The sequence below is a fragment of the Typopeltis vanoorti genome, chromosome 6 (genome assembly GCF_054136105.1).
Source record: "Typopeltis vanoorti isolate ZY-2024b chromosome 6, IOZ_Tvanoo_1.0, whole genome shotgun sequence".
Lineage (NCBI taxonomy): Eukaryota > Metazoa > Arthropoda > Arachnida > Uropygi > Thelyphonidae > Typopeltis > Typopeltis vanoorti.
In genome coordinates this window covers 119399639-119543817 of record NC_143554.1, presented here as the reverse complement: position 1 = coordinate 119543817, position 144179 = coordinate 119399639, and the positions used below count along the sequence as shown (strand labels likewise).

The window sequence follows — 144179 nt, the reverse complement described above, 5'->3', positions numbered from 1 at the left end:
CTTTCCCATCCAATAACTGATACCATGGCACAGAACCCAACATACCACTCATTATTATTAAATTAAATTTAGTTAAAATGCCATTGTATAAATATTTACTTTGTGTGTATTTTTATTTTGTGTGAATTCGTTAATAAAAACAGATTTTTTTTTTTTTTCAATTTGCAAAGCAAGTTGCATACAAGACTAGTTCAAAGAATGTTCGCATTGGATATATATTTCGAATTAAATAGTAAATATAACAGTACAGAACACGTATAGAGAAGATAAATTACAAGCCACACCTCTCCTTACTAGTACAATTCTGCTGTTGTGAGTCCATATAATATTTTGTTGCTTGAAGAGAACTGCATTGATGTTGGTTAGAACAACTAAGCCTAGTGATATGAGTTCAGTGTACTACGTTTGTTAATTGAGTGAATTGTAAGCCGGGTTTGTTTGTCTTTGTAGTGAAATAATAATAATCACGACATCCACTAACTTATCTTTCGTAATATATAGTCCTTATAGTCCTTATAAGGACTGGCTTAAAGGGGCGAAGCAAGAATGCTTTTCATCTTCCCCGTTATCTGTAGAGGACGGTGTAGGGATAAGGTATTATGAGCTATTAAAGCTCTGATCATGGCAGGAGGGTAACAGCAATAGCCGAGCCTCAGTTAGAACTTCATTGGTTACATTGGTTACAGCATTGCCATCCATTACCCTCCACGAGTATGGTGTCAATCCCATTTCGTTATATATAATTTTATATTAATTATAATTTTATATTAATTATATATTAAAAAAATTTAAATAAAAAACAAAAAGGTGTTCTATAATAATGTAAATTTAATTTCTTTAATTAAAGTTTTAAAATTAATGTTATCGAAAAATATATTTCATAAACTATTTGTATATATTTTATTAATTTTAAAAAGTTATTCAATATATTTGTATATCAATATATAATGTAAATGATTCTAATATAGCCCATGAAAAGGCTAATCAATAATATTTAAAATAAACCCATTTTTGTCAAATGACAAAATCTTGAAATCGGTTTCGGCATTTTGAATTTTTTTTCTTTTTTAAAGGAAACTAAAGTTGCTAAGTCTATATATTATGATATACTGAGCTAAGCTTGTTTACTGGATTCGTTGTCTTTTTCATGAGAGAGGGAAACAAAACTGAAGTTAGTGGCGGAAAAACACTGTGATGCGTTACGAGACTAAATACCTCGCCTTCAGCCAATTTCGATATCCTCAAAACTCTCATTGCAGTTTAATATATCCGATTAATATTGAATAAATTTGCTGTACAAAGTCTGATCACTAGTGCTAATTTTACTCGTTCTGTATGCTCAACTCTTTCACGTTTCCATCAAAAGTTTCTTACTTTCTCATTAGGAGTAATGCTTTTAGGAAGAAAAAAGGACTTTTATAAAGGAAAAATTAAGTCTTCCTCCCCAACGAGATGTAAATCTCACGCGATCAAACACCACTTTTCCATACTACAGTTTTTTCGCTTTCAATTTTATCGATCTAGACATTAATGAAGGGGAAGTTATTTCACACGCAAATCGTTCAATTGCTACTCACGCCATCCTACTTCCTATTCAAGGTCAACTTTTAAATGTCACTTCCTTCAAAGAAGAAAAAAAAAAAACTCTCTAAATTTACTAAGTCGATACGAAAAACTTCCAGAAAGTATTCAAATACTTATAAGGCTTAGTCTACATTAAAACTTATTTAAAAGGGGAGAAAACAATCATCCAAGCTTTAAAACCAAATAAGCTAGGGCCCTTGGATAGGTTTCAGGAAAATCTTAGTATTCACGTAATCACCCGAAAATTTCTTGAAATCCCCCCCCCCCCGCCCGTTACGGCAGTCAGAACCAATCGTGTAATTACAGGAGACTTAAATGCTAATTATATTCTAAGGCTAATTCAAATTAAGCGTGATACGAAAATTATCCTTATCAGTTTTAAATTTTAATATAACATTCATTCCATTCCTTGTGCTCTTACTATTGCTCATCATAATTCCAAACCACCATCCTCACTTAGGCTTAATGTTCTTATGTTTATCGTGTCTTAAATAACAAAATAAATAAATCATTTTATTCTACCAAGTGAATGGGAAGAAAGGAACACTCGAACCTTTGCAATTCGATATATTCCAGATAATCGGTTCACATTTTATTATTGTTATTTATTATTAATGAATCTCATGTGTGTGTGTGTGTGTGTGTGTGTGTGTGTGTGTGTGTGTGTGTGTGTGTGTGTGTGTGTGTGTGTGTGTGTGTGTGTGTGTGTGTGTGTGTGTGTGTGTGTGTGTGTGTGTGTGTGTGTGTGTGTGTGTGTTCTATAATATATTTTGTTCAATTGCATAGATGATAAATCGGTGACCTAAATTCGACATCATTTTGCTCCAAATCCAGCATCATGCAGATCACCGAGTCGCGGAGATACCCTCTTACATTCCTTCACAAATTATGCATTCATCATACTCATCATTCTTTTTATCCATTATACATTTTACGAATTTATTTTGTCTTTATAATTTTTCACTGTTCGTCTAAACTTAAATTCCGGTTCACTATTATAAGTATTGTCCTTTCTCCCCTTCTTGTAGTTCAGATTTCCAACTCGAGTAAGCAGTTCCTCATGTTTGTAAGTGAACAAACATCATTGCATTCAGGCTCTTTCTCTCTTGAATTCTACAGCAATCGTCAACAGCAACCTGTTCGTGCATTCATTTCAAGCAATTAACCGTTGTAAATTAAGGATATTTATCCATTGGTTATAGCGACCTGGGTTCGAACTGGGTTCAAAAAAAAAATTATAATGTTTTTATATATAATTCGTATATATATATATTTATATTGTTATAATTATATATATATATATATATATATATATATATAGCGCGTAGTATAGTTTGTTTGAAACTCTAGCTCGCATTTTGTTTTCAAACACGCTACTGTCTTTTTGTACTTGTTCTGTTATTACAATTTTAAGTCTCTGTAATTCTTTATATACTTCTTTGATTATGATACCTGAAGATGTTGATCAATTCAACGAAACTAGTGTACTAGTAGTATCTTTTCAAATATATCATGTCATCTTTTTATCTCTCGGTATCAGTCATTAAAGCTTTTTCATATATATATAAAAATGTTCATTTTTATATAAACTGACTAAACATCCGAGAATTATAACAAATTGAGATTTATTTGAAACGCAACATGTTTCGTCGGGATCGACTTCATCAGGTGTTAAGAACATAGAAAGTTATTAAAAGACACTGAAAACATTGAGACATTCTAAAGCTATACAATTATAAAGCTATAATATTCGACTGTAAATTACAGTTATTATGAACTTGAGATATAGTCGGTGTTAAAGTTCTATTGCTGTACACTTGTGCGTGTGTGGAACCACGAGATCTCCAGTATCTGATAGTAGAGCTGAAAGAGTCAGGCAAATTATAGCTGACATTATTGCTCATATGAAGAGGATCCAAGGTGATTTCTTTTGACTCGACAATGTGGCGCTCTACCTCATCGTGACAAATGTGTAGATTTGAAGTTGTTGTCCAATTTACTTCGTGTTGGCGGCTTTCGTTGTTCGTGTTTATTGAAAACAAGACATGGCCTGATAGGGCAGTAGCTTTGGCTGTCTTGTAAGCAATGTCTCTCTGGTGTTCCTCGAGACATAGGAGGATAGATTTCTCCGTTTGGCCATAGTAAGGTTTTCTGCACTCACTTGTGACTTTGTAAACACCTGGGAATTGTAGAAGGTTGTGAGATTGTTTGTAGTTGCTGAAGCTTGATCTTATTTTTGGAAGAGTCGAGAAACACGTTTGTATGTTAAACTTCTTTAGGATTCTACTCAGTTTTTGGATAGTGTGCTGATATATGGCAAGGAGATATAACCTTTGAAGTCGTTCTGTGTCTCTACGTTGCTACGTTGATAGAATAATTGTTTATTAATACTTTTCAAATAGTACCCATTGTTTTTAAAGGTCCATTTAAGATGTTGTAGTTATTTTTTTAGTTCTTCTTCATCTGACAGTACGGATCTTGCCCGATTCGCAAGAGTTGATATAATACCCAACTTTTGCGCTGGATGGTGATGTGAGGACGCATGCAAATATCTGTCCGTGTGTGTTGGCTTTCTAAATATGGAGAAGTGTATTGATTCAGGCGTCTTAGTGAGTTTAACATCTAGGAAACAGAGGGAACAATTTTCTTCAATCTACATGGTGAATTTGATATCCTGATGGAGGTGGTTTAAGTGGTTGAGAAACCTGTGAAGATTCTCAATACCGTGTTCCCATATGAGGAATATATCGTCCACATATCTAAGCCAAATTCTTGGTTTTAAACTAAAAGAGGAGATTGTTCAAAATCCTCGAAAAAATGTTGGCTAATATAGGAGAGAGGGGGCTTCCCATAGCTAATCCTTTGACCTGTTTATAAAGTTTACCTTCGAATTCAAAATAGCCAGCGTTTTTTGGTATTTTGAATTCGAAGATAAACTTTATAAACAGGTCAAAGGATTAGCTATGGGAAGCCCCCCCTCTCTCCTGTATTAGCCAACATTTTTTCGAGGATTTTGAACAAAAGGCAATCTCCTCTTTTAGTTTCAAACTAAGAATTTGGCTTCGATATGCCGACGATATATTCCTCATATGGGAACACGGTATTGAGAATCTTCACAGATTTCTCAACCACTTAAACAACCTCCATCAGGATATCAAATTCACCATGTAGATTGAAGAAAATAGTTCCCTCTGTTTCCTAGATGTTAAACTCACTAAGAGGCCTGAATCAATAAACTTCTCTATATATAGAAAGCCAACACACACGGACAGATATTTGCATGCGTCCTCACATAACCATCCAGCGCAAAAGTTGGGTATTATATCAACTCTTGTGAATCGTGCAAGATCTGTGCTGTCAGGTGAAGAAGAACTAAAAAAAGAACTACAACATCTTAAATGGACCTTTAAAAACAATGGCTACTCTTTAAAAAGTATCAACAAACAATTATCCCACCGTCAACGTAGCAACGTAGAGACACAGAACGACTTCAAAGGTTATATGTCCTTGCCATATATCAGTACGCTATCCAAAAACCTGAGTAGAATCCTAAAGAAGTTTAACATACAAACTTGCTTCTCGACTTTTCCAAAAATAAGATCAAGTTTCAGCAATTACAAAACAATCTCACAACTTTCTACAATTCCTAGGTGTTTACAAAGTCACAAATGAGTGCAGAAAACCTTACTATGGCCAAACGGAGAAATCTATGCTCCTACGTCTCGAGGAACACCAGAGAGACATTGCTTACAAGACAACCAGAGCTACTGCCCTATCAGGCCATGTCTTGTTTTCAATAAACACGAACAACGAAAGCCGCCAACATGAAGTAAATTGGACAACAACTTCAAACCTACACATCTGCCACGATGAGGTAGAGCGCCACATTGTCGAGTCAAAAGAAATCACCTTGAACCCTCTTCATATGAACAATAATCTCAGCTATAATTTGCCTGACTCTTTCAGCTCTACTATCAGATACTGGAGATCTCGTGGTTACACACACGCACAAGTGTACAACAATGGAACCTTAACACGGGCTATAGCTCAAGTTCATAATAACTGTAATTTACAGTGGAATATTATAACTTTATAATTGTATAGCTTTAGAATGTCTCAATGTTTTCAGTGTCTTTTAATAACTTTCTATGTTCTTAACGCCTGATGAAGTCGATCCCGACGAAACATGTTGCGTTTCAAATAAATCTCAATTTGTTATAATTCTCGTATTTTTAGTCAGTTTGTTTATTTAGAACACTCACTTTGGAAAGGTCAGTGTTCTAAATCCACTCACTTTTCCAATTTGGCTAACTTTCTGAACCTGTTTGTACTACCAAGTTTTAATTGTTCTATTTTTGATCTCCGTTCGTAATTCGCTTCAGAGTACCACAAATTTCTATGAAATGGAAATCAAATGTTACATCACAAACTAAATACTAAAAATGTGTTTCTTGTTCTAGGAATCTTCCGGGAATGAAAATCTGAGAAACTATCTAGTAATCTCCTCTTGTAAAAACATAGAGAAACACAAAAGCATCTAAAGAAAAAGCAAGAATTTAACGGAACAACAACAGATTTCAATCCGGAAGTATTATATTATATTTTGCTTTACTTTTTTATGTTGTAATGGTCTTTTCGAAGAAAAACTACCTGTATAATGTCAATGAAATTTCCAATATTAGTAACTCATTTATGTAATTACTTACATTTAGGAACTAATATTGCAGACTGTCATGTTTCATATTTTCATTGGATGTAAATGTAAATTTTGAAGCATTTATAGCTGTCCATAATGCAGTTGCACGCTTTCTGATATTACTTTGTGAGGTTTAATTAGTTTGGTCTGATTGTAATCATCACTTCAGAACAGATAACAAAAGGGATGTTGAATCATTTCCACATCCTCTAAATTCGACTGATTCGAAAACAGTGATGAATCAGACATATAATCACATCGAACAGGCCAATGTATAGATTCTAATTCTCGAAAAGGAAGTGTCTGATTGTCCATAAAACTACGGAAAACTGCAAATTACTGTGTAGGTTGTAATTTCCTTATCTCAAGACCTGTCAATAAGAAGGAGTGTTTTCTTAGATGCGGGCAATTCGAAAGAGAACGTCTTCCTTCCATACAATTGGTCTTTGTTGTTCTTGTTGTTGTTACGATAGCTGAAGTTTTATAATCTCTTTGTGTAGGTACTCTAAAGTTAGAGAACATCCTTGTAAGATTAAAATTATCTCTGTTTTTTTTCCTTAAATATATTTTTAAAAAAAAGAGAAAACATACTTAGAAACTTTGATTCTTTAAGCCAGTTTCGAAACAAACATGTTTATAATCCAGTGGAAGGAGAAATCTCTCTCTCTCTCTCTCTCTCTCTCTCACTCTCTCTCTCGGAAAAATCAGTCGTAAAAAAAACTGAAAAACTGATTGCAAATCCTGATTCCTTCTTATCATCCTAATCGTGTGGGATTAAGGAAACTTTCGCTGAAATAAAACATTTTATTCATATCCAACATTACAGAACATAGAGTCTTATAGAAAAGAAGCAAACTGGTTGTTAATTATGTTTGACAGGTACTGTGAAGGCTAGTAATTAATAATATTCAACGACAATATAACCTGAACAATACTATCACTATTATCAGTTGACCCATTATAAGTAATTTTCATGTAAATAACTATGTTATTTAGGATAAAATACCATCGCAAAGGGGGGAGGGAATATTATTTTTATATATATTAAGGAATCTCACTCACGTCTCTTTAATTCCCTTTACTAGTGAGGTTTATTTGATTTTTTATACTTGAGATGCTTGCTTTCCTATTGATATCAAGAAAAATTCAGCTGATATGTGCACCTAATCATAGATGGGGCTGCTGTTTTTATATAAAAAAAGATTTACGTGGTTTTTTTTTCTAAGCTGCAAAAAGTCTTCATGGTTCTCTCATAGATTGCAGCACTGTTTTTTTTTTATTTTTTTTTATTTATTTTTTTTAATCTTACTTTATTTTTCATATATTAGGATACTAGTGTTTCTAACTGTGGAGGTTTTCCTGCAGAACTTGGAGAACAATAGTGAACATTATTCTTTATTTTTATTAAACATTTTTATTATCATTAATATACTAAGTTATAAATTAAAAGTATTTAATTTGTAGGTAAAACCGCATATGCTATTGAAATACAATACAGAGTATTACAAGGTGGTGAAATATCTGTCGTATTGTTCTCCAAACGTTTCTGTTTAATTACAGTATTTTGAGATTCTTTTCTTATAACCCAAATGAAATTTGTGAGAGCACGACACTCCACTGAAAAACATTTCAAAATCCCAAACAAAAATTAGAAATTAAATATCAGTCAGATATTACTTTTCCGGCCTGCTCTTCAATCCACCGTCTTAGGTTGGAATCATTCGCTGACATAGATGTCTTTAGTTGATCGATGACTTTTGTCGCTCATTGAGAATCCACCCTACATGTTACGGATGAATAACTTCCGTGTTAGGTCCCCAGAGTAGGATTTTTTAATTAACTAACTCTAATGCAAGTTCAGTAATAAACCATCATATGTTTACGAATCTTCCTAAATGAGACATATAACCTCTGGGCATAATCTACTTCTTCAGCTTTATCTCTTGCAGATGAGAAGGAGATGCGCGCGTATACATCCTCCAAGTTACTTCGTCCCCCAATATCAATATTTTTATTATATATTTAAAAAAAAAAAAATTGATACGCTTTTACTTCATCCGTTGTAGTTTCATGTTTCTTATTATTTGTTCCCCACTTTAAATTTAAAAAAAATTAATCAAGCCAGTATAATTAGACTACAATGGGACTATAACTCCTTTACCTCGACCCTTCCAAGCCTCTAAGGGATTAGCCTTGTTAGAGTTTGCGTTTTAAGAAAACATTCCTTTTCTTGTTTCGTATTTAGAAATTTTATACACAAAGTTTTTCGCCTTTCGTATCCATGATTGTATTCCACATACAAAGACTAAATTTTTGTTTTCACGTTTCTTTTGGCTCTCAGTCCGTGGTCACACCAGCGTGTAATTTCAAAATGGGGATGTCGGGTATTATGGTATAGTTCGTATTTCATATGAAATATGGAATAATCAGTGTTTCAGCTGGTGCGAAAAAAAATTGTTTATGTGTGTGACTTTCAAGTACGCTTGAGCTATTTTTTGAGATTATTTTTTGTCAGATTTACCTAATAAAAACACATATACCTCTTTATTTTGGGTAAAAAAGTATTCCATATTATCCATACTATTCTGTATTATCTCCAAAAATGTATATTTGAAAATCTTTGAATAAAAAGAAACGTACTTAAGATAAAGTAAATGGCATTTGAGTAATATAGTAATATAGTTTAGCATATAGATGAGAAAGAGAGAGATAAGACATTCAGGAACCATGTGATTAGGAATTATATTACCCACCCTGCACCCAATTTTAGGCCAGCGGTTTCTTATTCGTAATGATTTATTATTATTCTTATTATTATTATTATTATTATTATTATTATTATTATTATTATTATTATTATTATTATTCCGTCTGGCGCCCACAGAGGGCGCTGTGTAGGCAGATGGATGCACATACGCTGTATCGCTGCTCCTGATTTTATAGGTTTAAAGTGTTATTTAACTCATGTTTCCAAATTGAAAGTGCTACTATTTAATTCTACTAGTTAGTAGAATTAAATAGTAGCACTTTAGAACGTCGCTGAATACAGGGACGTTCAAATTACCAAAATCGGATAAGTAAGATTCAAATTTTCAGTGTTGGAAGTTCATAGAGTGTACTGCAGTCACCAGCCAACGAAGAACAAAGGACGTCGCCATTTTAAAAGTCGCACTATAGTCGCTAACGGGAAGAAAGGCTAAAGGTCACCGAGACAGCGAAGTTCAAGCAAAATGAGCTGTAACAAATGCAATAAGCCATTAAGCGATGAAAGGGACTGGCCGCATTGTTCCGGATGTAACAAAAAACAACACTTCCACTGTTTAGGAATATCAGAAAGCACGTGGAAAGCAAAAGGAGCTGTGAAACAGACCGAATGGCGATGTCAAAAGTGCCATGAGAAAACGAAGAACAAAGACCAGACACCAAAGAAAAGTAACGACGCACATCAAGGTAAGCCGCTTCCAGATCCTAAAATTACAGATAACTTTGATTCATTTAAACTCATGGTGAAAGACTTATTAAATGCACACGTGGAACAAATTAACAAAAAATTCGAGGAGTATGAACATTACATACAGTTCAATAATGAGACCTCTGAAGAAATGTTAGGAACCGTGCGAGAAATAAAGACGAAATTAACGGTAGCGATAGAAACGCAAGAAACACTCCAACACGAAAATCAAGAATTGTAGAAAGAAGTAAACATACTCAAGTGTCAAATGGAACACATGCTACAAAAAAGAAAGAAAAAAAGAACTTCGAATTGAGGAAATAACGAAAGAAAACACAGAAGACTTAAGCAACATAATGCAACTGATCGGCAGCAAAATTGGAATTCAAATCGCAACCACAGATATCACCTATATCAACCGAGGCCCACAAAAAAACAAAGAGAGACCGCCACCAATCATCGCTCGTTTTACCAACAGAAATCTGAGAGACTCAATTCTTACAGCAAGCAAGAAAACAAGGCCGACAACAACGATCCTAACTGATAAGAAACTCCCAACACCAATCTACATAACGGAACACTGGACTCCATACTTCAAAAATCTTCTGTACCAAGCAAGGAAGACAAAACAGAGAAAAACTAGAAGTTCCTGTGGACAAAGAATTCCCAGATATTTTTGAGAAAGAATGAAAACACTCGAGTATACATAATTACAAGTGAATCCGATTTACACAGCCTACCAATATAAAACACTAACTTTTCACATAATGTGAAAATAAGATTAGAACTCATTTAAAAACTATATAATGGAGATCTCAAACATAGGCGAACATATCCGGTCAGACAACATAAACTTCAAGGTCTTTGACTCTTTGAAGAAATGGTCAGACAACATTTCCACCAACACCAACTTCACTATCATACACACAAACATAAGAAGTATAAAAAAAACACGGGCTTACATTGATAACACAGCTCAATTATACCATGATAAACATAGATGCGCTAATACTGACCGAAGTGGCAATAAACGACACAGAAATTTACGCATACAATATAAATAATTATCAAACCTACAACTTATGTAGACCAAATAAAAAAGGAGGTGGAATTGTGGCATTTATCAAAGAAAAATACAATGTGACAGAAAAACAAACTCACTTCGAACATGCGGAAACACTAATTTTGGAAATCACAAATAGCCACAATAGTATCAAATACACAATAAACACAATATACAGACCCCCAGATAATAATCCACTCAGTTTTCTTCACGAGTTAGAAACATGGCTAAGCGACATCGAACTGCGTACAACACACAGGCTCATCCTAATAGGAAACATTAACATAAACACTCTTGACCACGCTTCCTCAACCACTAACACATATCTGATATACTAAGTCAGTACAACATAAACCCTACCATTAACTCCCCAACAAGAGAAGAAATACTCAATAACTCACTAACACAATCATGCATTGATCATATCAACATACGGACTCCCATCCCTACATATACATCATCAGTAATTAACGACAAAATTGCCGATCACTACTTTGTCTCAACTTCGTTTTATTACGTTTCCTACACCCCCTTCCACCACCACAAAAGTCGACAAAACTCGATCATACTAAAGAGCATTGTCGATAACCAAGTAAAAAATACAGACTGGAATTCCCCACTTAATAAACGATCCTGTAACATTATACGAGAATTTTCAAATAAAGTTCACAGAAATATGCAAAAAAGCAACAAAACCAACACAAATGAGGCGACAAACAGACAAAAATCCATGGATAAATGACGACATACTAAATACTATTACCGTAAAAGAAAATCTAGGGAAAAAACTTAAAAAGTCACCCAGTAACACACATTTACAAACCTCATACAAAAACACAAGAAATCAACTAACAACAACAATTCGTAGGGCAAAAAGACGCTACCACTTCCAAAAACTTCATGGAATATAACGACAACAGTAAGCAAACATGGGCTACACTCAACGAATTAGTAACCCGAAAAAAGAAAACTTCAGCACAAGATTTTATGCTGTGCTGAAGGACACAAACCAAGAGGAACTAGCAGACTCATTCAACCATGCTTTCACAAACAACATCACACAACTCAAAAAAGACAAACTACCAACGATCAACAAAAAACTACAGACACAAAGTCAACTACAAACGATGTATTTTCCGCCCATAACAAAACAGGAACTGAAAGAAGCAATCCTACAACTAAAACCAAAGACCACTCCAGGAATAGACAAAATAAGACTCACAGACCTTATAACACACTTTAACAAATAAATCCAATACTTTTGAAACTCGTGAACATAATATTCGACACAGGCATTATTCCACAAGAACTAAAAACTGCAGTAATTACGCCAATATACAAACACGGCAAAAGAAACGATACTCAGAACTACAGACCAAAAGCTACACTACCAGTCATCTCAAAAATTCTAGGAAAAAATAACACACACCAGACTACAGAACTATTTACAGAAGTACAACATCATCTCACAAAACCAATACGGCTTTCAGAAAACAAAAAGCACCATTACTTTATTAGAAGACATCGCCGACACAATAAACAAAGCTCTCGACAAAAACAAGTACGCCGTCCTTATACTGCTGGATCTAACCAAAGCATTTGACACACTTGAACATGCCATACTACTCACCAAACTATACTCAATAGGTATAAGAGGAAGACTGCATACATGGTTCAAGAACTACCTCTCAAACAGAACACAAGTAACAAAAATAGGTACATGTCACAGTCAGAGTATACAAGTAAAACACGATGTACCTCAAGGTGCCATATTATCACCCACTCTATTCAACATATGCATTAACGATGTTCATAACATAACCATAAGAAGTCAAATATTTCAATACGCAGATGACACTGCACTACCAGAAATCCACACAGAAATTAACACTGCTCTCTGCAAAGCATAACAAGACCTAAATGAAATCACAACATACTTCCACCAAAACGCAATTCTAATCAACGGCACCAAAACACAGATGTTGATAATACAGAACCCAAGAATCATACGGCCTTCATCACTATCGATACATTGTCACACATACCGCTGCATTAACAACAAAAAGACCTGCCAATGTTCCGAAATCAAACCTGTAACACACGCAAAATACCTCGGTCTCTATATAGATTCCCACCTTAAATGGATAAAACCTATAGAATATCTACACACCAAACTCCGGATCATCGCAGCAAAACTCTTCCGAGTTAAAGACATTATTCCACCCAACATAAAAAAACTTCTATATCACGGTATCTGCGAATCCCTACTCAGATACGGAATAACAGTCTATGCAAATACATCAAACAGCCACCTAACAAAATTAGAAACACTACACAGGAAAATCGTGTCAACAGTGATCTGGACACCTTACACGCAACATTCAATATCCGACAAGCACATGGCGATACACAGAATTCTCAGCATCAAAAACCTGAAACACTACATGACATTAACAAGGAATTACTTCCACATCACCAATCGAAACAACAGAGACACATATTGTATAACACGACCTACAACAACTCTCTACATCCTCACACCCTTCAACAACTCATACGGTTCTTTTGTGAGATCACATCAGATACCCACGCAACTCAACAACCTACCAAGAAAGTTAACACGTAGATAACTACAGAACATTAAAAAACGAACTATGGAAAATATACGAACAAAGTGAAGAAACCATTAACACTAATATACACATCACAAATCACCAGCATCCAATGCCCATACATAAACAGTAGCAACAACACAAATAGTGAAGGCTAAATCCCACTCTCTTCATCAAAGCTAACCCAAGCTTCGAAGTAGGTGGGATTAACTCGCCTCACTCATCTACAAGTAATCCTTATAAGTAAATGCAGAAATTTCTATGTTTTATCACTCTTTCTCAATTATTAATATTATTATTATTATTCTGTATACTCTGTATTCAAAAAAATTCTGTGTAGTCTTTATTGATAATATTAGAAGAACATGTGTTGTAAATACATAATATAGAAGCAATAAATTATTAAATTATTATTATTAAAAATATATATATATTATTACCAGACATATCTCAAGGGAGTCCAAAGACTCATCGAGGGAGAGTCCCCATTCTACAACTCTTGGTCTCCACCATTCACCAACTACCATCATCATCATCATCTACAACAACGCCATCTACCACCAACCACCACCACTAGTTGTGGTGGTTGGCGAATTGATTGACGGTAGATGTCGTCGGTGGATTGGCGATAGATGGCGGTAGATATTTACATTCAAATATTAAAAATAAGGTTTCTTTCTTTGAGAAAATGATTTCAATTTGTCTTCGGGAAGATTTTAAAATAAAAGAATTGACATAGAGGTGAGGTACAAATAGGTGGATTTAAATTGAATGGAAGAGATTTCAAAGGAGTTAATGAATACAAAGAGTTGGGTATTTTGATCTATAAGGGATTTAAATCCAGGAACCAGATTGGTGAGTGGATTAATATAAATTGCAAATTATTATACAGTGAATTAGAAGAACTAGACAGCTCAAATAATGCCATTAACAGAAACTTGAATAAAAGCAATATTGGATTATCCTGTACAGCTTTATGAAATCAAAGTTTATTGCATGAGAGAACAAAAGCTGGTTTAAACAAATCCACCAAGTGTATGATGGGATTGTATTATTGTACCCATGAGACAAGGAATTAAAACAAAAAAAGGAAGGGTAACTTAATTGAAGTTTACAAATTAGTTCACGGAATATGTGACATACATGCTTGTTCTACTCAACTTGGGGAAGTCCCTCTATTGAATATAATAAGAAGGCAGATGAAAAAAAAAAAAAAAAAAAAACGTCAAACGTAATGTAAGAACTTCCTGCTTTTCAGATAGAGCGGAGAAGGGGTATGAAGTGATGTTTAGCTATGCGCGCAGAGTTCATATATTAATATATTAAATAAGAGTAATTAATACACAGATAATTAGAACATACAGTTGTGAGTTAATGTTTTTATAATAATACGAATAGATTAATATATTCATAATTATGGATTTATAGTCATACTTAAGTATGACTATAAATCCATAATTATGGATTTATAGTCATACATAAGAATTATGAATTTTATACACATAATTCGTGGCTAATAAACGTAATTTACATAATATATTATTATTTGTGTGTATAAATGAATATATACGCAGTGTACGCGTTACGTAATGAGATTGGTTTTTTACAGGACCCCCCCCCATGGAATAAAAGTAACAAACATGTTTATAGTTTAGACCGCTAAAAGTATGTTGTAATCGCAAGTGCAACTTCCTAGTCGGGTGACAGGCAGTTGTTCATGTGGCAACTGTTGAAGTAAGAGTGTGGAGCTTTTCAGAAGTTGAGATTAGCATTTCGAGAAGTATACTGTTTTCATAGCGATATTCCTGTGGCTTTTGAAAATGGGTCGTGTCATAACTGAATGATTTATAAAAAAAAATAAAAATTATTTTGTTCATTTTAAAAATAATATTTGTATAAAATCTAATGTTCTAAATAATATAGTTTAAGAATTTAACTTTATTTAAGATTATACTTAAAATTTCAATGTAAAAATTTTAATTTTATAAGTACGCCTTTAATTTATTAATCAAAAATCAAAAAAATCAGCTAACGCCTTTTTATTCCCGTATATACGGGAGTAGGCGAGGCCATTTAGCCTTATCTAACTTTTGGAGACTGAGTGGGCAGTTCAATCTCCACTGGTACCCAATCAGAGACAGATGGCCCAAGGCTATCACTAATTAAGCGGTACGCAGTGAAGAGAGACGGCTCAAATGTGCCGCCATCTCGTGGTCTCTAACCCTAACACAATATATTTAATGTCTGAAATAATGTGGGTTCTACGGTCGATTTTCTTGAGTTTACAGGACGAAAAACCCGAGTTTCCGGGAGGAAAAACCTGCTTGCCCGTGCCAGAGATCGACTAACTCGGGAACCGGTCGAAAAAAGGCTTAGAAAAATTTCCTCTAGTCGCCAACTAGACTCGAAACCAAGACTTCCTTCGTACGGCCTAGCGCGATGGTGTGCAAACGCCACATCCACTGAGCTACACAGGCTACACAGGCTTTAATTTATTATAATAGATTTTATAGTAGACTTACTACTCTCAAGGTGTTATTTGTATTCGTAGATAGATATTCTTAGAGGAGTATCTGTCATCTCTAAAAGTTTTAATCTACGCAGATGACATCAACATTCTCATTAGAAACGAAGCCTCCAAAGAAAGTCTTTCACACGTTATCCAAACTTTTGAAACAGCATCAGGCTCAAAAATTAACAATGAGAAAACAGCCACCCTCCCTATAGGTTTCTGGTCGGATATTAAATCTCCCGTCCCTGCAATCAAAATGTTAGGTTTATATTTCAATAATGAAAACACTCTAGCCAACCAGGAAGAAATTTTGGACAAACTTCGGAAAATTAAGCTTAAATGGGAATCATGCATTCCCATTTAACTTAGATGTCACTTTTAACAAAAATAAAATACAATACGCTTTATACACTGGAACTAATGGAACTTGAAAAGCTTCTCTTGCGGGGACTTGATAGAGTATGGAGGACTTTAGGACCCTACATCGCAGCAGGAAAGACCAACTTCGGACGGCCATGAAAATGGCCTCTGGGATGGAAGAACTACAAAGCCACCAAGTGCTCTAAAGGTATGCTTTTTTGATCCTTTAATAACCTTACGTATTAGCTCATAAATGAATATATATATTTTATAATATATATATATATATATATGACAGAATGATCATTGACTCGGTTAACATACATAGTTTTATGAAAAAAATTGAAAGTCATATCCTCTTCTCGGCTAATCCTAATGATGATAACCAAAGTCACAAAGTCTGCTGGGAAAAATCTACAAACATCTTCCGTTGCAGTGACGAAATAGAGAGAAAAATTGTGGAATCGAGAGAAATCATCTTCAATCCTGTTCATCTAAATAACAACTTAAGCTACAACCTCCCAGATAGTCATTCAGCTGTAATCATGTATTGGCGTTCACGTGATGCAGCAAGCACGCACTCTCCCAACAATGCAACAAATGAAAGAACAGCTTCAAATACAACTACAACGTTTTAATGCTAATTATGTATAAAGACTGTCTATGTTGTTCATAGTCTTTTAACCCTCAATGTTTAGTGTTTTTTTTTCTTTTATAATGTCACCTGAAGAAGGCTGTTACGGGCCGAAACTAGTAGTGTGTTTATATTAAAACCTTTTTAATTAAATCTCGGTTCTAGTCATTCAATTTTTTTTCATAAAACTATATATATATATATATATATATATATAAAAACTACAAAAAAAAAATTTTGCTTTAGTGTAAGTAAACTACTAACCCTTACCCAGAAGTAACTGTGGAAAAAAAGTACTAACCAAATGACAATTTTATAGCTAATATGTATGCATATGTATATACATTAATTTAGTAACCTAGCTATAAGCTTTATATAGTATTTGAAAAGTAATAGTTTTATTAATCCCTGCTCTCGTGCACTCTACGGGAAAACCCACACAAGTGGGGTGGATTGCACGGTGAACAGAAACTAGACAAGGGACTGGCACCTTTGCTAGTTAGATCCTCGACCCAAGTGTTTTAAATTGAAACCCACCTCACCCACCCTCTTCAAGACCAGTTTTTCTTCGCTTTCCTATCTGCCTTCTACCTTCAAGACCATGAGTTTCACCAGAATTCCCAGGTCTGCAAAGTCTAAAAACCCCTCTGATTCATACAGTGGCCAGGGTGGGCAATGACGAAAACAGACCAATGGGAATTTCATAGATTCAAAATGGTAATTTACAAAAGGTATAAAGTATAGTTTGAGAAGTGGAAGCGGAAAACTTCGATAACTGTACTTAATCAGTGAGTATTTCCTCCAACGGCCTTGGCGAAGTAATGCCCGGTCACAGAGGACGCCTAACGAAAGTTAGGTCTGAACAGTCAAGGTACTCAAACAAAATCTGTTGTCTGAGCGGTTTGATATCAATATGGCTCTCAGGACACTGGATATCAAACTGATCGGATAAAGATACGGAGTAGTATCTGTTCATTACAGAATTTACACAAGTCCTAAAGGACCCAAAAACCCCGGACTGGGGCAAGAAAAAAAAACACTAATTTTTTCCAGCGGTGCAAGCTGAACTCACATAGCACCGGTTATTCCAGTCTTTACCCTGCAGGCCGAGTGAGGACACTGCACACACCCCTCTCCCAACACTACGCGTTTTTCCCCCCGTTGTCCTTGGCTAGGTTTTTCGGTCCATCCGGATGGCTCCCTTCTCTTTTGGCTGACCGAACCTTGCAATTTCAGGTGCCGGGAGAAGACGACGTAAATGAAACTGATCTTTTGAAACATATTATCAGTATAATCGGAAATGAAATCACCTGGATTACCAACTTCCCTGGTAACAGGTTTCAAAACACCGTAAGTCCAAAAGCCAGAGACGTCCTACTAGAAGGTTTTACCTACAAAGATAGAACAATTATCCCAGATACAGTAGGAGTACCTCGAAAGCTAATTAGAATCCAGAGAGTCCCTCTCGAACTAAAGGAAGAGTGGATAAAAGAAACCTTAGCCGGGTACGGCCGAGAAATTAGCATTAGAAGGCAAACCCATAAAGACTTCCCTGCCATTTTCACAGGGAACATGACAATATCCATGTTAATGGATAAACAAGTGCCTAAAATATAGTAACAGTAGCTGGGTGGAAGCTAGTACTAAGCTACCCAGGGGTTGTACGTCAATGCACAAGGTGCAGTGCTACTGGCCACCTAAGTACAGACTGCCCTAAAAAAAGAGATAACAAAGTTGAGACAAACCAAATAAAAGATAAAAACGAGGGAATGAAAACAGCAATTACAGAAGAGGCAAGGAGCACGACACCTCTGGAGGAACCCCCAGAAGAAGAAACAGATACAGGAGATATAGCAACTGAAGAAGAGGAGGAGGAGGAGGATGCAAGAAGTACTGCATCGCTTGTAGAATCAGAAACGGAAGGAGAAGAAACTGAAACAATCTCTGTAGAACGCCAACAATTAGTAATGGAAGACAATCCTGCCGCCACAAAAGGCGATTTCTCACCTCTAAAAACACGTCAACAAAGACTAAAAATCTCAAGTCCAGATATAATGGTACCAATAGAATAGGAAGCTTTCAAGGAAGCAAACAAAAAAGTGGATAACCCTTGTGCAATTGCCTTAAAACAAAATAACGGCTACTACTCATTATTCCTTCAATGGGGAGAACAACGTATTAAAATGGACGAAAACATAAAGGAAAACGTTTATTCAGCATGCAGATCTTTTGGTGTGATGCCACACCCTGACATGCTAGAAGTAATAAAAACTTCCAAGGAAAAGTTAATAGCCTCAATAAGGAGATTCAGTTTAATAGAGTAGCATTATAAACCCAGGCAGATGAATGCATAGGTTTGCAGAAGCCACCGTGAAAATGTTAAAATAAAAGTGTGAATGATAACGGAAAACCTAACCTAACTAACCAAGTAATCAGTATTTTATATATACAAAAAAAAAATCTAAACTAAAACTTACCCAGACATAACTGAGAAACGCACATTTTAGTAACAACTTAGACAGTATAGCAATAAGCAATATATAGAAGTTTTAACTAATATTACTAACCTCCTGTTTTACCATGCAGTCTCAAATTTAACCTGGGAATGCATGGCAGACAGAATCCAAGTCAGGGACTGGCACCTTTTCCTGTAAAGAACCTCAACCCAAGTAAAGACAAATGTCTTAATGAAACCCACCCAGCCCGCCCAGTTTTTCTTCAACTGTCCTGTTAGTCTTTTCTCTTCAGACCATAAGTTTCAATAGGATTCCCAAGCCTGCAAAGTCTATAAACCCTCTCGGGCCAGAGAGGGTAGGGACGGAACAAGCCAATGGGAATTTAATAGATCCAAGATTGTAATTCACAAATGGTATAGGGTATGGTTAAAGAAGTGGAAGCGGAGGCTGAAGCTTTGATAACTGTACTCTAACAATGAGTATGTCTCCTATTGGCCTTGGCAGAGACATGCCCTGGTCATGGGGGACGTCTGACGATAGTTAGACTGAAAAGTCAACGGTACCCAAACAAAATCTGTTGTCATGGCCACACATTGAAGTTGACATTTCAAGAGTATGGCTCGGTCTTAACAATAGTCCCCAGCCATTTTAACAAATATCCCACCATAGAACAAGGTGACAAGATCTATATTAAAATACTCATGAAGAAAACTATTCCAAATTTTATCACCATTAAAGGTCACACCATAATGACTAACTATCAGGGGATGACAAGACTTTGCAGTAGATGCCAGCAAGAAGGGCACCCTGCAAAAAGACTGTGCATTAAACAGATGCGGCAACTGTCATTCTCAAATAGGTCACTCTCAACCAAGCTGCACTTCTCCTTGTGGTCAATGTGGAGATTCGTCTCACCGAAGATTTCAATGTTCACATCAAAAGTCTAAATCAGTGTCAATGTCTTTAGAATTCCCTCCTCTACCCACTCCGAAAAAAGATATCTCTAATCAGACTAAAGGTACTCCCTCTACAAGACATAAAGACTTCTGGTGTTGAAGAGGAAGGAAAGTTTTTGTATAATATAGAAGAAGAAGATATTCACTCCACATCAGTACCTATTGTTAAAGACTCTGTGGAAATTTCTATAGTAAAAGAAAGTCAAGAGTTAAGTAAGATAACAGAACCAAACCTATTTAAAAATGATTGTTCATCAATGTTAGAAGAAATATTCAACAACCCAAAACCTGATGACGATATTGAAGTACTTAACCGTCAGTATGATATACTTGATGAGGTATTAAAGTCCAAGGAATTTTTTAACATGTCAACAGACCAAGGTCTTCCAAAAGTTAATAATAGAAAAGTCAACTTAATTAAACAGTGTACAGTCATTGTCGTCGACATAGCTGTTCAAAATCCAGAAAATGTTGGTTCCTAAGAGACCTAGATCAATCAATGGAGACACTGATTTTTCCAAAAGCTCTGACCAAGTCAAGAAAAAAATACAAAAATAAAATAAAATAATAACTGTCCTCTCTTAAAGTAATTTTCATTTTATATTTTTTTTCTCAAAGTCGTATAATCTTTAATTGCGTAACAATCTAAAAGTTAATTTCACCTTTTTAAACTGCCTTACTAAATTTTAATTTTCCATGTCCCTTTTCTCTGGAGTGGCTGCTACGCATGCTCCTCCAGACAACAGGGTCAATTCTTCTTTTTTTGGCTAATAGCAAGGACAGTCAGTGAAGTGACACACTGGGACTACTTGATTGCTAAAGTTTCTTACTGACTCTTTTCAGTTTAGGTCATTGTTATTTAAGGGTTTTATTGCTACCTCGTGGATGTGGTAGCAATAAATCTTTTCTCTCCACTTCACGAAATGCAGGAACAGGCTAAAAGTTAGGTTTGTAGATTATAGAATCCTTTACTTCTCAAAGTTTACCCACATTTCAAGAGCTTTTTAGCTCTTAAACAAAAATGATGACTGGGAAAATACATTCGCCAAAGTGATCGGTACCAGTCTGATCTGTTGTCTGACCTCTTTGATCTATATTGGGTCCATTTAAGATACCCAAATTTTAAAATTATCCAAATCACTTAAGCAAAAATTAATTTGGATTTTAATTTTAATTTTAATTTTAACCCTTAAAAAAGTTTTAAAATTATAGCATATTAATACAAAATTAATTACTGTTCCACCGTGCCCTCTACGGGCAAACCCTAATAAAACGGGGTAGACTGCACGGTGAACAGAAATTAGACAAGGGTCTGGCACCTTAGGCTAGTTAGATCCCCAACCCAAGTTTTCTCATATATTCCCACCATGTCCACCAACTTCAAGACCAGTTTTCAACTTTCCTATCAGTTTTCTATCTTCATACCATAAGTTTCAACAGGATTCCCAGGCCTGCAAATTCTATAAAACCCTTTGGCTGAATCAGTAGTCAGAGTGGGCAAAGACGGAGCAGGCCAATGGGAATTTAATAAGATTCAAAATGATAACGCACAAAAGGAATAAGGTATAGTTAAAGAAGTGGAAGCGGAGGCTGAAACTTTGATAACTGTACTTTATAAATGAGTATGTCTTATATTGGCCTTGGTGAAGTCATGCCCTGGTCATGGAAGGCTCCTAACTTAAGTTAGATTACAAAGACATGGTACTCAAACAAAATCTGTTGTCATGCGGCAGTTTAATTTTAGTAACCACTTAGATAGTATGTAAACTAGCAATAAGCAATATAGAAGTTTTAAACTAATATTTTATTAATTACTAACCTCCTGTTTTACATGCAGTCCCAAAATTAATCTGAGAATGCATGGCAGACAGGGACTGGCACCTTTTTCTGGAAAGAACCCCAACCCAAGTAAAGACAAATGACTTAATAAAACCCACCATGCCCACCCACTTCAAAACCAATTTTCTCTTCAGCTTTCCTAATTTCAGTTTTCCTAAGTTCTCACTTCCTGACCATAGTTTCAACAGAGCTCCCAGGTCTGTAAAGTCTACAACTCCCCTCTGCTGAAGCATAGCCAGAGCGGGAAAAGATGGAACAGACCAATGGGAGACCCAAAGAAGCAAAATGGTAATTAACGAAAGGTATAAAGCGTAATTAAAGAGGAGGAAGCTTAGGCTGAAACTTCGATAATTGTGTTTTATCAATGAGTATGTCTTCCATAGGCCTTGGCAGAGATATGCCCTGGTCATGGAGGATGTCTAACAATAGTTAGAATACACAAGTCATGGTACTCAAACAAGATCTGTTGTCATGTGGCTTTGTTCTAACTGGGGTGTAGATCTTTGTTCTAAGTTGGGGTGTAGATCGAATACCCTTGGAGGATAATGGATGGCAATGCTGTACCAATGAGGTTTAACTGAGGCTCGGCTGTTACCCCCCCGGGGCGCAGAGATTCGGGAGTTTTGCGTTCGCTCTCTTAAGGTTTTTGCCTTAAGGGAGCAATTTAAGTCTCCGGGAGAAGTGTTTTCCGGTACGGCCCGGTGAGGGGATTTGTCGGTAAATGCTTTTCTCTGGAATATGAGCGGTGGTGGTAGTAGTGGGTGGAAGGCCATAACTGAGTGGAGCCAACACTGAGATGGACGGTCTCTCGCCCACAATTGAGTGGCCTAGGGATCGTCCCAATTTTTAGAGACGGCTTTTCTTATTCATAAGGCTTTGTTCTAACTAGCACTAAGCAAAGACGGAGCATAATTTCCAGTGGTGCACATGGTCAATAAACACTTACTCCATCAGTGCTGTTAGATGTTTTAATTATCTTTGATATGAGGGAAAGTGAAAAACCTTAATGTAAGCTTTGCCTTGATCATTTGCGAAAAAATAATATAGACGAGACATTTCTATTTTCTTCAACATATCCACACCCACATAAATTGATATTCAGTTATACTAGTTTGTATACTCATATCTCTCCCACGCCTCTTAATCCATCATCGCAAAAGGTTAGCGGCTGTCACTTGACAGACAATGATATTCTTGACCAAACAAAACGCACTTAAAGTATGTATTTAATTCAATAAAAGAGAGAACAATAAAGGTTCTTTCATTACGATAAAGTTATAAATTCTTGTTGTTATTATTATTATTTATTAGTACATACATTTATATCTGCAACCATTAAACCCAAACTATCAGACCACTGTTTTACATCATTATACAGTATATCCCGGCACTGGAGATACAAGACCGCCCTTCCATACATACATCAAATCATTTTGAAAACGTAATATACGGTAGCGATCTGGATGACGCCATGGCATCTTGTAAACGCACTCCAGAAGAATTGTATGATTGATTGGTTCCATCGATGTGTTGTACATACAAGAAAGTCACTACTGGAAAAAAAAGTGTTTTTTCTAAAAGAGATTTCTGGATCACAGAAAATCCATATTCCAATATTATTAAGACGAAAAAAGACTCTTCGAGATTTCCCCAAAATTGCACTGTCACAAATTTAATTTTAAAACAACCCTTGGATGCATTCATACATGATCAAGGGATATCAAAACACACTGCTCGATTCCATTCCCATTTATAATGAAATCGCTGCATCTAATTTCAACAATGCAAAATAGCACTGACCAAAACTTCAGGAATAACTCCACTAATAAAAACAGAAAACACAGTCTATAATAGCACCATCAGTAATAGAAGAAATTATGGGAAAGTCAGGGACAAAACATCCACATATCTAAAGAAATCTGTAAATGATTTATGCAGTTCAAAAGATCTTTATTATGCTAATAACCATCTGCAGGCATTAATGTACATAAGCAATGTACACGTTAAGTATGATGCATGAATGATGCACTAAATGACATGAATGATTAGAAGTTGTTTAGCAAGGGAAGTGTGCATTTCTTCTATTGGTTTCCTTCCATTTGTTTCCGTCTTTCTCTCTTGAAGGCTTCCTGATGATATTCTCTAGCCATCTCCACTAGGTTGGTCTTCCATCTTCCTATGGATGCCGCGTGGTATCTTTGTCCTCTATCGCTTTTCATTAGTGTGGTATGTCCTTTCCGCCTCGCTTTTGTTTTAAAATATCTCTTTCTCTATAGAGTTTGCATTATCTAACCTAAAATAAATCAAGACAAATGTACTTATGTTAGAAGTTTCGGATCTTTTTGTATACTCACTGTGTTCTAAATGAAATGGCCACTCAGTGTATTTCTTTACTGTTTTTTTTCTCCTGATGATGCTGTCAGTAGTCAGTGAATGGGGAAACACGTCGAATTTCTGTATTAAGTACTACATAAATCTTCCTGAAGTAGGCAGGGCTCTTTTTGCCCTAAACATTGACAATGGAGTTTCAGTCGATTTCTTCTTGTGTCATTTTCGCAGTTTAGTTAGTTCTTTACTGGCCGATGTGAATATTACTACTAATCCTTGCTAGTAATATTTTATATGATCTGTGTTTTGTGATTTTTACGTTGCTCAATTTAAATAAAATAAAATACTTTTAAAAAGATTACTGTAATTCGAAAATTGATTTTTATTTCGACTTTTAATAGTTTTTAGAGATGTCATTAAGGGTAAGCCTATTTCGTTATAGGTTATTGTCCGTAGTGTTTCATTTTGCATTCTTTAAGAACTTTAGGGACATAAAGGGTGCAGGATGCAAGATTTACTAAACACACATTTAGTATAAATTGACGTCTAGGGGATTTCAGATTCTTACCTTTCAATTTTCTTGTCTTACCAACTTCCTTTAAATGTCATCACGCCCAATTCTTTCAGCATTACCACTTGGACTACTGTTCACTTTTCACGAATCAAAAGTGTGTCTGCTAACAGTTAACGACATCATTACTGGTGTGACATCCGATTAGTATATAAGCTTCTTACGTCTAACAAGAGCAGTTGCCAGTTTCGACTTGCGCACTTTTAGGTCGTTCCCGTTGTATGTATACGTCCACGGAGGAATTTTTAAATTCTCTTGCTAATACATAAATAATGAGGGGGAAGCTAAGACAATATTTTTTCATCCATTTGCAGCTTAGATTTTTCCATATAATCATCAACTGCACAGTTTCTTATACCTATAAAAACACGAGTATTTTATCACCATGGAGATGCTTCTGAATATTTAGAAGTCTGGTTGTTGTCCGTGGGGATAACAAGAATTCTGAACTAGAGCAGTCTATTAATGAGTTTTATCTGTCCAATGAAAACATATCGAGATATTGGTTTATAAATATTTATTTTTATGGAGTTTAATCAGTAAAGACAAGTGTGTGTATGTGCGTACACACACACACACACACACACAGACACACTCGAGTACCCAGAGCCATGAACTGTACCTAAGTGTCAGTAATAACAAGCACTAAACAGGAACATCAGCTAGTTTGTGAATATTTTGTTGCTTCTATTGTTTAAACGTGCAATGTCCTTATCTGTTTGTCTCCTACATAATGTACTCATTTTTATTGCTAATCTGTGTAATTTTTTAAGTCGCGAACATCCAGTATAACAGGTGTGCGTGTGTGTGTTGTAGATCGCTAGTAGAAGTAGCTGCAGACTTTTGACTTACTGAAACAAAACATTTTAGAGAAACCCGAATTTGTTGCATTTTTATTTATTTTTACATTTCATGTCATTTAGACACTTTCGATTTTTTATTCAAATTATCTAAACACCCCTTAATTTGTAACATTTAAAAATACGTCCCATTTCCTCCTTTCCTCAAACTATTTTTTTACCTATCCATTCCCATCCCTAAAACACGAAGAATACCTCTGACTTAAGATATTCTCTTTATTCTGAAACCTTCTCCGTAGACATTCTTTCATTTTCTTAGAAATGCAAGTGTCACAAAGAATCATATAATCCCCGCAAAGTAGGCAAACAAACTAGCCGCCGAACACATACAATTTACAAGTATGGTACACTAACCTCATAACCCTAGTTGCCTTTACCGTGGCAACGACAAGCTATGGAAATTTAGTTTTCACTACTTAGATATGGTCGGAGTTTTGTTTCATCTGATATCAAAAAAGTTTTTTTTTTAATCCAGAAAACTGATATTTTTCCTCCAATTAAAATGAATACATTCGCATCGTGGAGAAAAACTAACCTGTTATGAATTAATTTCGAATAAGCCAAACCTTATACAGTTTGTTTCGTCTAGCGCATTGATTTTCTGACGTTTCTGAATAATAATAATAATAATAATAATAATAATAATAATAATAATAATAATAATAATAATAATAATAGTAATAATAATAATAATAATAATAATAATAAAGAACCTCTTTCTATTTAAATGTTCACCCAAAAGTTTCTTTGGCGTATGTGACGTAAGATGACATCACTATCGACATCAGAATTAAAATATTTGCATTTTTATTTGCTTGCAATAATTACCATATTGCTTATAATTTTTTTAAAGAATTTATTATTTTGTATAATAATGTTATATATTCAATAACTCTTTTTAAAATAAATTTTATTTATAAAAATAATTAATATATATTAATCGTTTGTAAAAATAAAGCTTTTTTTGAATAATTATGATATTCAAATTGCAACACTTCAGTGTTAAAGATAGATATACTGCTCAGAAATCCTTAAATAAAATGGATTATGATTATTATTATTAAAGAATTTGTATTTTTATAATTAAGTGTAATAGTTAGTATTATATATAGTTAACAATAATGATCATAAGAAAACGGAAACGCAGAGAATTAAACTAGAATACATTATATATATGGAAGAGTCTAATTTTTATTTTTCTTCTACTTGGGAGAGACAACAGATTTCAGAGGATCTTTTGTCCTTCAAGAAGGAGAATAGTATATAAACACGAAGTAAACGACTCAGTGAACGAACCTAATCATATTGAAAGATTATAAAGTTTGCACATCGAATATTGGCCACTTGAATGAAAGCATGCGGGTAGTTGATAATCTCACTGAAAGCAATTATCAGCTTTTCAGTACACAAAAATGACAAGCAAGGTCAGATATGGCATTTTGCCAGTCCACCTCCCTTCTATTTCCAATTCTTTAAATGCATTTAGAATGGCATAGGTTCTCCACGCTACGTTATTCTCGTGCCATTTTTCTCTTTGTGTATAAAGTATAACGGTTATGAGTCAGTTACAGTGGAAAAAATATTCGAGAATTGATAATGAATATTCACGTAGTGATGAAAAAAACAACGAATAAAAAAATAAATATTTGATATTAGAGAGTAACATTCAACTCTCTGTGTGGCACACAAAATCTCTATCGCTCTCAAAATAACCCCAACATTACCATGATAACAGAACACGCACTTGACGAATTTTTTTTTTTCGGAATACGTTTGCCTAGACTGGAAATAATCAGAAAACTTGCCTTTAATTTTAGAAATAGCAAAATACACTCTGCATCGCTTGATAAATTATTAGTTTCATTTCTTCTAAATAATACAAGAAAACAGACAAAATCAAAGAACACGATGGGCGGACTACCTTAACTTTGATTTGGATTCTAAGAATTAAACAGCTCAATAACGTCTCTTGTGGGCGTGTGCTAATTCGTGTTATACATAGTGCAATTATCACTTCAGATGAACGGGAAATAGGGGAAACTATTTAATATAATCATATGTAATTGGACATTCCGGAACTCATTATAATTACGTTCATAACTAGACAGTTGCTGAAAAAGTTGGCACATTTCCAATTAGTGTACATATTCCTGTTATTGGTCATATCTTACAGTACCGATGCTGCTGTATAATTATAAAAAAAGTTTTAAGATTCAAGAATAAAAATCACGTTAATGTTAGATAACCGAGAGGTCAACCATAATACTTACGTCTCACAATTTGACAAACATCATATATTATTTTATCTAAAAATCAACATTATCATGAATTGGACTCCCCCGCCATAAAAATAATTTTATAATTCAATGCATAATTAAAATAATTTGCTTAATGCACTCAGTTTGAAATTAAAGTTAGGTGGGATAGCAATCGTTTCAAATGACAACATTGGATCCTCTCATCCCCAATGAATATACCTTGATTAATTCTTACCTGAAACTGTTTCGGACCATTTATTGCCCTACATGGTGACAACAGCTTGCACAATGCATCACAAGGTTTGCATTATGCAAGCATGGCACAACGAAGCATTCCGTGTGTTCTCCCAGTCTTCTGATGGAAATCACAGCCAACATTTTATGGAATCATATGGAATGTAGCATCCTCCCTTAGACGCCAGTGCTTCACTCGGTCGCTGACCTTTGGGACTCTATTCTGTCTAGTCGGTCCAGAATATCCCAGGACACATTCCGTAGCCTAGTGGAATCAATATCAAGAAGATCCAAGCAGTTATCTCTGTCAAAGGATACCCAACACACTTCTAGTAGGTGGTCATAGCTTCTTAGATGTCTTGCTATAATCTACTAATATATCAAATAATATGGGAATTAAATCTTATAATCGATCACTAAATTTGTGGAAAAACCTAAAATAATAATTTAGCGCATTTTGTCGTATTATCCACTTTTTATATATACGTTTTATTTGCGAGAGATCGAGTTGTTGGTAAGTGAAATATATTCTTAATAATGCCAGGATAAATTAATCAACATGAAAATACATAGAGAAGTATAATAGTCTTTATGAGTAATCCTTTCAAGTAAAAGGCCATCTGTGTGGAAGTATAAGCGAACATCATTCCCTTCCCTGGTATTGAATCTACACTTGAAGAAACCGATAGCGATCACAGATTAACAATTCATGGAATTCCCTGTGATGGTCGCTTTCCAACATTACTCTACCATAATGCAGGACAGCAAACTCCAGATTTTTAAATAGTTACCATCTTTTCCTCATTCGTTTATTATTTTGTGAAATGAAAAGTATTAATCAGCTGATTATTTGTCATATACCATTGGATTTCATAAAATAGCTCTCTCTTTTTCTGTATAAGACCAATTCTTTATTCGATATTTTCTTAGCATCTCTGTTGAATTAACTTATCTTCGTTGTTTTCTTTGTATGGTCTCCAAGGAATTTCGTTACTGTAAACCATTTACTAAAAAAAATATAGTACTTTTTTATCTTTTACAATACCAGCTGCTGAACTTTAAACTTGTTAGTTAGGTATATGTTTTTTTTTTCCCTGCACGGTTTATAGAGTTATTTAACATAGCTTATACGAAATATCTGTTGATGTGCAGCATGTCCTATATAATAAATGAGATTATAAAAGTCTTTCATTTTCAAGCAGCAGAATACGAGATTAGAGTATTCAAATAGGCTTCAACATAGCTGCTAAACAGTAATAGTATTTGACAAGACAAATCGGGTTTCTTTCATGTTTAAAACTCACGCAGGTTGCAAGAAATATTCCTAACAAAATAAGTCTCTAAGCTGCTTGTCAAAAAATTCTTATCTAGTACATCAAAATGTAATGGCATATATAAAAAATTCCAACGCAGAAGCCAAATGTCTTTCAGAATTCATTTTGGTAATCTGTAAACATGCAAAATGCATGCGCTGTGAACTAACGTGCCGCACGTATTCTCTGCAGAGAATATTTCCATTCTCTGGTATTTGCTTGTGTATTCTCAGAGCGTATGACACAGAAAAAGCATCAAATAGCCTGAATTATTGTAAATATTTGCTAGAGAGAGAGAGAGAGAGAGAGAGAGAGAGAGTGTGTGTGTGCGTGCGTGTGTGTGTGTGTGTGTGTGTGTGTGTGTGTGTGTGTGTGTGTGTGTGTGTGTGTGTGTGTGTGTGTGTGTGTGTGTGTGTGTGTGTGTGTGTGTGTGTGTGTGTGTGTGTGTGTGTGTGTGTGTGTGTGTGCGCGCGCTCGCATTTGGATATAAAAATGAACCAAAAAGGTTGTTTTTCGTCTAACCTTCATGCACACATTCTAATTAATTTGGAAAGATAGTTACTCCAAGAAACTTCGAAAACAGCCTGTGAACTCCTTCATTTTCAATGTCGTTTTTTACTGGTTTATGTCTCAAGACATAATTAATGGCCTTTATTAGTAAGTGATAAAAACCTTCCATTATTATTTTTTCTTCTTAATAAATTCTTTTTTTTCCCTTCCAGAATCAGCTTCTGATTAACGACTTTTCACATCTGCTTTTACTCAACATACTCATAAAATTTTACCGGCTGGACTTCTAAGGTTACATTATTATAGTCATTCACGTAATCTTTCATGATGCACAAGAGTTTTACGGCTTCATGGTGATGATTACATATCCTGAATAAAGTTAAAACGAAATCACGAAGTTAAACAAAGATCTCATAAACGAAATAAAATCATCAGGTTTCTCAACACATAAAATCTTGTATTTATTGACTGTGGATTTAATTGCCTTTGTGAACCAGCAACTTACTTCAGATGAATGAGGTTCTTAATGGCATAACGCATAGTTTTTTTTATGTGAACTAGCCTATGAAAGGGTGTAAACGTATTGTATAACGTATGATGGATTGGTGGATATGAAATAAAAGAATCATCGGACACTTTAATATTTCCACATTCTTCGTTATAACATTTGTCGAATCTGGAAAACCCTAAGAGTCTCCGTAGCTCAGTCAGTATGGACGAACCCGCTTTGGTCGGAAAGACCTGGGTTCGATTCCCGTCAGTGAGGAACCTTTATCTGATCTCTTTCGACGAAAAATGAGTTAGCCGCTCTCATACGGAGGTGTGGGGTTTTTTAATTCGGAAACTCGGGTTTTTCTTCCCCCCACAACAGGCCCATAGGCCCTGTGAATTCACATGGATTACAGTCATGAATACGTCCCAGCCATATGCCGGTCCTGTTTCCACCTATGTTTCCACCTATCGTGTTCGTCATAATTAGATGACTCTTGAATGAGTTGATTGGGATGAACAGCTGTTTTAGCGAAATAAGCAGTGGCACTGTTATCGAGGAACGTAGGAATATCTGTAATATCGGCATCTCGATGTAAGAGAGCATTTCTGACAAACCACGGAGCGTAGAAAATCATACGGAGGCACTTGCTTTCAATAACTTGTCGCTTTTTGATGTTCGTGAGGGAAGTGTGACCCCAGGCCGGCGATCCGTAAGTTAAAGAGGGTCTGATGATTGTTTTGTAGATCCGTAGTTTGTTTTCAGTGCTGACTTGACTTCTTCGATTGAGGAGAGAATAGAGTTGCACAATTGCAGAGTTTGCTTTTTTGCATGCATAAACTATGTGGGAGTTAAAGTTTAAATGGTTATCAAGTTGAATGCCTAGATATTTGGTGCTAGATCTCCACGGAATGGCTGTGTTAAAACGTTTAACTTCTCCGAAGTGAGATGCTTGTCTTCTTGTGAAGAGAATGGCAGTGCTTTTATCGGCATTTACAGATATTCTCCATTTCCTGAACCAGTTTTCTATATTTGTTGCTGCAGTTTGTTAGCGCTGCGTAGCTATATTCGTCCTGAGAGATCTGCTAAGAATTGCCATATCCCGCATAACTAGCTATAGTGGTTAATGATGTGCTAGGAACATCAGAAACAAAGATGTTAAAAAGCAGCGGTGAGAGCAGCGAGCCTTGAGGGACACCAGCAGTGATTTTTTTTTCAGTGAGGATCGAATTCCCGCAACTTGACCTGGATTTTACGGTCCTTTAGAAAGGAGTCAATAATTTTATTAAGGTAAAGAGGGATGTTGGCTGAAATTAATTTATAGATGAGATCTTTCTGCTACACCTTATCGAAAGCTTTTGCAACATCTAAAAAAATAGCTCCTGTGTGTTGTTTCCAATTAAAGCCTGTAGTGATGAATTCTGTCAGTCTGTGAATTTGCTGTGTAGTACTATGTCTGGTACGGAAACCAAATTGTTCTTTCGGAATTATGTTGTTTTTATTCATCTCCTCATTAAGTAGGTTGAGAATGACTCTTGGGTAATAACCTTAGAGTCCTTATAAGGACTGGCTTAAAGGTGCGAAGCAAGAATGCTTTTCATCTTCCCCGTTATCTGTAGAGGACAGTGTATGGATAAGGTGTTATTGAGCTATTAAAGCTCTGATCATGGCAGGAGGGTAACAGCAATAGCCGAACCTCAGTTAGAACTTCATTGGCTACAGCATTGCCATCCATTACCCTCCAAGGGTATTAATCTTAATCACCGCATCTCACGGTCGATTGATTATTCTTCTGGCAGTTACTACAAAAAATATCTATAGTATAGTTATTAAATATTTGAAAAGGTGTTTGAATTAGAAAATGATTAAATTTTTATATAATTTTAAATAAAAATATTTTCTGCTAATTTATAGTTAAAATAAAAAGAAAGTAAATTTCTATTTAAGTTTAGAATTTAAATATCTTCTTTATATTCTATTTAAAAAAAAACATACGTTTTTTGTTGAAAGAGCTTCTAAAGAAATGAATGCAAAGCGTCTTGGATAGGATGTAATAAGAATTTTGTGCAAAAGAAAATAATAACTAAATCTATGAGAGTTTTGTTTTAATTGTTTTTTCTAAAACAAGTATTTATCTAGTAACATAACATAATATACAAATTAGATTTTCTATCAAGAATACATTTTAACAATAAAGAGAAAGATCATAGACACAGTTACGTACTGCGCATGCTTAAACATGTCGTTCTTCGTGGTTCACAAAATGATTGATGACTTAGGTTGGCAGTTCTGTTGACTTAAAAGTTTTCTTTTCTGAAAGCTGAGGACATTATCGGCGATTAACGTATGGCTTTGAAATTCTCTACGAGAATGTTTTTTTATGCATGTCAAGGCTTGTTTTTCAAACTTTCACTTTTAAGGAGTCAAGATTTAGAGTAGAAATTACTTTCTTTTATTTTTATTTATACTCTATTCTACTCTGTATTATGGTATAATAAAAACGGATAATCGACATTTTCGTTCTACAATAATGCTTTCCAAAACTAAGAACGCATGCGTGCGCAGTGACTTTTCTGCCACTTTCATGTAGAGCTTTTTATTTTATTTGTTTTTTTTTTCAGAGATAACAATAAGAATTCAAAAAAAAAAAAAAAAACCTTACTCAGCAGAACGCTGGTTTGATGGGTGAAGCACTAATGCTTTTCATATTCTCCTTTGTCTGTGAGGGAGGTTCTTTGAGTGGAGTATTATTGAACTCTAGACTCGCTCTATGAGGGCATTGAGATTAGCTGCATTCAGCTGAGCTTAAGATTGATTTGGATCTTTCATATTTGTAGTATTCCGCTTCATTGTAGTCCGAAGCTTGTTTAATCAGTGGGTTTGGACGATTACTTGCCTTGACGAAAAACTTTTCTAACTTTTCTGCTAGTTCATAGAGAAGGGAGGAGATATAAGCAATGTTAACTTCTCAGTGAATCTGGGCGTTTCTTATGAACTGAGTTTCTTATGAATCTGAGGATGTTTCTTATCCAGAATCATCCTCAGGCATTTGTTCTGTAACCTCTGCAGTTTTTAATATTTGTATTCCATATTCCAAGTATGGCTCCAAGCACGAGATGCGTAGGTTGACTGGGCGTATTACCATCTTATATATAAGGAGTTGGTTATACATCCACCTTGCTTCTGCTGTTGATCATGGGATAGAGTTGCGCGATTGCTTTAGATGTCTTCGAGTCAATGTGTTTTATATGATTTCTGAATTGAAGATTTTTGCCAAGTATCACGCCTAGATATTCAACTTCAGTCTGCCATGGAATCTTGACTCCTAATAGGTGTCAAGATTCCTTGCTCAGGATCTTCTTTTTGGAAAACATTGTAGCTGAACTTTTTAGGGGGTTTACTTGTATCTTCCAGTCCGTCAGCCACTTTTCTAGTATATGAATACTGCTTTTGAGTCTACTGACTGCCAGTCGGGGGTTGAGTAATCTTGCTAGTAGATCGGTGTCATCTGCATGTAACGCAGTGATGGTTGTACTAGGATTTTGGGGAATGTCAGTTATGTAAATTGAAAATACGAACAAGGGGGGGATAGCCCTGAGGCCCACCAGCCAGGTTTGGTGTCTAGTTGATGCAATTTCATTTATTTTGAAGTATGCATCCATTATTTTTATTAGCTTAATTGGTAGGTTGAATTCTATGAGTTTATAAAGCAGGCCCTGATGCCACAGCTTGTCAAAAGCCTTTTGCAACATCTATGAAGTCGGCAGCTGTATGGAGGTTCCAATTGTAGCCTTTTGTGATTCGCTGAACCAGTCTGTGTATCTGTTCAGTATTATGGTCTTTACGGAATGGAAATTGCTTGTTTGGAATGATTCCTAACTTGTCCGTTTCAGATTGGAGCCTTGAGAATATAACTTTTTCAGCGACCTACCAAGACAGGGTAGAAGGATAATAGGTCTGTAGTTTTCTAGGAGTTGGAGGTTCTTTCCAATCGTTTTGATACGGATGATGTCGGCAAACTTCAAGATTGTGGGAAAGTGCTGAAATCTGAGAGTAGCGTTGATTATGTTGACTAATAGTAGTTTGATCATTCTGTTGGTGATGCCATCTGGACCTGGAGCCTTTTTGTTATTCAGATGGGCTATAATACCTGTTATTTCTGCTGGAGAAGTAGGTGTGATGGGTTCTGAATTATCCTTTTGTTGTCTTAAAGCTTGCTTGACAAGGCAGTGAATTTTGTAGATAAGGTTGATGTTTAAATTTTCATAAGAGGGGTTTACATTGTGTTTCCAAGTTGTCTAATAGAGCTTCAGCTTTTTTCCTTGTCTGTGTGAGCTGTTCCTTTGTTGATCTGTATTGGGGGTATAAGTTGCCTTTTAGTGCGAAGAGATCTCAAGGATTTCCAGATGGAGTTGTCCTCTGCGTTTAAATTAGTCAATTTGGTTTCCCAATCATGGTTTCGGTTTCTTGAAGAGCTTCCCGGACTTGCCGATTTAATCTGTTCAAAGCAGATTAAATCGGCAAGTCCGATTTAATCTGTCTTGAACAGATTAAATCCTTACAAGACAAAACACTTAAATTGTTTTGTCTTGTGAGGCTTTTGTGTTGTGGTATCTCTTTCCAGCTTTGTTTTTTGCTCTTATTAGGTCCATAATTTCCTCGGGTATCCCACTGATCGGGTGAAAGACTGTGGTTTGGGTAACTGATCTGATTTTATTGTTTGTTTGTTTTTAATTTGACTGGTAAGATTGTGTACAGCAAAGTCTATTTCCACTTTATTGTCAATAACGGGGGTTGGGCCGATGTACACTGCGAGAATTCTAGAGAGTTTGTCCCAAGGTATAAAAGAATGCGGAGGAGTGAGTTGCTCTAGCGTACCGAGCTTAAGCAGGATGGGGTTGTGATCGGAAGATAGTTCATTTAGTGTTTCCAGCTGATACTGGTATCTAATGTTTCTGAGGATGATTATGTCAAGTACATCTTAGCTTCCAACTGAGCTGTGATGGGTGGGCTCTATAGGTCCGGCTATAACTATTGAGTTTTGTGTTGAATAATTATTTAGTGTACGGCCTTTATTGTTGATTGTGGAGCTGAACCAAGCTGTGTGTTTGACGTTGCAGCCTCCACCAATAATAATGGAGTCAGTACGGCCGAGAATGGGATCCAAATCAGATGCCATTTGATGCTGCCGGTATTGTTAGTATGAACTTCAATGCCTGTTAAACCTTACTCACTTTTATCATGAAAATTATTAAATTTCCCAATATGTATTCCTAAATGGTGAAGCAATCTTTGTTATATACGGGGTGTTTGGAAAAGAATGTCTCGATTTGAAAATTGTATATATCTGCAACCACGAACCACAAATGAATGCATCTTGTACCATGTCAACTGCCTTGGCCCAGAGTTTGATATGAGTGAGTGAAACTTTTGGCCCTACTTCATACTTGGTAATTTATTTTGTAACTGTACCACATTTTCATTATTAAATGTAATTATTTGAAATTGGGTCATTCGTTTTAAAACACCCTGTATATTTATAAATTTTTATTAAAATTTCAAAATATTAATAATTTTAATTTATTTTATCAATTTTCAAATTATTGTATATTTAAAATGTTACTATTAATGTAGATTGTTTTATTATATTATTGTATATTTTATTTAAATTGTTATTACTTTTATTTCAATAATATTAATAGTAGTTAATATTCATATTTTAATTGTATTTACATGCGTTCTGATATACAGTATATATTTTTCGATTAATTATCGATATAATGTTAATATTCCTGTTTCCTTTTAAGCTAAACTTGTAATGTTGCTATAATATGTAACTGAATGTGGAAAAAAATCCTTTATACTCAAATTAGTCTAATTGATATTTGAACTGAACTAAAGTAAGAAGTATTTGTATACTCAATATGTATATTTATACAAAGATTGAATATATTAGCAAATAATAATAATAATAATAATAATAATAATAATAATAATAATAATAATAATAATAATAATAAATCTGTTAAAGCACACGAGATATTCATAAATGTAATGCCGATGGTGGCGCCAACTGGTGTCCAGATATGTGAACAAAAATGCAAATTAATAGAATTTTACATTTAACATAATATATGAATGATATAAGTCTCTCCACGTTTTGGCTGAATAACATTGTGTATCAGCATGTAGTTAGTGACGTCTTTGCAATATTACAGTATTATACGTCTTTACAGTATTATAAAGTTATCTGATATTTCAAGTGTAATCGAATCACTGTTAGTATGATATAACCTGATATAATGCATAGAGGACTTACACAGAAACAAATTATGTGATCGTATTCAACTTTGTGTATTAGGTGACCATTTTACCAACAGCGCTATTTCACTTTATAGGTTTGTATATTGATGGTCTTTCACATTACAAACTTTCTTTAGAGGATTCTAAAGAAAAACAAAAATTTAGAACGCAATTCTCGGAGTAATTGCGATGAAGTGAATATCATTAAGAGGGTTGTACAGGCAGTTAGAATAAATTAGCTGTTTTCCACAGATGTTTGAAAGCCTCTTACGTGGATTCATCTCATTGGTATTCACATCGTCAAGACTTATCCAATTTGACAGCGTGTCGGCGTGGGAAGACGTAAAGCGCTATTCAGTGATAGCGCTTTCTGTAAAGGGCCATTCAGATAAAAGTAAAACTGGCCATCTGTGTTAATGAAGAGATGGATAAAGGCGAAGAGATTAAGAAGAAAAGAAAACAATCAAATTTGGAATAAAATAATCTTAGCATGTGTCCAGCAGTTAGAATCTACAAATATTTGCGCTTAATTTTTTTCTTTACTAAAAACATATTAAAATATCCCTTTCATAAGCCTATAATTTTATAAGAAAAAAAGTAGGAACTTTTAAGAAAATGTTGATTTTGGATCAATTTTTTTTTTATTCATTCTTCTTACTGTAGAAAGTAGCTGTCGGTTTCATCTTTCATAAGTTTGTTTGTTTTGTTTTGTCTTTACGGTCTAAGAAACTGATTGTGAGGCCAATGTATTATATCTTCAAATTACGCGTGTTCTTCTGACCGGTTTATCTGTATTGCAGAGTAAAACCCCGCAAAACATGAAAAACAAGAAAAACTCCAATCACCTTCTGCAAATAACTTCAGTAAGGGAGAAAAAAAATTCAAAACAGAACACAAATTACGTTTTATTTATTTATTTTTAGACTCGTTTCCAATAATGCCCATCATCTTACTAAATTTCTCTTCTCCATCGATGCATTCATCGGGCAATATGAATTTCGAATGGTGTCACGTGTTGTTTTTATCTACACCTTTTCTTTGTTCCAAATATTGAATTGAAATTTGTAATAATATCTTATTATGTTTAATTCTGGAGTTTTCTCTTGCATGTTTTCATTTTTCTTTTTGATTTGAATAAATTTTATTCGACATTTGAAATGCAAAGATTGCAGTTCTGCTTCCCGTGACATCAACAGTAATCCTAACAAGCGGTGTATTTAAATATCCGATCGAATAACAAAATGACTGCCATGATGTGAACTTTAGTTTGGGACGGAGTAAAAGTAAGTGTCTAGAACCTGTACGCAATGAATTGTGTATTTTTGTAGTATTTTTTTCTTGAATCACTTTTTCATTGATTTCGTTACCACCAATATATTAATTTAACACACACTGAGGTGTACTTTATGAACGGTCAATGGAATGTGTCGCGTCATCTCAATTGTGGTTTCAATCCGATCATTTTAATTAAATTAGGAAAAACGATACGAATATAAGTTGCAAGTAATAATAAATGTATGCTATCAGTATAAAAGCCGGATCAGGAAAAATGCTCTAGATTCAATTTGTATGATAATGAATAACGTGGCTATGCAAGAATGAGATGATTAAATAATTTCTAGCTTTCATGCAACAGGGCGTGTGTGACCAAATATTCAACAGGATAATGCAGCTCAGGATCACGTGATACTTTCATTGTTGTAAACGACTTGTTCATTTATATTATAATGAACGAAATGTTCCATTTTGAACGGAATCGAATTTCTTTCTTTCTTTGATACAAAGATCTCTAATGCTATGTGAACAATGGAAGTCATGTAAATGTCTTTGGTTCGTTCAGTGGTTTCGGAAGGGATATGCAGGTCTTGTTCGCCGAATGGTTAGCGCATACGTTCACCAATCAATATGCTGTGGGTTAGAATACCGCCTTGGGCATGGATGTTTGTGAGTGTCATTAAGTGAGAGATGATTTTCATCGACTGGTGGGACACCCCCACCTCGCTTATTGGAGGCCTGAATTCTTTTCGATAGAGATCTGTAGAGAAGGATTTTCAAAAAAAAGTTTTTAAAAATTATAACAAATGCAAAATATATATAAAATAATAAACGTAGGGGAAACATCCATAGGCCACTAACAATTCTAATGTACTATAGGTCTGTAACCTTTCATGGGAGAGTTACATAAGAAAAAAATCATCTGAGATTATTAACTAATAATCTTTATCTTTTCTCGTTCTTATATACTTAGCGAATATCAGAAAGAGGGCGTCCGAAACTCGGTAAAGGAATTTACATTTAGCTGGAAAGAGCGTGCAGGACGCGATGTACACACAAGACTTTTCAACTAAAGGTGACTTAATCCATCTCATAAAGTGTGGAAGTGGTTTCCCTCAATATAATCAACACACATAACAAAACAACCCAAGCCACCAGGGTAAAAAAAAAAAAAAAAAAAAAAAAAAAAAAAAAACTATCATATTTTCTTTCGTTCACATAATTCAAACACCACGCCCATTAACTAATAAAAAGAAATCATGGCCATAAATTAGGCATATATGGAATTAAAGGATGAAATATCAAAGGAATTTTTGGAAAACGACAGGTAGAAAAGTAATGCCAATCACTCAATGAATATTGGTTGAATTTATACCAACGAAATTTGCTCAGAAGGTCAAACGAATTTTGAATACGTAGAGAAAACTCAATCCTATAAGACGCATCTTGTTTGGTGACAAGTAAGATATGCGTTGTTTACCTATTTTTATGAAATTTGTGTGTTTGCAGTTTCATCACGCATAGAATTAGCGAAGCTGTCCAACATAATAGCGTCGGATAGAAAGCGATGTGTGTTAGGGCCCTCAGACTAAAATAGCATCATCAAGTGAAAGAAAACTAGGAAACAAAACAGTGTAGCAGGTCTCACGAGACCAGGAATTGATGTTGATGGATAGCCAAGAGGGCTGCTTTGGGTTATCTGATATTAGATTCCCAGGGATGCTGATTAAGAATCAATATTTACTTTACCATTTTTTAACACACTGGAAAGGGTTATTCTTAGGTAACCACCAGGTTGGATGAAGCCGACATATTGTGCCTATAAATCATTGTCTTAACTCCTACATGCAGACGGAATGTTTGTTCACGAGGCCTCTGGTTTTGCTAAATGAAAACTTAGCTAACGTGCTTTTTTAATCCTATTTCTGCAATCATCATCCCTTTTTCGTTGCAAGAACATTCGTTTAAAAGTTGAAAAAAAAGCATATGATACGAAAAACGTCTTTAGTTATTTTAAATGTTCGTTTACTTGAGTTAACTTTTAACTTAATTGTGTCGTTATTATTCTTAAATATTAAAAAGATTACTTCTTCTTCTTCTGCAGCTTCTCCCACTTAAGTAGGGTCACTGTTTGTAATGAGTCTCCTCCACACCTTCCTGTCTTGGGCTGTCACCACATCCAAGTTCTTCATCCTCAAGTCCTCTTCTACCAGCTCTCTCCATCTCTTCTTTAGCTGCTCACGCTTCTTCATTCCTTGCACATCCATCTGCATGACCCTTCTTCCCACATATTCGTCCTCCCTCCTCCTCACATGACCAAACTATCTCAACCTTGCCTCCTGTATCTTCGCTCCTAACTTCGTAACTTTCACTGTTCCGCTCACATAGTCATTTCTCATACGATCTTTTCTGGTCACACCGCACATCTACATAAGCATCTGCTACTTCCATCCTGCTGATGTTATTTTTCCTCAGTGCCACAGTTTCTATAGCATACGTCATAGCTGGCCTCACTACTGTCCTATAGATTTTGCCTTTCAGATTGATCGGCACCCTCTTATCCCATAACACTCCAGCCATCTTCCTCCAACCCGCATGTATCCTGCATCCCACTTCCTTCTCAGCTCCTCCATCTTCTTCCACTGTTGAACCTAAGTATCTAAAGTCCCTCACCTTCCTGATGACATTTCCTTCCAGCTCCAGATCTGTCTCCTGGCCGCCGCCCACTGTGCAACACATATACTCTGTCTTATTTCTGCTCTGTCTCATACCTCTCTCTTCCTGTACTTTTCTCCATCTTTCCAGTTTAGTTCCCGCTTCTTCTCTTGAATCTGCACACAGCAAGATGTCATCTGCATACAACATTGTCCAAGGCGCATCGTCTCTCAACTCCTCCGTCACCACCTCCATCACAATATTAAACAGAAACGGATTTAATGCTGACTCTTGATGCAAGCCAACTGTTAAATGAAAACTTTCTGTCTGTCCTAGACAAGTTCGAACACTTGTCTTCACATTTCTGTACATCTCCTGCACCAACCTGACATATTTCTCCGGAACCGTCTTCTCCCTCATATTTTTTCCAGAGTTCATTCCTTGGCACTCTATCGTATGCATTCTCCAGATCAATAAATGCCAGATGTAGCTCCCGTCGTTTCTCTCGAAACTTTTCCATCATCTGCCGTAACCCAACGATAGCATCTGTTGCTGATCTACCAGGCATTAAGCCAAATTGTTCCTTTGCAATCTCCACCTCCTTCCTTAATCTTCCATCAAGAACCCTTTCTAGGATTTTCATTGTGTGGGACATCAACGTGATTCCCCTGTAATTTTTACAGTCTTATGCACTCCCTTTACCCTTGTAGATGGGGACAAGAGTACTCTCCCTCCATTACTAAGGTATATTTTCCTGTTGTCAAACTTTCATGAACAGGTCCCACAGCAGGTCAATTCCCTCAGTGCCTTCCATGCCTCCACTGGAATCCTGTCGAGGCCCACCGATTTTCCATTCCTCATCCTCTTCATGGCTTCCGTCACTTCCACTCTACTGATGCTCTGCACCATCCCCTTAGAAGGCTGCCCATCTTCTCTGTGAGTCCTTGCATTTTCCTCATTCAAAAGTCCCTCAAAGTATATCTCCATCTGTTTCTTATGTCCACATCCCTCCATAATACTCTTCCTTCAGCGTCTTTGATCTGCCTCACATGTAAGGTGTCCTTTGCTGCTTTATTTCTACATTTCGCTAGTTGGTAAATTTTTCTCTGTCCTTTCTTTGTTTCTAATCGATCACACAGATCTTGATATGCCATGGCCTTCGCCTGTGCCACAACTCTCTTGGCTTCTTGCTTTCTCTCCCTCTCTGTCCTCTTCCACTCTTGACTAATCCCACTTCTGCTTTGGCTTCCTCTTAGCTGTCACTGCCAATTGTACATTATTATTATTCCACCACCAACCCTCCTTCTGCTCTCTAATCTTTCCAGATGTCTCACCAAGCACCTCGATTGCACAGCTCAGGATTACTTTTTGAATTATGTTTCCACTAATCTTGTACACTTTCCAGTCCATCCGAAATCTTCTCTAACACCCTCTCCCTAAAACGATTCCTCACACTCTCCTCTTTTAAGCGAAACCACTTAATTGTCTTCATCCGATGGATTCCAGAGGTTCTTATCTTCGATCTTATTTTAAAGTCTGGGTACAGCAGTCAGTGTTGTTGTGCTACTTGATCTGTTGGAATTACTTTACAATTTGTCACAACCTTAAGATGTTTTCTTCTAGTCAAAATGTAGTCAATTTGTGAGCTGTTGTTACCACTCCTAGATGTTATCAAATGTTCTTCCCTCTTGTAGAAAAACAAGTTCACAATTGCCAGATCAAACGCTACTGCAAAGTCTACAACCCTCTCTCCTTCCTGGTTCATCATTCCCACTCCCTGGCCACCATGCGCCCTTTCACAGTCTCTATTCTGTCTCCTTATGTGTCCGTTCAAGTCTCCTCCGACAATCACCATCTCATTTTCTTCCAGTTCTCTCATGTCTTCATCTAACACGTTCCAGAACTCATCTTTCTCCTCTGCTGCACAACCAACTTGCGGGGCATATACACATAATACGACCACCCGCTCTTCTCCAAGACCCAATTTCATTCGCACGATCCTGTTGTTCCTTCTATCCACTTCCAGTACTTCGCCCTTCATTCTGCCACACACCACAATTCCTACACAATTTCTTCCTTCGTTATTCGCTCCAGAGTACAACAATCTATATCCATCTCCCTGTTCCTTTGCCTTTCCCCCTTCCACCTTGTCTCCTGCGCACATAAAATGTCCAACTTCCTCTTCCTCATCATGTCTGCCACCTCTCTTCCCCTTCCAGTCATGCTTCCAACATTCACTGTTCCCACTCGTAACATCCTCTCCACCTGCTGGGCTCGCTTCTTTAACCGCACCCGCCTTTGATGCGGTAGCCCTCATCCACTTCTCGCAGCTGTAGGGCGATGTGGCTGCGCGTCACTTAAGGGGTACGCCTTAGCCCTTATATCATTTTCTCTTTGACTCATATCATAGCTAGAGCTGGCGATGAAGTTTTACGACCGGATGCCCTTCCTGACATCAACCCTCACCATTTATCCGGGCTTGGTACCGACACCTATTGAGGCTAGCTTGCCTCCTTCGGTGGCTGCATAAGACGAAATGACTTAGCAAGATGGGAAAGATTCATCCCTAGCCCTCGAATACTCTAATAGAATCAGGAGGAAGGAGCAAGGAGAGGAGAAAGAAGCAAAGAAAGAAGGGGAGTGACCAGTCTACAAAATAATATAACAAATGTATGTTACATGAAGTAAGGCATGGTCCAGCATCTGGTACCTCGTGTTTGCCATGCCCGTACTCACTAGTGAGCCCTTGAGGTAATTAAAAAGATTATTGTTATCAGTAAATTATGGTCGAAGAATAATCTTGTTGTTCAATTATGATTTTACTTTTTATTTAATTTGTCGAATGTTTGTTCATTGTAATTTTGGTTCAATTTTTGTACCACTATTTATTTAATTAATTCACTTTTAAATATAAATTAAAATAAGTCTTTTAATTGTTGTGTCAATTTTCAAGCGATCATATAATTACTAAACGGTACTTGTGATGCAGTTTAATTGTTGCCGCTACTTGGATATATTCTAATTGTTACCGATACGTGGATATAATTTGATTCTTGTCAAACACTCAATGAAAAAAAAAAAAACTTATTTTAACAATAAATCCAATAAATGATCAATTTCGGTACTTAAAAGATTTAATTGTTGCCAACCATATCGAAAATAAAATCCTTTTTTTTAAAGGAACAAATACAGCAAACAATATATTTTGCTTTAATTTATTTTTATGTGAATTCCATCCAAGAAAGGTTCAAAGCCTATTGTATACTCTCTTCCAAACATCTTCAATTTGTTGTTACGGTGAAAGAAATATTTTTCTTAGAACTCATCAGTTTTTTTGCTAAATGTGACCAGCCATATTCACCTGCGCTAAATGATTCACTGTCCATCTACAACCTTTCACTATTTCATTTCCTTTTGCAATCGGAAACGAGGTACTGAAGTTGGCCTCTTCTTCTTCTCTTAAAGCACTTCGGGAAAGCAATTTGTATCTCAGCAAGGCTTTTGACTCTCGATTGCAAAACTACACAGGTATGATAAGACGCAGTGCGCAGTCTCCAAGAACAGTTCGCCTTGAAAGCTTGTCGAACGACCGCTTTCTCCTACTTTAACCGTGTTTGGTTATGAGTGACGGGGGTGAGCGGAAGCCGTCTGCCAGTGTGTGTGATGTTGTGCAAGTAATTCGGGACAAACTATAATGAGGAATGGATGAAGCTGTATTTGGCTGCTTTTGTACTGTTCAAGTTGGGTTGAAACTTCTAACAACTAAAGGTAAGATTTTTATTCAATGAGTAGCTAAAATATCCTTCCATTCATACATTCATAGAACTTTCCGCCTCTTTATCATCTGGACAATGTCATAAGTTATTAAACATAAAATTATGACAATGAAAATTCCTGTAGCATTTAAAATTTACAGACTGTAGTCAACACTTACAATTATAGGCAGTATTTTCAAACAATGGAAATAGATCTTTTAAATAGTGAAAAAATAGTACTGTATTTTCAGGAATTAAAGCAAAATGAACAGTTTTTTTTTCTTTTTAAGTAATCAAATTATTATAGACAATTTCTTCAACAATTTATAAATATAAATATTTTTCCTAGCAACTAAAAATTTACGCATTTCTGCAAATGTTTTAATATAGTAATATGATTTAGAAATATAAATGGTGTACAAATTAAAAAATTCGTACAGTTCAAAAACCATATATAAATATATTTATTTTCTTATTTATTTATTTATCTAGAAGTTCTTTTTTTATCCTATCATTGATAATTAAGACCAGGATCAATTATTACAAGGATTGTACAGGGTTTCTTGAAAAACTAACTCTAAAATAGATCCTATACGATCCTGCATAGACTTGAATAATCGCATAAAAGCATAAAATATCTGCAAAAAAACAACCAATCAGTGATTAAGTAGAAGACGACCGGATACAATACCGTAGTTGCTTTACTGATATTATTTCTATATTAGGATGTTATTGATGCTGCTATAGTACTTCATCGATTTCAAAGGAAAATTATACATTCTTGACGACTGGCACAAGAATTTCAACGAAAGCCACTTCATCTGTATGCGTTAATTTAATTTTATGATATGTTATTTGGATAAACGAGTTGATGAATAAACTGTCGAAATTGATTAAATACTAAGACCTGTAATCGACTATTTTATGTTATCTCCTTCACAATCCAGCTATCTAACTATATAGACATTGTATTTAACGGTTTTTGCTGAACAACGTTACAAATAATTGCATTCTAAATTTCTTTAGTTCAACAGTGCTGATATAAAAGTACCTGGAGTGGTAGCTCTCCTGCGATGCTAGTCTTTTCACTTTAGTTAAATTGGACTAAACGTCTGAGATTATAATAAATGAAGCGAGAAACCGATGTATTCCAAATAGGGGTAAACCTAGTTCAGTAATAATATTCCAAATCTGGGTAAATCTAGTTTAGTAATACGACTTTGAGAGTGCTTCTGGTGCCTTTTGCCTCCTTTTTTACACATTGTAAAAAAGTTGGGTTGTCCCAACTTTTTTACAATGTGTAAAAAACGAAACTTCGTTTTTTACACATGGACTTCGTTTTTGTAAAATTACAAAAACGAAGTCCATGTTATAAGGACGAAGCAAGAATGCTTTTCATATTCCCCGTTATCTGGAGAAGACAGTGTTGGGATAAGGTGTTATTGAGCTATTAAAGCCCCGATCATGGCAGGAGAGTAACAGCAATAGCCGATAGCCGAGCCTCAGTTAGAATTGAATTTCATTAGCTATAGCATTACCATTCATTACCCTCAAAGGGTATTGGATTGAATGAATCAATCCTCCAAGTCCATGTTATTATAGTCCTTATAAGGACTGGCTTAAAGGGGCGAAGCAAGAATGCTTTTCATCTTCCCCGTTATCTGTATCTGTAGCGGGCAGTGTAGGGATAAGGTGTTATTGAGCTATTAAAGCTCTGATCATGGCAGGAGGGTAACAGCAATAGCCGAGCCTCAGTTAGAACTTCATTAGCTACAGCATTGCCATCCTATTGGATTGAATGAATCAATCAAGTCCATGTTAATGGTCTTATAAATCTAATTAAAATATATTTATCTTTACCAAAATTTGGTGTATTAGATTTTTACCGAAAAATATTTAAATTTTTGCTTTGTATTTATCACTTAATAAATATTTTTTTTAATTCCATTTTTATTTTATTTGTTATACATTCTTTGTACGGATCGATAATATTGAACTTACATCCGAGAGTAAGTACAGGTAGGTGGAATTTTATTTTAGCGTTCTTATAGAGTTCAGTGTAGTCAATGACTTGCTGCGATACTTGCCTTAACAATCAATGCCATGACACGTTATACAAGTGTTAAATGCGATAAGCAAGAGAAGTACGATGAATGGATAGCTGCGTGTACACAAATTATGAAAGAAATATGTTAATTGTCTAAATATTCATGTCTGTTCTGTGATAACTCAAAATATTTTCATTCATATATAATAGCCTTCCCTCTCCAGTAATGCCTAAATGGAATATAATTTATTTATCATATTATCAATTGTTTCAATTTCGTGCGTGCTAAAAGTAAAATTAACAGAAGGTCATTCAGATGAAAGTAAAATTAACAGAAGTAAAACAAAATATCTGATGTTTACAGCCCTCGTATCTGAGTTCAGTTGTCCTTATAAGGACTGGCTTAAAGGGGCGAAGCAAGAATGCTTTTCATCTTCCCCGTTATCTGTAGAGGACAGTGTAGGAATAAGGTGTTATTAAGCTATTAAAGCTCTGATCGTGGCAGGAGGGTAACAGCAATAGCCAAGACTCAGTTAGAACTTCATTGGCTACAGCATTGCCATCCATTGCCCTCCAAGGGTGTAGAATTAATTCGAGTTCAGTTGTTTTTCTTTTAAATTTAATTAAAACACATTTATATTTTCTAAAATTTAGTGTATTAGGTTTTTTCCAAATATATTTAAAATTAATTATTTATCACTTTAATAAATATCATAATTATTTTAATTTTATTAATGTTTTATTTTTATTTGTTATATATTCTTTATTTTTATATATAAAGTATAAACAAACTACACCTAAAAAGTTTGGGGTTAGTAGAGAATCCCAAATACTAGAAACTCAAGAAACAGAAAATGTGTGTTCGGAACCTACAAGAAAATGTTGATTTTGTATTCAGCTTACTGAGAAGCTTCCGGGTAAGTTCACCAATTGTGTAATACTCAATGGCGTTTAGTGTGGCATTTGTCTCCGTAAGGACACTTCGATTGGCACCTACACTGCGCTACATAACAAGTTAGTGCCACGTTTATAGAAACTCTTCCAGCGAAAACTATTCTTTATACGAAGTCTACAAACCCTTCCGGGCGTGTTTCCGATGGAGCGCACACACACACACACACACACACACAGCTCCCTTGAAACATGCAACCAAAAGATCAAGGGGTGAGTGAGACAGAGAGAGAGAGAAATATTAGAGGATAGGAAAATTGCTTTCTCCAGTGGTGGGAAAGAACAACATTTTATTCACTAGACAAGCAAAAAACCTGGTAACAAGTAAATTCAAATGGGAAGCATTTTGCAAATTTCACATACAAATTTCTCCGCAAATATCAAGAACTTCGTATGAAGAACAACTCACTAAACAACTCCTAGAAAATAGGCAGATCATACAAATATTCTTCTTTATAGAAGGAGAAAAGAAATAGAAGTCTATCTCTTTTGAAATACAAGGAAAAAGGTTGTATAACCCACAGATCGATATATTGATGCAACAATCTATAGGATTTAGTAGGGGCTTTTGAAATTTGTTCATCTGTTCCTAAAAATCCAATCTACCGATTGTGTTGGTTTTAAACAAAATCCCAAGTGGTCTGGATCCTTTTAAATTATAATAAGCTTGCAAACGTTTATAGACATTTCTCCAAATACTTTACAGTATTTTTACTCTCATGTGTAGAAATAATCTAATCTCCTAGAACCGGAAGACTGTTCTGTTTCACTAGAATAAAAGAAATTTCTGGCATTTAATTTTAAGACTTGACATTAAATATTTATTTTAAAAAGTGTTAAAAATATAAATAGTATCGATGGTTTAAGTGTATTTTTAAGAATTGATAGAAGAAATATTTTAAATGTAAGTTAAATACACCTTTTTTTATTTTATATAACTGTTCTATTCTTGATTTCGAAATGATTAATGAGTGAATTATGCTCTCCAGTAGGAGGGAAGGGTAACGGATTGCAATGCTGTAGCCAATAAATTTTTAACTGAGGCTCGGCATTGCCGTTGCCCTGGGATTTGTGTGAGTTTCGATCTCTTAGGTTTCTTCCGAAATTTTGCTCCCGGTGAGGAGGGTTTTTGCCCTGCGAGAGCACATTTTGAATCTCCGGGAAGGGTGTTCTCCGGCATGGCCCAGTGAGGGGTATGTCCGTGGATGCTTTTCCCTGGAATATGAGCTGTTCTGCTCGGTGATGGGCGGAGCCCGTCACTGATTGGAGCCAACGCTGAGTTGGACAGTCTTTCGGCCAACTATGGAGTGGTCTAGGGATCGTGCTAATGCTAATTTTTAGAGATGGCTTTACTTATTCAGTAGCCAATGAAGTTTTATCTGAGGCTCGACTATTGCCGTTTCCCAGCCATGACTAGAGCTTTTAGCTCCATCGCACCTCATTCACACAGATTTTCTTCAATCGGATGAAGGGATAAAGAGTCAAGGACTCAGTTCGTCTCCCCCAAAAAATAGTGAATTGTGTTTCTAATATAATGAAATAATATATATTCATTTAAAAAATTTTATAGAATTTACAACCGTGTTAAAAAAAAAAAAAAAAAAAAAAACTTTTTTATTATCCGGACGTTTCGATCTTCACATCAAGATCATCATCTGGAGCATACATAAATATACAGGACAAGCTGAGTTACATCATTAACTGTAAGCTAGAGAAACAATCCACATGTTATTCTACTGGCGTGACCTCTAGTGAAAAAAAAAATCATATCAAGCTAGATTCTATTTTACGATGACAGGAATAAACATTATTTCAGATGGTTTTCTTTCAGAAACAATTGGTGTCCTATTTTTAGTGTTACAATTCTTATTTTTGATTTACAATACTGGATTTTCTACAGTCCTGTTTATAGTTGTTCTTAGTGAGGAAGGTTCCGTGGATCGAATATATACCTTCCATATGTTTGAGATTTTTAGACCATCATTATTGTTCAGATTGGGATGGTTGATAATAAACTCACAGGCTTCCTTGAATTTCCGTTCATACCATGTTTTAGTGTGATGTAGACAGCTAGTGGTTTTCCAGTCAAAAACACTGGCTGTATTTTATGTAAATTCCATAAAATGTTTAAAATGAATGCTGATCACCGTGTAACCCTAAAATAAAGGAAATAATATATATATTGTATAGTTGCTAATAGATTTCAACTGTAAAAGATAAGGAATAAAGTCGTTTTAAAATATGAACGAAAAAGCGTTCAAAACTTATCAACACTTGTTTTATTATCTTATCTAAGACTGTAGCTAACGAAACAAATAATCTGCTGATCCTTTCTATTTATATTTGAAAGTGAAATGAAGCCTTTCGATACAAATTGGTTGTTTCGAACTACGATGATGTATGATTTCTGACAACTGAGTATTCTCCACACGCCGAGTCCTCTGTTTTAAGGAATAAAAAATCAAATGCAGACGGTGTCCGTCGTTCTTGAGCTCTCTGTGAAAAAACTATCTTAAGATTCAGACTTCGTAAAGGGAATGTCTCAGGATGGACGAGGTGGGTCGAACACTGGACCCAGATGAATGTTTAATGTGTGAAACAGTTCCCTCCTGTTATAACTTAACTTTCCGTCTCTTTTTTAAGTTAAATGAAAAACTAATTTAGTTAAGCAAATAATCCGCATTTGTAAACGAAAATCCTTCAGATCTAATCCGTAATCAAAGTGTGGGGATTATCTTGTTTCCCTACGTGAAACTTTGGAAAGCCATATTATATACATTCATTTTGTTTATTAGTTACAGTAACTTCATGGCTTTATTTCCAAATTATTTACGCTGTGTTATTTTTATTCATTCAATCTTAACAAAGAAATTAATAAGTAAACCGAATTAAAAGAGGGCGCTTTCAGCGATTTTGACAACTATGACAGGTGCTGCCACCAGTGGAAAAAACTGGAACGAGTGCTAAATGCAAAAGAAATCTGCTTTGAAAAGGATTAATCTTGGACGTTAATTTTTAAAACTAATTATGTCGGTAGCATCTTAATTGTTGGTTTTCATTGGGTGTTTATTTTTATTAATTGTTTCTTAGTTCTTAGTTGCTCTTATTTTCTTTTATTAAGCAACAATATTTTTACTATAGAAACATAGATACTATTTAATAATGAAGCGTATTTCATAACAATGTATCGCAAATATTAAATTCCACAGAGAAATACGTGATTGTTCAACAATGCTAGTACTCTCAACAACGATAATCACATGAGAATACATTGCAAAGAGAAGGGGGGAAAAACATTATTCTAGCATGATATCGCAAGCATTACTTTTACAAATAGCGAAGTAGAGTTCAACAATATATAATACTCTACAACACATGGCTTTGAAAATCCTCATATCTACCGCCGTAAACGCATTTAAACATAAAAGGATTTCATGTTAAAAAATGTTTAATTTTCTTGACCAAATGAAAGACTTTTAATGGGATTATATTGATCAAGTGCATATAATAAACAATTAAGTTATACCAACTAGTTTCACCAACAAAGGCTGTCGGCATCTTCAGGGTACATAACTGATGGAAGGCACTAAAAAGTAAAAAACTGTTACAAACTATAATCAACCGATTCCAATTATATTAAACAAAGAAAAGAGCGTGTACAAAACATGCATAGAGCGTGGATGATATCACTTGTTATTTAGGAACGTTCTATAGTTGGCACTATAATTCAGTTCTGGCGAGTTGAGGGATCTGATAAGGGTCTTCCAGATCACGGGCAAGATTAGTCCTTGGTTCCTGTTAAAGTTCTGTATACACCGGGCAACTGTTGTGGCCTCCTTAAAAATTCGGGAGCGGAAGTCCTCCTCCATGTAAGTAATTGTGCTTCTATCCCACTCTATGGTATGGTTCGTTCTTGAGAAATGAAACGCTAACCCCGATTTTTCTTCTCTCTTATTATTGACGTCACCTATGTGTTCTTTTTGCCTAATTTCAAGGCTCCTTGAAGTTTGGCCGATGTAATTCAAGCCGCACGAGCAGGGTATGTTATAAACTCCAGCATATTTGGAGAAAGGATGGCTATCTTTTGGAGATCTTAAGAATTGTCTAATCGTTTCTGTGGGTTTAAAGGCCACTCTTATTTTATGTGGTCTAAGGAGTCTAGCAATCTTATTAGAAACTGTCCCTAAGTATGGAATGACGACAGTAGAAATATAACGTACATCAGCTTGTTGTCTTTGTCGGGGTTCAGAGAAAAGTATCTTGTGGACGAGTCTTCGAGGAAATCCATTTAGGGTAAGGTTGAATATCAGGGATAGTTCTTCCTGGAGGTCTTGTTGATCTGTTGTAAGGAGAGAGGCACGGTTCTTCAACATGGATTTTGAAAGTAAAATCTTAACTCGAACAGACCCTAAACCCACAATATGGTGGAGATATGTGGACGATATCTTTATCATTTGGAACCACACAAAAAATGATCTGTTCGGCTTTCTTAACAAAATCAACTCTCTGCACCACACAATCAAATTCACTCTAGAACTTGAAAAAGATAACCAAATATCATTTCTGGACACGTTAATTAAGAAGCTTCCGAATGGTGGTATCAACCTCTCAGTTTACCGCAAACCTACCAATAGAGGACGTTATTTACATTTCACTTCCTGCCACCACATTTCTCAGAACCTTAGTATTGTACACATGTTTAAGAACATGTGTACAATATTTTAATCCTTAGACCACACAAAATAAGAGTGACATTTAAACCTACAGAAACGATTAGGCAATTGTTAAGATCTCCAAAAGATAGCCATCCTTTCTCCAAATATGCTGGAGTTTATAACATACCCTGCTCGTGCGGCTTGAATTACATCAGCCAAACTTCAAGGAGCCTTGAAATTAGGCAAAAAGAACACGTAGGTGACGTCAATAATAACAGAAGAAAAATCGGGGTTAGCTTTTCATTTCTTAAGAACAAACCATACCATAGAGTGGGATAGAAGCACAATTCCTTACATGGAGGAAGACTTCCGCTCCCGAATTTTTAAGGAGGCCACAACAGTTGCCCGCTGTATACGAAACCTTAACAGGAACCAAGGACTAATCTTGCCCGTGATCTGGAAGGCCCTTATCAGATCCTTCAACTCGCCAGAACTGAATTATAGTGCCAACTATAGAACGTTCCTAAATAACAACAAGTGATATCATCCACGCTCTATGCATGTTTTGTACGCGCTCTGTTCTTTGTTTAATATAATTGGAATCGGTTGATTATAGTTTGTAACAGTTTTTTACTTTTTAGTGCCTTACATCTGTTACGTACCCTGAAGATGCCAACAGCCTTAGTTGGTGAAACTAGTTGGTATAACTTAGTTGTTTATTATATGCACTTGATCAATATAATCCCATTAAAAGTCTTTCTTAAAAGGATTTCTATTCTTATCTTAAAGCTACAGTGACCAATGATGAGCTAATTTATCTTATAACCTTTTGGCGCAAACTCGTGTAGCTCAGTTAGAAATAACAGTGTCCTATGCAGGTCAAAATATACAATAATAAAATTAAATATTTCTTCAACAATGTAATATAAATGGTGTTTTAAATAAATGGGAGAACAATGTGGTTTTGAAATGTAAATGTAAATCTGAAATAGTGAATCAAATATAGCCGTAATTCCAGATATGACTAATAAACGTTTCTTGAAAACGTGGTCAAATCTCAGAATTATATTTCCTTAGGATTATATGATTTCAACCAGCCAATTGGTCATATAACGATCCAGTTACTTCACAATAACCTTTGTGGCTCAATTATTCTTTGACTGGAAATACTTGGATTCGAATCTAGGAAGCGAAGCAACTGTGAGGTTTTTTCTTTCTTTTGAAGGTGACTTAGCCAGTATAATAAGGGCGCTTCATTTTCAGTAAGTTTTTGTCAAGAAACAGTGATGTTCACATTACATCGTAAAAATACATTCGATACCGAAATACAAATATTATTCATTTAGTATAGTAAATAGTACGTTCAAATAACGTAAAGATCCATAATGTTTTATAATGTGTAGCAATATAATCTATTCACTAACAAAACAAACATTACTCAACAAAATACAGAAAACTATATTTAAGTATGTTAATGACTACATGAAAGATTGCGGCATAATCTATAACCAACCCGGCACATTGGACTTGAGCTAAAACTAGAAAGAATATCATTATTTATGCTCGCTTATCCCTTAGAGGGGGTTCGTGACACGAGTGTAGTCTGCTTGCTTTTTTTCATATCTGATTATATCACGCCAATGAGAATAAACCGTGTCCCCATTCTTTTCTCACTGTTGAACTATATATATATATATATATATATAATGGCACCTCATTTCGACCATTTCTGATTCCACTCGTGCTATATCGAGTTACCTGGTGATTCTTCCTAGGTTATTAAGCTCAGTAATCGTGTATGTGGATAATAAATCAATGAACAAATATAAATAGAAAGAAATCTCATAAGGCAATGCCAGTAGTAATAGATAGCTGTATGTTTTTCTGTCACACTGTATTCAATGTCTGTTGGCATTGATTTATTCTGTTGCTTTTGTTGGTTTCTCTTCCGATCAATCTTTGCTTCCAAAGAAGGCCAGTACGCCCTAGGAATAAGTTAGCATTCATTCATTATTCCATAATAATTATTTCACCACATACACACACAGATTTTTCACATAATAAATAGAGATTAGATTAAACTGGAATTATAATGCTAATTATTACTATTATTACATATTCTTTATCTTCAGTCCAAGAAAAGGTCGCACTCCGTGGTTAGGATTTATAGGAGTTTGTAAAGCGGCGCCTGGTTTGACAATCCTCTGATGCACTCCTAAAGGCATATACATTCGAATGTTTAAGGGGCTACTGTCCCTACGTGGTTGAAAGTCAAAATTGGCCATATAATGATCGCAGACGAAAATCATATTTTCTGTGCATGAACCTTCAGCTTACAAGGTTCTTTGCGTACTAGGTAGGATTCAAACTCAAGTCTTTCCAACTAATGTACAAGTAAAGGAAAAACCAATGGAAACATTGATCGATCTGCTCAGTTGCAGCTTGTTTTCTTCGAGGGACAGACTCTGTCAGTGATTGGAACTCAACAGGAGGATTTTACACCATTTCTCGGACAGAAACTTAATCAATTCGCCTTTGTTCTTTGGAGGTGACAAACGTTGCCTGAGCCTTCGCTCCGAAATATCCCATAAATGTTCTATAGGATTTAACTCTGGCGATTGGGATGGCCATGGAAGACAGGACACCTCACCGCATGTTCTGCAGACCACTTGGTGACCACATTTGCTTGATGAATGGGAGCATTTTCCTGTTGAAACGTGGCTGACTGCGTAGGAAAACAGTGTGCCAAATTTGGATGAAGATGATCACTTACGATTGAAAGATAACGTGCAGCATTCACTTTGCCTTCCAATATAACAAGTGGACCCAAACTATGCCATGACAATCCGCCCTAAACCACGAAAACCTTTCACGTTCGGAAACAAGCACTCTCGCTGGCAAGCTTCCTTCGGCTTACGCCACACACGTATTCGTCCGTTTGCATCCAAAAGTGTGAACGTGAATTCATCGGACCACATCACATTCCTCCACTGTTGTATAGCTCACTGTCGATGATCTTTGCACCATTGGCCGCAACGACGTGCGTTGACGAGAGTGATCAAAGGCTTGTGTAAGGCAACCGGACCGTGATATCCAACTCCATGTAGTTCCCGGGGAAGAGATTTTGTTGAAATCGATTTCTCACGACCGGTGTTGAATATTTCACTAACTGCCTATTTTTCGTGATACAGCGCACTAATGGTCGAATGTCTCTCTCTTGAAGTAAGCGCTTTTGTCCACTATTGCATTTCGCTGATGATGTTTGTCCTGTCGACCGCCATGCTGACATAACCTTAAAGATTGTTCCTCGACTAATATGTGCAATTTTCCGCTATTCTGTTCCCAGATGCAACAATCAAGCCTCTTTCAAAGTCATTGAGCTCTTCTCTGGATTCCATTGTAACAAGCAATAAACGGCGGAAAGCCTCTGTTAGCCTTTTTACATACGTCACTAGGAATGTCGGGAGTATATTTGCATATCAACTGGCCCGATTTCTCAGTATTTCCCTTTTTTTTTGTCCAACTTGTACGTCGTCGTGAAGTTAATCAGTATTTGTTATCATTAGATATGGAAATATTTTTACCATTAAAATAGATATGGATGGAAAAATATTTTTATCATTAAAATAGATATATGGGAATATTTTTACCATTGAAATAACTACTATTCTTATACAGTTCTCATGTGTAGCGAATTGCTTTCTTACTACAGCATCGAAGTTGCACTCTGCTCATTGTTATTATTGTAACATAATCATCTAAAATATTTAAAGGTGTATTATACTTCTTTGAAATATTAGCCAACTGATTTTAATTAATCATAAGTTCTTAAAAGATAATCAAAGTATAATTAAGTTATCGGACATTTTCTTGGCAATTCTCATAGAAGGGATGTAAGTTCTGTTCGCTACAAACTTGGTATAAACTAGGTCTACTTACTCACTGATAAGACCTCAATAAAGGTTGAAACCTGTCTGGAGAGTGACCTTCTCTTATAATGTAGAACAGTAATACAGCTCCTAGGAGCTAAGTTCACATTATGGGTAAATACCAAGAATAGTGATCGGAGCTTGCTCCACCCTTACCATGAGTTGCCTCAGTGTTGCACTCTCTAAAGGGTCAGTTGTAACACTATCCAGGTATTTGCTTACGCTTGGACTTGCCGAACTTTATATAGTTTCTATATTCGGTTTGAAACTCTTTGAGTTTCGTATTCGGCTAAGAAACAATATAGGATGTAATATCCGTTAACTTAAATAATTTCATGTCGCCGAATTGAAGCCTTTGGCTCTTCATATAATTAGTAAGTTATCGTATTTTATAAGACAGATTACTTTGATAAATGTAATAATACCTCAAATTAAACTTGTTGGACTTAAGGGATTTCACGGTCTTTTGTGATGCTTTTCGAAATTACCTTTTGTAACTGCACATTCTTGTTTTATGTACCTGGAAATTTTGTTATATATCTATGTTAAAACTAAATTAAGCCTTGATCAGAGCTGTTTGAAACCTATAGAACTTTCATGAAGCTTCCAAGAAAAGAAAAACTTTCTTTGGAAAAAACTGTTATGAGAGACAATGATTAATCCCATCTATTACAATGATAAAAAATTAAAGAATCGTGTAAAAGTGCCAGGAGTATTACTGTATTGTAAAAGTATTATAAATGAAATTACAACCATCTCAGACTATCAAGCTATGGGTTAAATCTCAATCTTTGATTAATGGTTTGGATACTTGAGAGAAATCACGCTAGTCAGAACATTGCATTTTTTTTACAAAATGAGTTTATTTTCATTTGTTGGGCCATTCGTCGAGTGAATAGGGTATCTACTCCTCCGTTAATAGGATAGGTTTGAGCTACTCTTGCCATGAATATTTGATCCGGATGAAACCGCTACCCAGCTTACTGTACTGTGGCTTGTAAAATACATCATGTTATAATAGCCTTTCTTGGATATCGCTCCATTAGCTCAGTAACAGTACTAATATCATAAGATGACAATCTTTTGTGGAGAAGAGGTTTCATTAAAAAAAAGGAAACTGTTTCATTAAAAAAAAAACTGAAAGATACCCATTAACGACATCATTTTTAAAATATGAAAAGCAATTTTAAAATTTTTAATCCTAGTTTTATCCGTAATATAAACCACAAAATGCAGAGCATTTTCATGATTTTATCGAGAAATATTCTGCGATATTATTTAGGAAACGAGAATTGATTAATTTATACACAGTCTAAAAGTATTATCCACATATAAAATAGCAATTCTAAAATCAGTTATGAATTAGAATAAAGGTGATTTATATCAAAAACAATTCTTTCAAAAATAGTTTACGCATTCGAATATTCTATAAAACTTAGTTTCATAGAATTTTTGAATGCAGAAAAAAAAATTGAGTCCTTGAATCATTGCTTTTAATATTGCACAATTTTTTTGGTATAGTTGTCAATTCTTTCAAAAATTAATGACAAAAACATTAAAGAAAATCAAAATTTCAAACGATTGTATAAAACTTGACCCTATTTTTACTTTCATAGAAAGTAATTGTTTCAAAAGTTTATTATTAAAAAAAAATGCATAAAATTAGAATTCGGAGTTATACAAAGCATCCAAATAAAGCATTTCTCTTAAAATTAAAGAATATTTGAAAATTGAAAGAGAGAGAGAGAGAGAGAGAAACAATCTAAACGAATCTCGTATTCGTTTTAAGACGTTAATTCTTTCGAAATTATGAGCAGTCAACCAAGTCTCAGTTCTGTGGATAGAGTCTGTGAGCAGCTTCATCTTAGCTTGCTGTATACACGCTTATCTATTATAGGTTTTATGTCAAAATTTTTTCTCACCAATTCTTTGACCCATATTTCTGTGCTCTAGTAATCATCAAAATGAGGCCAGGTGTTACCGACAGTACAGTCTCGTAAACGATATCGAACTCCACTCTATAATTCGTGGCGATTTTTTTTTTTTTTCAGGGACGCATTTTTTTTTTCATTTTATTTCTCTTTCTAGAATGTTTTTTTTTTACTAAAAGTCGATGTCTTTCCATTGCAAAATTTAATTCAGTATCACCTTCGGCTTTAAACCAATCTTCATGTTGAAATGGAAAGTGGTTCAATTATCTTTGTGAACAGTGAAACGCTCGCCTACGACTTTTCTTTTAGGAATCTCCGTTCGGTTTTCTTACGATCACTAGAAATTGTAGTCAAAAACGAATCAATGATTGTTCTTAAATAATATTTCATTAAAAATTGCCGATTTGTGCGCAGTTCGCAATTTGAAATTTTACCAATCAAATGGTCAGATCAGTCATAGAAGCTAGTACATTAGCAATACGTTGAATCATAAATAAATGATCTACATAAATCACAAATAATCACAAGTAACATATATATTTATTTATTTATTTATTTATTATTTTATATAATAAATATAAAAAAATTATTAATATAAGATTATACCTTTCTTCTATTTGAAAATAGGAAGACTCTATTTACACCAAAAATAAGCGAATAGAAATTCGATTAAAGTATTTCTACGTGCAAACAGCGGTGGAAATCGGTAAGAAAATAGTCCTTTTTAGGACTTTCAGGGTAACGAATAGCAATGCTGAACCGAGGAAGTAAACTGAGGTTCGGCTGTTGCTGTTATCCTGGGTGTGAGTTTTTGAGTTCGCTCCCTTAGGGTTTTTGCCTTAAGGGAGCACCTTGAGTCTCCGGGGAGGGTGTTCTCCGGCAGGGCCCGCTGAGGGGTTCTTGTCGGTGAATTATTTTCCTCGGAATTTGAGCGGTTCTGCTCAGGAGTCGGGGTGCTAGGATGGGGCGGCCGACACTGAGTGGAACCAACGCTGAGCGGTTCTGCTTAAACGGGGAGCCCGTCGGGGTGCTTGGACGGGGCGGCCGTCAATGAGTGGAACCAACGCTGAGACATGGACGGTCTTTCGCCCACTATGGAGTGGCCTAGAGATCGTCCGATTTTTTGAGATTTTACCCTTTACTTACTAATCAGGGTAACGAATAGCAATGCTGAACCGAGGAAGTAAACTGAGGTTCGGCTGTTGCTGTTATCCTGGGTGTGAGTTTTTGAGTTCGCTCCCTTAGGGTTTTTGCCTTAAGGGAGCACCTTGAGTCTCCGGGGAAGGTGTTCTCCGGCAGGGCCCGCTGACGGGTTCTTGTCGGTGAATTATTTTCCTCGGAATTTGAGCGGTTCTGCTCAGGAGTCGGGGAGCCCATCGGGGTGCTAGGATGGGGCGGCCGACACTGAGTGGAGCCAACGCTGAGCGGTTCTGCTTAAACGGGGTGCTTGGACGGGGCGGCCGTCAATGAGTGGAACCAACGCTGAGACATGGACGGTCTTTCGCCCACTATGGAGTGGCCTAGAGATCGTCCGATTTTTTTGAGATTTTACCCTTTACTTACTAATCAGGGTAACGAATAGCAATGCTGAACCGAGGAAGTAAACTGAGGTTCGGCTGTTGCTGTTATCCTGGGTGTGAGTTTTTGAGTTCGCTCCCTTCGGGTTTTTGCCTTAAGGGAGCACCTTGAGTCTCCGGGGAAGGTGTTCTCCGGCACGGCCCGCTGAGGGGTTATTGTCGGTGAATTATTTTCCTCGGAAAATTTGAGCGGTTCTGCTCAGTGGTCGGGGAGCCCGTCACTGAGTGGAACCAACGCTGAGACATGGACGGTCTTTCGCCCACTATGGAGTGGCCTAGAGATCGTCCGATTTTTTGAGATTTTACCCTTTACTTACTAATCAGGGTAACAAATGACAATGTTGTAGCCAATGAAGTTTTAACTGAGGCTTAGCTATTGCAGTTACCCAGCCATGACTAGAGCTACTTAGCTCAACAACACACCATCCACACAGATTTACTTCATTCAGATGACGGGATAAAGAGTCAAGGACTCAGTCCATCGCCCAGTTCTTATAAGAAGCGGTGGAAATCGAGTGAAAAAAATCCACCATACCCCCGGAGGGTAACGGATGGCAATGCTGTAGCCAATGAAGTTCTAACTGAGGCTCGGCAATTGCTGGTACCCTCCTGCCATGATCAGAGCTTTAATAGCTCAAAAACGTCTTATCCCTACACTGTCCTCTACAGATAACGGGGAACATAAAAAGCATTCTTGCTTCGACCCTTTAAGCCAGTCATTATAAGGACTGGATTATATAGGTTGATTCCGGGTTAGAAAAAAAGTCCTTTTTAGCACTTCCAGAGTAACGAATGCCAATGCTGTAGCCGATGAAGTTTTAACTGAGGCTAGGCTATTGCCGTTACCCAACCATGACTAGAGCTTTTATCTCAATAACACCCCATCCACACAGATTTTCTTCATTCAGATGACGGGATACTGAGTCAAGGACTCAGTCCATCTCCCAGTTGTTTTAAGAACTGAATTATATAGATTAATATCCTTGGAGGGTAATGGATGGCAATGCTGTAGCCAATGAAATTTTAACTGAGGCTCGGCTGTTGCTGTTACCCTCCTGCCATGATCAGAGCTTTAATAGCTTAATAACACCTTATCCATACACTCTCCTCTACAGATAACGGGGAAGATGAAAAGCATTCTTGCTTCGCCCCTTTAAGCCAGTTCTTATAATGACTTGAAATATTCCCCGTGTGGCTATATTTCTTCTGCAGTAGTGTTTTTTAGGGAGCGCTGCGATCGGTTTCATTCTGGATATTTTAGTAATGTTGTTCGATTAAAATGCATGTATGTGTGTTGCAGCTATAACGAGATGTGATGTAAACTATAAGAAAAACTATTCCAAAACAAAAAGTTGATCAAACGCAGCAGTTGAAGCGTGAAACAAGCTCTCTGCAAAATAAAACAACCTAGTGACTAAAGGGGAAAAAAAAGCATTTCACTCGATGCGTGATGTTTCTTCATGGTGGCAATACGGGATTAAACCACAGAGCAAAGCAACGAGGCAGAAAATTGAGTGTAGCACTACATATCATCAAGAACTTATTTGAAATAGAGATGTAGAAAGACAGAGTTCATTGCACTGGACAAGTTAAAGAGAAGTGATTTTTAGGATCAAAAACTTTACAAAATAACTGAATGCTTAAATAAGATAGGATGACAAAAGATGTATTTTCTCTATTACAAAAATCAACATCTATAAAACAAGTCGAGGATCTGTCAAATTTAAATGATTTTCTGTAAACAATAAGAAGATTTTGCTAAAACAAAAAAGAAACACCTGTTTGATATTTTAACTTATTACTTTAAATTTAAGTTTCGAGTTTTATAATTTTCGGGGGTAATCGAGGTGGGCGGAGATTGACCGTGAGATGCAGTGATTAATACATTTGGAGGGTAATGGATGGCAATGCTGTAGCCAATGAAGTTCTAAATGAGGCTCGGCTATTGCTGTTACCCTCCTGCCATGATCATAGCTTTAATAATTGTCGGTAATAGCCGGGGAAAAAAATTGTTTTTCTTTTTAAATAATTTTCGGAGGGTATTTTCAGAGGGTAAAGAATGGCAATGCTGTAGCCAATCAAGTTTTAACTGAGGCTCGGCTGTTACCGTTATCCCGCCATGACCAGAGCTTATAGCTCAATAACAACCCACCCACATATTTTCTTCTACTAATAACGGGGAATATGAAAAGCATTCTTGCTTCGCCCATCTAACCAAAAAAAAAAAAAAGCAATAAATAAATATTTTTCAAATTTATACCCAGTAATTATTTCTCCATATATAAGGGAAACTAATAAACAAAACTTTCATAGCTGATATGTAATATATATATATATATATATATATATATATATATATATATATATATATATATATAAAACGTCTGCAATATATGGGGGAAAATAGCGCCTGATACTAATGCAACAGACAATTGGACTGCATTATCTCAGGTTTTGCTGTAGGTAGACACTCGATAAAGGTATATCCAGAGATGTTGGCGCATTGGCCATATCGGCATTGATTGAGCACAGGACAGAAAGAGGTTTTTGTTGGAACAGCGCCAGAACAAAAGCCTAAATGGTTCACATACTTCGAAATGCTTGAGGAAATAAAAGATAAATTGATGTAAGCATTCCTTAAATGATTTTCATGGTAGGCGCGCGAAATAAAAAAAGAACCAGATAAAGAGTACCAATACCACAGAAGACGATAACTCATTAAGATGACGGTAGTCTGTTGTGGATTTGGTTCGAAACAATAGACGAGTAGCTGTCGGAGAGATAGCTTCAGAAGTAAGCATGTTAAAACATGTTTGAATATAAATTAATATTTTAAAATGACGTCAAACGTCCCAGTGGAATTACATATAATTTTCTAAAAGGTTAATTATATTACCAATTTTAAAATGTGGTAATATAAACAAAATTATTTTTCAGCGAAGATAAATCTCCCATATTAATCCATTCCTAGTGTGTGTATATATCATGAAACATTTCTTGTTTATCCTTCAGAACACCTGAGAAATATTTTTGGCATTCTAGTCATCTACGTTTTGTGCATGGCTATCAAAACACCAACAGGTTGCCAGATTTTATTAACTTAATTCAACAATACCATTCTAAACAGAAGTCAACCTATTTTGCGCAATCAATCCGTAAATATTAATAAAATAAATAAATAAATAGAAATAAATATATAATAACGTGTTCCCACCATCTTTATTTCATTATTTTTACTTCTGTTAGTTAATTAACAAACTATGATTTTACTAAAATCAGAATTATTAAAAGTAGCTGATATTTAATGATGGTCGTTTCGAGGTTAGCTCATCGATCATCGTATAACTCCCTTCGCTAACCTTTGTCATTTTTCCCTTTTCCGTCGTTTGAACATAATTTCTTTCACATTTTCCACCTGGATAATCCCTCTACGTTTCTAAGCTTTTCCATCAATCTCGATTGCATCCAAGCAAATAGGCAATATTATTCCATTTTTTGTACTAGCATCAACTGTAACCTTGCTTGAGAGAATTGATTTGCGTGACACACACACACACACACACACACACACACACACACACACACACACACACACACACACACACACAGATCAATTCTCTCAAGTATGACCTATTGGAGTCGATGACAAGTACCCATAATCATATATCATTACGTTTGTGAGTACACCTTTTATACTCATATAATAATATCGACTAGAACGATTTATATGTGTGTTGCCAAACCTGATCGCTAACTATCAGATAATTTTTCTTACTGGCATTTTATTTAAAAACGATTAACTGGCCTCCTCATACGAAGGAAGTCGCCGCAGTGTATTTCTTAACCGGTATCATATGGAAGTAGCAGTATTTTTCTTCCAAAACAGTAATTTGTACCTCAAAACAGGTAAATCGACTAGAGAATGCACGCAGTAATAGATATGATACTCTGACCTCATAAACTTATGTGCTTCTTCCATAAATCCAAGCAACAACAACAAAAAGTATTTATTTTTATTTATTACTTATAAATAAATAAAATATTTATTTTTTTATTTCTCCCGGATGAAGAAAATCATTTTTTGGAATTACTCGTATGGCAGAAGCAATTATGGATGTGAGACTAATGTTTCATTGTATGCTAATTGTATGTACTTGTTTCGCAGTATGAGAAACCCGAATTTCAGTAGAAAAAATTTTGCTGCCTCTGGAGGAGACAGGCTAACTTACATTCAGATTAAGTTAGGTCTATGAAGTAAGGCTTCAGCACTTTCTTTATATAGAAGTCCATGTTTATGCATTGGTCTGTGCAGTAGCTTAGCGTTTTACCATTGGGTCCTGTGGTTAGCATTTTAAACGATTCCATGTTGTGCAAGGAAAGATTTGTGAGGTTTGATAAGGCGGATGCAGTCTTGATATTCAGAGATACATTGATTTATAGATCTTCCTGTTTCTCCGTTTCTCAATTCCTATTGTTGTTCGATAATTGTACTGATGATTTCTTATAATACATAAGACAAAATATTTACATAATAAAAAAAAAGTTATTTACTGTGGCATACGTCTTATTTTGTAGTTATACAATAGATTCCAACCCTGATTGTTGCGAACTAGATACGCTGTTTAATGTAGGTTGGTTTCTGGTTGACACTCCATTATACACGAGTAAATTAGGACGTAATTCGAATGAAAAAAATAATGAATGAATTTTTGATAAAATGTTAATATGTATCCACAAAAGGGCGAAGCAAGAATGCTTTTCATATTCCCCGTTATCTGTAGATGACAGTGTAGGGATAAGGTGTTATTGAGCAATTAAAGCTCTGATCAGGAGGGTAACATCAATAGCCGAGCGTCAGTTAGAACTTCATTAGCTACATTAGCTACAGCATTGCTATCCATTACCCTCCAAGGGTATCAGTCTCCCCCAACCTTACAGATCTGGCAAATTTTTGTTTTTGCCATCTGCTAATTGTCATATTTTGATATGAAACTTTTAAAGGTTTATGAATATTTAAAAAATTATAAATTAAAATATATTATTTTGTTGATCATTTCTAAAAAGTATGATATTGTATATTATATACTTAATTTAAATATAGCAAGTTTAACTTATTTTTGATTTAAATAGTTTTTCATTATTTGGAAAATATTTTACAACCGAATATGGATCTTTTTCAAGCAGCTTCAGCCTTTCAGTAAATAGGGATGAAATTTGTCTCCCTTCTAAATACCATGATGGCACATAGTACCATTTCCAACTCGTTAATCCACTTATTAGGAGAGAGTGCTTTGCACAACTGAAAAGAGCGTGGAACAAAACATTAAAATATACCTAAAACTCAATTCCGTAAATAAATGGACATAGTGCCCTTTACCTCCGGTGTACAGATTTATAATTGCATTTAGGAGGACAATGAATAACGAAATTCGAATCTGTAATCTGATGATTCGACAGTGGATACTTTTACATTTGGCCAACCAGGCTGGAAAATTCACCCGAAGCATTAACGTAGTTTAACGAAGTTTAACGTAGCATTACATTTGTCGTATTATAATTCAATGATTTTTTTTTCTTCTAGTTCGTTTTACATACCTTGTATTATTTAGATAAGAAGAATCTAACTAAATTTAACGATTACATACAGTAAAGTGAATTACTCAAATTTAAAAATTGCATTTAAATTTGAGTAATTCACTATTGAATAGTGATTTTCAATATCCTTTTCTTGAAATGAATGTTAATGAAACAAAAATCTTATGTGTTTATGATAACTGCTTGCAAACCGAATTTAATTATTCTTCATCGTAATGAAAACACCACTCTCTTTATGAGATATATATTACTAATATTTAAGTCGCAGAGAAATACCGATAGATGTCAGTAATATCACGAACAACCAACAGGTAATTGGTTGTTGTAATAACAACATATATACCAGGATGGTCTGAAAAGTTCTCGGCCAAACAATGAAAAAACGAATTTATAATTTCAAAATGATTTTTATTTTTCAACATAATCTCCCTTAAGACTATTACATTTGTTCCAGCGATGCTCCAGCGCTATTATCCCGTCCCTGTAGTGGTTCTCAGTAAGATCTGCAAAATACCCCTCTGCAGCTGCAATCACCTCTTAAATCGAAGAAAAACGCTGACCAGCGAGGAAGAGTTTTAGTTTGGGAAGAGAGAGAAGTCAGAGGGAGCCAAATCTGGGGAATAGGGTGGATGTTTCAGCAGTTCTTAGTGCTCCCTTAATTTCCCCATTGCCCAAACACCTTTGTGGGCAGGTGCATTGTCATAATGAAAGATAATTTTTTTTCTTATTTCGGGTCTTTTTTCACGACTTTTTTCGTCTGGTCTTGGTTAAAAGATCGGAATAATATTCCCCAGTTATTGTTTTACCTTTTCAAGATAATTAATATATAAAATGGTTTTAGCATCACAAAACACCGGTGCCATGACCTTTCCTGCTGATCTAAAGCTGTTTGGATTGTGGTGTGTAATGATGAATCCACGTCTCATCCATAGTAATAAATTGACGCACAAAATCAGTTTTATTCTTGTTAAAACGCTCCAAGCACTGTTCAGAGATTTTCATGCGAGTGCGTTTTTCATCTGCTGTGAGCAAGCGCGGCACCCATCTTGCGCAAAGCTTTTTCATTTAATTTTCATTTAAATGAAAAAGTCTATAGTCTCAGAAATTTCACGAACTGTGACGCTCCAGTCATCCAGTACCGTATCCTGCATTTGATCAATGATTTCTGGTATTGTTACAACTTTTGGGCATCCTTCACGTCGATCATCAAGTTTAAACGTCGTATGGCCACGTTTAAACTCGGTAGCCCATTTATTAATTGTCGAAAATGAAGGAGAAGTTTGCCAATATGCGTTTATGAACTTCGAATGAATTTCCTTTGGCGTTAAAACTTCTTTTTACAAAGAATTTTATAACAGCAATACTCAATTGTATCCATTTTAAGGAATACAATTAAGGAATACAACAATTTTGCTTCAGACAGCTGTATAAAACAAACCACTTGATAGAATGACTTGCAATTTCACATGGATGCTTACGACAGACGCGCCAACTTAGAAAAAAAAAAGTGCCGATTGTGTTGCCATCTATGGTCGATGCCGAGAACCTTTCAGATCACCCTCGTAGGTAAATAAATAATTATAAATAAATAAATATCAAACTAATTATAGATATTATTTTATAACCATAATATAATTCTATATTAATTATAACATTTTTAAATATTTTATAAATTAATAGATATTGCTTTAATTTTTAAAACATTTAATGGTTTACATTAAAATCTCTCATACATTAATTAGACATCAACGAGGTAATTCAGGTAAGAAAAATGAAACAGTTGATAAACAACCCCAGACCATCGATGGTAGGAGACAGAACTTAGTTTCCTTTGGAAACTTTATGACAGTAGGTAGAAATCTTAGGTTACAATAATGCAAGCTTGTCATATTTTAACTGAATTAGCGTACGGTAATTTAAGTGCATGGGATTATAACATGAGGTTTGGATTAACCTTGCACATAAAGGAACTTTATGTAAAAAATTAATTCAAACGTGAAATTTGAATTCTATTTCAAATTCCATACTTAATTCAAAATTAGAAGTTGGGACAGAAATTAAGAGCATACTTTTCAATATCAAAATATGAATTTTAATTTTATTAATCGTTTATTATCCTATATCAGTGCATTCTCGTTTCTTATATTCTACCGTGACGATCTGGATCGGAGTGTAATGCTCAAACAGGGAATATATACTAAAAAAAGTAAAATATAAGAATATTATAAATTGTAAACTTTAATATTCTAAATAATTGTGAAAGATTTTTATTATTTTTTCTAGAATCTTATAATTTAAATAAAATATCTTAATATACCATTAAAAATTTCACGTATGAGATTAATATCATCTTAACTTCCTATTTTTTTGTTTGTCTAATTAATCCGCTTATCGATTAATTTATTGATATTTTTTTCATATTTTTCTATATTTATACGATAACAGAACATTCTGATTATTATAAAAAATCGTAATTTCTATGTTGAATAATGGGTTTACAAAAACACGTCAAATTATTGTTTTCTCCTTATTCTCCTTATATTCACACATTTAAGTAAATCATCATCCAGTACAACCTAATATACATTTAATGTTTAAATCATGCTAGTTCATATAGACTGATAATTGCCGTTCGTCTTTTATCAACTTAAGATGCTCAAATAGGCTGTTAAGTAACTTAGCGACTTATAAAATTTATTTTGGTACATGTGGAGAAGCCAGTGTTAGCTACAGCAATGTCTGTCAAAGTGAGCATGCATTTTATGGCCAGTTTAACTATTTGCAAGAAGCATAAATTAAAAAAAAAATCTACTTCAAAAATTCTACTACTTTCATATGAACTATGTAAGTCGGTTTGTCTTTAGTTGAAAAACAACTATTAATTCGCTTCGCGTTCTAGAGAGAAGAAGATTAATGGTGTGAGTGATATCATGGTATGACCGATGCATGTTCAAAGGTCAGGTATCGTTCATACCAAGACGCTGCGGAGGCAATCATAATCACATAGCTAATAACATATTATATATGTAATCTATTTACAAATCAGATACTCAAATTTTGGGAAATATATTTTGTAATTGCTTATTTAAAAAAAAATCTATTGTCAAACATAAAAATACATTCACGTCGGCGAGGAAGCTAAAAAGAAAAGCTAGAGGATGAAGATGGTAAATCTGCTGCAACAGTAGATGGAGGAGCAATTGATAACAAACGAATTAATGAGCAAGTTGTAGAAGGAATAGTGTGGAGGTTCTAGTTCTATCGACTGAACTTCACTGACAGAATGATTTACATAGTGATGATGGATTGCGTTTAAATGGATTCGGAATTAGGTATCTCGAAAATGCACTGTTCGGTGAGAGGGTGGAAATGCAAGATCAGAAAAACCGAAGCATTTAAGGCAGATGTAAATGCCTATGTGTGTGTGGGGGGGGGGGGAAGGAAAGTGGATGGATACTTCTGATGATAGGAAAAAAATGCAGCTAACAAAGCAAATCAAGATGGAAGGCGTGCGAATGGAAGCACATTTAAAGCAATCAGGTGTAAGATAGAGGCCAATAGGACAAAATATAGAGTTGGTTACTGCTATAGACCAAGGAATGCAACGGATTATGACATGAGTGCGCGAAAGATGTCGAGGTGTAGATGTAGATCTAGTAATTATTATGGACTTCTTCAACTATGGAGGCATAGACTAGAAGGATGAAAGAGCACATGGAGGGATGTAAATTAAAGATAATAGCTTGAAACGCATCTAATGGAATGGTTTAGGATTTGTGTATGTTGGATTTGGTCTTCGGATCAGAAGATTTTCCATAATCAGTGTAGTCACATTAGTCTCCGAGTGGGAAGTGTGATCATGCAATCTTGACTTGGGGATTCGAATCGTGGAATTTTCTGTTAAAAAGAGGAATATGTGGTACTATAGGATAGGTGATTATGACATGTTTAGAGGCAGCTTGAAGAGTACTATGGCATAAGAATCTGCAAGGAAAAGATGTTAGCAGTGCATGAGAGGAAATCTGAAGGAAACAATATCAGATGATATACTCAAGGTCAGAAGGATAAATCAGGTAGGTATTAGATGGATGAGTAACATCATTGAACAGGGACTGCAGAAAAAAATAAAATGTTGTGGAGGTGTACTACAAAGAGAAATGTGATCGGGAAGCTCCTATCAGTAAAAAACGCTTCAGACAAGACAGCTGATTAGCATGGTAAGGAAGGTAAAATCATATTATAAGAAAACATCAGCCTATCGGCCTAAAGGAAATCCCAAGGAGTTATTTGCCTACGTTGAAAGTAAAAAACGAAATAAAGAATTAATTTGGAAGGATAACATTAACAAGTGCTGCTTATAGCCAGATGAAAGAAGCAGATAAAATAGTTGCGTTAGTGAATAAGTACTTACTTTGCAATTTATCATCTAAGTGAGAGTAATGCTGTGAGCTGATGATTTGGAAATACTTAAGGATATTGTACAATGTCAATGTACATACATGGCCATTGGATTAGATGGTATATCATCGCACGTATTACAAGAACATGCAAATAACTCCGACTAGCTGTTTAATTTAAGTCCTAGCTTTAGTAAACTCCCAAGGGAGAAGGGTGATAAAATTATTTTTGCTACATAAGGGAGATTTTAAGACTGCAGTAGCAAATTTTTGACGTATCTCAAGAGCGGAGGTAAAATGTATCGATAAAGTTGATCAACGACAGAAGTCAGGAATAAGCAGATAAGAATAATGTACTCTATGGCAGGCAGCATGATTATGTGAAGGGTAGGTCATGCCTTATTGATTTATTATGTTTTTATAATAGAGCGACAGCTGAGTTGGATAAAGGGATTGGCTACATGAAGATACTGCTGGATTTGTAAAGACTTATAACAGGACCACACGGACCTCTAATACAAATCTGAACAAATGAGGATGGGGTGGATATGAAATCGGTGATATGGACACAGGATGGCTGATGGTATTATTATTATTATTATTATTATTATTATTATTATTATGTGACACCTCCAAGGAGTCCAAAGACTCATCGAGGGAGGGCATCTGCTCTACAACTCTGTCTCCACCACAATCCACCAACTGACTGTATCTACACCAACGCCACCTATCGCCGACCACCACCACCACCACTAGTATTTCCACAGACAACTAGAAACAGCCATGTCCACGGAGGGATTCGAACCCGCAGCCCTTTGGCTGGAGAGCGGATACGCTAACCACTCGGCCAACCAGGCTGGCAAGTAGGCTAGTATATGAAGAAGAATCCTAGAGAAAATGGAGAAAGCAGGTGAGTAGCAGTGTGCCGCAAGACTCTGTGCTTGGACCACTACTATTTAATTTGTACAATAATAATAATAATACAAGGAATGATTTGAAAGACAATATTTTGACCTTCAAAGTTTGCTGATGATGCAAAATTTTGCAGCGAAATATTAAATAGTTGAAAAAGTTGAATTAAATAGTTAAGAAGTTGCAGAATTATTAGCTAACAGTATGAGCAAAAGATAATGGTGTGATTCTAATGTGGAAGCCGGTGTAAAGAGAGTAGGTCACAGGATTAAGATTAGTAGCAGTACATAGAGAATCAAAGTTCGGAAGGCATATTTGGAAAGTAGCCAGGATAGCTCACAGGATTATTTGTTTATTGGCGAATACACTAACAAGCAGAGATAAGGGAGTGATTATTCTCTTTATAAAGGTATGAGAAGACTACATCTGAATTACTGATCACCTGGGTTTCTTAGTGGATTGCAAAATGTTTGTTAACAAGCATAAAAGATGGGTGTGGTAGATCATTTAAGTGAATAGAAGAGTTTTATAAAAATAATGCAAAGGAAATATTTCAGCATTTGAGTGAAGGGGAAAAATAGAGTCATCCTTGGAATTTGAGTAAGAGTGGTGTTAACAAGAATGTGAAGACAAGACTTTTCGCTTGGAGAGTGGTGAATAATTGGAATAATTTGAGGGAATCGGTTGTTGGTACTTTGTCATTGAGGTCATGGAGTGGTTAAGAGATATTGTGTGAGTAGTGTAGGTTTCCAGCGATGAGTTTTAAGACTCGGAGGATACCCTCAATCAGTCCTCATGGAAAGCATTCTACAGACCACTCACCATCTGGGTTACTTGCCTCTGGATCCTCTCCACAATAATTATAATAACCTACTTTGCTTCGATCAATTTACGTGTACTTACGTTTCTCCAAAGGACCTTCGCTTACACTAATCCATTGGACATTGGCATCTTCTATATGTTTCTGATACAAATTAAATTATCATAAGCCGAGGATGAAGAAGTAGTGGAGAGAATCCAGATGCGAGTGACCAAAATGGTCAATGGTGAATGGTCTGTGGAATGTTTCCTATGAGTATCGATTGAGGATTGAAGGGTGCAAAATTTTTGAGTGATACTTTCTCGGCTTAATTTAATGTGCTGATATAAAAGCCTAGAGATACCAAAATAGAAGAAAAAAATTATTTATTATTTGAACGCATAATAACAGGTTTCATCTTCTTAGACTTCATCTGGTGCATAACATGAAAAAATTAATTTAAAAATATATACAAGAAAAACAGCAGCTATAAATTAACTTGTAAATGTATTGCTGACATTTGAAGCCGTTCTGGCCGTTCATAGCAGTATTAGCCACGTTCCCACAGGCATGATCTCGTGTACGACAAAGTTGGATAGCTGAAGGGTGATAATCTGATTGGTTATAACAAAGGTTAGTATTAAATCTTTGATATAATGCCGCTTCGTTACTGTTCTATTACTTTGAGTGATATTTTCATGTAAATGCATATTTGTATCAAATTTTGCTTTAAAAGAGTTATCCAAAAGCAAGCCAGTCAGATATCAAAATATATGATAATTTTCATTAAACATTAGAATTCCTTTTGGTAAAATAAAGTATTATTATGAACGGACTGACAACTTTGAAGCTACCACTAACACAAGAACAGGTCAACTTTGTTTGAATAAGACCGACCTGGTTCCCGTCCCGCACCTTCCTGATCACGCTATGTTGTCTGAGTAGCAATCAACATAGTGCTCTTAGTGAAGAACACGAAGGGTCCTCCACCAGACTTGACTTTCCGCCGCTTCTTTTTTTTTTTTATTCAAAATGAAATTGCAGTCCACATGCCGGATATCTGAGCTTATTTCTTATTTGAAAAACCCAAATAAAATCTCAGGAAGTGTTGGAAGAAGTAATCTGAAAGTTAACTAGGGATATTTCTAGGTATTAGAAATGCAAGAATGCGTGTAAGAAGATGAAATATATTTTTACGATGTTATTTCTGAGAAAATTCTAAATTAATATTATTAAAACACCACATGAAAGTAGTATTTTGTGTTTAAAAAAATTCCAAAATGTTTTAAACACAAAATAGTACTTTCATACTGAAAAATCTTTTGCTTAAAAGGACATACCGCTATTCAGAAATAAAAAAAGATGGATAAAAATATATGCCTAAGAAATAAAACTGAATTTTTTTTCTTTAAAAATTTCGTCTCCTAAACTATCCATGGGTCTTCTTTTTCCAAGTTTTGTATTTCGTTACCGAGTTTTCTTTGAGTTTTTAGCACTCTTCCGCTGCAGTTTATTTTCAAACTTCCCACAGTTTATTTTCACTCGAAGTCATTCATCATTTGAGACTTCACCCACTGCATGGAAAGCTCACCGCGCACATCCGGGACAGTTTTATTCTCCGTCTCGTACAGTAAATGCATTTGTAGGAGCCTATTCAATAAAAAATAAAAAAAGAAAACCAGTGCTCTGAAATACCAGAATTTACAGTAGAAAAATCAACAAACTACTTTTACGTTTGGTCCCATTTATCTCCATTTCAGATTTTAAACCTGTCTACAAGCTAGTAAATTCCCATTATATCAGATCATACATCAACTTCTAAGACCGCAATAGCATTGGAAAGACAACAATTTATTAAATTATGCTTGTTTACAGATGTGCGCATGCGTATGCTTGAAGACAATAAATGTAAAAGCAGACGAAGGCGGCACTAATCCATTAGTCAAAATAAAGATTAATGAAACGACTATTTACTTTCCTTTCAGGCATTTATCTGGCTACCCTCATTAACTAATCAGGAAAATCTATACGTAGGAGTAAGTTCTAGATAATTTGATTTCCATCAATTAAAATTTTAATGATCAGCTCAAGTTTGTTCTCAGTTAGGCCAAATTTCGCCACAACTGACCGTCAGGTGGCGATATCATAAATAATGAATATTTTTTTCTAAATAAATCATTCTATCACATTTCTTTCCATTAAATTTACACTACGTTTTTTTTTAAATGCCCATTATAATTATCTTTTGACAAGAACACAAACCTTTTTTATGATCATCATGGCCACTTTTTTCTTTTTTTGAACAATAAATTGTCCAGACATTTTCAAACACTTACCGCAAGATGACGATAAAAAGATCATAATTGAAAATGTTACGAAACTGCAAATAATTGTCTATGTTCAAAATTTGTTCTCAGAAATATATAAAACAGTTTGTTTTTATTATTAGTTTACTGAATTTTGGAAGAAATTTAAAAAAAATAAATAAATATAATAATAAAAATTAATACCTTTACTTACACCTTATATTTATTGACTTAAGATTAATCCAAAAGATCTACTGATTTTACTGATGACCGTGACATGCGGTGATTGATTCATTCAATCCAATACCCTTGGAGGGTAATGGCAATGCTGTAACCAATGAAGTTCTAATTGAGGCTGATTTCTTTCAGGATTGGAATAAATCAATCGACCGTGAGATGCGGTGACAGATTCATTCAATCCAATACCCTTGGATGGCAATGCTGAAGCCAGTGAAGTTCTAACTGAGGCTCGGCTATTGCTGTTACCCTCCTGCCATGATCAGAGCTTTAATTGCTCAATAACACCTTATCCCTACACTATCCTCTACAGATAACGGGGAAGATGAAAAGCATTCTTGCTTCGCCCCTTTAAGCCAGTCCTTATAAGGACTGATTTCTTTCAAGCTGCTTCCCCGTGTGGTTGCCGGGATAAGAATAGCACCAATGTAGCTAATGCATGTCGTACGAGGCGACTAAAATTGGTACCCTTGGAGGGTGATGGATGGCAATGCTGTAGCCAATGAAGTTCTAACTGAGGCTAGGCTATTGCTGTTATCCTCCTGCCATGATCAGAGCTTTAAAAGCTCATTAACACCTTATCCCTACACTGTCCTCTACAGATAAGGGGGAAGATGAAAAGCATTCTTGCTTCGCCACTTTAAGCCAGACCTTATAAGGACTAAGAAATGTTTTTTTTTTTTTTTTCTTTCAAGCTGTTGAAAATGCCTTGAAATTTCATGTCTCAAGCGATAACTTGCTAATTCCTTTATTTATTTATTTATTTGCTATTAATAGTAAACTCAATGGTAAATATAGCCAGAAAGTCTGAATTCCTTTTGAAATCAGCACTCCTTTCGCTACTTTATTGGCCAATATATGTTATTGAAGGATTTGATGTCTTTAGGCTTAGCATTAATGACCAAAAAAAGTCCTAAATTTTCCATGGCGTATGTAAAGGTAAATAAATCCATAATTTTTGTCCCAATATATATATATATATACATATATTTCATCTCATAAAGATAATAATTATCTTCAAAAAGGCTTTCTTTTTGAAAGTGGTTTCTACTTGGGCACTTTTTTGTTAGACACTTCTCCCCAACAGAAATTTGAAACTACAGATGAGAAAATGACGACTTCAGAGCATCCTTTAAATAATCTTTCCATTAAATGTGGAGAGAGAGAGAGAGAAACAGAGTTCATGCAACTGTTTCGCAAACATTTTTCCATGATCCTATATCCAGTAGAAATGGCCGCGTGACTAGCAAGACTCCATTTATCAGATTCGGGAAAGTGAAAGTAATTCTGTTGCTCTTCTAAACGCACCTGCGCAGATCTACCTGTCAGCACATAATACGAGAGAGATCTTGACGGCAAGGTTTTCCGTAAACTGAATGGGAAAAAGAAAGAAGATGATTCCTTGGAGAGCATAGAAACAAAACGAATTTGCTAAAGGAATAAAAGAAGATTTCGAGGTAACTTAACTGAAGTTCTAGCAAGCTCTTCAGACAAACTTTCGACATTAGGAGCAAAGACACCCTAGAAACGTCTTCCAAAGAAGAACGAAAATAAAGGTTACGACTGTGCGTCTTTTTGGAAATGTGATCACAGTTGTAACCAACAATAGATAATAAAAGACAGTTATTATTTGAGAAAACAATTCACGAAATATAATGGGTGCACAATGAACCAATGTTTCAATAATGCTAGTCCCAAACGACAAAAGACTGAACTCGATTTATAAATATCCTCTAGAGTAAGATAAAATTTATTTCCAAATGCATTTAGATATAAGACTAAACCCTTTATCTTAAAATTATGGTTCCGAATCCAATGATAATCAACAGAAGTAGTCTTAAACGGTCTGCAAGTGCCACCGATTATTATTATTATTATTATTAGAATTAAAACTACAGACATCTATTAGGCTATTTTATGATGACACTATGCCCAACTCAATTGCCAGTGATAATGTAGATTGACTGTATGCTTAATCAACTTTATCCATAATAACAAAGTTATGTTAGTACTTCGAACTTCTTTGCTATGTTGGTAACGATTAACATTTCTGGCATAAAGAGTGAAGCACAATGCTTTTCATACTCCCTGCTATCTAATAGGGAAACAGTGACTGGAAAAATTTATGAGTTAATTGGTCGTCCTGAGCGGGCTTGGAGATTAAACATCAGAATTGGAGTTTAAGATGGCTTTTGGTTTTTTATGTTTGAAGTAATCCGTTGCTTCGTAATTTGCAGCGTCGAACCAGTTTTTTCAAGGTGTACTGATGCTTTTGAAAAGAACTTTGTTGCTATAGTTTGCAGGAAAGTGTAAATATGGGGGACATCTGTGTCCCGATGGAGTTGCACATTTCTGACAAACCATGGAGCGTTTAGGAACATTCATATTATATCGTATACATTTATTTTGCACTCGTAATTTGAGATTATTCGTATCAGCTGTATGGCTCCAAGCCAAAGAAGCGTAAGTGAGTATAGGACAAACCATCAGTTTGTAGATAAGTAGTTTGATTCTGGTGTTTAGTTTACTGTTCCTATTGATTAGAGGATAGAGTTGAGCAATGGCTTGTGATGCCTTTACACAGAGCGTCTTGGTATGGCAGCTGAAAGTTAGCCTTCTGTTCCAGTAGTACACCAAGGTATTTGACTTCTGTTTGCCACAGGATTTTTGTGTTAAACAGGAAAATGTCCCCTTTAGGAATCATCGGTCTTCTGGTGAATAGTATGGCGCTCTTCTTGGAATTCACTTGCAGTCTCCATTTCGAGAACCATTTTTCAATCAGTAGTAGGTTTTTCTCGGTTTTTGATGGCAAGATACAGGAATATTAGAGATTGGCTAATATTGCTGTATCATCTGCGTAGAGGGCCATGATATATGACAATGGATTGTGCGGGATATCAGACATGTATATCGAAAATCGAAAACAGAATCAGTGCTAATAAGGATGCTTCTGGGACTCCGGCAAAGATACGTTTCTGTGCTGATACTGTACCGTTTCCATATTAGTCCTTATAAGGACTGGCTTAAAGGGGAGAAGCAACAATGCTTTTCATCTTCCCCGTTATCTGTAGACGACATTGTAGGGATATAAGGTGTTATTGAGCTATTAAAGCTCTGATCATGGCAGGAGGGTAACAGCAATAGCCGAGCCTCAGTTAGAACTTCATTGGCTACAGCGTTGCCGTCCATTACCCTCCCATAGTGGAATCATCATTCTTCAAATTATTTATTTACGTTCGAAAGTGGTATCGAACTGCTCGAAATGTTGGTATTATTCACTTAAAGTCGTGTATTTACTTCCATATACATACAGAATTCTTCTTCAATATTTCGAAAAGTATGCAAATAAATTATATAATTACATTCCAATTAAAATTCTTTTTTTCATCACTAGACGGTCCTAGTTTAGCCAAAACTGAAATTAGCCGAACTATTTAAACTAATGAACACTAGATGTCACTGGTGTTTACTAAAATGCAGTAATTATTAATTACAGACTTAGAATATTCGTATTGATCAGCGAAATTACCGAAACGTGTCACACAAAATAGACCTCGAGTACAACAGAGGCATTCTTATCTTATCTTGATGGCAAATCATCAAAAATGAAGGGTGCTTGCTGTGCTTGTTATAATTTGTTTACCGTGCACCTGGCGGTCTCGCTTAGTTTCTCATTCTGCAGTCTCGGATGAATGCCCAAGAATGGCAATGTTTATATATATTTAAAAACTTTTGCATGCCGAGAATGAAATATTATTCCTCAGTATTTATACTAGGAGAGCACTGCTGGAACGTTCGCAACCAAGATTTCCTATTTGCCTATTGAACAATATTTAAATTTAATGCTACAGCATATACTCAGCTAATCAAATATTTAAATAGAACCCATTGAAATGTTCCAAAAATTATAACGGTCGGGTAATTTTTTCCTTGCTATTACATAATTAATGTTATTCTGTAGATTGTAACAGAAATAAATACTTTCTTCGTATTTTGCTTAACTACAACAATTTACAAATAAATTCTATGCAAAATGGGGTTTCTGATTGGAGCAAAATATAAAATAGTTACAGAGATTATTATTCTCATTATTTAAAAAAAAATTATAGAAGTACTGTATATGAAAAATGAAACGTGCTACTGTTATCAGACTGTCTGGATAACTGGAATGTAATCTTCCCAATTTTTGACTTTTATACTAAATTAATGCAACAAATTCATGAGAAAAATATCACGGAACTCAGAAAAATAAAGAGATATATAATTGAGAGAAGATTATAATTTAAATTTATTTATCTCTTTTATAATAATAATGTAACCGATATACTTAAGAAATTTTAAAAAAGAAATATTTAGATAAATTAGAAATTTTTAATAGTTTATTAAATATATTTTAACACCAATTAAAAATTTATATAATAAATGTAGAAGTAATCATTAAATGAAAAGCATATGCATCGATCCCCGTGTGGTTGCCGGGATAAGAATAGCACCAACGCCAAGCATGTCGTAAGAGGCGACTAATTGGACGCTGAGATTCGAGAGTTTGAGTTCGCTCTCCTCTCTTAAGGTTTTTGCCTTAAGGGAGCAATTTGAGTCTCCGGGGAAAGTGTTCTCCTGCACGGCCCGCTGAGGGGCTTTGTCGGTGAAGGTGAATTATTTTCTTCGGAATTTGAGCGGTTCTGCTCGGTGGTGGTGTGTGGGTGGAAGGCCATCACGGAGTGGAGCCAACGCTGAGATGGACGGTCTTTTGGCCACTATTGAGTGGTCTAGGGATCGTCTTAATCTTAATTTTTAGAGATTGGCTTTACTTATTTACTTATATACTTATGTATCACCAATAAGAATAGCACCAATGTAGCTAATGCATGTCGTACGAGGCGACTAAAATTGGTACCCTTGGAGGATAACGGATGACAATGCTGTAGCCAGTGAAGTTCTAACTGAGGCTCGGCTATTGCTGTTACCCTCCTGCCATGATCAGAGCTTTATTTATAGCTCAAATTAACACCTTTTCCTTACACTGTCCTCTACAGACAAGGGGGAATATGAAAAGCAATATTGCTTCGCCCCTTTAAGCCAGTCCTTATAAGGACTATAAGGATAAGGCGTATGCATCGATGGAGATAAAGAGAATCGACCGTGGGATGCGGTGATTAAGATTAATACACTTGAAGGGCAATGGAAGGCAATGCTGTAGCCAATGAAGTTCTAACTGAGGCTCGGCTATTGCTGTTACTCTCCTGCCATGATCAGAGCTTTAATTGCTCAATAACACCTTATCCCTACACCGTCCTCTACAGATAACGGGGAAGATGAAAAGCATTCTTGCTTCGCCCCTTTAAGCCAGTCCTTATATAAGGACTATAAGCGTATGCGTTTGAATGAACAATGGTACATGTTATTTTGTTCATTTTTTACCTTTTTTTATTTTTTTTCATTATTTATGTTTGTTTATTTTACACATGGTGAATAAAATTTTTCTCGAGACCAAATATGGTTCTCAATCTTCCTCAATTCATTTCAGTCCTCCAATAAGAGGGTCGTGATCTCACATCGACATGGAACAATGAAATTAATTTCCCATCTAATTAGGAGTGATTATATTGCAGATTGGGAATAATTAGCCATACAGCACGTCCTTAACACAATTAGAAGAACAAGTGGACATTATGCCCTTGAACTGGAATAAGGAAGAAGAGTGGGTGATATTTGAAACTCAGTTAATTGAAAAGGAGAAAAAAATATATATATTGAAGCCTCTCTTGTGAAAAGACGATGTTATAAAAGGCACTTATCTGTTGCCTCGGTTGACTGCTTATTCCCTAAAGCGTCTTAAGTAACCATTGAAATACAAGTTCTGTTTATGACTTTTCTACAACCACAGTGCTGATAAAAGACTACAATGATCGTAGCCAACAGCAGTGCGCTAACAAGACTGCATTTTACCGAAATCTCAAGTGTTTTCTAACGATGTGAGGGCTTCTGTTTTCGAGTGATGTGTATATCTAAGAAAGGATGGCAATGAATCTGTTATTTCCGGAAAATAATAGAAAAAATAAAACGAAGGAGTAAAGAAATATCGACTTTTCTGCACGGCTAGAATGCATTTTTGTGCTATTAAAGCGAAAACTATTCTATAAAAGGTTTAAAGAAATTATTTTTCTACATTGAATGTCGAATGAACAATAAAGAAGACAAGTCGATTTTTACTTTCATTGTTACGTAATCTGAACAGACCAGAAGAAGATATTTATGTGCTTTTAACAGCGTCTCATTTCTCCCTCTCACAATGAACCTTTTATATAGCAACCATTGCATTTGCGCTCTGCATTCCTTGTGCCCATCAGGCATGTGACAAATCGCAATTGTTTCAATGAAATTTATATACTAGATGCTTTTAGCTGCATTGCCAGTGTCTGCATGCCACTTTAAGGTCATAACATTTCTAACGAGAATTTGCGTTTAATATATAATAATATGAAATGCCGATTTCTATGAACATTATGAGGAACTTGTCTCTCAATAGAATACTCATTTAAATTTGTGTGTGTGTGTGTGTGTGTTGAAAGTCATGATTTTCCATTAATATGATGACAGTATGCCTCGTAAACAAATGAATGTGCATTCCTTCTACCACAATTACATCATAAATTGATCGTAAACATTATTATATGTTTACGATCAATGTAATAGATCAGGAATTACCATTATTATAGGATAAGGCAATTATCCTATGTACATCTACTGTATCTATTTATTCATGTGTTATAAGGTTGGTTAGTCTATCAGAATCGAAATTTTACGAGTGAAAACAAATAACATCAGATTAAGGCACGAAGCTCTGGTTAAAAATACTTGGTAAAATTGGATTTTAATTGTAGGAATTCGAATCTTTTTTTTTTCAAACGAAGAAGTGGGCTATTGATCTAAATCTAAAGACTTAAGGACAAGTCTATTGAGAAGTCTGGAACGAAAGGAAGGTTAAGCTCCAAGTAAGTAGCACCTCAAATTCCGAATCAGGACATGTTTTGACAGTCTAGATCAAAGTCGTGTATATTGCTATATAATGGGTGTACTAAATGCCGACTCATGCAAATCTGGATCCAAAATATACTGTTTGCGGTTTCTATTGAAGAATCAATATCATTACTTCTGGAATTATTCGGATAAACGCCACGAACCTGTTGCATGTCTTCCAGAAACAGCCAAAGTAATACACAATTTCTCTCAAGAGTGGGAAAAAGACCATTACTGTATATGTTGTGTGTATTAAATATGGCCATTATCTTAGCGTACTCATAATGAGGTGACAGGATTTTCATTCATACTTCGTTTACCGACACAGTACACTGGCTTAGTTACTTCAGCAGTAATTCAAAACAACAGTTGTTGCCGAATTTGGTCATGTTAGACTGAACAAATGGCTACTACATAAAGCAATAACTAAACAATTTGACTTTGAAGATAAAATATTATTGCTGAAAGATTTGAACAATGGGATGTATGTTGGAGACATTACTGAAATATAAGTAGTTATAAATCAACTGTTTATGATATTCAACGACAAATTTTGAAGAAGAAAACATGTAGGAAGCCAATAAATCTTTATAGCATGATAAATACGCTAGAGAGATTTGAAACAAAAATTTAAAAAAAAAAAGTAAAAAAAAAAAAAAAAGTTTTCTAATGTGTATGTATGAAGTAAAAATATTTAAGGGATAAACTAAAACTTTCTAAAATTAAAATTAAAAATAATATAAATCAAATAATAAAGAAAAGTGGTAAAATGAAATAATATAAATCATTAATACTATACTTTTCTCATAACGAGATGGTTCCTTGTATGCAATTTAATTTTATTTTATTTTATTTTTGTTATTGTTTCTATTTCTGTTATGCACTGCTATTTTTCTTATAAAATTACTCCAATTTCTAGTGTAGGAGTGGTTTTATTTAAATAACATCGCTCGTAGTATAAAATATCAGAAAAAATAATGAATACAGTAAAATATATAAAGTATAATACATAATAATTCGCTATAAATATTTATAATATAATTTCCTAACCGCACAAAGCAGCGATCATGTAATCATGTATTTTTCCTTTCCCGACTCCTTTGTCCCATTTTTATTATCCAAATTGTTATTGGACAGGAAAATATAGCCAAATTTCACATCTCCAACAGCCAACAGTCAAATACAATTATTCTTTTATATATATATATATATATATATATATATATAACAAAATTGAAATTCTAATTTTAATATGTAATTACAAAATTTATTAATTATAAAATACTTTTGTAAATGTTATAAGTAAATATATTTTTAAAAAAATTTAATTCATTCTTCTACTTCTTCTTCTTCGCGTTATTCCCGCTTCCTATGCAGGGTCCGCTTGTTACTTAGATGCGATATCTTGTTAGTACTACTCCCAACCGACCCGTCGCCTGGTCTGCCATTCATTAATTTTCAAAATACTGTATTTGTTAAAAATACGAAAACAGTAATTAGATATTATTACAAGATAATATATATATATATATATATATATATATATATATATATATATATATATATATATATATATATATATATATATATATATATATAAATGAGCTAGAAAGAAGGCCAATGATTCCAAATAGCATCTCAAATTCCGAATCAGGACATGTTTTGACAGTCTAGATCAAAGTCGTGTATATTGCTATATAATGGGTGTACTAAATGCCGACTCATGCAAATCTGGATCCAAAATATACTGTTTGCGGTTTCTATTGAAGAATTAATATCATTACTTCTGGAATTATTCGGATAAATTCTGGAAGACACGAACCTGTTGCATGTCTTCCAGAAACAGCCAAAGTAATACACAATTTCTCTCAAGAGTGGGAAAAAGACCATTACTGTATATGTTGTGTGTATTAAATATGGCCGTTATCTTAGCGTACTCATAATGAATCTGCAATATATATTGCAGATTACAAAGAATAACAATAAAAAATAATTACATAGAAATAAGATAACTTTTGAAATATCTTTTGTATTTTAAAACTGACAAAACATTTTTAAAACTATCGAAGAAGAAAATTTCTAAAATGTGAAAGTTTTTTTTTAGAATATGTTAATACACCATTTATATTTTTGTATATAAAGCTTAATACATTTTGAAAGCGCTTTAAGTATTTCAACATATTTTCGACACATCTTTGTCATTATATTTTAGTCTCATCTTAATTTTCATTAATTTTATATACTCAAAAGCTTGCACATGGTCAAGTAATTTTACGACTGATGTTGTTTGCTATGGTATTCTCTGACTGGTTTATCTATTTTGCAAATGTGATTTTTTTATCCTGGAATTTTCTATCCGATTATTTTTCATATACCAAACGTTGTTGCTTTCAATGATCTTCACTTTCGTCTCCGCAGCTTTCGTAATACCATAGCTTTGTTCAGATAAATCTTTACAGATCCCTTTCATCTACTTCAAGTTGCTAACTTTTCCTCTATTTTTATTATATATATTTTAGTAATCCCTACACACACACACACACACACACACACATACGTTTTTGTTTGGGATTGCTATAAGACATTAATAACGCGTGTGGGATTTGAAGATGAAACAAGAGAAGATTGTGCGTATTCTACACCAATAAGTGCTGAATCATTGGGGAACATTACAGAAGGAAGGCTGTTAAGTGATCTGGAAGAAATGGGATGAAAGTAAAGAAAAGATGAAGGATGATAGAAATAAATAAATTTTGGGGACTTAGACTAGTTATTGTTGGACAAATATTAATTTAAGAAGAAATATCCGATCGTATCTTAGGATTTTAACATTTTTGTAAGTAAAAAATGAAGATGTATTTTTTGAGAGTATCTTGAAACACCTCAAATACTGACAACCAATAAGGAATTCTTTTGTAGTTGATCAATAGGCAATCTTTTTATATTTTATTTATTTATTTTGCCATTTCTTAGCTTTGGATACGTGCCACTGAAATGTTCGAAGAAACTCTGAAGTTTGCTCCCAAATAAATTGAAGCATTTACTTTCATTCTCAAATTTCGCACATGTTTCTCATGGTTCCATCTTGCTTACTGTTGTTTACTTTTGTAGATCAATAACTTCCAGTTGAGTATACATTTAGTCTAAAGCATTGCTTGTGAAGATATATAACCTTAACTTTCTCTGAACTCTTGCATAAGCATATGCAAGAGTTCAGAGAAACTTTGGGCATTCAAAATATTCAATTTTCTCTTTCTCTCGATGCATTTCTGTGCTTCAAAACAGCCATCAGCTGCGTACAAATCATAAATTCATATGATCATTAAATACGGTGTTGACATTTAAAATTTTACCCGTACGAGCTCCCCAGCAGATGATTTGGGCAGCAAATGATTTTTATCATCCTGTGGGAAATAATCATCGAGCTTACTGACCGCCTGAATTGTCTTGGAAAATTATTGTATTTGGTCTCTAAAGTAGGACTTTTAGAAGGTTGTTGCTTGATCCCTAGACTGGGTGGTGGCTGCTGCCATCCACCACCCAGTCATAATAGGTGCTAACTGTAATGACCATGCGAATGAAATGGCAAGTTGCAGAAATATACAGTAATTGTTAACCTCTTCTAAGGGTCAAGGATGCTTGGTTTTTCTGATATTCGCAAAATTATTTACTGTATTCTATATATTTCTTTTTTTCCATTTTTTAAATAAATTCTATAAATGGATCATTTCATAGAAAAATTAGGCAAAACAAAAGTATGTGTTTCATATATATGCCGGAAACAAGAGATATTCAATTTTTCAGAAAATAAATAGCCTGAAAGCTTCGAAAATGCTTTTAGCATTTTGTTCTGCAATAATTTCCATTCTTAAGCATGTTGAATTCAGAGACCGCAATAATAGACACTCATTGATTGAAAGACGACTAGTCAATAAGTGAAATCTAGTGTAATAATAGCACCTGGTATTAATTTATTGAAAAACTATACCTCAAAATATAAGCCACCGATATATTAAATAGTTTCAAATAATTGAAATTTTATAGCAGTAAATTATTGATCTTTTGAAAACACGTCTGTGTAACAATATTGAAAAATATCAACAACCATGTTGAAAACTTTATTATTTTTATGACTCCCACCCACGCAAAGCTGCAAACTCATTACTATTGTAGGTGGGCTAATTATTTTCCCCCATGTTTTTATTAATTACATTTTTTTTTTCATATATAATACGGGAATTCTGCTTTAGAGAACAAACAGTAGAAATTTTCAGAACACTTCGTATCAGAACTCATGTGGAAATATATATATATATATATATATATATATATATATATATTACCAGCTGATAAGTTTTCTATTAAAATACCCACTGGATGAAAAAATTATTTAAAGCTGTGTATTGTGTATTTTGTATAAAAAAAAAAAAACGCTTCTACTGACATCCCCGTCAAGTTGAACTAAGATGTAATATATAATATAATATAAAATAAACCTTATTCTTATCCTTATAAGGACTGGCTTAAAGGGGCGAAGCAAGAATGCTTTTCATCTTCCCCGTTATCTGTAGAGGACAGTGTAGGGATAAGGTGTTATTGAGCTATTAAATTAAAGCTCTGATCATGGCAGGAGGGTAACAGCAATAGCCGAGCCTCAGTTAGAACTTCATTGGCTACAGCATTGTCATCCATTACCCTCCAAGGGTATTGGATTGAATGAATCAATCACCGCATCTCACGGTCGATTGATTCTTCCCACATTCACCGCCTATAAAATAAACTGCTATTATTGAGCTATTAAAGCTCTGATCATGGCAGGAGGGTAACAGCAATAGCCGAGCCTCAGTTAGAACTTCATTAGCTACAGCATTGCCATCCATTACCCATAAAATAAACTTCCTTATTCCTTATAAGGACTGGCTTAAAGGGGCGAAGCAAGAATGCTTTTCATATTCCCCGTTATCTGTAGAGGACAGTGTAGGGATAAGGTGTTATTGAGCTATTAAAGCTCTGATCATGGCAGGAGGGTAACAGCAATAGCCGAGCCTCAGTTAGAACTTCATTAGCTACAGCATTGCCATCCATTACCCATAAAATAAACGAGAATTGATATCCTTATTTATGAAGAATATAAGTTCTTTAATTAATGGTGTCTAGCTAAAAATATTTAAATATATTGAAATTTTGAAATGTTTCAAAATATTTATTAAAATTCTTTAAGTAAATAAGAGCGCATATATTAATAATATTGTTCTATTTCTTGAATACAAATCTAGAAATTAGATTTTATTAATAACCATAAGTAAAATAAAGCATAAGTGTTCAAACCAAACTCTATAACTGTCCGTCATAATGATAAAACGGTAGTTATGAAATTTAATAATATTTATGAAATTGTATGATTCTTTAATATAATAATAATAATAATAATAATAATAATAATAATAATAGCTTTGGTTCTTTCTGCCCCCTGTCTATTAGAGGATACAGCAATAAAGCGGTTAGACGCCTACGGCTAGATGGCACACAGGAGCCATTGTAACTAATGGTAACGAAACAGGAGGCTTCCCGATAATCGAACGCAGCGCTTCCCAAACTTGGGCCGCGAGCTCCTTGGGGGTCATTAGTTTTGTTGAGGGTGCCTTGAAATAATGAAAATAAATTTAAAATGTTTTAAGACAAAGTAGATTTTTTTTATCTTAAAAGAAACGTATTTAATTTTTATTACTTATTATTTCTCTTTTGTTATTTTTTATATTTTAATGGAAAAAATCACACTTTGATGTTGGTTCACAAATTTTGCTTCCTGTGTTTCGGCGCTTAATGAATATTAGTAAATATATGCTTATACATATAAGTTTCATTTGCTTGGGGTGCAGGGAGACTGAGCTGATAGCACAGATCACGTGCATCAGAACCCTTATTCACGTAATTCACTAATTGCATCTTGTTAATCTGCTATTCTTTCCACATCTGTGTATGTTTTGTATTGAATATAAATGCAATAAATATTATAATAATATATGTCTGTATTACGATTTTGTTTTCTATAGGGGCCGTGAAATAATTTAATTTTTCCAAAGGGGCCTTTACATTCAAGTTTGGGTAAGCACTAATCTAGTGAATAATCCCACTGTCACTTTGCCAGATCGGGGCTTGAGGGTGGAAACTGATGTGGTGGGATATTAAAAATAAAATAATTCGAAATGTTTCTACATCTTCTTCTTCAACATTCTTGACTGTAATATTCACATAAACGACGTGCATCACCACGTATCTAAATCCTAACTGTCCACCGCAACTGCTAACTGCACTTTACATGATTCCTTCGGTCGCAAAGTCAGTGCGTGTTACCACTGTAACCACTCTACAAATTCTGATAACCACATTTATCTCTTTAACTGCGGAAAAAAAAAAAAAAAAAAAAAAACCTCTTCGGTGTTTTGAAGTCAAATGTTCAAGACCGAAATGTATATTGAATCAATGACGTGCTCTTTCTAGAAAACAGAAATTCTTGATTTTCTAATCCGTGTCTTACTCATTATACTAATAATAATACATTATAGGCTTACAGCTTTTGATAAGTTGGATTCGCATAAACAAAAGAGACCAGCATCCCCCTGTGCTCTCAGTCTGTTTTGTAGCTCTCAACGGCTGTAAAATTCCATCAGCAAATCTAAATATATTTCGAAACCAAACCTCCAAATGGATAAAAATGCATAAATCTGGTACTAAAATTCATCAAAAGACAGTATATCATCTTGCAGTTCATGGAAAGACACTTCGCCTAATTACAATTCAATGAATTACAATCAGCGGCGGCTCGTGCATAGGCACTGCGGAACTGCTTCACCCCCAATTTTCTCAATATATAAATATATATATTTATTTATTTATTTATATTTGCTTGTAATATTTAAATTTATCATCAACAATCCTATACAATTCTCTTATTTTGTATAAAAAATAATAAAAATCCATCTTGTAGCACTTAGGAGGGCGAGCACTGTGTTTACCTCAGTGTCATATTGCTACGCGCGCAAGCATATGCAGTGAGAAGCGAGCTATTAGCGTAATGCGGTACTGTCCGTCGCGCAGTTCCACTGTTGTGTATATGCAGTTTGCTCCAGTAGTAGAGTGTTCGTAGTGCTTATTGTGCTTACTTTGTCTCTTTAAATATTTGGACATTACAAATAAAGACATAGCATTTGTTATAGTTTTTATTTTAGAATATTATTGGGATTATGATAATGGGTTTTATTTTTAAGTAATTTTGAATTGTACTAAACTGTATAATTTTATCGATAATAAACAATATTTTTCATGTTTAATTTTTTTAACCATAATTTTCATATTTTTTCCAAACACGTATACACTGTACTTACAGTGTGTATGTGTATTTCGAAAGTTGCAGCACCCCCACGATTTCAAGCCACGAGCCGCCACTGATTACAATGCATAAAAAAATTGAATAACCATTCTTCAAAAGCTAAAATAAAATCAATAGATAAATCCTTTAATGACTCCTTTATTTCCCGTTCCCTTCATTCCTAACAAACATTTGAAAATCAATCGGAAGCCTTTCTCCATACTTGACTTTCACTGAAGCCAAGCACAGAGAAAAATCCTGTTATCCTGTGAATTTAAATCTTATTCCTGTGTGAAATAATTTGATTTATACGACTGATTTTTCATAATTGCGGGATTAAAAACTATAATTTTCGAGAGAACAAATACACTAGTTGCTTCACTTAAGGTGTTGACTAACTTGGGAAATGGTTAAAAGTCAAATAATCAGCAAGTTGAATCGAACCTATAAAGGTCTTTCATCTGATGGCCTAGCATTGTTGTACCAGAAATCTGTACACAATGTATTCGTCATATAAACATTTTTTTAAAAAAATAGCTAACAATTTCAGTTCCGTTTTATAATTCATTGAAATGGTAATTATTCAGTAAATTTTCTGTACATTATATAAGACTCAGACAGCATAAGTAAATATAAGTAAACCTATATATAAATGTTTACACTTTATATATAATGTGTTACAAAATTCTCAATCATCTGGCGAAATTTAATTCTCCACAAAGGCGCCGCAGAACTGCGTATTCCTCCATTGCCTACACGTGTAATACATCGTTATACTTACAGGAGATAAAGAAGAATGACTAAAACATTCAGAGGATAAGATAATCACGTGATGTTGGCGCTGTTATCATGCATCCTGATTTAAATTAAGAAGATCACTGCCATTGTTCTCGATTGCGCAGGCGTCAATGTAATTGCTGTAGTTTACTAATGCTTCTTTTTTGTTTTATTGGGTAGATATCTCTGAATTTATCCCCAATATTTTAGTCTTTCTTTTGTTTCTTTGGTTTTAATATCGTTTTTTTTTTAGGTTCGTTTCCAATGACAAAACATTCGGTTGATTTTTGTAAACGGCACAATAAAGTTGTTACTAGACGCCAATCAAAACGGAAAAGTATGTATTTTCGTACTGTTACCATGACTTTAAATTAAAAAAAAAGGGGGAGGGGGCTAAACAAACGTTAAAAGAAGCAATAAAACACGAACTCCATTTTAAAAAAAAATCTCAACTAATGAAAGTGTTTAAGTGAAAAACCGTGTTTACTACAAGGGCTGATACGGATAACATCAATGTAGTTAATTAAATCTGCGAAAATTCACTAGATCGAAAGAAGAAAAAAAAACTAATCTTCGGGACTCGGAAAAGAAATTTCTTCGAAAAAAAAACACTCAACTCTTTTTCCTTGCAAGAACATCTAGATATACAAACGTTCTTTCTAGTTACTGAGAAAATACATCTCAGGAATTGAGGTGTTTATAAGTATGGCGAAGTGTGTGTGTGTGTGTGTGTGTGTGTGTGTGTGTGTGTGTGTGTGTGTGTGTGTGTGTGTGTGTGTGTGTGTGTGTGTGTGTGTGTGTGTGTGTGTGTGTGTGTGTGTGTGTGTGTGTCGTAGGGAGTGGGTTACACCAAAAGTTATTCAAAAAAAGCAGTACTTTGTTCGAATGAAGTTAAATAGAAAAAGATCATTGTCGTAAAATGTTGAAGATAACTTGAATTACTGTTGAAGCTTTGACACCAGGTGAGAGAAATCTGCAACACGTTGAAATGCATATTGGGTGACAGTGCTCCATTTATTCGTTAGTAAAATATGAAAAATCTGCCAAAATTTAGTAATAATAGGACGTCTTTACATTTCATTTCATAATGCGAGATGTATGCATTGTGAGAATTTTACATCTCTGCCTGCGCGTTTTATTGAGGATAATGACACCGTCTTGGAAAAATCTGGGTCAGCATCCTACAGTAACATTTTAGTTTATTAGAAGAAGACGAAATTATATATTTGGTTTAATCCTTTATCCAAGTCTAAGCAAACAAGTTTGCGCCTGAAGTATCTTAAGGACTGGGGCAACTCGTGGCAAAGGTAATATAACTTCTCATCACTTGCCTTAGTATCCCAGCAAAGCACATCTCCGCAAGGAGATGTGCTTTGATTAATGCTATGCATTAAGGGAAGGGTCACTACCCAGATCGGTTTAGAACTTTATTGATGTCTGCTCAGTGGGAGCAGATCATCAATTACTTCCACCTTGATATCACCACCCAGCGGTGGTGATATCAAGGTGGAAGTAATGGTGAAGTCATATTTCCATATACCAGTTGCCAAAAGGTGTCACACCTTTTTATTAAAATTCTATGGATTAGAGATAAGTTTAAGGAAGTTTTTTCACTTGGCTATAATACCAATTATATATTTGGATTAATCCTTTATCCAAGTGCAAGCAAACAAAGTTTGCGCCTGAAGTATTTTCAGGACTGGCATCGTTTGGCAACTGGTACATGGAAATATGACTTCTCCATTACTTCCACCTTGGTATCACCACCTCTGGGTCTGGCTCCCACTGGTGAGACCTCAATAAAGATCGAAACCGGTCTGAATAGTGACCATTTCCTTAATGCATAGCATTATATATGCCCGCAAGGAGATGTGCTTTGCATTATGGGATACTAAGGAAAGTGATGTGAACTTAGTCCACCTTTGCCACGAGTTGCCCCAGTCCTGAATATACTTCAGGCACAAACTTTGTTTGCTTACACTTGGATAAAGGATTAAACCAAATATGTAATTTGCAGCATAGCCAAGTGAAATAACTTCCATCAACTTATGTCTAATCCGGAGAAGACGAAGCATCTAAAGTAAGTTTTTATTATTCTTCTTTCCTACAAAAAAAAAAAAAAAAAAAAAAAACTGTATTAAAATATGTATTAATCACATACATGAAAAGCTAATTCTCAACACCCTTAATAGTTCTGCAAATAATTCAACCATATCATAATTCCAAAGGAAGAACATATAGTAATCGATTTTTTAAAATTTAGTTTTTGTGAGTGATTCCCACCAAAAAGTTTTAAACCAGAAATACGTTAGTGCCATGGTAAAGTGAGGTATTTTTAAAATATTTATTTGTTATATAATCCAAAACACTCAACCCTATAGACTAAGCTTGGAACTTTTTTAAATCGGTTCAAGCCCCCAATAAACAGATGAGAAATCAACAAAGGTCGAAACCGGTTGAAAAATAATCAAGGGAAATTACCAACCGAAAAAATTCATCTCCAAACGAAAGCCAGCTATTATTAAGCATCAACTACTAGCCTTTAGGAATTCTGGGAGATTTTTCGCCCTTCCAGTTATTCGTACATAGTCACTCTACGCCAAAAATTCTTAGTGTTGCTTTAAATCACCTCATTAAAGGTTCCTTTAATTGTTTATTAGCATAGTATCTGATGCATTGCAAACAACAAAGGTTTACTTTACGATCAGACCATCACTGTTGTTGTAGCAACAACACCAGTGAAAACATGCAAATGAGAAGGTGCGCTTGACACATTTTCCAGGAAGCTTATAAATATTAATTTCCCAGCTATTCTGTTTATTATTAATGAGTTGCTGAGTTGAAACATCTTGTTTAAATGGAAGGATGTTCGTTGGTTGTAAACAAACAAAAAATACGAATATGACTTTGATAACAAAACACTTCACAGAGGATAACACTTTTACTAATACAATAGTGTTTCCATCCATTCCCTGAATAATTCGTAAAGCTCAGAGTGTCTTGAACAAATTGCAACATTCTGTCGCTCTGATAACGACCGAAGGTTAGATGGATGGCGTGTGTAGCGTGTCACACTATTGTACTAGCTTTCGCAGGTGAGCCGACGTTTCCATTAAACCGTGCTTTCACAGACGAAAAAATAAGAGAAAGAAGGAGATAAAAATAGTGTTCAACGTTCTTCTATCAAGAGGGCAAACGCATGGGCGATTTTAGTATTTCTACCGCTATACTAAATGATTATGACATCAGTTTTATTGTGACGTTACTGAAACACAAATAGAATACGCTTGGAAAAAACAATCCCTACATGAAAGATAAAGTAAACTAAAATAATCCGGAAATTAAAAACAAATCACCAAAGAATTCCAGGATGAAAACTAGGATGATTTTAAGATTTAAAAAAAAAAAACTTTGAGTAAAAAATTTAAAATTAATATACAGATTTTGAATTAAAAATCTAAGAAAAAAAGTATAACTAAGAACTATTATATTACAAAAAATAAATAAATACCAAAAAAAAAAAAAACTCTGATTACAATGTAAATATCCAAGATCAAAATTATTTAAACATTACTAATAAGCAACAAGTTATTTTTTTTTATTGTTTCATTTTATTTTATTGATAAAATAAATTATTTTATTTATAACTTATTTAATAAATATATTTTATTTTATTGATAAAAGTCATGATAATAATAAAGGCTTAACAGTACGTTGTTATCGTCACGCGTTTATAATAACGACACTTGTCAATTAGTAGATCATCGAATAAGATTCTATTTTCTCTTATCACGTGAACGGAAAAAAAACAAGGAAATTTAAACAAGAATACTGTAACAGAATACTAAAACGAAAATTCACTTTATCACTTTTAAATAAAATCTATATATAAAAGAACTTTCATAAAACAATCAAGGAAAAACTGATATATATATATATATATATATATATATTGTGTCATAGGAAAGCTTAATAAATATCCGTTATTATTTTATAGGTAATTAGTAAAATAACACTGAACTTTGAAACTAAATACTTTAGAAAATGACTGAAAATGTACGCGAATACAAAGGTTTGATGTTACGTAGCTGCATTTGCGCATGCGTTTTGCCACATTCGAAACCTTTTGTTTCAAAGGCTAAGATTATTTATCATTATTATTTCGTGACACCTCCAAGAAGTCTGAAGAATCAAGGAGGGAGGACACCTAATCTATAGCTCTCTCTCCACCACTACAACGAACTCTAGTACCATCCGTCTATATCAACGCCATCTACTGCCCACCACCACTACAAGTATTTTTTTGTTCGTAAATTGGGTATGTTGGGATGGGTCTATTTGTCTGTATGCGGGATGAAAAACCCGAGTTTCCTTGAAAAAAAAACCCTGCTACCCCCGTATGAGATCAGCTAACTATCTAACTAAACATTAATACATGTTTATTATATTTCTTTTTTAAACCAATTGTATAATTAAGTAGTATTATAGTACCTATTTTATTAAACACATGCACAGAGATTAAAAAAGAAATATCATTATGAATTTGGGATATAATATTATATATTATATCCCAAATTGTTTCTTTGCCGAATAAGAAACGCAAAGAGTTTCATGCCGAATATAGAAACTATATAAAGTTCGGCGATTCCAAGCGTAAGCAAAACCTGGATACAGCAGCACCTGACCCTTGAAGGTAGGGAAAGCTGAGGCAACTCATGTAAAGGGTGGAGCAAGCTCCGATCACTATTCTTGATATTTACCCATAATGTGAACTTAACTCCTAAGAGCTTATTTGTTCAACATTATGAGATGAGGTCACTACCCAGACCGGTTTCGACCCTTTTTTGAAGTCTCATCAGTGAGTAGGTAGACCTAGTTAATACCAAGTTTGTAGCGAACAGAACTTACATCGCTTCTATGAGAATTGCCAAGAGGTAAGTTCTGTTCGCTACAAACTTGGTATTAACTAGGTCTACCTACTCACTGATGAGACTTCAAAAAAGGGTCGAAACCGGTCTGGGTAGTGACCTCATCTCATAATGTTGAACAAATAAAGCTCTTAGGAGTTAAGTTCACATTATGGGTAAATATCAAGAATAGTGATCGGAGCTTGCTCCACCCTTTACATGAGTTGCCTCAGCTTTCCCTACCTTCAAGGGTCAGGTGCTGCTCTATCCAGGTTTTTCTTACGCTTGGAATCGCCGAACTTTATATAGTTTCTATATTCGGCATGGAACTCTTTGAGTTTCTTATTCGGCTAAGAAACAATTTGGGATATAATATCCCTTAACTTAAATAAGTTCATGTCGCCGAATTGAAGCCTTTGGCTCTTCATTATTATTAATAATATTATGATGAATAATTTAGGATATTTTACTTGAATTTTAACAAAAACATGTGGTAAATATCTTATTAAGTAGATGAAAATTTAAATATCTCACAAAATTTGTTCTGTCAAATCATTAATATTCGACCTTTTCTGAAACTTCAAAAACAGCAACAGCAAATCCAAATATAACTGCATTCATCTCTTTAAATAACGTGGTAGGGTTTTTTTTTGTTAGATGGGCGAAGCAAGAATGCTTTCCTTATTCCCCGTTATCTATAGAGGACAATGCCAGGATCAGAGCTCATAGCTCAAGGTTATTGAGCTATGAGCTCTGATCATGGCAGGAGGGTAACAGCAATAGCCGAGCCCCAGTTAGAACTTCATTGGTTACAGCATTGTCATCTATTACCCTCCGTGGGTACCCATTTTAGTCGCTCGTATGACATGAATCGGCTGCAGTGGAGCTGGTATGTAAGTAAAGCCCTTTCTAAAAATTAAGACGATCCCGGACGACTCCTCACGAGTGGCCGAAAGATCGTCCAAATCAGCGTTGGTTCCACTCAGTAACGGAGGTCCACACCACTCAGCAGAACCTCTCATATTCCAGAGAAAAGCATCCACCGACAACACACACAGGTCCCTCACGTGCCACGTCGGAGAACACCCTCCCCCTGAGACTCAAAATGCTCTATCAGGGCAAACCTCCAGAAATTTAAGCCCCCTCACCAGGAGCAAAATTCCGAAAGGAACCTAAGAGAGCGAAACTCACGAAACTCTGCGTCCCATTTTAGTCGCCTCTTACGGCATGCATGGACTATAGCGATTTTTAAGTAAAGCCATCTCTAAAAATTAAGACGGTCCCCCGGACCATTCCCTACGAGTGACCGAAAGACCGTCCAAATCAGCGTGGGTTCCACTCAGTGACGGGGGGGCCCCACCACTGAGCCGAATCGCTCATATTCCAGGGTAAAGCACCCACCGACAAGGCCCCTCACCGGCCACGCAGGAGAACACCCTCCCCCAGAGACTCAAAGTGCTCTCTCGGGGCAAATCCCAGAAATCTAAGCCCCCCCCCCTCACCTGGAGTAAAATTCCGGAAGGAACCTAAGAGAGCGAAACTCTACGTCTCCCATTTTAGTTCCCTCTTACGACATGCATTGGCTACAGTAGTGATTTTTAAGTAAAACCTGTTTAAAAATTAGAATGGTCCCTACACCAATCCATAGTGGCCGAAAGATCGTCCAACTCAGCGTTGGCTCACTCTACCACCGAGCAGAGTCGCTCATATTCCAGGGAAAGGCGTCCACCGACAAGGCTCCACACGGGTCACGCCGGAAAACACCCTCCCCAGAGATTCAAATTGCTCTCTCGTGGCAAGCTCCCCCGAAATGTAATCCCCCCCCTCACCGGGAGCAAAATTCGGGAAGAAACCTGAGAGAGCAAAACTCTCTGCGTCCATTTTAGTCACCTCTTACGACATGCATGGGTTACAGCGGAGATTTTAAAGTAAAGCCAGGTTTAAAAATTAGAACGATCCCTAGACCACTCTAGTAGCCGAAAGATCGTCCAACTCAGAGTTGACAGGCTTACCTTCCACCGAGCAGAGCCGCTCATATTACAGGGAAGGGCGTCCACCGACAAAGCCCCACAGAAAAACAATCTCCCCGGAGACTCAAAATGATCTCTCAGGGCAACCCCCCCCCTCCCCCTCACCGGGGGCAAAATTCCGGAAGAAACCTGAGAGAGCGAAACTCTGCGTCCTTTTTTAGTCGCCTCTTACGACATTCATGGGTTACAGCGGCGCTATTCTTATCCCGGCCACCACACGCGGAACACATAACGTGGTAGCTGTTATGAACAGAAATCTTTAATTTTCTTATATGTATTTTTAAAAAAGATGTTGTTACAAAATTATTCTTTTCGATTAGAAATATGTATGATATCTTATTTTTAAAAGAAGTATCATATTTACTTTTTTATTTGAATAATGAATTCTAAAATTATCAGTTAAAATATAAATCTGTAGATGTGTTCGTAGATAATTAATTAATAACATAATTGGATACATTTTCACATAATTATGGAAATCCACTTTACAGATTATAACATTTAGTTTGAATATATCTCAAATGACTCGCTACGAGCACCCGAGATTTATAAATATCCATTAGTTTATTAGAACCGCATTTATTATTCATGCAGAATCAGTAAACCTATCCAGAAAGCAACAGCTGCACTAAATGAAGTGCTACGCAGCTTCATTTACAAATTAAATTTACGTCAAATACTCTTTAAACACAATTTATGGGCCTCAGCTGATTCTCATGAACTGTAGGCAACCTGATATCGATGTTTTGAAGTGCACCGTGATTATAGGTTGGCGTATTAATTAATTAATAACTAGTTGAGAAAGAGGAACAGAGCCTGAAATCTGTTTGTTACTATATGACCAGGGGAGGCTGTCAGGCCAGTGAAACTTTTATCTAAAGGACTAATAAAAGGCGAATATACGGACGCTTGGGCAGTGCTTGTGTCTTTTAAGTAGTTCAAGCTAAGATAACTTCGATGTCGAGAATTGTATTCTCATAAGCGCTCTGGTCAATATTTTGAAACTTCTTAAGTTTGTACATACATTTGGAATTACATAAATTAAAAATATGCACTATTTCTATGTAATTTACTTCCCCGAATTGAAGCCATATGGTCTCACTCCGGTGGTGAAAATCATCTCCTACCTAAACGCGTCCACAAACTGACACACGCAATACGTTGATACTGATTTTAAGCATGGTTTATTCAACCCTTTTCTTCCAGGAACCACTGGTAAGCTTTAGTTTCAAGGAATAATTCGATTCTCCCTCCCTCTCAAGTTGTGATATCTAGGTTTCCTGTTTTCCACGCATACTGAATGAGCGGATTGATTAATTGCTGTTACTGAATACAGATTAGCCATCCTCTTTGATAAATTACCGGAATGGTCACATTTTATAGCAACTTACGGTCATTAGTTCTTGTCAGCAAATTATTTACCATAACCTACTCAAATAACAAACTTGCAATGTTGTACTGCACTCACGAAACGCACTTGGACGTGAAAGAAATTAACCTAATAGGCAATAGCTTTATCCTCGACTTTATGGGCAGAATCATACCGATATCACTTTAACGTCTAATTATGGATTACTAATGACTTATCTCATTATTTTGTTAAATAACATAGAGGACATTTACATATATTTTACATAATATAATATTTTGTTAAATAACATAGATGACATTTATATATATATATTTATTTTACATAATACACATGTTATATGTTAGTTTAGCATTTTACTAATTACAAGGGGAAATCTATACTACTATCATAAGTTAATCTTAATCATTTAATTATTATGGTGTAGCATATTTTATTTAAAAACTACCATTTTTCTTAAAATATTTCTTATATTCTCTATTGTTTCTAATAAATATTTTAGTATTATTTAGTGTTTTATAGAAAGTTTTATTTTTTACAGAACAAACAATGTAGTGACTGGGAAATAGTAACACTATTCAGTAATCGCCTCTGATTAAATGACTGAACCATTTCATTCTACAATTGTTGATGCATTCCACGGTAAATTTGAATAAATGGACCAATGAGAAGCAAGAGGGTGCAATGAATAATTTTGTATAGATTAGGATAGTAATTTCTTTTTTGCTTCCATGAGAATCACCACAGAACAAAGACTATCCAACATACCAATCAGGATCCAGTTCTCTCAACCAGTGACCTCTCCAGATACTCCACTCATGGAAGGAGTAAGCCAGATGCTGGAGGAAAATAAGAGTTTTGTCCAGTTACCCAATAACACCAATCCAGTGAGGATTTATCCTGACGGCGCGGTATGGAACGCCGAATTAATACAACGAGTGGTAACTTTGGCCGTTATCATGGTGGCAACATTAATAGGAAACACAATCATCATATTAGTCCTTTCACGTTCTCGGTATAGAAAGAGATCTTCCAGAGTAAATATCTTTATCTTTAATTTGGCTATTGGTGATCTCGCTGTATGTCTCATTACGATGAGTTCGGAGTTTTTGTTCGAGGTAGGTGTTAAAATTTTTGAAAATAAGCACTTTTTAATACAATTATACTATTACCTTTTCTAAATACATTTTCTGATTATAAGATACTCAGATAATGCTTAAGAACTAGGTCATAAATGATACATCACCATCAATCTCAAATAATTGTTGCCTTTTCTCTTTTTTTGCTAATTTCATCCAAACTAGGATGAGTTAAATCCCATAGTTAAAAGTATATGGACTTTATACTTCAAACTTCAGTATAAACTGTAAACGTGCATTCGTGGCTGGTTTGTACTAATGTGGGATAATAAATCGGAGTTACTAGACCCGAAATCCCACACTTTTGAACCTTCAAAATCCCTTTTAATAAAGTTTCTGGCGTCATCGATAGGATACAACCTTAGCTCTTTGACAAACGTACCAACGTCTGTGCAGCTAACTGCGGAGACTCCAAGTCATTATAATGGCAATTATGGTAATTTCATATATCTTAGAATCTTTATAGAAGTCACTTTGTTTCAAGCCATCGAAATAATAGGACAGTACATACTTGTCTATATTCGTGAAGCAAAATAGGCATTTTGCACTATATCGTATCGGGTATATAAGGTCACCCAAATATTTCGACATTAAAAGCAAGCTGTAATTAATTTATAACATATAAAATAATAAAATAAAATAATGAAACAAATAATAAAATAATAAAATGAAAGTAATAAAATTAAATGAATTAAATATAGTACAATAAAATGAATACAACAAATACACACAATAAAATAAAATAAATAATACTTATTATAAATTGAATAACATAAACCCTTGACTTGGGTTCCTGCGGATGATCTTAGACGCCCCATGGTTCGTCAGAAACACGCAGATCCACAGAGAAACCGGAACCCCTGACATCCGTTCTCTCCTTCATGACCATGCGGAAAAGTTCTTCAGCAAGGCACATTCTCATCCCAATCCACTAATCAGACAAGCTTCCAGTTATAGTGAACATGACTATCAAAAACACAAAAGACCCAAGGCAATCCTGCTTTCAGCAGAACAGAGCTAACTCCACAATTCACAAAGTGCGAGCATAAGTCTCACAACCTCCCCCATCAAGCTTCTCCACGCAGATAAAGGGGAAAATAAAAAGCATTTTATGCTTCACCCAGCAAGCCAGTAACGTTGTTGTTGATTTAGGTTGGAAAGTCCTTTTTAGGACTTCCAGCGGTAGCTGATGGCAATGTTGTAGCCAATGAAGTTTTAACTGCGGCTCGGCTGTTGCTGTTACCCCCTGGGGCGCAGAGATTCGAGAGTTTGAGTTCGCTCTCTTAAGGCTTAAGAGAGAGTCTCCAGGGAAGTGTTCTCCGGCACGGCCTGCTGAGGGGCTTTGTCGGTGAATGCTTTTCTTCGGAATATGAGCAGTTCTGCTCGGTGGTGGTGGTGAGTGGAAGGCCATCACTGAGTGGAGCCAACTCTGATATGGACGGTCTTTCGGCCACTATTGAGTGGTCTAGTAATCGTCCGAATTTTTAGAGATTGGCTTTACTTACGTATCACCAATGAAGTTTTAACTGAGGCTCGGCTATTGCCGTTACCCAGCCATGACTAGAGCTTTTAGCTCAATAACACCCCATCCACACAGATTTTATCCCGTCATCTGAATGAAGAAAGAGTCAAGGACTCAGTCCATCGCCCAGTTCTTTTTAGAACCTTGTTCTGGTTAAATCTAGAGAGAATGTAGTTTCAATGTTGCTAAATACACCTTTCACGTACCTAATGCTTAATGTAAATACAGTAATACCCCGACTTACGTGAATCCGGAGTTACGCGGTTTCTTATATGTACGTATTCCTGTCCCGCTTCACGCCTCACCACTAGTCGTATCTTTCCGGAGCCGGCCGCATTCACCAGTGTCGCACTGACGTGTTTCGCGCGGTCTCCATTCATACACGATTTTTATAGTCTACAAACCTTGCAATTGTTTAATGTTATTTTCTTGATAAAAAATTTTTTACATAAAAAATAATAATGTCGTCCAAAAGAAGCAAGTCAGATTCTTCTACAGCTAGCAAGAAAAGAAAAACATTGACTTTGGAAACAAAACCCAACATTATTAAGGATTTTGAAGGCGGAATGAAAATTTGTGAGCTAGCAAAGAAGTTCGATCTACAGGAATCCACAGTAAGAACAATCATAAAGTTAAAGGAAGAATTCTCGCTGCTATGAAAAATGTCCCGTCATTGATTTCAAACATAATTCGTAAACGTCATGGGATTATTGGTGAGATGGAAACGATGGAGCATCGTTTCCATCTCACCAATAATAAAAAATTATTTTATTATTGATGCGAAACGGGAATGTTGCCAGAAACTGATCAAGTTGCTGAGGCAATAGAAGTTGTCAACCTTGCAAGGCAATTAGATTTAGAAGTCGACAGTGAAGATGTCAGCCAGCTGTTAGACGCACATAACAAGGAGCTTACAATCGACGAGCTCATAGAGATGCAAAGCGCTACTGAAGAGACCGACGCCTCAGATCCAGTTTTACCAGAAAAGCACATGACTATTGCGAAATTAACAGGTCTCAGCTTAATTAAGAATGGTTTACAGATTTTGGAGGACATAGATTCTAACGAGGAACGAATTGTAGCCACAAGGCAAGGAATAAAAAAATCATTAGCTTGCTATGAAGAAATTTTGTGTGACAAGAAAAAGACATTATGCCGTCAGACGAATCTATTAGATTTTATGAAACCATTGAAATCGAAATAACTTTCTTTTTTTTATGTACGAAAAACTACAATTATGATTATATTTCTTAAAAAATATAGGTGTTTTTGTAAACCTTTGGTCCCAATTGTATGTTTGTATATATAAATTACATGCAAAATTATACCCCGAGTTACGCGAATTCGACTTACGCGCTTTTTGTTGGTCCCCCCCCACCGCGTAACTTCGGGGTTTTACTGTATTAATAACATCTGCTCTTATTATATTATGGTTTCAATACTAAGCTGTTGTTAATAATTATTATTCAGAGTACAACTATAATTGTACTCTGATTTCAATAACTTACGTTGATTCAGAAAATATTTTTTTCATTTTTATTTTTTTTCTGTACATTGTATTACTACTTTTATTATTTTTTTTTTTACATTTTTATTCTTATTTTGGGGTAATACTTCTTTATTACAGGCTCTAGATAGTAAAGCTTCTTTTTTTAGATCTCTTGGATTTTCCCGCAGGTACGTTCTAAGTAAAACTTACCTGTGGGAGTTTTCGAAAGCTAATTACGCACTTGAATGACGAAGTAATATCACAATGTCGGTCTTCTGCTTTGAATTAGGCTACGGAATAACTGCGCGCGGTGTCACATGACTACCTTAGGCAGTCAATATTTTTAATCATTTTCAACTTGATTGCCTGCGCGTAATGATGGATGAATGCAAACTCTGAGGAGCTGCTCTTTGGATAATTTTGATCACTGCACTTATTTTTTCTTTTCTTATATAAAATTAAATATACTTTATTTATTTTTCATGATTCGATACCTACGAAAACTCCGCAAATTAATCGCGCTACATTACTGTCTATTCAAGAAACGTTAATTTTTTTTTTAATTCTGATAAAATACTAAAGACACAAAAATATGTTTTATAGTACATTAATGATATTTAAAAATTTCATTAGAATATTTTTAATTTTGAATCTTTTCTCATGCACCATTTTATTTAATATAGAACGTTGCAAGAGTCCAACATGGGTAATGGTTTTAAGGACCGTGGAAAAAAAAAAGTCCTTTTTAGGATTCCCAGGGTAACAAATGGCAATGCTGTAGCCAATGAAGTTTTAACTGAGGCTCGGCTATTGCCGTTACTTACCCAGCCATGACTAGAGCGTTAGGCTCAATAACACTTCATCCACACAGATTTTCTTCATTCAGATGACGGGATAAAGAGTCAAGGACTCAGTCCATCTCCCAGTTCTTTTAAGAAGAACTAGGATTGTTGGACAAGTACTGTACCGGAGGTAGGAGATGATCCTTGGAGGGTAATGGATGGCAATGCTGTACCAATGAAGTTTAACTGGGGTTCGGCTGTTGCTGTTACCCCCTGGGGCGCAGAGATTCGAGAGATTGAGTAGCTCTCTTAAGGTTTTTGCCTTAAGAGAGCGATTTGAGTCTCCAGGGAAAGTATTCTCTGGCACGGCCCGCTGACGGGCTTTGTCGGTGAATGCTTTTCTTCGGAATTTGAGCGGTTCTACTCGGTGGTGGTGGCGTGTGGGTGGAAGGCCATCACTGAGTGGACCAACGCTGAGATGGACGGTCTTTCGCCCACGATTGAATGGCCTAGGGATCGTTCGAATTTTTAGAGACAGTTTTACCTTTAAATATGGAGGGTAATGGATAGCAATGCTGTAGCCAATGAAGTTCTAACTAAGGCTTGGCTATTGCTGTTACCATCCTGCCATAATCAGAACTTTAATAGTTCAATAACACCTTATCCCTATACTGTCCTCTACAGATAACGGGGAAGATGAAAAGCATTTTTGCTTCGCCATTTTATGCCAGTCCTTATAAGGACTATGATTGTTGTTGATTAGAGGGTAATGGATGGCAATGCTGTAGCCAATGAAGTTCTAACTGAGGCTCGGCTATTGCTACTACCCTCTTGCCATGATCAGAGCTTTATATAGCTCAAAACACCTTATCCCTACACTGTCCTCTACAGATAACGGGGAAGATGAAAAACATTCTTGCTTCGCCCCTTTAAGCTAGTCCTTTTAAGGACTCTGATTGTTCGGGATAGGCACGGACGATATTATATATAGTACTTGGAGATGGCAGTGCTGTAGCCAATGAAGTTCTAACTGGGGCTCTGCTATTGCTGTTATCCTCCTGCCATGATCAGAACTTTATATAGCTCAATAACACCTTATCCATACACTGTCCTCTACAGATAACGGGGAATATGAAAAGCATTCTTGCTTTGTCCCTTTAAGTCAGTCTCTGATTGTTTCCGTGTTGTGGTCGGAACATGTTTCGTCAAAAAGCCGACTTCTTCAGGCGTGAGAACATTAAAAGCAAATATAAAAAACACTACAAAGAAGCATTGTACCACTACAAAACCGACTATAAACTACAGTTTAGTTTGAACAGAAGCTACACTCCGGGCTAAAGTTCTATTGTTAGGCATCTGCGAACGTGTGACTTCACGAGTGCACCAGTATCTGATAGCAGAGCTAAATGAGTCTGGTAAATTACACCTAAGGTTGCTGTTTATGTGATAAGAGTCCAGGACAATTTCTTCAGACTCAACTATGAGGCATTCTACTTCGTCGTGGCATATATGAAGGTTTGATGTGGTGATCCAGTTTATCTCATGTTGGCGGCCTTCACTTTTTGTGTTCACTGAGAACAGGACATGGCTTGAGAGGGCGCTTGCTCTGGTTGTGTTCTATGCAATGTCCCTTTGATGTTCCTCGAGACATAGGACGATGGATTTCTCAGTTTGGCTATAATATGGCTTCCCACAGTCGCATGTGATTTTATACACCCCTGGAAACTGAAGATGGTTGTGAGCCTGTTTTCGTTTGCTTACAATTGTTCTGAGTTTAGGAAGAGTGGAAAAGCACGTTTTTATATTAATTGTTTCAAAATTCTGATTAGTTTCTTCGCAAATAATGGCTACTCTTCAAAAATTATTAATAAACAACTATACCAACGTCCTCAAAACAACACACAAACACAAGACAACCCCTAAGGTTATATATATATATATATATTTTTTTTTTAATTTATTTATTTTTATTTTTTTTTTTTACGTACATCTGCATATATATATACACATGTGACTGCGGAAAATCATACTATGGCCAAACGGAGAAATCCATCCTGCTACGTCTCGAAGAACACCGAAGAGACATTGACATTGCTTACAAAAGAACCAGAGCTAGTGCCCTCTCAAGCATGTCCTGTTTTCAGTAAACACAAATAATGAAGGCCGCCAACATGAGCTAAACTGGACAACAACTTCAAACCTTCACATATGCCACGACGAGGTAGAAACCCGCATAGTCGAGTCTACAGAAATTGCCATGGACCCTCTTCATATAAACAGTAACCTCAGCTACAATTTACTGGACTCATTCAGCTCTGCTGTCAGATATTAGCGCACTCGTGAAGCCGCACAGGTGTCTAACAATAGAACTTTAACACGGACTGTAGTTCCAGTTCAAAGTTAACTGTGTTTTATAGTCGAATTTATAGTTTTATAATTTTTAGTAACATCTAACTCTTTCGTTGGATGATCACATCAGCTAGCAAAGGATCGCCCATTCTGCTATCTGTGACTTGCTGTAACATACAACTGTGTTACGTCTGAAGGTACGCGAAGCAGGACTAAAATATTATTATTTCCATTCTTTTAGAATCTATTAAATTAGGGTTAGGTTCTAGAATCTCCTTTCTTCGCTTTCTTTAGGAAAAAACTGTCATGAAAGGGTTACACGATTTTTCTTTCGTTACATTTGCAATAACTTATGTCTTCTCTCTTTCCTGACCAGTAGATGCAAAAATATCCTTGTTAGTAATTTAAATCAGTTTCTTCATTTCACTCTTCGAAAAAATAAGTATTCAATGAAGAATGTTCGATTTTCTTCGTTCACTTAAAGTGCACATCTCGGAATGAAAAAAAAAAAAATGCATGCAAATTTAAAAACTAAAAGCAAACTTCTCAAAGGATTTGACTGTGTCCGAATCAATGTTATCCCTCTTACGATTGAAACTCGGCTTAGAACTGATAAGAGTGATTCAGTATCCACTGCAAAATAGTAAAATACCGTGGGAGTTAACGCCTGTGATGTGACTGCAGTGTCCTATCATATGGACCGAGTGAAAAATCTATCGATCAAAGATCATATCGAAGACCTTTCAAGACATGCTTTTGAGCAATCCTAGTAGATGCTCATGCAGAAAGATACGTTTACTTATAGTGAAAATTAAGATTTTCACCATCTCATAAATAAAAATCATAATGTTTCGAAGTTCTCGGTGATAGATGGCAATTAGGCGGAAGATGCTTTTCAACGTCCGGTGTAAGTATTATGAATAAAGTCGAATAAAAATACATTAGCAGCATGCGTAAGAATTTGAAAGCACTTCGTAATCCGCACGCTCAAGATATTCTACTTTTTTACAAATGATAATGATGTAGACGCTATTTACTTAGCACATCCTGTAAACATTAATTTTAGAAACACAAAGGCATGCAAATATTATCCGGGGTATGTGTTCCCGGAATGCATTAACTCAAGGAGCTTTATTTTGAACTTAGTAATTAACATCTCATTCAGATGATTTAGTTTCCCGGTGTACATCAATGTAAATGAGGGTTTTTTCCATTACTTCTGGCTTTCGCTTAGATAGGCTCACACCGGACATTGAAAAGCATCTTCTGCCTAATACTCAGAAACAAACAAACATTATCACCGAGAACTTCGAAACAATATCCTGTTGGATGGAGAGCTACGACTTACGACTCCGTTAATCAAACCGGTACTTCTTGTGACTTCTCCACCAAAATTTCACTGACATTTTTAGTCTTTTGATGTAACCTTGCGATTTTGTACAAATCACGGCGTTAAGTAGCGCTCTGGCTTCACTTCCTGTAAATAAGCAATACGAGATATTAGCAAAAACATGGTTTGCCATGTTTCAGCCTATTGGATTCTTCAAGGGGAAATATCAAACAAGCGACGTGAAGAAGGAACCTAGAAATATCCCTCTTCATGAAGAGCGATGACAACTTTTGAAGAGGTGTTAACGGTGCCATCATACTCAATATATGCCATGACAGTGCCTAAAGAAACAACAATAAAGCAACTGAGCTTGCAGGCAATACAAATACGTCGTCAATGAACTGTTGTCAATGCAACACCAGTGATACAGTTTCTTGGTGTTTATTCTTTTTAAAAGAAATTTGCAATTTTTTTCTAGGCTTGACTTTTTTTTTCTAGCACTGCTGTGTACATATACATTAAATCCTTTTTTCTCCCTTTTTTTATTATATAGAAAAAAACCACACAAACTAGAATCGAAAGAATGCCTCTGTGTGTATATATTGGCTGACTTCTAAACTAAGAATAAAAATCTCCCCGTTGGACGTACATTGCTGTAGCTAGACTGGAATAAAAACAAACTCCTTGAGATTGAACAGATACCCTCGTAAAATAAAAGAATGCGGAGCATGGAAAATACCGCACGTGACAGCACTAGCAAATGAATAAAACAAACAAACAAACTACGTACTTCTAACCCCTATAGAAACTACACAAATGGTATAAAACTGTTGGATGAAGGCCAGAAAATACCATCCAATTTTATGGAAGAAAAAGAATAAATAAACATTTTTTATGGTATGTGTGTGCGCGCGCGCGCGCGCTAAGATTAACAAAATTTTAGTTTCAAGGATGAATTATGACATTATCAGGCAATTAATGTTACTGGAGTAAGCCAAACGATTAACTGCCCAATTTGCACCTCAGGACATAATTATATCGGACTTCTTTAATTAGTGGAACAACATCATTTATTATCCCTAGCGTTTAACCGTTGATTGCTGAACGTTCATTTGTCACTAGATCATTCAAAAAATAATTGCATTCAAATTCTGATAAGATTATTGAAGTGCATCAAAAATTAAGGAGAAATCTTAAAAAATACTCATTTAAAAATGCAAAACACACAAAAAATGTTGATTAAGGGAAACGATGTATGTCTCTATCGTTCCTAGAGAGAATAAATTGTTAAAATAGGTAATTAAAAATTACCTATTTTTAATTACTGGTCAGCTAGAATAGGTGGGTTCCGTGTTGCCATAATTGAACAGAGTACAAATTTATGCTTATGACAGTTCCACTCTCGCATGGCTATCCAACCGATAGCATTGATTCCATCAGTAACAATCGTGTTAGTGATTCCATCAGTAACAATCGATACTGAAATGTAAAACGTTTACCGATTACTTCAGCCCGTTAAAATTAGTAATCTCACACTAGACGATGAAATTCATAATGTACCGATAGTTAATTTTTACTTCGAGAGCGATACTTTGACTTCCTTAACAGAGATCTTACGAGTAAGTGGAAGAAATAATCCTAGCATGTGCTAAGAGTTTCTGGAATATTTACTCATCCCTGTGTCTCTTTCCGTTCGCATTTTCACATATCTGAGAGATACATTCATTACTAGTATGTGCTAAAATGCAATAAAACATAAAGAAAAAAACACTGCAAATATAGTACATGCTGGTACAAATTAAGTGAATATTAAATCCAACATTATTTCATAGGGAATATATAGAAACTACAAAAGTTTCGTGCCGAAATAGAATCTAATGTTTCGGCTGATGCAAGCATGGACAACTCGTAGTAAAGGTGGAGTATGCTCCAGATCACTTTCCTTAGTATTTTCCATAATTTAAAGCACATCTCCTAGAGGACATGTATGATAAATAAGCCTTTGATTCGCTATTTCAGGATTACATGATGATTTATTTAATTTCAGTTACAATCTAGAAATTATTAAACAAAGAATTTAAAAAATTAAATAAAAAACATACTTTACTGACATCGGAGGTCGCGGTATCTCACAGATACAATTTACTGTCGAATATCACAAACCTTTACATGTGTTAAACCAAACTGACAGCAAAAAACAGTGCGGAATATCACTCGTAACATATGAATGCACAGATACTCATGACCTCCAAGCTATACACTGAATTGTGTAAGAATATTTATAATAAACATTTTGCATGTATCTGTCAGATCACCTGCGAGCTCCGGAGGGTTAAGATGAATGCATGCAGAATGCAATTAAGAAATGACTTCTCAATAAAAAAAAAAATGCATAGAATTAAAAGATTATCCAAAAATTGCAAATCCGGTCTTCGCTTCATGTCATAATGAAGTTCATCTCCATCTTCATCTTCTAAATAATAATAATTTAAAAAAATAGGAGCTTTCTGGACACTCATCATCTGTCTCATATTTTCCAATACCGTTTAATATTCTTTTCTCCTATTTACTTTGATATCTCATAGTCTCCTCTGTTTGATCTTTTCTAACTCATATTTTTGGTTTTGGTTTTATTTGCTTCTTCCATCTCTCTAAAATCAACAAACTTCTCAAAACTCTTTACATTTGTTTATTCAACACTAGACTTTTCGCTATCAGCGTCATCCAGCAGTTAAATATTCCCCTTGGGAACATTAATGTACACATATCTAAAACGTCGAAGCATTTGCTATAAAAAAAATTTAAAAAAAAAAAAAAACATCTTTACATAAATGGTATATACTAAGTTTCTAAAATAGCATACCACTGCAAACTGGACTAGATTCAGAGTTGACTTTCAGCGAAATATTATTTTCATATTTTATCGTGTTAGTGATTATTAAATTTATATGATTGTAACTCAGTTATCATAAATCCAATGAACTTTGACTGATGCATCATTAAAGTGGTGATGGCGAAGATCAGAGACTACTACAGAAGAAGGGTTAATCTTTCCTGTCATTCATGGATTTAGTACAATTCTCTGTTGTTACGCTTTGACAATTTTATAAAATCTCTCTGAGGGTACTCTCTGTAATGCCACCAACCAGTGGCGGCTCATGGCTTGAAATCGTGGGGTGCTACTTTCGAAATATACATACACAGTGTAAGTACAATGTATACGTGTTTGGATAAAATATCAAAATTATGGTAAAAAAATTTTTTTAAAAATTATACTGGAAAAAAATTGTTTACTATCGATAAAATTATACAGTTTAGTATAATTCAAAATTACTTAAATAAAATTCATTATCATAACCCTAATAATGTTCTAAAATAAAAACATAATAAATGTTATATCTTTAATTATAATGTCCCACTATTTAAAGAGACGGAGTAAACACGATAAGCACTACGAACACTCTACTACTGGAGCAAACTGCATATAAACAACGGTGGAAATGCGTGACGGACAGTGCCGCATTACGCTAATACCTGCATCTCAATATGACACTGTGGTAAACACAGTGCTGCTAGCTTCCATCGCCCTCCTAAGTGCTATTATTATTATTTTTTTTATACAAAATAAAAGAATTGTATAGGATTGTTGATGATAAAATTAAATATTACAAGCAAATATAAATAAATTAATAAATATATTTATATATCGAGAAAAATTGGAAATGCAGCAGTTCCGCAGGGTCTATGCACCAGCTGTTCCTGCTACCAACGGTGAATCATTGATATATTGCGATTTATAAAAATGAAGTCTGCCTAAAAAAAACTGGTGTCCGTATAATTTTTGCAATATAGTCTATATTGGATTTCAGTTGGATTATTTCTTAGCTGCACAGGATCCAAGGTGGAGTTATGCGTTTCCTAAGCATATACAACTCTACCTTGGATTTTGCAGCAGTTCTGACGTCATATCATATAAATGTTCACTTTATTTTTAGATTTCAACAAATACTGCAATAGTCTTTCTTAATCCGAAATGAAAAATATATAAACCGATTGGTGGGTTGGTGGATGGGTTGGAAATAATTTACAATAACTTAGACATTTTTCCCTTGCGATCCGTAAGCTAGCAGATTTTTTTTTAATCTTTAAAATGCGAACGTCTATCGCTCTAACAGTTCAACTTCAAACATACTTAGCAAGTTTTCTTCGTTTTATTCATGCTTTCTGTCATTCCTTGGAACAAGTTCTAGTTGTACTTCCCAAAACTTACTCTCTAAAGGTATGCAAATCTAATGTCAATAATCCACTTCCTTCACGATCTACAACCCATCCACCAACCCAACAATCCTTCTGCGATTGCCGTACAAACAACTGAAAGTAATTTATTAAACTATCTATTCAAGGTGACACCTCATACATTTCCATTCATCCTGCTTGGTCGATATCGCCCATAGAGGAAGAAAAGATTATCGATTACATCCGCCAGGTTATTTAAATACGTCCTTTAAGAGCTCACACCCACTTGTTATAACTACGTTCACTTTAGTGACAGATGTTTATCAAAAGCAAAGCAATCAAATGATGATAGCATAAAAAAACGTGGACAGTTCATATGGGTGGGGCATAAATCTTCATTATTTCTAGCCATGAGTGGACTCTTAAGAATTTTTAAACAAACGTTTGGCGAATGGGCACAGTTTTACTTTTTCACAGAAACAAACTCTTTTTCTTTTATGATTTTATGATAAATCAGCAAAAAAAGAAGTATCGCAATTCTCGCAAGAAAAGCAGTTCACATTTCTCTTGTAGATGAGAAATATTTCTGTCTGTATTGGTTTCTTTGTCTCGTTATATTGATGTGTTTCTCGGCACATATTAAAGATTTCACACAAAAAAAAGAATACTTCGCATGTTTGTTCATACAGAGAGCAGGAAGAACTGTGAATATATATTTCTATTCATATTTCAAATCTTGTGTTCTTTTTTAGCATCAAATATAAAACAAGTATTTGTAGATTACGTATTCAAACTATTGCTTCTCCGCCTTGATGCACTGTTGAATAAAAAAAATTGTAAATATTTAAAGGAGAAAGAACATTCTACAAAAAGGGATTATACAACCAAAACCTATCAGTACATGAGATATTCAAACACTTGCTGGAAGAGCTATTGAAGCGTAGAATCCAAGTTAAATTGAGTTTCCAATAGCTGTTCCTCTAAATGTTTTCGATATCCAATAAGTAAATATTTTTTATCATCAAATAAAAGCATGCCATTGCTTTGATTTATAAAAAAATACGATAAGAGCTGGTTGATATGCTTTTGTATTGTAAATAACAATTGAAATCATATAAATACTCTTGCGAGTTATTTTTAATACAACAACTGTGTGCTCAATTGTCCAAGTAAAACAATATTCGATTTCGGTTGTCATGGTGACCTCGACGAAGTGCAAACCCCTTTCTGTGTTCTACTAAGTTGAAACCACTTTTTTTTTTCTCCTTGATTCCCAAACGTAGTACTGGATAACACTTTACTTTTCATCTCTTGTGCATGTTTGATGAGTTCTCTTTGATGAAGTAATCAGCCGTAAAACGCACACAAATCCTTCTTCCTTGGACTGTCCGCTGTAAAGACTAAATTAATTAACCTCGCTGCCTCAGAAATATTCTTAAAAAGGAACAGTTGCGTACATGCAGATGCACTGTGTCGACTTAATTATTGTCATCTTTTACCAGAGAGAAAATTAACAACAACAAAAAACAGTCTTTCATACAGTAAGATTATATCATTGTTGATATGTTTATACGAAAGCGCCATCTGCATTACTTTCACTTTAAGGTAGAAGCAAAAATATGTCAGCACAGTACAAACTTGACAACATTTTATTTTCTTTTAAATTGAACTTTAACGTATAATAATAATTAATAATAATAATATTGTGTAGTATAATAATTAGAGTATAGCGTAGTATATATAATTAGAGTGCAGTATGACAATTATAATATAATTACATTATTAAGCTTTGTTACTTGAATGGTCCTTTATATAAATATAAAGCATAATAGGTTTTTCTTAAATTAAAAAAAGTGTTTAAAAATCTACTTTGTATTAAGTAAAAATATTCTATTTCATACAACTGCAGTACCTAATACTATATTAATTTAATAATAGTTACAGTCTTTATAAGGACTGGCTTAAAGGGGCGAAGCAAGAATGCTTTTCATCTTCCCCGTTATCTGTAGAGGACAGTGTATGGATAAGTTGTTATTGAGCGATTAAAGCTCTGATCATGGCAGGAGGGTAACAGCAATAGCCGAGCCTCAGTTATAACTTCTTTGGCTACAGCATTGCCATCCATTACCCTCCAAGGGTATTGGATTGAATGAATCAATCACCGACTATGTAAGTAAAGGTGAAATCTCAAAAATATACGGACGATCTCTAGGCCACTCCATAGTGGGCGAAAGACCGTCCTAATCTCAGCATTGGTTCCACTCAGTGACGGGCTCCCCGACCACTGAGCAGAACCGCTCAAATTCCGAGGAAAATAATTCACCAACAAAGCCCCTCAGCGGGCCGTGCCGGAGAACACCTTCCCCGGAGACTCAAAGTGCTCCTTTAAGGCAAAAACCTTAAGAGAGCGAACTCAAAAACTCATCGCCCAAGGGAGTAAGAGCAACAGCCGAACCTCAGTTAAACTTCATTGGTTCAGCATTGCATTGTTGCCATCCGTTACCCCCAAGGGCATTAATGAACCAATCGACCGCATCTCACGGTCGACTGATCCTGTCAAGTGATAATAATAGTTACACCCATCGAGATTTAATTTTATTTTGCTTCATTTAGATTCTTAAAAGGTGTTCAGAATAAATATGTAAATATAAAATATTACTTCATCATTTAGACAAATAAATTCTTTTTTTTTTAATTATTTAACTAGATATTTACTATTTCTAAATAATAATAATAATAATAACGAAACTATTTAAAACAATCTTTCGATTCTTAGTATTGGTTTATATCACCCACAATTAAATTTGATTTGGTATGGATTATAATATTATTACAAGTATTATAATAATTATGGTTATTTCTAATTTATTATTATTATTATTATTATTATTATACACCTACCCACCCACAAACACCTACCACGAACTGTAAAATTTCCCCTGTATGCACCCTCTGTCCAAAAAGAAACCGAACTTTTCGAAAAAAAAGAAACTAGTGGTGCCACCTGTTGTATCTTTTTGTTGTCGAAAGCGGCAACCTTCATTAGTGTTGTGCCAACTGTTTATGACATCTGTTTCATTAGAAGCTGAGTTACAGTGCCAAGGGTGACAGTGTGTTTTGACGAACGGTCGGTCGTAACGATATTCATGCCGTACGTGACGAATTCTCGCTATCAATCGCTTCAAAACTTCTAGATAAAACTCACCATTGACCGTTTGGCTAGGCGGAACGATTAATGCCCTTGGAATCGTAGAAACAAATCAGCATTGTCTTTACTTTTGACTTCTCCAAGCGACTCTTTTTTTTTTTTTTTTTTTTTTTTCGGATGCCCCTCTCCTGGTGGTCTCCACTCAGCACTCTGTTTCCGGCTCATACTCAAAAGACCACGTTTCGTCACCAGTAACGACGAACTTTGAGTCCTTACGAGCGGATTTAATGAGGCCTTTGCAGTGTTCAATTCGATACATTTTTTGGTCGTCGGTCAACTTGTGGGGAACAAATCGCGAATTCAATTTACGAAGGCCCAAACTCGGTCAAAATGTTGCGCACAGTTGGTTTTGGAATCCCCAATTCATCTTCAATCAATCTCACGGACGATTTCAGGTTTTCTTTGATGCAATCACGCACTTTTTGGATGTTAACTTCGCTCAGTCCAGTTTTTGGCCGACCCTGCTTTTCGTCGTCCTCAAGCGTCTCACGACCACTTTGAAGTAATTGATGCGTTTTGGTAAAACTTTTACCAAGTTTAACACAAAAGCCAATTGCAGCTCTCTGTTTGAAACTCATTTTCCAACAACCGTTCGTCAAAACACACTGTCACTCTTGGCACTATAACTCGGCTTCTAATGAAACAAATGTAATAAACAGTTGAAAGAATACTAATGAAGGTTGCCGCTTTCGACAACAAAAAGATACAACAGGTGGCGCCACTAGTTTCTTCTATTTTCGAAAAGTTCCGTTTCTTTTTGGACAGAGGGTGTAGATACTGTATGTCTCTCTCTCTCTCTCTCTCTCTCTCTCTCTCTCTCTCTCTCTCTCTCTCTCTCTCATTCAGAATCATGTGACGTATTTTGCATATAAAGGCGATTTTTTTTTATATTTTTCTAAAATATTATTAAAAAAAATTGTTTTTACAATTTTTTTACAATTTTTTTTATAATTTTCTCGTCTCACAATTCGTTGCACTCTCATGATCTGTAGAAAAATAATATTAATATGTGCCAAAAAAACTGGATTCTATTTTCGCTTGACTTCATTATGAATTAACAAAATGTATTCAAGATTTAAATATCCAAAGAAAGAATTCGTAGTAGACAGCGCCATCTAGGAAAATATAAAATCAATTTTAAAAGTCAATTTTTTTTACTGTCTTATTTTTCGATTTCAGTTCTGAATACAATTGCAACGTCAATCGTTTTATTTTACGCGTTTTTTTTAACACAAAAAACCGTTTCATTCATATTTTAAACATACGAAGACAGAATGATTAATACCCTTTTTTAATGGCAGATTAAAGATGTCTTTGCTCCGAACTCACTACAAAGAATGGTTATAGTTCTATCGGATCAGCGAAATAAAAGTCTCGATTAAAACATTTAATGGGCGTAACAGTTCCGAACGTATAAAAGAGAAGGCGGGAGAAAGATGCTCCTATAGACGGGGATAATAGTTAATCGATATCTGTTAAAAGAAGAAAAAAAAAAAGAAAGATGACAGTACATTTTAATTTCGATCCTGATAACGATGATTTATGTGAAATCATCAGAAACAGAAGTCAGGACTCATAATAACTGGCTTAGCAAGCAGTTTTTATCTTTGTAATAAAAATACTTGGCCAAAGAATGCAATTGTTTCAGTTGTACGCGGTGTTCTTAACATATTCCACTAGATGGCGCTGTCTGTCACTGACTAAGGAAAGAAGTTGGTCAAGTATAACAAAGTTAGAAACGGAAACAATTATCACTGTTGTGGATGAATTGGATTAATGGTGTCCGGAAAAGAGTTGTCAAGCAAGCGAAAATTGGTAAATACACAAGGGAATTAACTCGATTGATGAGACAAAGCAAACAAACCGAAAAGATGTTATCAATTGGACTGTGGGTAGATGCCTCTACAGAAGATTTCTTTTTGTTTAAGACGTTATTAATTTTTTTTTCTTTTCATTATAGGTGTTTGGCGGGTGGGTGTTAGGAGAGGCAGCATGCAAGGCTATCGTCTATGCGCAAATAGTAACACTTGCCAGTACTACCTTCATTTTGACCACTATGAGTTACGATCGCTATCAAGCTATCTGCAGTCCATTACGTTCAACAGGAGGTGTGGCACAAGCTAAAAAGATGATTGCTGCCTCCTGGATTTTAGCTTTCATTTTGGCCATTCCACAAATATTTGTGTTTCTACAGGTGAGTGTGATCACTGTGCATGCGTTTGTGAAACTTTCAAAGCATTTCCGAATATGTATCAATGAATATGTTAAATAAAAATATTAACTATTTAATTCTAAATTATTGAAGCTGCTGTATAATGCTAAAATATGAAATGTGAATATTAAACTTATAATCACTCAAATGAAAAATACTTATTAGTTGAAAAAAATCTCGGTTCTAGTCGCGATTTTGCTGCTGCTATTATTATTATTATTGTTGTTGTTTTTTATTATTACGTCACAGTACGTAGCACTGCACTACTAGCAATCCACACAGACATCAACACGGCTCTCTGCAAAGCACAACAAGACCTAAATGAAATCACAACATACCTCCGCCAAAACGCAATTCTAATCAACGGCACCAAAACGCAGCTGTTGATAATACACAACCCAAGAATCATACGCCCCGCATCACTATCGATACGCTGTCACACACACCGCTGTATTAACAACAAAAATACTTGCCAATGGCCCGACATCAAACCTGTAACACATGCAAAATGCCTCGGTCTCTATATAGATTCCCACCTTAAATGGACAAAACTTATAGAATACCTACACACCAAACTCATCGCAGCAAAACTCTTCCAAGTTAAAGACATTATTCCATCCAACATAAAAAAAAACTGCTATATCACCGTATCTGCGAATCCCTACTCAGATACGATATAACAGTCTATGTAAACACATCAAACAGCCATCTAACAAAATTAGAAACATTACACAGGAAAATCGTGTCAACAGTGATCTGGACACCTTACACGCAACAACCAATATCCGACAAGCACATGGCGATACACAGAATTCTGGGCATTAAAATTGAAACAATAGAGACACATATCGTATAACATGACCTACAACAACCCTCTACATCCCTATGCCCTTCAACAATTCATACGGTTCTTTTGTAAGATCACATCAGGTATCCATGCAACTCAATAACCTACTAAGAAATTTAAAACACATAGATAACTACAGAACATTAAAACACGAACTCTGGAAAATATACCAGTAAAGTTAATACTCTCATGTAACATGAAAAAATAATGTAATAAATTATTCTTATAATTAAAAAATTATATAAACAAAAAAAAATTATTATACAAAACATTCTGAATAATCTTCATTGTTAACATAGAAGAACATGGGTTGCAAATACATAATATAGAGGCAAATAAATATTATTAAAAATTTATTTGAAATCAATGTAGAAAATGCAGCACTTAGAGCTGAATTCTGTAAAATTATGTTGCAATGTCACTCAAGATGTTTATTATATGTGTAAATATTTTAGCAATCAAAAAATTACTATTATCTATTAAAACAAAAATATTAAGTGCGATATTACCAACTTTGCCTAAAAATCTCTCAACTAGAGTATGGATTCTGTCACACACATACTCTCAGGATCTGCAAAATTTGTTAAAATGAAATAAATAAATAAAAAAGATGAAATAAATTTTTATAGCCCTGAGACGTTTTCTCCAATGAATGACTGTAAAAGTACAAGCCCAAGTTTTGCAAGTTTGATCATAACAGCTATAGCCTGTGAAAACTTTCACGGTGTACATTCGTTATTGACATGCTATTAAACTTACTAAATATAGTATGTTAAATCCACCTTCTTCAGCTTATTTCATGAGATACACGTTCGAAACTACCTTTCCATGTGTAGGAGAACATCTGTGCTTTCGGTTACATTAACAACTTCTTATCTAAGAGAAAGAGAAGAATCCGTATGGTACTGTGCAAATCATAACTTGTTTCATTTACTTGTATCTAACCTTTAAAATTGGGTTTTCGATTTTAAATTCTTCCAGCGTACAGTTAACATCTCCAACTAGAGACGAAATAGAAATTATTTTAATTAATAAAGCTCTGATCATGGCAGGAGAGTAACAGCAATAGCCGAGCCTCAGTTAGAACTTCATTAGCTACAGCATTGCCATCCATTACCCTCCGAAATAGAAATAAATATCTTGGAAATTTATTGAATTTAAGAAATATATAATAATTTATGGTGTAAGAAAATTGTTACTATTATTATTTAATTTATTTAAAAAATAAATAATATTTTACTGACTTTATATACATATGAAAGTTTACAAAATATTTATAAATATTATTGCTTATTGTAAAATAAAATAAAGATATACTTGTTCAAAAATATATTTAAACATTATTCCCATATCTTATATAACAATACAATAGAAATACATATACATATAACAATAGAGTATTTTGTCAAAGACTTGTGAATTTATAATATATTTCATTTATGTAAGTAAGGTATATCAATTGTATTTTCATACACATTGATTTTATTTAAAAATTAAAAATTCATTTTCGAAAATGAATGGAGACATGCATGAACATGTTTGTACACGTCTGAACCTGTCTTTCGTAAAGAAATTAATTTTGTAGCCCAAACTCATTCTGTTAAGAATCCTTACTTATGGTTGACATCTTTAAATCCATAGTTTCGTCATAATTATACCACATTTAAAGAAGAGAAGCGCGGAGTGCTTTCGTTGTATGTTTGTTTCGGACAGAAAAGTGTCCAGCCGTGATACTGTATCTCTCGCGGGTAAGGTCTGTATAATTTCATTATTTTTGGAATGAAATAGGGATTGAGATAAAAATTGACCGCTTCATCATTAGTGCGTTTATGTTAAAGTAATTTAGCGATGAGGAATCAGAAATCACGCACTGATTGGTAAGTTATTATCTATGAAAACGGAATTAGCTTTGAAAAACAAATTTATCAAATATATTTACCACCCCTTCATGATGTTACAATACTATCAGATGAAGAACCTGCTTCTTTGAACAAAAACTTACATTAATTCCAAGAATGAAATTTTATTTTATTTTATTGGACTATTTTTAAATGCAATCAAAGTTTTATATTTCGAAACAAAAGAAGGAAATTTTTGATAGAGAAACAAATAAAATTTATGAAACGCAAAGATTAGTTTGTCAACTTTTCCACAACAAATTTAAAAGTAATTTCGTTGTAAAAGTAATTAAGTGTGAAGAAGGCTAAAAAGATGTGTCCAGGTCGATGGATGTAATAAGGTACAAGAACTGCCACTGAAATACTTGTAGAGGTTTAAAATTTCAAAATTAAATCGGACAGAAAGGACGGAAAATTATAAAATCAAAGGAGTTTTGAATTCCGTGATAAATGATGCCAAGGTGTCCAACAAACGGGACTTTGTGTGTGTGTGTGTGTGGGTGTGTGGGTGTGTGTGTGTGTGTAAATATCAGAATAAATGTTATTGCAAACGGAAACAAACCTTATACCAAAAGAATAATACACTTCAATTAAATAATCAAGATGGTAAATTATATTGTTGCAGAAAAATTGCGATCTGGTCAATAATCATCAATAGTTTGACCACAATGGGAAAAAAATAAAGGATCTTTCGGAGTTCGATAAAGGGCTTATTGTCGGTGTCCGTCTAGCCGGAGCCACCATGTTGATAACAGCGGAGCTGACTGGTTTCTCAAAGGTCAGATATCCCGGGTGTTTAATCAGTGGAAAAATAACACACTTTGGGTCTAAGAGGCGTAACTGTGGTACTAAGATAGTCTCTCAGGAATGAGATGTACGACCAAACAGAACTTCCTGTTTGTAGCAATTGACCGAAGAATTTAACGAAAGCCGTTCGTGACTCATATCTCTTCGAACCATACTCAGGGAACTGAAGAGGATCGGTATAGCCACTCACATTTCTATACGGAAACAACCACTGATATCTATGAAGAACGAACCGGAAAGTTCGTCTACAGTAGTGTCAGGAAAGGCATATGGTCCGACGAGGCGCGGTACACCTTTTGTACCGACGGTAGACAGAGTGTTTAGTAGGAACCCCATCAACAACGAATCCAGCTTGCCTTGTAAACACAACTCGAGGTTCTGGAGGTGGTGTCATGGTTTGGGCAGTACATCTGTTGGTACGCAGCTGGTCCCTTGATATTGCTGAAAAGTTGGATGTCCTTCAAAGAATATATGAACTTTGTTTCCGATCAGGTGCATTCCGCAATGTTATCCAGCAAGTGACTGTTGTTTCATTGAAGACAATGCTACTCTCCATCGTGCAAGAACTGTTTAGTTTAGCGAGCATGACAGCGACTTCGATTATCTTCCCTGGCCACTACAAAAGCCCGCATCTGAACCCCATTGAGAATGTGTAGGACATGAATGAATAACAGATTCCAAAGCAAAGTCTACTTCCGTCAAATGTGAGCCAGTTAAACGACTGTCTGGTGAACGCGGGGTATGTTGTAGATGCAATCAGACCTCTTGTGGGATGTATACCAAATCGTATCTACTGTAATTCGAGTTAAAGGAGGTCCAACACGATATTAAATAAAAGTTTCTAATTCAGTGGCCGGTATGTGCATATAGAGTCCAGGGGAGAATGCTGGTCTTGAAATTCACGCTTGCTCTTGTTATCATTCAGGGAATGAGAGGTGTGAGTGAAGTCTGATTAGCGGAATAATGAATTACTGACCATTTAAAACTACGTACTGTATTTAGAAATTTATGTACATTTAATCATACAAATAAACATTTTTTTTTTTTACAAATGATATTCTATCTTTTCAATTTAGCTACTTGAATACAAATTCTACCCTACAGTTCTTCTTTATGAACTGGTCAATAACATCGTCATAAAAAGTTGGTTGTAACTTAATTTTCCCAAGCAACATGGGCTGGCTGAAGCTCACTGGCTAGAGCTACTTTGACTGCGTATGGCTCGTGTTTAAGCAACAGGGTGAGATGACGTGCAGGGAGAGGAAATGGCTATGCGTGCGCATGAAATTAAAGTGCTGAAGCGAGGACCTGTGGATGCTCCCACAACCGAACAAGCCAAGGTAGCTTGACTAGCGTCGGCTTTCGATACACAACGCAAAGCTCAATTATTGCCGCGCAAGCTTAAAACGTCTTCTGTCTACAAAAATAAAAACCTAAATGGAATGCTTATAAATGCATGCATTTATTAACAAATAAATATTACTTCTTTCTCAATTAATGAGCTTGCGCAGAAAGCATGGAGAATTCGCCACTGATAGAGTCGCACTTATCAAAAAAGAAAAAAAAAATGGTAGCAGTAAACCCCAAAAGTGCGGTCTTACTTTCTATAACCAATAAAACGTCGGTACCTTCAAAACCTTAGAAAGTGGGAAGTGTTCAATCAATCCATCTAATGATAGATTTTTTTAAATAAATTTAATTTAATTAAAAAATTATTATTTGCCCTCCTGAATGTATTGAGCATCTTTAGGCGTTGCGAAAATTCTTTTGCACTTAGCAAATGATAATTATTCTCTCTTAATCCGACGTAAGTTAAATACCTTCCTACGTCTCCCTACTACCTACGCAATGTGTTCATTTAATATAAATGCCTTTCATAATCACTTAACACCTCTGTTCAAGTGACAACCGAGACTTTACATCACAAAGCATGCAGCTTATATCCTCGATGTATCACTTTGCATGACATCGAGAGTTCCCACGTCACATTATCCAATATTCAAATAAATGGGATACTGAAGAGAATGGAAACATTAATCCCATAGTTTGTAAATGGCCATAATGACTAAGCTCCGAAAATGACATTCAAATATAATTTGATATTTCACTGTTGACATCAAAACATTGTTGAAATGGTCAACAATGCGTCGATGTCATTCACGTTTATGAATAAAGTTGAAATAGTCAATTGTCACGTGTACAAATGGGCGTTTAATCCCATTGTTGAAAGTGTAATTTTTATTGTTTTTCTCTTCAATAAATAAACATGTTTGTAGCATCGTTACGAAGTAAGAAATTGCATTACAAGAAAAAGAGTTAATGGCTACGATGGCAGCGTAAAATAAGTCAGAAAAATTTGTTGCTCTTTCTGCATCACATTCTCGTGCGCATGCATACTTGGTATGTGAGAATAGCCCATTATTTACATAGGGAATGTTACCTAGCTCGTGACAGGCTAGCTTAAACGGGCCATTTAGCTTCTGGAAGAAGAGATATTTTTCAACTAGAGTGATATTTACTATCGTTAGACGAACTCGTGAATCAGGATTCCTTTTCCATTATGTAAAATTCTAGTTCTCCTCTAATTTATTAATTTTCCTCGTTACATTGCTGTCTTTATTTAAAGATCTTTAACTCAAGATCGTTAAATTAGATACAGTTCTTTGTGTTACACGAGCATATATACGTGGTATTAATAAGAACTGTTGACAGATCGAATTCGGATAGTCGATCTTCGGAAAAACGAAAATTATCAATACGACCTTTAAATGAGACAAATACGAAGGGTGGATGCAATTAAATATTCCAATTGAAGCGCGTGTCTTTCGAAGAATATTTTTATCGATTTTTCTTTCCATGCTGGATAATGAAAAGGGTCTTTTACCTCTTTCTTCCTTCATGAGAGTATTTTTGCTTTTGAACGAACATTCCCGCTTTTAATTCCATTTTAAGAAATCAAATTGCCTACAGATATTGGCGGATGTTTGAAATATGTTCTGATTAAGTTTTAGAAAGGATTTTATCACATTCGTTGGCTTAGTATTATGAGAAAATTAATAACAAGACAGGTTATTAATTTTACACATATCTGACGTTTTTTAATAATTCTTGAAGTTCCTATTTTTTTCTTTTCTTTTATATATAATTCCTTCTCTTTTGAAGAATTTGATCTTAAGAGAGAGAGAGATTCGTTGGAATGTTAATACTACATAAAAAGGGGGGGGGGGGAAAGCACAATGCGAAAAATGCAGTAAAAACGTTTAAGAAATTTAACTTAACTTGGCTCGAAGTTAACTATTTCTTATTGATCTGATATTATTTATCATTTATTTATTTATTATTATTATTATTATTATTATTATTATTTATTTACTATTTATTATTTACCTGATATCTGATATTATTTATGATTTTTATATAATGAACATAATAAAATAAAATATAATTAATTAAAATATATTGGATAAATTAATTACTTCTCACTGCAAAGCGTGGACCAACCCAGCAGCCATGTACACAATCACCGCTGTGAAAATACACGTTAACGGCCGAAGTAATGATGCATGTAGAACTTTAAATATATATATATATATATATATATATATATATATATATATATATATGTGTGTGTGTGTGTATAGGTACGTAGTCCTCAACTTACGACAAGGTTATTACGTTCCAAAGTCTCCGTCGTAAGTCGATTCTGACGTAAGTCGAGGACTTCTGTTAATTCTTAATTCTGCTATAATATTTTTTAATAAATTAAGTTTCTATCTAACTTCAACCAGTTAAAAATGTATACACTTACATAAACATTTATAAATTATTTATTAGCACATATACATATAAATACATAAGTACAAAATTAAGAAAAATTTAAGAAAAAAGTACATAAACACATATCAAAAATCACCATTTTTGATATGTGTTTATTTCAGATTTTTCTTGAAAATTTCGGCAGTTTCAAAATCGGAACTAGCAGCTTCTCTCGTTATTCGTATGTTATGTAAGTTAAAAGGGGCTTTTGAATCGATAAAACCCACGTTTACTGGCGTTAAATGTACGCTCGCCGTATTTATCTTGTTGTTTCCTTAAATAATCAAATAGGCTGCGTGCTTTTGTTTGAATCGTAAACAAACTGAGAGGAATATTCTTGTTGATTTGATCATCTATCCATATCATTAAAAGCTTCTCCATTTCATAAATTTATCCATCTATTTTTTTTTTTTTTTAGTTAAAATTGTACATTTCACATTGGTTGCCTCCATTATTCTTGATTTATCTTTTAGAATTGTTGAAACAGTTGAATGCGATAGTTTTTCATCTTGTGCTATTTCACTGACTTTCTTTCCTTGGTCATATGCTTAATCAGCTTCATTTTAATATCTAAACTTAAAGCTTTCCTCGCCTATTTTTTTTTTTTTTATGTTGGAATTTTCATCAGTAGTATTATTTCTATTACTGGACATGATAGAGTCACGACAAGATACAAAAATTGCAACGAGAGAAACGAACACTTCGACTGCTGATTAGCAACTATCCTGCCAAAGGCTGTGATAAGTTAGAAGTGGATGAATCATTGCAGCTGCTATTGCTTATTGGTGATAGACTTTGCTTGTCGACTAATGGCGACGCTGCAATATATATATATATATATAGTAAAAAAAAAAATTATTAAAATGGGTAAATTATTTCAAAAATCATCTTCAACTGCCGTTTACATATATTCAAGCATAGTGGCTTATTTCTATTAACAAATCCATAGTAACTGTCGTGTGATAGTGCGAAAGTTAAATACTATATTTTTCTTAATTAAAGCATTATATAATTATTTAAAACAATAACAGTAGTAAAATTTCAATTGTAATTTTTAAAATAAAATATAGAAATTTCATTTATTAAATAAAATAAATAGAAATTTATAATACACCTATTAATTTTTATCAAAAGAGAAATTGATTTTGCACACTAATGATTTGTATTTAAATTTAAAAATCTCTATTAATCTATTAATAGAGACGTTAGGAGTTAGAATAGTCATATCGGTTTTATTATAGCTTTAAAATTTTAAATAAGCACAATTAAATAAATATAAATAAATAAATATTATAAACACAATAAATAAATATTATTTTTTTAGATATGTTCTGTAATGTAATTTATATAAATAAATATTATAAACGCAATAAATAAATATTATTTTTCTGCAGATATGTTCTGTAATGTAATTTATAATAAATGAAATAAAAGTACATATTTAATGTTAATTCATTTCTACTACGGTTTCGTGTTTAGATGGAAAACAAAAATATTCTCATCTAAACACAAGCGTAGTAGAAATGAATTAGCATTAAATATTTATTAATGTTTTAATAAACAAAATAGGAATATTTCATTCGCCTTGAACTTATGTCCTTTAAAACAAAATTTGGCAAAGAGTTGGTTGGAAGTAGTATTTCTGAAACTTTGAACTGTTATTTAAAATAATAACAACAACAATAATATATATTTAAAATTCATTTTTAAATGCATTGCGCTTAATTTAGTTATAATGACTTGACTTGCGTGGCACACTGAAATGTTGAAAAGTATTGAAACTTTGGCCAAGAACTTTGAGAAGGTAATCAACTAGACGTACATGTTGTGCCCCCTGTCACATCCATTTACGGCTTAGCATATGGTACGTATTTAATTACCTCTCTAATTACTCAGCTGACTGCAGTTTACAAGGAAGGAGGAAGGAAATAGCATAATAACATGTCCTAAATTCACATGAAACAGAAATGTTCATTTAAATATTATAAAGGACATCTGAATATTTCTAATTACGATTTAATTGTTAAATATGTATTATTATTTTGGTAATTAGTTACATTAAACAGATTTGTCATTTTTAACAAACAGATCTGTAGATTATTTAACTGATATCTGATGTTAGCAGTGGAATATTTTGATAAAAATCCCGGTAATGATATCAATGAAACCAACAAGTAATTTCTCCACCAGAATATTAATTAGAAAATAGAAAATAAAAAAAAAATCATAATTACCGAGTAATTCATAACAGTTGCTGGTAGATGGCGTTGTTTGTTGTTATAGTTGGAGGATTATGTATAGTAGATGATAGGTTCTACGGAGTGAAGTACCCTCTCGTGATGAGTCGGATTTCTTGATTGCACGTAATTTCTTGCACGTAATAATAATAATAATAATGGAAATCATCAACAATTAAAAAAAGTTTTTCGTTTATTTCAGGTCGGAACTGGTGTTACGGAATCGGGTCGAATTCACTACGAATGCGCCAGCAAAGGTTATTCGGCAATGTGGCAAAGAAAATTGTACTTCAGCTGGTTAACGATCTACATTCTCATCATTCCCGCGGGGTGTATCACCTACTGCTACGTCAACGTTCTTCGCGCCGTATGGGCAGCAGGTAAGGAATGTTCCAACAAAACGAATGCCGTTCGCTTACGACGCTCCATAAACGCTGCCTCTAACATCCCGCGGGCAAAGATAAAAACCCTGAAACTCACCGTATGCATCATCGCCAGCTTCATTGTGTGTTGGACGCCGTATTTCATGGTTCACAACATCCGCATCTATAGTAACTACACCATTCAAGTCCCAGAAAGCATCGTTGTGGGAGCGGAAACTCTGGCCCTTCTTAACAGCGCACTGAACCCCATCTTCTACGGCTACTTTAACGTCCGAGTGAGAAAGGGGTTCATAGAGATCGTGTACAAAAAGAAAGACCTTGGCAGCTGTGTGGGGACCGAATCCTGTAACGGTAGATTAGAATCAGGTGATACATATTATAGTTGCACCATCAGTCAACACACTGTGGATAGGACGGACATAGAGATGGAATCTCCTCAACTGAGGAAAAGTCCCCGATTCCGACACCGCTATCATTATCAGACTGCTCAAGTGTAGTTGGATCATTTGTCATTGACATCTGATACGTGTAATTAAAGTATTTGACCTTCTGTTGACTTTCATTATATGCAACTTCAACAGTCGTAACAATAAAGGTTTTTAAACAATGTTAGATGCGTAACAATTTAGTTCATTGTATACACAGTAAAAATTATCAAATAATAAAAAATGTCAATTAAATTAATAGTAAGGTCATTTAGGGGGAAAAAATTTAATTGAGAAATCTGATCATGTAAAGGATTATTGTGCTAGAGTGTTTACCATCATTCATCGGCGGGATTATTATAAAAAAAATACGGCTCATGTCAGAAAAATTATTGCTGCATATAATCCTTTAAATAGAATGGAAATATATCTGAATCATAAAAAGGCTTTATTTGGATATATGAGAAACACTGACCATCTTTCATATAGATATAATTATTATTAAATCTATTTTTTTAAATCGATATATTTGTCACTTCAATTAGCAATCAATGCAATAGCCAGTTTCTATTTTGACACAAGGATGTGCTTTATTACTACAGCAAGAATTAAATCTAAATTTGTTGATATGTGAATTGCAAACAATCAGTAACCATCTATTTGTTGCATGTCTATTACGTTTATATGCATGAAACATCCTTTTATGTAATACTATCATGTGCATATAATACGTTCTGAACTAGACACATTTTTATGAAATTTGGTAACTGAGCTAGCTTTCTACCCTGTTGCAATCCCTAATGGCAGGATTTTATGTCTAGATATGTATATTCATAGGCCTGATGGCCTGATTTGAGAGATTTTTCGGAGAAAACCCTTCCCCTACAATATAAGACCGGCTAACTCACCTTTAACTAAAAAAAGCCCTAATAAAGGTTGTTCACATCGTAGATGGGAATCGAACCCAGGTCATGGTCCAAGCCAATGAGATATGCAGACGTCACAATCATATCATGTCCAAAATAAGGCTGGTAATAATGATGATGATACAATAAATTACAAGGTTGAGATGGTTTGGTCATGTGATGAGGAGGGAGGACGAATATGTGGGAAGAAGGGTCATGCAGATGGATGTGCAAGGAAGGCGGAAGCGTGGGCGGCCAAAGAAGAGATGGAGGGAGCTGGTAGAAGAGGACTTGAAGATGAAGAACTTGGATGTGGTGACAGCCCAAGACAGGAAGGTGTGGAGGAGACTCATAGCCAACAGTGACCCCACTTAAGTGGGAGAAGCTGCAGAAGAAGAAGATACAATAAATTACAATACAAATTAAATATTTAACAATTAAAATCACTGATAATAACAAAATGTAAAGTATGCTATTTAAACAATTAAAAATAATATTAACAATAAACTCTATTATGTCAAGAATAAAAAATATCAATAAACAATGAAAATCCGTGGACTTAAATAATAAATATTATACATAATGGGGACAAAGTAGAATGGAATAATGATTGATAGAGTCATTAAATTGTTCACTTGCTAAGAGAAAATTAGAACCTTTGAGGCCATATCACTTAAGTGATTGAAACACGTGAATAAATAATTTATCATTATGGCAGCCAAGTTTCGTGAAGTATCTAATTAAATACGGGCTGCTACAACGAGTGCGTGAAAACTGTCTGAAACTGCTATCTTTGCTTACAGTAAGCGTTAGTGAAGTATGTGCAAAACTCTATGGAATAAAATTACATTTCAAAACGTTTTTCAGAGAAAGGTAGAGGAACTTCAAATATATATACACACATAATGATCTGGCCAAAATGTACAAATTCCATTTTCTGATATAAGTGTTGTTCCTTTGTATTTTCTTTAAATTAATATATTTATTAATATTCACTTTGTTTTCTCTGAGGACCAAGAAATTCTGAAACGCTCCATAAACTAAATATACATTTCAATGATCAAAACTAGGTTGATTAATGTTTCGGTATCAGAATCACTGAGCATTGTATGCGATCCAGATGCCAAATAATATAAAGTATAAATAAATTATAAGTAAAAAAGCGAAATAAATGAAATAAGTGCCCGTAAAACGGGTATTTATTTTAATAGTTATTTATTATTATATCATATATATCCGCTAACGACTTTTATTCCCTTATAGGAAGTAGGCAAGGCCGTTTTACGCCTTTGTAACTTTTGGAGACTAAGGGGTGAGGTTCAGTCTCCACAGGTAGCCATTCAGAGACAGCTGGCCCAAGATTATCATTAATTATACACAGAATCCAGTGAAGAGAGGTGGCTGACAAGTGCCGCCATTTCGTGGTCTCTAATTCTAACACTATGCTTACTGTCTGAAAATGATGTGAGTTCTGCAGTCGAGTTTCTTGAGTTTTCAGGACAGAAAACCTGAGTTTCCTGGAGACAATATCAGCTTATCCATGCCACAGGTCGACTAATTCGGAACGGTCGGGAAAAAAAAGGGCTTAGAAAAAATTCTTCTAATGGCGACTAGAATCGGGACACTCTTTCTTCAGGTTGCCTAGCGAAGTAGATACACACGTCACTTCCACTGAACTATAGAGGTTTCTTATTTTTATTACTTATTACTTTGTTATTTCATTAAATTATTAATAAAACCCTAATAAAATCATTAGCGTCTCCATAGTTCAGTCGGCGTAGACGAAGCCCTGTGGTCGGAAAGACCTGGGTTCGATTCCCGTCGGAAGACGTGAGAAACATTTATCTGGTCTCTTTCAAATAAAAGGTGAGTTAGCTGATCTCATACGGAGGTAGGGGGGATTCACTCGGAAACTCGGATTTTTTGTCCCTCAGAACAGGCAAACCGGCCACGTGAACACACGCATTGACAGCCATAGGACGCTATTCCGAGGGCCAACCACCTTATCCTCGAGGCGGTCGTGGTTGTGAAGTCCACAGTTAAAGAATCTCAATGGTTTGTGAAAAGCTTAAGACAAAACAATTAAATAATTAAGCTTTGATTATATTATAAGTAATCAAATAATCAATGCTTGATTTCATTACTAAAAAATTACTAAAAGCATTCACTTATTTAAAATAAATACAAGAAATAAAAGCATTAGAAACACGAGGATAATATTTTAGAAAAATCGTCACATTATAATGTAAGAATAACAAGGAAAGTATTCATGCATTAAACACAAAATCGTTTCAACTGGATCAGTAAGCGTTACGAATGAGAATATTAAATACTTAATAAATACATGACTGAAAATGTCATGTATTTATTAGTACATGTATGATTATTGAATAACATTAGACAAATTAATAAATGGAAATTATACATGAACAATAACTTCTATTTTTTAATTCTAAATTAAATTTTATTAAATTAATAAATCTTTTAACTCCTTTTTATATCCAGAAAGAAATATATTACTCTTTTTTTTGTTTTGTTTTAAATGAATGTTTGTCTAGTCTCCATCTTTAACCATTACTAGTGCGACCCAAGTGTACATTACTACGGCGTAACGGGCGAAGAAACAGTAACAAACTAGCGCCATCTAGTATTTCAAATCCTAATTTATATTACGTGTGCCTATATATATATCACTATATAAATATATATAACAAAATCACTGACATTCCCAAAATTGTGGGTTCAAAACTTCTAGAACCCGGATGTCTGGCATCGACTTAGTAATGGAATTCAAATTCTCATTAAACATAGTTGCTTATAAAGTCATCAGCAAGCTATTAGATTATAATCTATTAAAATTGTATCTTACAATGAATTAATTAGTTAACTTCTTGAATAAATAATTCTGTCCAAACATAAATGACTTTTAGTTTATCAGAGAAACCTACGTATCTGCCAGACTGTATTTAAAACGCACATGTTTCCAACCTGAAGTCTGACACCAAAGTGTGTGGGTTGCTTAGCAACCAATGGAAGATTACTGTTATGGTTGGCAACACCTACAAATCCAAGAATTAATAATGTCTCTTGAGACCAACTTGTAATTGAGCATTAAAGCAAGAATTTCGCTTTAATGAGGCCAGGAAGGTTTGTGCCATAAATATCAGGAACAAACGCAATTAAGAGGCTACCCATCATTATTACGAATACCTGGAGTCGTGTAAGAATGTTCACAACAATTATAGAACTAAATGGTTGCCTAAAAGATTAGTGTAGTGTTTGCATTATTGTCAGTATTGTGTGCGACTGTTTACTTTATAAACTGCTCTGAAATATTTCAAAAGTGTTTTCTTTAATTTTTAGAAAAAAAGAAAAGAAGTTGATCGTCAAAGAAATAAATTTATTACATAGTAAAATTTTCTTAGCTCAGATCACTAGATGGCAGCAGTAGTTTTTTAAATTTTTTTCAAATAGCAAAATGCTATTACACCCATAAAAAAAAAAAAAAAACTTACGCACCTTTGATTTTAAATTATTCTTTAGATTTCTATAAAACAGTCAACAAAGAAGCATTCAGTGAACCGATACTACTTTGATGAACTCGGTGTAACGAGAACTTGATGATCAAAAAAATGTCATCAAAAAAGTTTATCTTCCGCTTCTTTCATGCATTTCAAACGAGATTCCGAAAACGAAGCAAAAGGAGGTGTGAGATAAAATTCAGCTGTTATGACATGTTGAAAAACTATGAGAGAGAAAAAGAACATTCTATGCAAACCATCAGTCAAAAACTGTGTTCGTAAAACGTTCGCCAACTATAAAAGCATAGATTCCATAGAACAGTGGCTTGGAACATTTTCGTGAAATATAGCGAATATCCGTGCAAAATTAATCCCAGAATATGCATATGCATAAAAGACGCAATGTACAAACGACATTAACGCATAACGTTAACTAAAAACTCAATTTGTCTATTTAATTTATATAACTATTATTCTTTTAAATATATGCTGTTTTAAAATATCTCTTATTTTTAAAAACATTTATTCAAAAAATTTAAATAAATCATATAAATTATTTGTATCTTTAAATTTACCATTATAATATATAAAAAAAACTTAAACAATTTTTTCAAATACGTATAAAAATTTGCTGTTTATATATAATGGCTTTGCTACCGTAAGGATTACGTTAACTAGAGAATGAAAGAGGGCATACTTCATTAATTGTGATTTCAGATGTCTAGCGACAAGAGAAAAGGAACTAGAAATAAACTTCTGATCTTGGACTTCTTGATTGTGCGAAGACATGGGTGACAGGTGTTGGTACATTAACATAAAGCAACGCGCGCGCGCACGTACACACACACACACAACCTCGACGAAACTTCTCCTCGATATTCCCAATTAAGGTTCTGTACAAGGCGGAACATGCAGCGAATCCCAACGAACAAGAAGTAATTAAGGAAAGACAAAATTCTTGATGAATATTACATTAGAAAGACGGCAGCTCTTCTCAGAACATGTCAAACGAACCGAATGGAAAGAAAAGCCATCATTAGTTCATTAATGGCATTCGTCAGGAAGTATGATATTTGATCGCTCAGTTACTCCTGGTCATTTTCTAAAGAAAATCAACAACCCATGCCTGTAAGTAATAATGAGTATTCTTTCTATTCGTTTTCGAATTTAGGAATAAAGAAAAATATCGGAATAAGTATTAAAGCTGTTCAATAAGCATCGATCTTGACACTCAAAAGATTAGTACTAGGTGTAAGGCATTTCTACTATTTTTTTTTTTGACAATAACAAGGTTTATTATCATACAGAGTATTTACATATACACCCTCTCCAAAAAGAAGTCGAACTTTTCGAAAATGGAAGAAACTAGTGGTGCCACCTGTTGTATCTCTCTGTTGTCGAAAACGACAACAGAAAGATACAACAGGTGGCACCACTAGTTTCTTCTATTCTAGTACTCGTCTAGTGGTGCCACAGCAGGTGGCACCACTAGATGAGTTACAGTGCCAAGAGCGACAGTGCGTTTTGAGGGAAAGGTCAGAAAATGAGTTTCAAACATAGAGTTGCGATTTACTAATAATAATTTTTTTATTATTATTTTACTTCTCTACAAAAATTCAGCAAAAAGTTACTGAGTACATTCTTTTTGATATACTTATTTGTTTGGGTGGCATTTCTGCTTTCTTCCTCAAAGCTTCTGCAGAGCTTATCTGAGGAAGAAAATAGATGGCAGTGGTTTTAGATGGCTGTGGTTTCGTCATTTCCTGTCAATACACCTCACAAGCCAGGTGTAGATATAACTGTTTATATGAATGTGTTTGGAAACATATATATCAATATGTGTGTGTGTGTGCGTGTGTTTTTTTCTAGTTATCTTGTAGAGGCAAGTATACGCACCCACGGACCACCACTACATGAGCACTGTTAGACCGTTAAGAGCAGCGGTTGAATTTCAATTGAGCTTCTGTAACGCTCAGTCAGTACAGACGAAGCCCTTTCGTCAGAAAGACCTGGGTTCGATTCTCGTCAGTGACATGAAGAACCTCTATCTGGTCTCTTTCTACTAAAGGTGAGTTAGCCAGTCTCATACGAAGGTAGGGGGTTTTGTCACCGGGAAACTCGGGTTTTGCATCCTCCAGAACAGACAAACCGGCCCCGTGAACACACGCATCTGTAGATGCGTGTGTTCACGGGGAGTAGCGATCATTATACTTATATGTTATGTAGTTTATTGACTATGCTGTTGTTATTTGATATGTTGTTCTGGTTACTCTGGAGATTGGACTGAAGTAATGTTTTTTTTAAATATTTTGTGTTCTGTCCTTGCTGCCCATATATACTGTATATATATATATATATATATATATATACTAGAGGTGATCATTCCCCTCCCCCGATTTCGGGCTGGTAAGCCGGTAAGCTGGAGACGAAAAACGTGACATAAAACGTTTCGAATTTCGTCTTATCTTTATATATATATATATAGAGAGAGAGAGAGTATATATATATATATATATACATATGCGGAGGTGCGAGTTGGATGTCAGATTAGAAACTTGAATCATTTCTGTGCATTCCTTATAACACGTGCCTGTCACTGAATTACTGTAGAAACTGCGCGAAAATCAGTGATTTTCGTGTAGGCATGCGAAAGTCAATACCGATCTTCTTCAATTCTCTTCAATCCTCTTCAGTCACATCCAGCTAAATCTGGATATGATTCAGCCCACCTGTTGAAAGAACATGGAGAAGAAGTGCAATTTGGTCGTGATTCCATTGAACGGTGTGATAAACCCTCACACTGAAGAGAACACTTAATCCGATTATCTCGTGATCATAACTGCATCTTAGTTGCCTATAACAAGAAACGCTGTTCCTTGTTCTATGCTGGGTAACTGGATCTTAGTTATATTGGATAGACTTAAAACAGTGGCGCACCCAGAGGGGGGGGGGGGCAAGGGACCCGGGCACCCCTCCAAAGAAAAGGAAAAAACACTACAAAAATTTCCAAAAATCTTTTCCTAATTAAATTCATTTTTTTTTATGTTGTGTGCTACTTATGAATTAGCGATCACTGCAGATGCTCAGTTATAGGTCGTATGCGATGTGTAGTGTGTATTCGCAAAACGTCTACTCAACTCGGCCCCGCCCCAAAGGTTAAATCCTGAGCGCTCGGCCCCCTCCAAGATTAAATCCTGAGTGCGCCACTGACTTAAAATATAGAAATTATTTATATTTTTGTTTTCTCTTTTTATTGTACAATACAATTTTAATGCCTAGAGAAACTAAAGATCCCTCCATAATTCTTCACTTAAATATTGCCTTACCTTGGAGAACCAATTTAATTTTTACTTTTTTTTTTTTGCACTAATTTTTTTCTAATCGCTTACTCGATAAAACATTTTCTTTGTTCTTGAAGAAATTAATTCACGATAATTATTTGAAATATTCTTTTAAAAAAAGAAAAGAAAACCGGCTGCTCACGTTCCAGATTATATTATTTTTATTTTTGTTCAAAATCGAATAATACTTCACAGATTTCAAAGGGATAAAAATCCTATGTTGTCATATAGCCAGTAAGTGAACCTCAAGATCGAGAACTACGCTCTATGAGTTTCAATGCAGATAGTTTTTCGGCATTGAAACTCATATTTGAATGATTTTATCATTCAGATATGAATTATAAATCAGAAACTATAAATATTATTTCCTGATTATTATAAATCATGAAATTATATGATATTGGGTAATAGGGAAAATTTATATTAAAAATCACTGTCATCCTGCAAATGCAATATCACAATAGAGAAAGATGGAAAAACCAAACAAGAAATTTCTGCCTGTAAAATATTCAGATATTGCTTGAAGCTCTTTAGTGTGTTGCCTACTGGGCATATTTTATTGTTCTGTTTCTTAGTGGGGGTTAGTAATCTCTGTTGGCTTACAGCTTATTACTTGACAGAAAGGAATATTAGTAAGTATACCCAAGACACAATTCATTTACGAGATGGCAAGCAGTAGCAGTAACATTCAAGGTAAGAAAAGGAAACTTCGTGAGATGCAGAAAAGTTGGAGCCTTCGCCTTTCGAGCAGCTCTTTCTACCGATGAGGGGGAGAAATCTTTCTAACTCTGAAGATAGCGATTCTGCCTGTACTTTAGATACGTCTTCGTGCAGAAAATGGGTCATCGCCACTGAACTTACACCAGTTCATCTTGAAGGCGAATTTTTTAAGTTCATTTTATAAACAGAATGATCTGTTGTTCTTTCGAAATGTCTAATAGTATATTTTCGAAGGAATAAAATATAAGAAGTACTGGAATACTCTTGCCAGTTCCTCTTTAAAAGGAATTTTTAAGTTGTTTTTATAACACACAGAATGACATGTTATTCCTTCGAAGTGGCTTATAGTACATTTTGGAAGGAATAAAATAAAAACAGAGATAACTATTGGGAGTATCTCATGCCTTCCCTGTGCAAACTTTTTTTTTCATATTAATAACCACAAGACTTTGGTATCAATACCACGTTATTACCATATGTTGGGAATTAACATCAGAGATGGGATTAAATATGTTTATTCAAGCCTCCAGCAAACTGAGGGATGGCCTTGCAGTGTGCTTTATTGCACAACGAAATGATAATTATATCAGATGTTATATTAGTAAAAATAGTAAAAAAAAATTATTTGCGCTTCCTTTTCAAAACACAAAGAAAAAACATTGTAAATTCACCCGATGAAAAAGAAAATACTACATATCTTTCTTCTGTTATCTGATTTTTTTTTCTTGTCGTACAAAGAAGAAATCACTGCATATAACATGGGGTATGCAAAAGACAAAAAATCTGGAAATTGATTACATTATAACGAATAGAGAAATCATGTCAGAAAAAATTATTCACGTAAGAATTCTAATATCAGCAGACATAACAACATTTACTTCTACGATAGATAAGTGGCATTGTTGAAGTAGGTAAACCTTTGCTACTATTTTACACTAAAATGAATGGGTATGGTCTGCAAGAGCGATTTATGTTTGTAACAGTTGTATTGGGAATGATTTATAAAATAAATTCTCTGAAATACTGCAGATTGAATAGGTCTATAACCCACCCACCCCCCGCAAAAAAATAAGATTACGTAACGCATATGCTCCTTTTTAAAATAATTCAAATCCTCTTTTTCAAGATAATTGTATCAAATAATTTATAATTTTTCGATAATAAAAGTGAAACTGATCATTTACAAATTAAGAAATTATTTTGGCATAAATAATGTATCAGCATGTAAAAGAAATGTCAGTATTTCTGTGTTAGGAGTTCTGCTAATTAACAATCGAAACAGGAAAGAAGACATTCTTGATTTTTTCTGCACTACAGCTTGAGGCACTGCGGTGTTCTTTCTTTTCTTTCTCAGTAGCAGTGAGAGTAATAAGCCTTTAGCTTTTCCTCCAGCTAAGAGGATATTATCAAGTATTTCTAAGACGTAGATTATTTCGGAATTAGCAACCAGCAGCAGCAGTAGAAGTAGTCATATTTAGATTTTTTTTAGGATAAACAAACAAAAATAATACTACTGAACTCTCTTTTGTGTAGTATGCATATAAATAATTTTGCATGGTGAAAATATAGGGTAGTATTTCTAAAATTTCAAATCATTTCAGCATTAGAAAATATTCAGAATGAGCAAAAATTTTGAATCATTCCGTATAGGATATCTTTCATATTATATTTTCAGCATATCTACGAGGATATGCATTGTATTATGCATAATACAAACAAACAAAAAAAAAAAAAATAGGCGTAAAGGCAAAGAATCACTGCAAAACTATCATTGGATATTGACACCAAAAATACTCACAATCGGAAAACCGAATAATGCAGTTTAATATTGGTCGTTCATAAAGACAAAAAAAAAAAAACAGTCATATTTATTTTAATAAATATTATTTAAAAATATAATATTTGACAATATTTTCAAATCAAATATTTGAAAATTCGCAAAAAAAAAATTGTTTCTATATTATAAGTAAAGTGGAAGAACAATCAGCGCAACTCTTCCTGTGCACTGATTTGTAGAATAAAATACACCAAATTTGCTATCACTAAATAGATTCATTGCAAAGGCTGATCGGTGGTCATTTCAGGATTGATTATTTTCGCACATGTGAAATTCGTTTCCGTTTTTGGGAAGATACACAATAAATCCTTTTAGAGGCAAAAAGGTCAAATATCTTAGGACAGTAAAGGAAATTCTAAGCAACACAATAGACGTAAAAATAGGTGATACAAAGGTCACTCACCAACAGTTAATCCACTAATGGCTCTAGAATATCCGTAACGGAATTAACTGCGGAGGAAGATAATGGCATGATAAACGGTATAATGCTGATGAACTTCATCCATGAAAAAAGCTAGGGAGGTCTGGTTATTTCATCCATCTCGCCCGGTTGGGGGTTAAATGCTTCCATCAACTGCTGCAAGGGAAGTTCTGTTTGTAGGTACCTTTTGAGACGATAGAGATCTCGTTCCTGACAGTCTTAAGACCACAGTTACTCCTCTTAGACAAACATCTAGGTTATTTTTCCACTGATTTTCATTTTTTCACAATGAAAAAAAAAGTTTTTTTTTCATTGTGATCAACATTATTGACGATTACTGACAATCAGCATGCTTGTATAGTTCCCAATGAACACGTGATGACGCATGATTAAGTGTTTTGCATATACTTGCGTTGGTGATGTCTATACATCTACATAAAAGTTTCTAATTCAGTGGTCCGTATATGTAAGTTATGTGGTAGCCTCATCCAGTTGTTTAGCTTCCGACTCTTAACTGATGTCTGTCGTAATAATGAAGCCATCAAAATGGCAATGTATCTGAACAGGAGGAAAATACACTGGTTAAGAATGAAGTAAATGTCAAAAATAAAAAGATTCCTCACGTGATCACATTAATATTGAACTTTTCATTTATTAAACCATTATTTTTAATTATTGACTAATGTCGTGGCGTAGTTAGTGCGACGTACGACTTGCAATCTCAAAAAATATTTGTTTAGAAATCCTCCTCCCGAATTTTAGATTTTTTTTTTATTAAAAAAAGCGTTGTTTTTGCCGTTCTCAGACGGAGAAAAAGAACTACAGCATTATCGTGCTATGTCAATTATCCTTTTTAACGGTGGTCCTTTGGCCTATTTTCAATTTTCCAGCCTAATGTCATGTTGTGGTGTCGATTGTTCGAAATTTTCGGTACGTTTCTTCTTCCCTCCTCTTTTACCTTGTCGTGTCGAGGATTTTCTATTCATTTAACATAAATGTGAAGGTAGAGCTCAGAAGAGATACCAAGGTTCTTAAAGTTCTTAAAAGAACAGGGCGATGGACTGAGTCCTTGACTCTTTATCCCGTCATCTGAATGAAGATAATCTGTGTGGATGGAGTGTTATTGAGCTAAAAAGCTCTAGTCATTGCTTGGTTACGGCAATAGCCGAGCCTCAGTTAAAACTTCATTGGCTACAGCATTGCCATTTGTTACCCTTGAAGTCCTAAAAAGGACTCTCAATCAAGTCCCCAATTTTCCACATACCAAGGTCCTTATTCCTTATAAGAACTGGCTTAAAGGGGCGAAGCAAGAATGCTTTTCATCTTCCCCGTTATCTGTAGAGGACAGTGTAAGATTAGGTGTTATTGAGCTATTAAAGCTCTGATCATGGCAGGAGGGTAACAGCAATAGCCGAACTTCAGTTAGAACTTTATTAGCTACAGCATTGCCATCCATTACCCTCCAAGGGTATTGGATTGAATCACACCCCCTTTTTTACATACCAAGGTCAAAGTTATGCAGATTTTATATATTTCCTACATACAAGTAGTAAAAAGGTGTATTACCTTATTATTAATTTATACTGGATTAGTGATATATATTGAAAATTATTTTATTTAATTATACTATACATTAAAGATTCCAAGAAATTATATTCTTAGTTTAATCTTCTATCCAAGTGTAAGAAACAAAATTTGTGCATGAAGTATCTCCATGACTCGGCTACTTGCATATAGAAGCGTTTAAAAAAGTGTCAGTCTTGCTGATGAACTGTTAAGAAGGACGATTGTTTCATATTTTACTAATTCTATTTAGGAAAATTCTATTTCCTTAGAAAATGGAAAATATCCTTTACTAAGGATATTTTCCATTTCGTTTAAAAATGAGTCCTTTATACCTGAACTGATCAAATAAAATTAATTTAGTTTGGTTTGTTTGGGATTACCGCCAAAGAGCACATGAGGCTAGTGTTATATATTGGGTAGCTGTGTGTGTGTGTGTGTGTGTGTGTGTGTGTGTGTGTGTGTGTGTGTGTGTGTGTGTGTGTGTGTGTGTGTGTGTGTGTGTGTGTGTGTGTGTGTGTGTGTGTGTGTGTTCTTTGGCTAGTTTGTTTTTCGAAATGAAATCCCGAGTTTCAGCGAAGGGAGAAACCTCCCACATCAGTAATCGCTCAATTACACGCTTTCTTTAAGCTCTTCCGATTTTTACTCTTCAGCATTGGTAAGGAATGGTGACGTCATTTACCATTTCAAGTTCAGTCCTGAATGATTGAAACAAGGTTCAACGAGTCTTTCAAATCTTCTCTTCCCTCTGCGATATCATATCCCGTCTCATGGCCGTTTATTCAAAGCATTTGAGTCAGACAGCTATCGCAGATTAAATAACCACATATTCTGCGATCTGTATGAAAATATCTGATGACGCCACGTCCTTCAGTGTGCTCTATTAGTAATATAATAGATTTTTTTTAAATTTTTTTATTATTATTATTATTATATTTTTTTTGTCAGTCTGTTTGGAAAGACCTGGGTTACAATCCTGACTTATCCGGAGCTAAATGTTTTTCGTCTTTCGAAACAGGCAAACCTGCCCCGTGAACACACATATCAGAAAAATCGTAAGTTCTTCAAAGATCTGTTTATTGTGTATGTACGTTCAGGTAGGTACTGAAATAATATATGTATTACATTAAAGAAAATATATTTGGTACTTATATTCCATACGATAAAATACTAACTGGAAAACAAATCCTATGTCGTACTGCTATGTATTCAAAATTTACAATGTCATATAGCATTTGAATTTCTTATATTACTGGACTGTTTCGAACAACAAAAGAACAATGGAAACACAGTGAACTTTTTATAAAATCATGGCGGTCATGAAAAATATCCTTTGCTTTTCAGAAAGATTTAAAAATAAAGACTGCAAAATACAAAAAAAAAAAAAAAAAAAAAACGAAATAAATTTCTTAGGAAAATCTCAGGAGTGGATAGAATACGAAATTAATTACAACTAAGTGCAGATGTACAGTGAATGAAGAATTAGATTACCTACGGAATAATGAAATACATACAAACAGAAACGGCAGGAAGATTAAAAAAAATTTTACTGAAAAAGGTATGCTCTTTAGAATATGCTTGCAATGACAACAAAGCACACAATTAATCAACACCTATTCTTATAAGGACTGGCTTAAAGGGGCGAATCAAGAATGCTTTTCATCTTCCCCGTTATCTGTAGAGGACAGTGTAGGGGTTAGGTGTTATTGAGCTATTAAAGCTGTGATCATGGCAAGAGGGTAACAGCAATAGCCGAGCCTCAGTGAGAACTTCATTGGCTACAGCATTGCCATCCATTACCCTCCAAGGGTATTGGATTGAATGAATCAATCACCGCATCACACGGTCGATTGATTCGAAAACCATCATCAACAACTATCCTTATAGTTCTTATAAGGACTGGCTTAAAGGAGCGAAGCAAAAATGCTTTTCATATTCCCCGTTATCTGTAGCGGACAGTGTAGGGATAAGGTTACTGAGCTATTATTAAAGTTCTGATCATGGCAGGAGGGTAACAGCAATAGCCGAGCCTCAGTTAGAGCTTCATTAGCTACAGCATTGCTATCCATTACCCTCCAAGGGTATTGGATTGAATGAATCAATCACCGCATCTCACGGTCGATTGATTCCATCAACAACTATTATTTTTTTTTTATAGTCCTTATAAGGACTGGCTTAAAGGGGTGAAGCAAGAATGCTTTTCATCTTCCCCGTTATCTGTAGAGGACAGTGTAGGGATAAGGTGTTATTGAGCTATTATTAAAGCTCTGATCATGGCAAGAGGGTAACAGCAATAGCCGAGCCTCAGTTAGAACTTCATTGACTACAGCATTGCCATCCATTACCCTCCAAGGGTATTGATCACCGCATCTCACGGTCGACCAATCTAGGTTTACAGTCATCAACAACTATATTTGCGGAACAAAATATATAATATTTAATGATAAAAATTTTTAAATGGTGTCTTAAAGAAATCTTAATTTTATCTAAACATTTTAAGATATTAACTTATTTGTGTAATTTTTATGAAATAATTTATTATTTTAAATAGTGTTAGTATTAATTAAAGAAGTGAAAGGAAATATAAATACAAAAGGAAAAAAGATATAAAGAAATATTTACTAGCATTAACTTATAAACATAAAAAGCAGAAATATATAAAAAATGTCTAATAAACAAATTAACATAAGCGTGACATCTCAACATGTGTTGTAAGCGATCAGCAAACCACAAAATTCATAAACAATAGAATTTGAAGATTAAAATATACACTGCTTGGAAAGAAGTCAACGGACACCATAGCATGAGAAACAAACAAGTATGGCGCCTACCTTAATAAGATGTAGGATCTAGACGATTGTATTTAAGTTTTTCCTTCAGTTTAATACTATTAGACATTTCCAGAACTACACCTAATAGTACTTCCCCATGAAGCTTTTAGTAACTAGCTGAATGGCTCTATCCACATTCTCCTACTCGGATAATAAGGCTACTGCTCTGTGCTGATTTTAGACCTCTAGTAGCGATTCTACTAACTAAAAATAAACTATTCAATGCTTAACGATATCAACAGTCGATGAGTAATCCCCCCCACACACACACGCTGCGGAAGAAGTTAATTAGGAGATTAGCAGTTTCGTAAATCAGGTTCATGCTCAGGGGCTCACTTTAGTGAATACGGGCATGGAAAACCCGAGGTACCTGATGCTGGATCATGCCTTACTTCATGTAAAATACATCTGTTATATTATTTGTAGACTGGTCCCTCCTCTTCCTTCCTTGCTTCATTCTTCTTACCCCCAATGCTATTTAGAGTATCCGAGGGCTAGGGGGTGAATCTTTTCTATTTAGCTGTGTCATTTCATCTTATGCACTACAATATTGTGAGGCACCAACCTGTCTGGCCAGCGTGGTGCTCTTAAGGCCAAAAATACCTCCCCATGAGAACAATGCAAATGATGAATCAAGCAGGAAAATTACATACGGGCTCGTCCGTCGCACAGCATAAAAAGGGATGCGTCCTGGACTTAGGCAGAGGGTGTAGGTTGAAATATATGCTACAGTCTTCACTAGCTACAATGAGTTCACCTACAGTGCAGAATGATGGAAGGATATTAGTAGGAACATATAACTGCAGATCTCTACGGAATGATGATAGATTGGAAGAAATAATGAACGAATTGGAACATATAAAATGGGACGTTGTGGGCCTTTCAGAGATAAGAAGGAAAGAAGAAACTCTCATGCGATTAAAAGATGGACATCTACTCTACCACTATGAATGTGACAGAACCTCAACTGGTGGTGTAGGATTCCTAATAAATAAAACAATCAAGGACAATGTCCTCTTTGTTAATAAAATAGCATTAAGAATAGCTGAACTAAGTCTCTTCATAAATAAAAGATACCAACTGAAAATTATACAGATATACGCTCCATCTACGGACCATCCAGATGAAGAGATAGAAGATTTCTATGAAACATTAGAATCCACATTAAATAATTCTAAAGAATCTTACATAATTATGATCGGTGATTTTAATGCCAAGATTGGAAGCAGAGATGACCATCTGAACTCCATCGGTAAATTTCGATTTGGATAGAGGGATGAAAGAGGAGAAAGACTTATTTAATTCGCAGAAGAAAATTATCTCTTTATTATGAACAGCTTTTTCAAGAAGAAAATCAACCTAAAATGGACTTGGAGAAGCCCAAATGGACAAACTTTCAACGAAATAGGCTTCGTCCTCTCCAACAGAAGATCTGATCCTGTGGTTTCCTCTCTTGTGAGGGTTGCAGCTGATTACTAGGGAGATAGTGACGCAAAGTGGTTTTCCCGTTGCCTTCCTTGCAGTATTTCTATGACTGTAGCCTATGTGTTTACGGGTACGGTTTGCCTGCATGCGGGATGAAAAACCGCAGATAAACTGTCGGAAAAAAAACCTGCTGTCCACACCCAAGACCAGCTAACTTGGCTATGGCTGAGGAAGATCCATAAGCTCCTCACGTCGTCGAGGGGAATCGAACATAGGACACTCCTTCCCCAGGCATATGATTGCGAAGCGCAAAGCCACTAGGCTATATACAACTCCGATATGCAAAGCTATACCGAAGTTACTTTTGTCTGGAAGATACCATTTGTTATTCATGTTGGCATACTAGTAGACGGACAAAAAATCTTTGGATGAAGACTTCAGCATCCATAGATTTTCACTGTGGCAGATCAACAAAAGCTTTCAATTTACAACCATCCTCTGCATTGCCATCCAAATCGGGACCAGGTGATCTTTAGCCATTGAAACCGCTGGCGGTTTCTTGTGAAATATAGGCATTCATATCCAAATGCAATTGGCCTCATTCAGAGTGAAGATTTCTTAGGCTGTATAGACACCTCCTTTGATCGTTTTTTTCCTGAATATTTATTTGCAGCTTCTTTCTCAGCGAATGAATTCTTCTCTCCCTAAAGTTTCATTTTCGTGAAGCCATATCAAACTCTGAACTTGTTAAACCAATTAGAATTTGTATTTCTTCAATTTCCCCTTATTCTTCTACTGTTAAAATTTCATACAGGATTTTGACCTTTGCTCTCACCAAGATGAGGCACCAATAGAAGCATTTATTTTGTTTGCATTGGTGATGCTATCACTTTGCTTATTTGATTTATTTTATATCAATCAAATTTATTGCAGTGTTATGAATTGATTTCAGTACCGATGCTTAAAAATCAGACAATCTTACGCTTATTATGACACCGTAGGGTATTAATAAACGCAATTATTAATTATTACTAATAATACTAATTCAAAATTAAATGTGTTCAAACTTCTGTTGAAATAATTCTTATATAATATAATACTGTACTAAAAATCGAAATCACAATAATGACACACGAGTGGTAAGCTCGTGGTCTTCTAACTTGAACAGATTAACGATAATGAACAGTGAACAGATTATTTATTCTGAGCTTAAAACATGGCTCAACAGTTTTGCAGATAAAGATTGAATAGAACGCGCACCGAATATCCAAAATCACTTCCTTATAAGAACTGGGCGATGGACTGAGTCCTTGACTCTTTATCCCGTCATCTGAATGAAGAAAATCTGTGTGGATGGGGTGTTATTGAGCTAAAATCTGTGTGGATGGAGTGTTATTGAGCTAAAAAGCTCT

At 35.0% G+C, this 144179-nt stretch overlaps 1 protein-coding gene across 1 annotated transcript; it reads left to right on the top strand.

Moving 5' to 3' along the window:
• The first annotated feature begins 44620 nt into the window (after window positions 1-44620).
• Window positions 44621-126309, top strand: LOC150105873 (neuropeptide S receptor-like). Its single transcript, XM_090393639.1, has 4 exons — window positions 44621-44728; window positions 98065-98641; window positions 115539-115772; window positions 125598-126309. Exons 2-4 carry the CDS (start codon window positions 98255-98257, stop codon window positions 126273-126275), a joined length of 1299 nt encoding a protein of 432 aa, XP_090249765.1. The 5' UTR covers window positions 44621-44728; window positions 98065-98254; the 3' UTR covers window positions 126276-126309.
• Window positions 126310-144179: the final 17870 nt, after the last annotated feature.

Bases quoted from the DNA above. Each gene is read 5' to 3' on its own strand.
- LOC150105873 (XM_090393639.1), top strand. From the start codon at position 98,255: ATGAGAATCACCACAGAACAAAGACTATCCAACATACCAATCAGGATC. The intron at 98,642-115,538 runs GTAGGTGTTAAA...TTTTCATTATAG, and splicing joins GTTCGGAGTTTTTGTTCGAG to GTGTTTGGCGGGTGGGTGTT. The intron at 115,773-125,597 runs GTGAGTGTGATC...CGTTTATTTCAG, and splicing joins AAATATTTGTGTTTCTACAG to GTCGGAACTGGTGTTACGGA.